Source organism: Amaranthus tricolor, chromosome 8 (assembly GCF_026212465.1).
Source record: "Amaranthus tricolor cultivar Red isolate AtriRed21 chromosome 8, ASM2621246v1, whole genome shotgun sequence".
NCBI classification, from domain to species: domain Eukaryota; kingdom Viridiplantae; phylum Streptophyta; class Magnoliopsida; order Caryophyllales; family Amaranthaceae; genus Amaranthus; species Amaranthus tricolor.
This window is the reverse complement of record NC_080054.1, coordinates 17,727,085-17,870,911: the sequence shown is the minus strand read 5'-3', so window position 1 is coordinate 17,870,911 and position 143,827 is coordinate 17,727,085. Positions and strand designations below refer to the sequence as shown.

The 143,827-nt window shown below is 32.9% G+C and overlaps 14 protein-coding genes across 16 annotated transcripts in view; 13 read left to right on the top strand and 1 right to left on the bottom strand.

Moving 5' to 3' along the window:
- LOC130820339 (protein HEAT INTOLERANT 4) overlaps positions 1-8,853 on the top strand; it is a 9,181-nt gene extending 328 nt beyond the window's left edge. The window contains exons 1-14 of the mRNA XM_057685675.1: positions 1-63; positions 2,290-2,328; positions 2,423-2,476; positions 2,585-2,648; positions 2,925-2,983; positions 3,785-3,909; positions 4,003-4,062; positions 4,705-4,763; positions 4,936-5,015; positions 6,627-6,665; positions 7,501-7,563; positions 7,643-7,690; positions 7,774-7,902; positions 8,468-8,853. The exon at positions 1-63 is cut by the window's left edge and continues 328 nt beyond it. Coding sequence (XP_057541658.1) covers positions 1-63; positions 2,290-2,328; positions 2,423-2,476; positions 2,585-2,648; positions 2,925-2,983; positions 3,785-3,909; positions 4,003-4,062; positions 4,705-4,763; positions 4,936-5,015; positions 6,627-6,665; positions 7,501-7,563; positions 7,643-7,690; positions 7,774-7,902; positions 8,468-8,515 — 930 coding nt within the window. The 3' untranslated portion in view covers positions 8,516-8,853. The remainder of the gene's footprint in view (positions 64-2,289; positions 2,329-2,422; positions 2,477-2,584; positions 2,649-2,924; positions 2,984-3,784; positions 3,910-4,002; positions 4,063-4,704; positions 4,764-4,935; positions 5,016-6,626; positions 6,666-7,500; positions 7,564-7,642; positions 7,691-7,773; positions 7,903-8,467) is intronic.
- A 9,600-nt stretch (positions 8,854-18,453) lies between these two features.
- On the top strand, positions 18,454-25,578 carry LOC130820338 (protein CPR-5). Its single transcript, XM_057685674.1, has 5 exons — positions 18,454-19,005; positions 22,461-22,514; positions 22,790-22,825; positions 22,935-23,681; positions 24,632-25,578. Exons 1-5 carry the CDS (start codon positions 18,673-18,675, stop codon positions 25,205-25,207), a joined length of 1,746 nt encoding a protein of 581 aa, XP_057541657.1. The 5' UTR covers positions 18,454-18,672; the 3' UTR covers positions 25,208-25,578.
- A 1,759-nt stretch (positions 25,579-27,337) lies between these two features.
- Positions 27,338-32,549, top strand: LOC130820337 (B3 domain-containing protein Os11g0197600-like). Its single transcript, XM_057685673.1, has 6 exons — positions 27,338-27,578; positions 29,392-29,827; positions 30,151-30,294; positions 30,491-30,622; positions 31,304-31,491; positions 32,074-32,549. The coding sequence occupies exons 1-6, from the start codon at positions 27,474-27,476 to the stop codon at positions 32,356-32,358; spliced, it is 1,290 nt and encodes a 429-aa protein (XP_057541656.1). The 5' UTR covers positions 27,338-27,473; the 3' UTR covers positions 32,359-32,549.
- A 3,947-nt stretch (positions 32,550-36,496) lies between these two features.
- On the top strand, positions 36,497-37,524 carry LOC130820336 (fasciclin-like arabinogalactan protein 21). The gene has a single exon (XM_057685672.1). The coding sequence runs from the start codon at positions 36,726-36,728 to the stop codon at positions 37,407-37,409; it is 684 nt and encodes a 227-aa protein (XP_057541655.1). The 5' UTR covers positions 36,497-36,725; the 3' UTR covers positions 37,410-37,524.
- Positions 37,525-48,179: 10,655 nt separating this feature from the next.
- LOC130820335 (uncharacterized) lies at positions 48,180-56,238 on the top strand. 2 transcript variants are annotated; one of them, XM_057685669.1, is made up of 3 exons: positions 48,180-48,544; positions 49,805-50,685; positions 55,814-56,238. In XM_057685669.1, the coding sequence occupies exons 2-3, from the start codon at positions 49,841-49,843 to the stop codon at positions 55,986-55,988; spliced, it is 1,020 nt and encodes a 339-aa protein (XP_057541652.1). In that variant the 5' UTR covers positions 48,180-48,544; positions 49,805-49,840; the 3' UTR covers positions 55,989-56,238. The 2 variants fall into 2 exon arrangements, with proteins under 2 accessions (XP_057541652.1, XP_057541653.1); XM_057685670.1 differs by having other exon boundaries at positions 49,750-50,685.
- A 9,160-nt stretch (positions 56,239-65,398) lies between these two features.
- LOC130820334 (protein SMALL AUXIN UP-REGULATED RNA 9-like) lies at positions 65,399-65,910 on the top strand. Its single transcript, XM_057685668.1, has one exon. The coding sequence runs from the start codon at positions 65,450-65,452 to the stop codon at positions 65,759-65,761; it is 312 nt and encodes a 103-aa protein (XP_057541651.1). The 5' UTR covers positions 65,399-65,449; the 3' UTR covers positions 65,762-65,910.
- A 2,962-nt stretch (positions 65,911-68,872) lies between these two features.
- LOC130821607 (uncharacterized) lies at positions 68,873-69,271 on the top strand. The gene has a single exon (XM_057687395.1). The coding sequence runs from the start codon at positions 68,873-68,875 to the stop codon at positions 69,269-69,271; it is 399 nt and encodes a 132-aa protein (XP_057543378.1).
- Positions 69,272-77,271: 8,000 nt separating this feature from the next.
- On the top strand, positions 77,272-81,854 carry LOC130820332 (peptide methionine sulfoxide reductase A5). 2 transcript variants are annotated; one of them, XM_057685666.1, is made up of 5 exons: positions 77,272-77,685; positions 80,340-80,452; positions 80,535-80,679; positions 81,240-81,411; positions 81,489-81,854. In XM_057685666.1, the coding sequence occupies exons 1-5, from the start codon at positions 77,347-77,349 to the stop codon at positions 81,527-81,529; spliced, it is 810 nt and encodes a 269-aa protein (XP_057541649.1). In that variant the 5' UTR covers positions 77,272-77,346; the 3' UTR covers positions 81,530-81,854. The 2 variants fall into 2 exon arrangements, with proteins under 2 accessions (XP_057541649.1, XP_057541650.1); XM_057685667.1 differs by having other exon boundaries at positions 77,273-77,685; positions 81,240-81,854.
- A 2,724-nt stretch (positions 81,855-84,578) lies between these two features.
- LOC130820331 (peptidyl-prolyl cis-trans isomerase Pin1-like) lies at positions 84,579-87,389 on the top strand. The gene is made up of 2 exons (XM_057685665.1): positions 84,579-85,141; positions 86,798-87,389. Exons 1-2 carry the CDS (start codon positions 84,907-84,909, stop codon positions 86,920-86,922), a joined length of 360 nt encoding a protein of 119 aa, XP_057541648.1. The 5' UTR covers positions 84,579-84,906; the 3' UTR covers positions 86,923-87,389.
- A 1,256-nt stretch (positions 87,390-88,645) lies between these two features.
- LOC130820330 (zinc finger CCCH domain-containing protein 6-like) lies at positions 88,646-100,073 on the bottom strand. The gene is made up of 4 exons (XM_057685664.1): positions 99,803-100,073; positions 90,843-90,995; positions 90,402-90,526; positions 88,646-90,064 (listed from the first exon to the last, which is right to left on the bottom strand). Exons 1-4 carry the CDS (start codon positions 99,872-99,874, stop codon positions 88,897-88,899), a joined length of 1,518 nt encoding a protein of 505 aa, XP_057541647.1. The 5' UTR covers positions 99,875-100,073; the 3' UTR covers positions 88,646-88,896.
- A 3,958-nt stretch (positions 100,074-104,031) lies between these two features.
- On the top strand, positions 104,032-113,748 carry LOC130820329 (heterogeneous nuclear ribonucleoprotein Q-like). Its single transcript, XM_057685663.1, has 11 exons — positions 104,032-104,346; positions 106,573-107,564; positions 107,649-107,738; positions 107,823-108,287; positions 109,739-109,832; positions 109,909-110,010; positions 110,377-110,612; positions 110,708-110,792; positions 110,929-110,981; positions 111,069-111,189; positions 113,005-113,748. Exons 1-10 carry the CDS (start codon positions 104,130-104,132, stop codon positions 111,165-111,167), a joined length of 2,433 nt encoding a protein of 810 aa, XP_057541646.1. The 5' UTR covers positions 104,032-104,129; the 3' UTR covers positions 111,168-111,189; positions 113,005-113,748.
- A 4,211-nt stretch (positions 113,749-117,959) lies between these two features.
- On the top strand, positions 117,960-119,700 carry LOC130820327 (protein FAR1-RELATED SEQUENCE 2-like). The gene is made up of 2 exons (XM_057685661.1): positions 117,960-118,898; positions 118,981-119,700. Exons 1-2 carry the CDS (start codon positions 118,226-118,228, stop codon positions 119,391-119,393), a joined length of 1,086 nt encoding a protein of 361 aa, XP_057541644.1. The 5' UTR covers positions 117,960-118,225; the 3' UTR covers positions 119,394-119,700.
- Positions 119,701-121,797: 2,097 nt separating this feature from the next.
- Positions 121,798-123,654, top strand: LOC130820328 (histone H1-like). Its single transcript, XM_057685662.1, has 2 exons — positions 121,798-122,048; positions 123,027-123,654. The coding sequence occupies exons 1-2, from the start codon at positions 121,869-121,871 to the stop codon at positions 123,426-123,428; spliced, it is 582 nt and encodes a 193-aa protein (XP_057541645.1). The 5' UTR covers positions 121,798-121,868; the 3' UTR covers positions 123,429-123,654.
- A 7,576-nt stretch (positions 123,655-131,230) lies between these two features.
- On the top strand, positions 131,231-132,129 carry LOC130820326 (histone H3.3). The gene is made up of 4 exons (XM_057685660.1): positions 131,231-131,390; positions 131,494-131,570; positions 131,650-131,740; positions 131,833-132,129. The coding sequence occupies exons 1-4, from the start codon at positions 131,319-131,321 to the stop codon at positions 132,001-132,003; spliced, it is 411 nt and encodes a 136-aa protein (XP_057541643.1). The 5' UTR covers positions 131,231-131,318; the 3' UTR covers positions 132,004-132,129.
- Positions 132,130-143,827: the final 11,698 nt, after the last annotated feature.

The following is a 143,827-nucleotide window of genomic DNA, read 5'->3' as shown; positions in this document are numbered from 1 at the left end:
AAACCTAGGAAGCGCATCAAGCCTGATTCTGAACCAGAGTACTTCGAGGATCAGCGTAATTTGGTAAATATTTATATTCTTTATATTGTTTTTGTTTATTTATCTGATTTTCTTCCTCAATTTGATTCCACTGTTTGAATTTCAATTAGCATTGGGAAATTAGGTTTTGTAGGGTGGATCTTGAGTGTGTTTTTAGGCTGGATTGCTACTGTGCGAGTTTGTTTGCAGTTTATTGGTTTAATTATCTTGTTAGTTATAGAATGCTTGTTACACTTATTGCTTAATAGTTACTGGATTAGTTTGATGAGTGAAACACGTTTATTTTAAAGTACACAAAATCCTGAGTGAGACCATGACTCTACACCCTTGATTTCACTACAACAAAAAAAACCCTATGGTCATGATTGAGCCAAAAACTTATAATTGTAAAAGTAATTATGTAAGAAACTATGAAATAATTTTAAAAATGTTTTTAATTTATAACATAGTATTTATAGTATTTTTTTATATATAGTAACCAAATAAAATCAAACAAAAATCCTTTTCACCCTTCTCATTTTAAAATCTTTCTTATTTGATCGTACTTCTATATATATATATATATATATATATATATATATAAAATGTCAATTTTAAGAGTTATAAGATTAATTTTAACACTTAAAAGACCAATTTGTAGGTTTGAAATTGACATTTTAAGTTATGGAATTTGACAATTTCAAGACTTAAATAGTCAATTTCGATACTAGACCAATTTAAAGAATTAGAACACCAATTACAATACTTAAAAGTTCTCATTTCAACTATAAAGTAGGATGGCTCACACATCGAAATTGATATAAACATTGAAATTGATATAAAAAACTTTAAAATTGACCTTTTAAGTCTTGAAATTGGCTTTTCATGTCTTAGAATCGTCCCTTTTAAGTCTTGAAATTAGTATTTCAAAATCCTCTCAAAAAAATTATTGGGCCTGTGCCAGTTCCACGGCTTAAGTCGTCTCACATGAGAGTTTATGTTTGAAGTAAGTTTGGAGAACACAAATTCTTGGGTGAGACCGTCTCACTTGTGAGACACGTCTTATTGGGTCGGCCCAATCATATATATTTATTGACCAATTTCACAAACTAAAATGTGAATTCTAAGAGTTAAAAGACTAATTTGAAAACTTAAAGGACCAATTTCAAGGATTTGAAATTTCAAGGATTTGAAATTGACATTTTAAGTCATGGAACTTGACAATGTCAAGACTTAAAAGCTCAATTTCAACACTTAAAGGACCAATTTAAAGACTTAAAAGACTAATTGCAAGATTTAAAATTCTTATTTCAACTTCAAAGTAGGATGACTCAAACATTGAAATTGATATTGAAAACTTTGAATCTTAGAATTGGCTTTTTAAGTCTTGGAATTATCCTTTTATGCCTTGAAATTGTCCTTTTATGTCTTGAAATTAGTATGTCAGAATATTTTTTAAAAAATTATTGGGCCTGGGCCAGTTGCATGGCTTAGGCCGTCTCACAGGAGAGTATCTGTTTGGAGAAAATAAAAACAAATGAATATAAAGATGTGTCGAAGAGTTGAATATTCTGGAATTTGTCTGATTTAATTGTTGGCAACAATTGTTTAAAAAAGTGAGGCAGTGGAAGAGGTTAGGGTTTCTAAATCTAAAGATGTAAAATTTTGTTGATTGCTGGAATCAGAGTACTTGAAATATTAGGAAAACGGCTAAGAACTGCTGAGAACATGAAGCAAACCTTCCTCAGTTTAAGGAGAACTAATCTACCAAGTACTTTGAGTGCATTTGAGGGAACTGTCATGGTTGTTATCCCACTGAAGTGGGATCTCTATTGCTCATAGGCATGCATTTTATTCTTTGAAGATAAATTAGTAGTTACTATACCTTTTTATGTTATCAATCTTGAGCCGCTTTTTTATGGCTATGTTTCATGAGATATATGTGCATAACATTTTCTTTATTGCAACTTTCATTATTATTTTTGATCAATGGAAGGGTGAAACTTGGATATGATAGTGAATTTGACAAATAGGCATGATGCTTTTAAATGAAAAAGCACAATGTGGATGGTTGAAATCATATTGAAGGGACACATCACTAAGTTATAGGCAAACACAAATTAACAATGCTAAAATCAAGATAGATCCAAACTGCATTGAATGTCCTAGTGCATTATTTGAAATTTATGCGAAGCGTGATTTCATTTATTATACCATGAGTAGCGTAAGCAAAGTGGCCAATCATACTAATTTTGTGCGTTTCTTTTGCAGGAGGACTTGTGGAAAGAGGTATTTCCCGTTGGTACAGAGGTTAGACACACTTACCATTCTATTGCCTGCTTTTATAAATTTTTCACAGGTTTAAATGCATTAGACAATGTTGATATATTTTGTTTATATCCAGTGGGATCAAATGCACTTGGTTTACGAACATAAGTGGAATTTTACAAATTTAGAGGTATGTTGCATTTGCTAGGCTATAGGCTTTAATTCTCTTCTTTACAACTTTGATGCTTTTAATTTTTGGTTAGCATTTTGCTCAATGAATTATTTACATGTTTGACAGAATGCCTTTGAGGAGGGTGGAGTACTACATGGCAAGAGAGTATACATGTTTGGGTGCACAGAACGTATGTATTGCTCTTTCATTTTACTCGGTTGATTATGAATTTATGATATCATACTTTTCGTTCCTCTTCATTGAGTGAGAAAGAACTAAAAATTGATGTAATCTTTTGTGTGTATTTCAAAATTTGATGTATCACATATGGCTACATATGGCTTTCTTGATGGCTTTATTGATTTACCCTTTCTAACCTTATCCCGATTTATATTATATTTTAGCATATTTGATGACTCCTTTTTCAGTCTTATTCATTTTTTTCTCGTCTTTCTTTTCTATGCAGCTCAAATGGTGCCTTTTAAGGATGAGATGAAAATAATCCAAGTACCTGTCGTGGTTGCGGTAAGTTGTTTTTTTTCTAATTGTTGGATGGGAGCTTTAAATTTCTTGGTTATAAATATCTTTAATCTGCTATTGCTTGTGGTTATCCTGGGTATATCATATGTGAGATTTTCCTTACTGATTTATTTTAGATTGAACATAGGCTGTTAGGCATTTTTAAAACTTCATGTATATACGAGTTCATGAGCATTTTAAAATGGGAATGAAGTACTGAGAAGACAATTTATCAAAACTATTTGGTTGAGTGTCTTTATCGAATTTTTTAGTATAACCCTGCATAAGTTCCCATGTTTTAAAGTTGACCGTGATTCTTGTTTCTTTTTCTGCTTTACTGTTGGCTGTGAAGTCATTTTATTCATATGCAATTCAGAAGTCTCCACAATAAACCATGACAATCCATCCAAATATACAATAATTTTGTTTCTTCGAGTTTTGTCATATTTCATTATCTTTTCGCTTTAGTATATTTTAACTGAACTTGTTTTTGTTGAACTTAACTTGGTTTTACTCGACTTGTTTTTGGTGAACTTAGTTTTTTTTTCAAGTTTGGAATTCATTTTGCTGAACTAAACTTATTTTGTTGAACTTCTTTTTACTAAACTTATTTTTGCTTTACTTAAAAATTTGAATTTCTTTTGGCAGTGTAGGATATGTGACGCCTTATAGTCTTGGTAGAGATGTAATTTCCTACAATAACAATTGAAAATGAGAGGTTGTTTAGGTTATATTTCGTGGTTTGATTGCATTGTTTGCTTGTTATTACCAATTACAGATTTCATTAATCCAAATTGTTTTGAACAGGTTGTCTCGCCATTTCCTCCTTCTGATAAAATTGGCATCAACTCAGTTCAAAGAGAGGCTGAAGATATAATTCCCATGAAGCGCATGAAGATGGACTGGGTCCCATATGTTCCTTTAGAGAAAAGGTATAGTGAGCTTTCACTAGTATCTGCGTGTAACCCCAATGTTGCCTACAAGTGTGTTTCATGAGCTGACGGTATGGACTATCAAATTTACAGGGACACTATGGCAGAGAGGTTGAAATCAGAGATATTTATCTTGAAATGTACTCAAAGAAGGTATTCTGAATCCTAATTCTATTCTGACAATCTCTACTTTCATAAGTGTTTTAGTCAATGAAGAGTTTGTGTTAGTGTCAAATGAGCTTTCATCAACTTGGCTTATATTATGGTCTTGAAAAGACATGTTGTCCATGTTTATTTTTGGTCAAGTTTGTACCATATTACTTCCTTTTTGGGGCTCATTAGTGTGCTTTCGTTTAGATTAAATATCAATAAGTTAACTTATAGTTCAAGTGCCTTTGGCTGGAATAAGGTTGTGGGCTTTTGTTTTGGGTAATTTATAAACTTAGTTTCTGTTATGGTGGTTCTGATTTAGATAGACAGCTGAAAGATGACTATAAAATGGGGGAGATTTAAGAATTTTATTGCCTACCTAGTAGATGAGTTTATGATTAGCACCTTTTAGGGTGCAAAGTATTTTTTTTTTAAATACTGTTTGGGTGTTTTTTCACATTTACACTTTATAATAATAATAATTTTTTATATTGTAAGAATTGTTGTTCTGCATACCTTGACTATTTTATCACCTTATCTTGGATTTTGTTAGTACCTCTAATTTGTTGCTTATGTGGAGCTTTTAGATTTATTGATCGAGTTATGGAGGTTGCTCATTCTTCATATTGTTGAACTATGGTGTAGGTCCGCATTAAGACATTTGAAGGAAGAACGTTTCAAGGCGTATGAGTATTGTTTGCCTTGTAAGTTCTCGTAATACCTTGTTTGTCATTTTAATGTCCAACTCCATTAAGAAAAGATTTAGTATAAAGTTCTTACATATTTAAAAAAGCCAGATTTCTAGTTTCTTCTCTTAGTGAGTCTAAATGTTGTCAATTTTGTTTTCTTATGCTCCTGACAATTCATTTTTGGCAGATTTCTACCAACCCTTCAATGAAGACGAACTTGAACAAAGTACTGTTGTGACTATTGTTTATGAAATGGATCCGAAGCCTGTAAGATTAAACGATCTTAAGGAAATTCAAGTTATATTTCTATAAATGATACTTTTGATTACGCCTAATTAGGTCGAGGTCGAGTTCAGGTTTGGGTCATGCATAAATGGGTTAGACACCCCTTGCTCCGAATCTAACCTGTTTAGTTAATTGGTTACATGATCAAATCGATATGGTTTCGACTCACATAATATGGTTGGAGTTTTTTGTTCCCATTTTTAGGGTATTAAACAATGACTCCATCTTAATTTTTAGGTCTCAGTTTACTTTGAAAAATATGAAAATGTTAAATGAATTAAGTTCAGGTTATATTGGTTGATTTGGTTTAATTGAATGAGTTTTAGGTTTAAATTTTTTTTACCTTAATCTACTTAAAAAACAGATTAGGTCGGGTCGATTCATTATTAATTGGGTCAAAAGTCTCAACTCATACTCACCTATTTTGGGTTAGGTTTAGGTCGAGTTAGCTGGTTGGGTGAGAGCTACTTTTGATGCATGTGAATGCAACCTTTTTTTTTGTGGGGAGGGGGGGAGGGGATTACTCTTTATCAAATAGACTTTTGACATTGTGCTGATTCTATCTATTTGGTAAAAGCCACTTTTGCTGCCAGATCTTAAGAATACTAAATTTAAGCATTTAATAAATAGAATGATATAAACCCTTGCGAGTTTTGTCATAAAGAATCAGTCATGGAATTGTTACTCATACATTTTTCAAGTTGCTGTCCATAACAGTGGACTAGCGACCTTTCTATCAATGATTTAATTTGCCATGTGGCCCCCTAAGTTGTAAAAAATCAAAACTTTTACGATTTGCTTGGTTGTCGATATTAAATGATGGGAATGGTAATACAAAGTTAGTATAATTTTGATAGGAAAATCTCTCGACAAGTTTGATGGTCATGCTTGTTTTAATTCTATCATCTCATTTTTTTTTTCACAAAAATGAAAAATTGTGAGCAAATTTTTTTAATGATCAAAGTTTCTTCACTATGAGAACGACATACTTTTCATAAAATTTACACACAAATCATTTTCGTAACTTCCATTTAGTATCAATCAACAACCAAACAAACATAGTTTTTTTGTGAGGATTTGAGGACTTTGATTTTTAGATTCAAAAGTAATTATGTATAACATAAACTAGGGGAGCTCTCCTCCCATATCGTCTATGATAATTCCATTATAATGGAAATATGAAAAATTAAGAGGGGAAGGGCTTGAGAATGTAATAATGGGTAAGAGTTTGAGATGGGGAAATGGATGATGAAAAAAAGAAATCAGGGATAGAGGGAGGTGAGACCAAACCTTTGAGGGGGTGGTGGTTTCTAGAAAAGAGCTAGACTGTGTCATTGATGCTGTGTTTTCTAGGAGTTTCATGCATTGATTTTACGGTGGTAGATTTGTAAAATTTTGGCTGTGGAAGCCTTGAAGGTGCTGCTGGTCTTCCAATCAACAGTGTATTATTAATATACCATTTTTTGAATATACCCAACAATAGTTGCAGTATTTATGATCTATTGCTACTTTAATTTGTATTTCTTTTCTTTTCCAAATAATAGTAAATGCCATGATGCTTTAAGTAACTTCTATATTTTATATCTGTTGCAGGTATTTTGTGAATTTGATTGGGAGTTTGATGAAGTTGAGGTAAAAAATTTGATACTATCATGTTTTTTGTACTCTTTAATTCTCTATTTCACTTTAATAGCACATGTGAACTTAGGATTTAGTTATTGGATGTGTGCTTTACCATGCATTATTTTCAGTAGCTCTTTTTAATCCAAAAGACAAAGATCTGCAAATTGAGTCCTTGTAATAATGGCTGTCTGCTATATGTCGTTGCGGGAGGAAAGTGTATACCTTTGAGTTCTTTTGCTAATTTGCGAAAGAATTACTAGACATGTCTATCCATGCCTATCTGAAACCATCTTTTTTAAGACATGTCCCTAACCCAAAGCCCTCAATGGCCATCTCTTGCTTCTGAAATTTAGTTGTCTACTGGAAGGCTTCAGCCCGTTGTGTCTGCAGGTGAGACTTATAGTAATAATCATCAATCTATATTGCCTTTGGCACATGTTGACATATATATATATATATATATATATATATATATATATATATATATATATATATATATATACATACACATTTATTTCACAAGGAAGCTTGTAAATTTACTAGTGTTTGGTGTTACTTTATTTTGGTTCTTTTAATCATACAAAGGCAAATCCATGTACAATGTCCTATAGTAATTTTTGTATGTTGCATCAACGAGTCACCAAACTCTGTATTGAGTAAAATCGATGTCAATGTTTTATTGTTTGGAAGCTTGACAGTGTTAAGTTTTAGGTGTATTGGATAAAACTATATCATGAGGGGCAGTGTGTGAAGTTTGTAGTTAAAACTATATTATCAATTAAAAATTTGCTCTTAAGTATTATAATCCTCAATCCACATACTTTCCCGCACTTTCATATTTCAGGAATTTACTGATAAGCTTATTGAAGAAGAGGAACTTCCACCAGATCAAAAGGAGAAATTCAAGGTTTGACATCGAGCTATCTGAAACTTTCTTCTCATTTTCTTGCAGCAAATTGAAAAAATGTCTGTCTATATTGCCTTAGGAATATGTTAAAGAGAAAGTACGGGAAGGTAAAAAGGCAAATCGTGAGGTACAAACTGAATTGTTATCAAGTTTTAGAGTGTATTCTATTGTAAGATCCTTTCCACATAAAATGGTTTTCCCTTTTTTCAGGCAAGGGAAGCTCGTAAAAAAGCTTTAGAGGAGATGAGTGAGGAAACAAAAGCAGCGTTTCAAAATATGAGATTCTACAAGTTCTATCCTGTGGCTACACCTGATGCTCCTGACCTATCAGGAGTGAAGGTAATGACCATATTTCCTTTGTCTGATAAGTGTATTAGGGATGATTTACAGGAGTAATTGGATGAAGGTTGTGACAACTGATAGAAATAATGTTACTTTTTCTTCATCGTTTCACTTGATCTATTTGAACGGATTTTTTTTGTGTTGTCTCATTTATGACGAAAACGTGGTTGCCCTTACCTCAACTTTAGCATTCTTGTCTCTAAAATATGCCACCATTCCATCCTAGTCGATTAACCCCATTCTTAAATGACACATAAACTAAGAAATTAGGTATAGTGGTTTAAAATAGCAAGGTATTTTGAAATAAGAGAGAATAGAGAGCGAAAGTGGAGGGGCCGGATTCTAAATTAGAAAATTCCAATGGTTTAAATTGGAAAATAGGGCAAATTGAGTGGGGTGAAGGGAGCATTTGTTATTCACTTTACCCTAGGTTGGACCGTGGTAGCCCTTAATGGCAATGGGATAATGTGATGTTGTATTCACTTCACGACTATTGACTTAAATCATTCCCCTGTTTGTTGTATTCACTTCACGATCTGACTCAAATCATTCCTCTATGCAGGAACGTTTCATTAACAGGTATTACGGGAAGGCTCACGAAATCTTTTGATGGATGTCTCCTGGTCGAAAGTGAATAGCAACAGTTAAAATTCACTATCACCAGCATCTTAGGATTGCCCTTGCTAGTAGCTATGGCTATTAGCTTGTAACGTTGACAGTTTAGAATATTTTAGTGGGGGCACAACCTCAGTTGCTTGCTACGCAATCGCAACAAAAGTTAGTGACTCGAAATGGATAGTGGCTGGCTGGTGGGTGATATTGTAATTGTTTTATTTCTTTTGTCTTATTTATTTTGCTACAGAAATTCGTGGGACCGAGTACATGTTGAGAAATTCTATGCTAGAGGTCCAAATTTTGGAAATGAAGCTAGATCTGTTCTTATTTGGTTCTCTATGCTTTTAAAATAGTTTTCTTATATTTTCTAGTTAAATTGAAATTCGAACATCAAAATGTATTAAAAACTTTTAATGGTATTTTTTTTATACTAGCCAAAATAAAACTTTTAGTTTAGAGGTGGCCTTGGGTATATGTAGATTAACCAATTATGAATATAAACAACATTTAACACAATTGAGCACTATAATCAACAATTTAACACTTTATAATCAACAATTAACACTTTGTAATCAACAATTAATACAATGTGAGACCGTTTTATCCTTGGTTTTTGTAATTTCTATGTTCCTAACAGGAACACTACCCAAATAACTATTGACAATTTTCATGAATTTCACATAGAATTTAAATTTCCATAATTAGAAATTTCTGAATGAAGTGAATTCAATCTAGCAAGTGCTGTTTGAGGAGGGGTAACGAATATGAACTGTTTCATATCTTTCTTTCCCTTAAGACTTCGATCTGTTTCATAACGAATATGGGTTGATGACTACAATTACGACTAGAGGTGTATATGGGTTTGGTCTGGTCTGACACTAAAATAAAATCAGTCCATAAATTCTGGCTAGAGAAATTTTCATGCCAGACCATTTTTCACATCATATCAGACGGACCAAACTGTTCTACAACAGACTGATTTGGTCTGATCAATGGTTTTTGCTTTTTATTTTTTTTAAGATAATGTGTTTGCTTATGCAAATAGTTTGTACTTTCAATTGAATTTATGCAAGTCATGATTACCATTTAAAATAGGAAAATTCCACGTGGTAATCCTGAGTATTTGGATTTTCACGTAGTAACAAAACTTTTTTAAAAATCACGCGGTAACCTTGGATTTTCCCAAATTATTCTCTGTGACCTTTTTACTTAAAAAAACGTTTGAAAACATTAGTTTAGAGTTAGACAACTGAAGTTCGAAAACCCCTAAAGCATTCTCAATGGTGACTAAAAAAAAATTTCTTACCAATCTCACTCTATACTTTTCCTTTCTACCATATCAAATTTTGTGTAGAAATATTTATTAATAGAAAACGAAAGAATTTCCAAACTACTTTCTCCCTCCTACTTTTTTTTACTCTACCCCTTCTTTTTATCTTTTAGTTTTTATTTTAGAATTTATTTTGAACGATGAGTCTCTTGTCAAAAAATCTCAAAAATTTTCACTTACTTTTCTCCAATTCAACTCTCCAAACATCACATTTTTCCTATTTCATCCTAATTCCCTTAAATCTCTAACCCTAAATCCCCAAATATGAAACACAAAATCATTGAAACGCATCTTCAAAGATCACAAAATCGAGCTCTTAATTAAAAGGATAAAAGTATAAAAAAGTCCAAAAATCATATAACATAAACAAATTAAAACAAACAAAAAAAACTAACTTGAGAGAATCCAGTAAATGGTTTAAAAGGGAATAACCTAATAAACGGTCTAAAATTCGAACCGGGCATCTTGCCTAAAACTTTGTCTACACCAAAGATTTGGTCTTTGAGTTTGTAAAGGAACATCCATGGCTACTCTATGCTTGCTTTCTTCTCAAAGTTTCTTCCTTCGCAGTTTGCATTAAAGACTTGAATACCCACCTCTGATTATTGTCATTCATTGAAATTTAGATATCAAAAAAATTTAAAAATTGATGGAAAAGTATTTATTATAATAAATTTCATTTATTTATTATTTATGTACTTTTTTTTATATTTTTATCCCTTTTAGTTGAGAGCTCGATTTTGTAATATTTGGAGATAGGTTTTATTGATTTTGTGTTTGAAATTTGGAGATTTAGGGTTAGGGATTTAGGAGAATTAGGGTGAAATAGAGAAAATATGGTGTTAGGAGTGCTAAATTGGGGATATAAGGGGTTATCGAATTCTTCAGCTGTCTAAACTAACCTTTTTTAAAGTTTTTTTCGGGTAGAAAGATCACGGAGAATGATTTACGTAAACCTTAGGGTTGCCGCGTGGATTTTTAAAAAACTTTGGTTACCACGTGAAAAACCCAATATCTTAGAGTTATCACGTGAAATTTCTCTAAAATATGATTATTCATAATTACATAAAACTTAACACAAATTATGTAATTTAATCAATTGTAATTGACAGAAGCATAAATTAAGCAAAATGGGAAAATGTAAAACATAAGTTTTCTATAGACAAAATCATTTGAAATGGATGAAAACATAAATTATGTAAAACCTAACACAAACTTAACGGTCATTCCCTTAACCATTCTGAAATAAGTGCCAAAATCGATAGAATGTTAAGAACTTTTGATGAACGATACTAACATCAATGAACTAACAAATGTTTGATAATGTAAAACTTGTAAAGAGACACAAAGATTTGAGGAGGTTCACCTAGTTTCTTGTTTATATTATATCAAAGGAGTATAAAACACTCTTACAAATGAAGTATTACAATTGAGTAAGAGATAAAATCAAAAGGCTATGTGTTTGGCTTAGGGGTTGTGTTTGATGATTTTTTTGACTGTATGAGAGCTCTCTATTTATAGGAGAGATCACACTAAGTAACATTAAATACATTAAAACTATGATTAAATGATAATGAAACATCCCCAAGTATTTGAAGAGTCAAAAAACGGCATCCTAGGAGCATCAGAGACTTCGCTCGACCAAAACAGGGGCTCGCTCGGTCGAGCAGCTTGGTTGAGCTGGCTACAGGAAGTTTCTGGTTGCATTCTGTCTGCAAGCTTGACCCACCTTAGAGCTCGCTCGGTCGAGCGGCACCTCAGAGAGCTTCTGATAGCATTGCTCAACTTGCATAGTAGAGCATCTTGAATTAAACCTTTGCACTTATTCATTAAGTCCCATAACTCCTATGATTAACTCACACTTCATTACCCAATTAATCCATACTTTTAATAACCATCATAAACCACAATCACCAAGATTCAACTTAATACACCCACATTAACACTGTAACAACCGTTTTTTTTAAATAATAATAATAATAATAATAATAATAATAATAATAATAATAATAATAAATTTCAGAAAAAAAAAAAGAAAACATAACTCCCCATTAACAATAACTTCCCACTTCTCCCTCTAAATCTTATAACCAACCTCACATAACTATTATAAATTAAACCGATTATCCTTAATTTCATTCACATTATTACTCACACTTCCTTTTTCTCCTACAAACTCTACCTCCATCTCCCATTTGCTTAAAAAAATTCAAGTCAAGAAAACGCAAGATTTCGATATTAAAGACAGACCGAGATTATTAGGAGCGTACGTTGTCTAAGATCGCGTGACAAGGTAATTCTCAATGTCCATCTAATTAGGACTATCCCGTTAGTATTATGTGCTAAGTGATAATTAATGTGTTTAATATGATGCATGATTTTATATGACATTATTTTATATGATGTTATGTTTTATATATTCTCAAATTATATTTACTATTATTTTTGTCAAAGTTGAATTTATAATTATTATTTTGATAAAATTTATATTATTATTTTGATAATGAAATTTGATACGACTTATTTGAAAGAGAAATATTTATGACATTAATTCCTATTGCCACCAATTGATGTTAGAATGGTGATTTGAAAACTAAGATTTCAGTTGGATATTCCTGAGATATATATTTATTGGGAAAATTTATGATCATAAAATAAATTGTATAATGAATGTTTGTGTGCACGCGACTAATTATTAAAATATATTAAATCACGTAAAGTGTAACACGAGGGAAATGAAGCTCTTATATTTGTTGTGATCCAAGTATAAGGGTGATGAACAGGTTGCCCTGTTTGGTTAGTATAGCTGCTGACAGGTATTATTATTTCTGATACTTGATACGATGTTTGGTCTTCCTTCTATTTGTTGTGATCCAAGTAGAAGGGGTGTGCACACTAGGGTTCCCTGAAACTACTCTGCTGGCCTTGAATTATTTGGGGTGACGACCTCTTGATGAAGTAGGTATAGGGGTAAAGCCTCGGCCTACTGGCGTTCTCGTTCCCTCAAATTAAAAATTAATTATGTGTTTGTCATTATTAAATATCAAATTAATAAATTGGTTTATGTGATATTATATATATTGTTTTCTCAAATTGTTTTCTATTAAACTCAGCTATATGTTATTTTCTAAAATTATTTCCAATTTGATTATATTTTATTTTTTTTAAAATCATTTTCAAACTTAATCGTTTTACGGGATGGAGTTGGAATTACTCAATTTCCTGATTTTGGGAGTTTTTCCCTTGTTTTTCTTGCATTCTTATGTTGCAGGTTATTGATTGCGTGGGAATCGTAGAGTGAGGATCACCTAGAAACATAGCTTTTGTTATAGTCGTATTTCAGTTTAAATTTTACCTTAGATTGTTTAAATTTTATATGGACACAAATTACGTTTCAGTCTTTTCTTATGTTGTAAGACCCTTTGTTAAATTTAAAGTTATTAAGTTATTTCTTAGTCGTTAAGCCTTACATTTATTTTATTAGAAATAGATGTGGCGGTAACACTCCCATGAGTAGGTTTTGGCTCATGTTTTTCATTAAAGGTGTTTTCAAAAGTCCGACCTATTCTGAGGGTGTTACAAACACACTCATTGGATTCCATCCAAGAGTCACACATGAATGCACACATCAATTGTGCACTCAAGTCACACCATTCATGACACTATTGATAACACATTCTGCTAAAGTTGCTAGGCATAGCAAAATGTTGAGATGATTCTCCTTCCTGGTTCATCTCTACTGAAATTGGATGCTGCTTCAAGATCTGTCTGTATTACTGCACATGGGGTCACCTTGTCTCAAACCTTTCCTTGCTTTAAAAGGTAATGCAATTCACTTACTTGAAACAAGTAAGGTTTTCATAACTTAGTACTTGTGCTAAGTTGTTTACTCCTTGAGTTGCAAGGCTAAGGAACAGTAGGCACACCATTGATGAGAATTGAATAAGACACAGAGGCAAGCCATAATTTAACCAAAGAAATTTAAAAGGAAAACCCAATTCAAAAAGAACAGATTCCAAAAAAGGCCACTCAATGGAGTTGTCAAGAACCTCAATGCCCATCTAGCTACACTTACAAATCATGTTGTTACTCCAGCTTAGTGATGGCCATGGAGCGGGTTACCCGGAACCGAATCGGTCCCGAACCGCTTGAAACCGTCCCGAAACAGGAACCGTTCATGACATGTTCCGAACCGGCCCGAATAGCGGTTTCACGGTTCCGCCGGAAAAAAAGTTGCCGGAAAAAAACTACTTGAACCGGACCTAAGAACTGCGGGCCGGAATCAAAATTGGATTATACAAAAAAGAATAATTGCTTTTGAGGTAATGCTCGAAAGACATACGGGTGAAAACATAAAATAAAGATTAATAGAGATATGTAAAGAATGAAACTTATTACATAAGATATTTTGTTGTTTTACCGATAATGCAACCGCCAACATTAAATGCATCGAACTTTTGTATAACGAACCTGCATTTAGTTTTATCCTTAGGGGTAAATTATTACACGTACGTTGTTGTGCTCATATAGTAAACTTATCTTGCCAAGCAGGTGTAAAACAATTAAGTGATTTATTAGATCCCACTAGAGACATAGTGAAGTGGCTTAGAGTTGGACAGGTAAAGAGAAGATATAAGCAATTATGTGACCATTATCAACTAAAAAAAGTGTATTGGTCATTAGATACTCCTACACGTTGGGGCTCAACCCACGATTTATTAAAAAAAGCGATTGCTTATCGTCCAGTTATAACACAACTTTATAGTGAGTGTACAGATAGCTATATAAGTGATGACACATGGGAACTAGCTATAGGTGTACAAAAAATATTAGAAGCGTATGACCACGCAACTAAGATTTTTTCATATGTTTACGAACCAAACGTCTACTTAGTAATAAGTGAATGTATTACTATTTTTTATCATCTTCTTAAACATTCGCATGAAGATACTAACACATATTTAAAGCCGATTCTTACAGATATGATGGACAAGTGGAAGACATATTTTACTGATTTTACTTTCATTTATGGAATTGCGGAAATTTTAGATTCATGTTTTAAGACAAAAGTCCTTACTAAAGTAATTGGATTTTACTACCAATCATTAGATCGCCCGCCTAGTGATGTATATAATTATGTTGGAACTTGTAAAAAACTTTTAGCAGAACTTTATGATTACTATGCTAGTGTATATAACCCAAGTCGCGATACGTCTAGGCGTGCTAGCGTCTTGGCACGTCCCACTTATTATAATTCCGTAATAGCTAACATAATAAGCCAAGATGGTAGTTTTGTAGGATCATCTTCTTCTTCACCCTCTACTTCATATTTAGAATTAAATAATTATCTTAAACATCACTTTGAAATTAACCAAGGTAGCTATAATATTTTAGAATGGTGGAAAGAAAAATCTATAAAAGTTCCCATATTATCGAATTGCAAAGGATATCCTTGCAATTACTGCTTCTACGATTGCGTCGGAGTCTGCTTTTAGTGCAGGTAAAAGAGTTTTAGACGAAAAGAGATCTCGTCTTGCTCCACATAGGGATGGTCATGGGGCGGGTCTAAAGCGGGTCTGGCCAGACCCGGACCCGGACCCTTTTATTTTTTTTGGATTCAGACCAGGATTCGGACCCTAAGGGTTCAAAATTTTCAGACCCGGACCCGGACCCTACGGATCTAGCGGGTCTAGGGTCTTTAATAAGTCTTATACAAAGCCTCTTTGATTTGTCAAAATTGAACCTTTTTCGAGTCTTTTTGTATTTTTGTATCACAATCAAAAAAATACTTAGAATTCAGAACAATTATCAAGTAAATAAAAAAACAAATAATCAATGAAGCTTACTTACTTTAGTGATAGAAGAAGTATTATTCATTCATACTAATATTTTGTTCCAAGAAGTATTATGCATCAATTTCAGAATGATTTTTTTTCATAATATTAGAATTAAGAAATCATAAATTAAAAATATAAAATTTAAAAGTTTAGGGTTCGGGTCTGGGTCCGGGTCTTCACCTTAGAACCTGGACCCGGACCCGTCAGATTTTTTTGGATCCAGACCCGGATCCGGATCTGATGGGTCTCAAAAATTAAGATCCAGACCCTTAAAAAAGGGGCGGGTCCGGGGCGGATCCAACAGGGTCCTGGACCCATGACCATCCCTAGCTCCACATAGTATTCAAATATGTGTTTGCAAGAAAGATTGGGATCAAGCGGAGCTTCGAACACAAGGACTAAAGAACGATGATGATCAAGGCGATGATGATCCATGGATGATGATGGATACATCTGCATCGTCGTCAAGAGGAGAGTCAGCGGAAGCATCTAACCAACCAGATGATGATGACGAAGACGAATAGGATCAATCGGACAACGATCAATCAACATTCAACAACTACAAATAAATGGTATGACAAAGAACTATGTGAGCTTTGATTCCTTCGGGATACGTAGGCAGCTTAGTATTCCTTCGGATACTAGGTTCAAGTCCATTTTCTCCCTCTTTTTTTATTAATCATCTTTATCGTTTCTTATTAATTTATTTTTTCATTCTTTTTAGTAAATATTTGAATAACGATAAGAAGCAATGAATTTCGCCAATAATCAAGTAATCATCAAAGGTACGTCCGCATTATTATAGTATTTTTATATTATATTTAAAGGAAAAATAAAAATGAAACCGATGGTCCGACCCGCGAGTTGGAACCGCCGAAACCGCCTCATGAACCGCCAAGGAACCATTTGGAACCTCCTGGAACCGGAACATTCGAATCAGGTTCCAAATGGAACCGGAACCGAATGGAACCGGAACGGAACCGGCCCAACCCGGAGCGTGGCCATCACTACTCCAGCTCAAGCCCCTTTGAGTGTAACCTTAGAAGATGATGGAGTATGTATAGTGGTGCCCAGAAGAACTACTAGAGCCAGAAGAGTAAATTTCCCCACTACTGCTAACCCAGTTTCAAGAATGAATGATTTAATTGAGGAAAAAGTTATGTCACATAATGAGGTAGCTAATGATCCAGGGGATAGTAATACAAGTAATCCTTATTTTACCTAATGATTATTTGCACATGGAATATTAGAGGGGGTCATAATGACCCTATTAAAATTAGAGACTTAAAGAAGTTTATGATTAGAAAGAAAATAAGTTTCATGGGTGTTATGGAAACTATAGTTAAGGCTCAACAATTTGAGAAAATCACTATGCAACTTAATAGTAAATGGATATCTCAATATTTAATAATTTTAAGTTACACTCAACATTAAAATGTATCTTACTCAATATTTAATAATTCTAATTTACATTTTTTGGTCAAAATTGGCGCTTGATGATCAAACTACTAATACAAGAATGTATAATACTTATAAATAATAAATATGAGATTAAAATTTTACTAAAAGTTAGAGCATGTAATATTAGGATCGAGTATTTTCATTACAAATTCTACTTTAAAATGGTTTTCGGTTTAGTCTGGTCTAAAAAATAAAACTCAGGACTAGAACGAAAGTCATAATTAAAAAAAAAAAATTAAACCAGACCAAACCATTTAAACCGTAGGCTAGACCAAATAATTATATTACAGTTTAGTCCGATTTGATTTGTGGTTCCTAACTATGACTAATCTAGCAAGTGCTCAAACCAAACATATCTTGATATAGGACTCATAAACAAAATCTAATTAGTTACTAGCTTAAAAATATTATATTAGGGCAAATTTAAATGTTGATGTTCAATGAACTATATCAACAAGAGAGATTGCATGTAAATGTTGTCATTTGGATAAAAAGAATACTATATTTGGTGATCAAGTTCTAAAGATTAGGACAAAATTATCTCTATATGTTCAATGAGTGATATTCATCATTTATATGGAGTGAATTTTTCTCTTGTTGTTCATCAATTCATAATTTGGACAAAAAGAAATGAAAGTATTCCCAAATCCTACAAAATAAGTAAAATTACATTTCGTTATTAAAATCAATTTTTATGCACTAAATTTACATTAAAACCACTATTTTTTGTTTCATCAAGTAAAAAGTATTTTTTGAAAGGAATTGTACAAGTTCAATATACTTATCATTTACAATTGATTTTTATTTCAATATTTTCTAATTCATTAATCTATAAGATATATCTTTTAATCATATTTATTCGATATGAATAAAGATCAGTATTATCCATATTTAAAAGTTTTATTGCTATTATCATTTAAAAAATGTTCAAAATTCAATGTACAATATGAAAATCCAAATATAAAAATATTTAACATAAATTAAATTTTAATTTTATTAATTTAAGCATAATTTTATAATAAATCAAAAATTAATACTCAATTTTTTAATATTCATTGAATGTTTACATTTCATATTTATTATTATGAATTATTTAACTTTTTATACTCCTTAAAAAATTAGTTTAATTGTAATTATTTAATTTACACCTAATTGATCGAAGTTCAGTATAATTCAACTCGATTTAAAATCCAACAAAAAAATCAATTTAAAATGACATGTATATAAAAATAAAATCATATATTTACCGGCTTTAAAATATACTCAAAACAACTAAATATCCAAACCCATACATGACACATCTAAGAAGTTCGAAGTTGGAAGTAGGAACTAACGGATTGATCAAGCGACCGAAGTACGATACAATTGCAACTTCTCCCTAGTTGAAGTGTGACTTCATCTTACTTATCATTTTCCAACGGGAAAATTTCTTCATTCAAAAGTATCTCTCTTTTACCCGCTTTCTCTTCCAAATTCCAATTCATTCCCCCTTCTGTAAATTCAATGTTTAATTAATCCACTAAAATGGGGATTCACAATAATTCCCTTTCTCAATCTCGTCAACCTAACAATCAACAACCTGTAATCACCGCCGTTGATGACAACTCTTCTCTTACCCGCCGACAACCGTCTGATTTTTCATCAAAAACCCAAATCAATGGTTCTAAATTATCCCGGAAAATCAAGAAACGGTCTCATGATGAAGCCTCCTCTGCGTCATCGTCTTCTTCAATTCAACGAGGAATTCGGATTGCCCATAAACGTAGAAACCCTAGATTTTGCGTGAGAAGAAGTTCTTATGATGTTGAAGCTATTGCTTTTCCTCTTGGGATGTCTATTGCTGCTGTTTTGGCTCAGGTTTGATTGCATTCTTGCGTTAAAGTTTTTATCTTTTTTGTTTTTTGTAAAGTATTTTGTTTTGGGTTGAATTGTTGGGGGAAATTTGGGGGGATAATTTATGCGTTTTGTTTATAATTATATCTTATGTTTCTTACTGATTAAAGGTTCAATATTTATAGCTTTGCAATTGGAAACTTTGGGGGTCTGAATATCTGATGCAATTCTTGAAGTTTTGAAGTTTTGGGTTTAATTGTAATTTAGGGTTTTAGATTTTGTTTCTGTGTTTGAGTAGGTTAGATTCAGTAACTTTTATGTTTTTCATTCAATAAAGTTGATGTGTTGATTGAAAGGAAAAAAAAGTGTCTTTTGGTAGATGAGATTTGAATCATTTGATGCTGTGGATTGAATATGTAATTGATTTTAGATTTTAAATGAGTTTTTGGATATTGTTTGAGGTAGTTATACAAATGTGCATTGATTGGTGTATTAGAACACTAGTTCTAGTACTTTGTTATTGTTTTTTCTAATCGTGGCAATTTTCTGCTATTGCAAAATAGGTGAAGTTGGATTTATCTTGCCAATGGATCTCTCATGTTCATTTACATTCAGTAGTGTTAAATGGTTCAAAAAGCAGTTTTTGCCAATTTAGGATCCCTGAGTTGATGTGTGACATATTGTCCATGGTTAAGGACTCTGGTTTCTGTCTGGTCCTGCTGAGAAAGCCTGTTTGAGTATTGGCTTTGCTGAGACCGCCTTTAGAAACCCATCCTTGTCCTCCAGAGGTTTTCTTCGTGTGACCTTGGTCCTGCTGTGTGTTCTCACTGTTCATGATACTGAAGTAGAAAATCATTGTGTGCTAAAGTGCTTTTAGAAACCCATCATTTATTCAGTGGCACTGGACTTGTTTCTACAAAGTTATGATATCTGTGATGTTAAATCTGTTCTCTTGTTGTACTGATCCCTAATGCCTCCTTAACGCTAGGAGAGATGAAGGATCAATGATGATTTCAGCTTTCAGCCCCTAGTGCTCTGCCAAGGTCATACTCCTTGAGATAAATTTTGAGATATTAAATGCATGTTCACCATGACTAATGGGATCAATATTTATTGGATTAGAAAATTATTATATTAGTTAGCCTATAATGCCTCCTTGTGACCCTTTTTGACAATTAACTGTATAATTGATAGTTGATTGTACAAACTCATAATTGATCGATTAGTTGATTTGAGTAGCTCACGGTGTGAAATGTTTGGCAGAAGTGTTTGCTGAAATTAATTATTAGTTGATAGCGTTTGCTTGTTTAAACTTGTCACATGAGTCATGACGTATGCCATGAATGTTTTCATTTTCCACTTGACAAAAGTTTACTTAGAATTATTGTCAACATCATTTAGTTTCTCGGGTATTATTGTAAATATGCACCGCTTAATTGAAGATTATACATATGATAAAATTAATATAGCTTTTTATCTATTTTCAAAAGAAAAGGGGATGGAGGGGGTGGAGGGAGTTGTGACTACTGGCTAGTTATTGATCCTTTTGCCCTGTCTTTGTCCTTTAAGGGTACTCAAGAACATTGCCTCAAGGAGTGTGATGAAAAAAGTCCTCATTCTCCTTTTTAGTTCTTTCTCGTCATCATTGTCGTGCTCGGTGCTCCTATGCTTTTTTTCTTCTAGGATTCCCATGCCTACATCCATCGTCCCAATGAATATTTAAGTAATTGTTACGTTTTCTCAACCTATAATTCTTTTACTTTGCATGCAAATAATCTCCAACCTTTGTGGTTCTACCACCATTATTCATCCCAACAAGATCTTAAAGATAAATTTTGTTAGATTTGAAATATTTGAAGCCTTTTGCATCATCAGAGTAAATTAATAAGTGCTTTACTTGTCAATTTTTTCATTGACCTATAGTTTAGTTTTATGCTTCAATTTAATTTTTGTTTTCCCATATTGGGGTATATATGTATTTTTTTTCCAAAACTTTGAGTTTTGTTTTTTGCTGATTTGTGACAAAAGTTTTGTCCCTACATTGTTCTTGCACATTATAGGTAGAATTGACTTTTGGAATTGCTCTGAGCAGCGTATATTTATTTTATAAGATTGAATATAGGATTGTTTGTCAAACTACTAAAGCACACAAAACTTGCTCTTTTTTTGTCCAATCTTTTGTTACCAAACAAGCTTATATCTTTGGTTTATTACATTAGAGAAGCATGCTATTATCATTTTTTTTGTCTGCTCTGGTTCTTTGGCTAAATTATTATATTGGTCATTAAAATAGGAAGGATTTCCATTTTGGTATTGTAGTTACCATCTTAAGTTATCTCCGATCAATGATAAAACTATCAAAGAAGTTATCTTCGATTGTCCGCTGGTAGCAAACGTCATGTGCAACTTCACACAAATAACAAGTGCACATGATTTAATGAGCCATTGTACTTTAATTCATTATAATCTAAAATCAAATAACTTTAGATCTTTAATCCCATTGAAATAATGAAGTAAAATAAAGTGGTGCGATTACCATCATTAAGCTTTGATACATTGATAAGTACTTATTAATTTAGATGACGTCATCAATATCTTCTCATTAAGGGATATTTTCAGAATTGAATTTGTCAAATGGAAATATGTACATGAAGCATAATTCTAGAACAAATGAGTTAACAAGAGATATTATAAAGCTAGAAGAGAAAGAATTATCTCAAAGTGGACGCTTTAAGTACTTTGGGTCCATGTTTCAAAAGTAGTGAGGATATTCAACTGGATGTGACCCCTTAAATTAAGTGAGAGGGAAAAATAGAAAGCAGCCACAGGGGCATTAGGTGATCGAGGTGCCCTAAAGCTAAAGAGAGTTATTTTGGACGTCTTCTAGACCATTGCTGCTTTATGAATCAAAATGTTGGGTTTTTAGAAAGGATTGTAGAAAGATGACTATAGAAAAAATGCAAATACTTAGGTTGATGAGCGGGCATATTTTGAGGGATAGAATCATAATCGAAGACATTGGAAAAGGTTTAGTTGTCATATCTATTGAGGATAAAATGAAAGAGAGCTGCCTAAGATGGTATGGGCATGTGCAATAACGAATTATTGGAGGAGAAAGAGAATCCTTGTGGATGACCATTGGATTTGATATATTGGTGACCTGGAAAATAGGACTAAGGATCTGACATTGTTGTTGTGAACCTTTTCAAGTTCAGTTCTTTTGGTTTTAATATGATTGTTCACATTTTTGGATTTATTATTTACTGATAACTTTGGGCGACTTCTGTACAGTGCTTGTATAATATTCTTTTGTGTTGTGTTTGGGCGCCATGATTTCATTTGTTGGATTTGGGTTGATTCCACTCTTCTAAATTAGTTAGAATTACTTGATTTTATGATTTTATATTATTGAAATCTATTATTTGAAATGAATTACTTGATCCTAAACACAACCTGATTGATCTAATTGTTGCTTTCAGATTTTGGAGAAGGACTTGACTTCTGAAAATGCTGCCATTGATCAACTTGCAACAGTAAGATACTTTTTAACATCTTGAAGTTCACATTTTGCAACTTTAGTAGTTTAGTAGCAATTTTCCAATTAATGATGATGTTTTGATATTTTAAGTTCACAATTTCCAGTTCTATTCTGCTATGAATCTGATTTATATTTGCCTTGATATTGATTTTAATTATTAGGGGTGTTTTGGTGTTTTTCACACCCTTTGCGCATTTTATTGAACTTACTAATTGTTTTTCGCAAAATAAGAATACTTATTTGTTCGACTCCCTTCTTTTTGACATGCAGATTTGCTCTTCAGCGGTGCGGGAATCTTTAACCAATGTAAGCCACTAAACATTGTGCCGAACTTTTACGAATTGGTGTTTCTACTATCCTTTGGATGTTCAAGTTAAGTATATGCTCTTTTGTTCCTTCATTTTATGACAACCAGGTATTTGGCGACAAGTTTGAAGCATTTGCCAGGAATTTTGAAAAATCATTCGGGAGTACCCTTAGCACTCTTAGATTAATAAAAAAATCATCTATAGACAGTATAGAAGACGATCAAAAAAGGAATAAAAGTGTCGGTGATTGTATTTCTGATGCAATTCAAACCTCTGCTTCAAACAGCGGAGAATGTTCTACGAGAATTTATGATATCATTGGTGCTAACACCGAATCAATAAGCCATGAGTTCGAGACTTGTCTAAACACGAGTAGGGTTGACGAGGTGAAAGATAGATTGCCATTGGATTCTAGGAATTGGGAGCTTCCCTTGCACGGGCATACGAGCTCACAAATCGTTGTTCCAAACAAGCGGAATTTTTCAGGCAATCATTTGGTGGCCACTACGTTGGAAAAATCCGTTGTTGAGCAGACTCGTGCAAACAACCTTAAAAGTGTGGAGATAGGACTGATGATGAAAAAGTTGCAGCTAAAGGAAACTCAGCTGGCTCTTAAGTCTGATTTAAATTTCTTGGAGAGATGTAAATTATCTCTCGGAATTTCAAGAACTTCCTTCAAAGCGGAGAAGTTTAAGAATCATCTAGAAGAGACAAGACATAGTGAGCTTCTTAAAGTGTGTGCGGACTTTCTTGTTGCCGATTTGCTTATAATGTCTAGCTGCCTTGGTTATGGCGTATATGCGTTTTCTTATGACAATCTTCGTCAACTTACAAGATCGTGCTCTGCTTCGGAGGTATGATAATCGCTTTTAATAAATAAGATAGCTTTTAGCATAAAAAATTCCTGATATTTAGTTATGGTACAACTGTTTTAAGCCTTTGCTTCGTAGTCTTTTATCTAGTGACTTGTGAGTAGAGGTGTTTAATGAGTCAGGTCGGGTCAAAATTAAATGGGCTGGGGTGGGTCAAAGCCCATTTAAACCCAACCCACTTTGACCCGTTTTTTAAAAGTTCATAAATTCTTTTTTTTATTCAACTTTATGGCCGTTGGGTCAACCTATCTATGCATATAATAATATCATATAAAAATATAAAAAAATTTATATAAAAAAAGTGTGAAATTTTTTTCACAACCAATTCCTATAATTATCCAACCCGGCCCGACACTTTACACCAAGGCTCAGCCAACTCATTATTGACCCGACCCTCTAATGACCCATTAAAATGAGACCCTTAACCCGTTGGGTTGACCCGCTATTTCAAACACCTCTACTTGAGTTATGAGTTATGTAGATTGAAGTCCATAGTTCTCTTTCGAGTTTCCGATTGAAAAATATGTTTTTAGCTATAAATCTTTGCATCTTCTTATGTGTTTTGAAACTTAGGCATTTATTGACGATTTTGTTCAACTATGTTGAATTGCCTTTCACATAGACCGTGATATATGAGGGTGGGGATGCTTCTTTAAGATGTATCGTTTGCCCTTAACTTCTTTATGTGTTATATACTATCTTTGTCAATTGTGCTGCCAAAATCATCAACACTGTGGAAATGCATTTTGACTACTCGCCCAAATCAATGTCCATTATTGATGATTGAACTTTGTCGAAATTTTATCCAAGATCATTTGGTTCTAAAAAGTCAAAACGAGACCCTCATTTCGATATGTTGTGAGAATTTTTACTTTCCAAAGGTTGTTTTTGTTTGTTCAAGGATGCTTAACACCATGATATTCTTGTCTTAGGTATCCAAATCCTGGTGGATCCCAAAACCCATGGCATCTTTTAACTCAGGGCTGCAATCATTAAATTGCCAAATTCAAGTCTACAGCCGGATGTTGTTTGGTTTGTTCATGATTTTAGCCATTGCTTATGTGCTTATCCAACGCTCTACAATGTCGAAACAAGCCATGCCAATCACATTCTTAATACTACTCTTAGGTATCGGTTGTGGCTTTGCGGGAAAGCTTTGTGTAGACACATTAGGAGGCGATGGATATCACTGGCTCATGTATTGGGAAGTTTTGTGCATATTGCACTTCTTCATCAATGTTTTTACGCCTTTCCTCTTTTACGTTCTTAATGGAGCCATTCAAGTAGCTCAAGAGAAAAAAAGCCGCCCATTAATTCCGTTTTGGATGAGACGGTGGTTGTTTTATATAATTCTTATCGTAATTCCGCTTTGTTGCGGTCTTTTGCCTTTCGCGAGTCCGAGAACTTGGTGGGAAGATCATTTCTTGAAGTTGATCCAAAATCATCTTTTACCCGCTTACGATGAAACATATGAAACTCATGGTGCTGCTATTAGTTTTCACGAATGAAGAATTGATTATTTGTGTTGTGTCATATGTATGTTTAAGCATAATGTATTGTAAACACTAATAAAAGCTTGGTTGTTTTGATCAATGTTTTTCAATATATGAAAGTTTTTGTCTTTTTAAGTTGTGTTAGGAAGCAAAACTAGAACTATATACCAAAATTGAAACTATCAAAGACCAAGTATGACATGCGCAAGCTATCATCAAAAGCGATAATATGTGATATTGAAGAATGGGTGTGCGAGAATTATGGATTGATGTAGTGATAGTAACTTTTTTTTTGTTGACTTTGTGTAAGAGAATTGGTTCTTGTCTGAAATAAAAGCTATTAAGGTCTTACACAAGTGAAGAACAAGATAGAAAACGCACAAAAATACTGGTAGAAAGAACACACATTGTAATGGAGTATCATGGATACCTCCTTTTTGACAAATGTTTTATTTATTATGATTATGATTCAACAATACAATAATAAATTAACCCTTCCACTTGAGAATAAACTCTCAAGATAAGATCACCCTCGTTACTAATTCAAAAGAAAGAAAGCTCTTTTGGTATTCACCCTAGCCCCTCTTTATGTATTGCCTTATTCTTTGTTGTGTGTTGTTTTATTCTATGAAGTCATAAGCCCTTTGAATAGAGGGCACACAACCTTCTAGAAACAACACTTAACTCAAAAATAATACAACAATTAATCACAAATTAATCACCCTTCATTGCACCCTTATGAAAACGAAACGAAAAATCTAACTGTTGGCCTTTTGACTGGCCGCTCGAACGAGCGCCTAGATCAGAAGCTTTAATATCTAACAGTTGTAAAGTGATGAAAAACAAGAAATTGAAAAATCAATCTCCTCATTTTGAGTAAATATATTTACCCTAGTACAATAAAGGGGAAATATTTTCATCTTTCTTACCAAAATATACTTAATGATCTCGCTTCTCTTTCTTTTTACTCAAACTATAAAATTTCATCGAGTGTTGCATACTAGTATGTAATAGTAATACTATAAAATAATAAATGATGTATGATGTATGATTATTTATAATTTTATGTTCTCGTATTAATGTTAAATCTAATCGCATGTTTTGTATAATATTATGTAACACTTGAATTTTCTTTGTTCCCATGTGATTTCGGTTCCGTTTAGAGGGTTGGAAATTCAGGAATGTTACAGGTGAGACTTAATAGCCGAATAATGAAGTCAAAAACATTTCTGTTTTTTTCAAAATGGGTAATTATAGGAAAGTTCAATGTCGTTGTTTAAATGTAATTTTAACCGTGATTCATGTTCTCATTCGATATGCTTTTAAAATTTAGCTAGTCTTAGACGAGATGGCCTCGTAATGAGACAGTTAATTTGGGCCCGCCCAATTGGCGCATATAACAACCTGGACATTTTTATCATTTTCTTGGCATTTTTCAATTTTGAACTTAAAGGTATCAATTTTAACCTTAAAGGTATCAATTTTCAAAATTGATACCTTTAAGGTCAAAATTGATAAATGTCAAGAAAAATGAAAAGGTATTACATGCGTGTGAAATGGGTCGGCCCACACTGTTAGAGTATAACATATCATGGGGCATCAATCATCAGCTTAAGCTTTTGGTTGAGTTGGTTCTTGATATGGTATTAGAAGCCAGTGTGACAAGAGGTCACAGGTTCAAATCTCAACCACCCGGAGAGCATGTGTTGCATCAACATTTCTAGCCCAAAGGGCTCTTGTGTGAGGGGGCGTGTTAGAATATATAACATATCTCATCCAAGTTTTTGTGTTTAAAATTTTCATAATTTAAATGGTTTTTATATACATCCTCCATTTTGAAATACTTCCTACATTTCGGTTTTGGACATTAAAACTATATCACTCAATTTTATTTATATATTGTGGCTAATGTATAAGTAAAAATATAGTCAAGTGAAATCTTCTTTAAATCGTCTAATCGCATATTTTTATAATATTAACTTTTTATAATTTTTAAATATGTATAATTTAATATATAATTAAACAAAATAACATATTAAACTGCATAAAAAGTAAAGTATAACAAATATAACAAACAGAAAAGTAGTAAATAATTTTGCCAAACATCCCTTTCTAAGAAATCATTTGCCAATGAACAAGGTCAAAAAACATCATTACATTGGCTTTAAAGTACAGAGGTGAAACTTGTATGAGCAAGTACAATTAAATGCTGAATTTCGATTTTCATTTGAAAAACTCAGCTATAAACACAAGAAATTGGGATTAATTAAAGGTAAAAAACATGGAGTCAAGTATGAACAAGACAATGGAAGAAGATATTTACTGGCAATATTTTCACTTCGCCCATTTCTTCCTTACTTTACCCACTGATTTCAATCATCACCTTGTAAGTTTTTTTTTTCTTCTTAAAATAAGAAATTTATTTTCTTTTTCATTTTGATGATTTTATTATTATTATTATTATTATTATTATTATTATTATATTAAAAAACATGCACTGCCTGATTTTTAAGTTTTACTGTTCTTGTAAAATGTGTTCCTATTTACTACTATAATTAGAAGTTTTTTTTTTTTTTTTACTACTTCCATTGTATCTGGGTTTCATAAAGGATTGATCATACTAAATTATAATTAATTTGTTGTGTTTTTAAAATTATTTTCTGAAATTGGGGGAAAAAATTATGTCCCATAACAAATTTGAATATCTGGGTTTTGGATTCTGGTTGATCATACCAATTATTGTCATGCAGTTAACGTTCAATAAGCAAAAGTCTCATTGCTTTTACAAGGGTATACCCAGTAAGGTTGTGTAGATCTAAAAGCTTAACCTTGCTTAGGTGCAGGGCTGGTTCTATGGCTATTCCGGGTAGCCGACCGCCTAGCTAGGCCCCCAGAAATAAAGGGCTTTAAATATTAAAAGATGCTATTCAAGCTCGAATCTGAGCTAACACTTTTTAAGTGATTTATTTGTAAACTTTATTTTATATTTAAAGTAATTTTAGAATATAATAGTACAATACATTTTATATAATGAAAGCCCTATTTTGAAAGATATCGCAAAAAATAAAGAAGGCGTCCAAAATCTTTATTCCGTGTGGGTGCATGCGGTCACTTAAATGAAATAAGGATTATGTGATTTGATGCATATGTAATTGCAATTTATGATGATATGGGTAGCAATGTGAAGTACTACCTTAGATTGTAGAATGTAGTTTTTTAAGATAAAATTAGATTATATATGTAATATGCAAATAAATATGTGTACAAATTAATTATGTGAATGATAAAAATTTTTTAGTGGTTTTGGTTGTTAATTCTATTTTGTGGGTGAATTAGAAAACTTTTGTTTACCTAAAAAAAGGTGAACTTGATGTCTTGCACTAAGGTTTTAACTGTAAACAACATCTTTGTTATAATTGACTAGAAATAAGGTTGCATCTATCCGTGATTCGACCCTTGAGATTTAGCTTAGGAGTTCGTCTAAAATCTTTAGTAATTTGTACTTAACTCAAATAGAAAAATCAATCCCTTAGGCCTCTTCAGCATACTTGTTGAACCCTTGAACTTGTAGTTGAGTTTGATGTTAAAAACTTCAACCTACATTTTTCGAGTCAGAGGCGAATGCAGGATAAATAGTTTTGGAGTGAGCTTAGAGGTGTTCAAAACAAACCCGATAATCCGAATTTTACCTGATCTTGTAAATGAATTAATGAATTTGATTTACAATTATGTAAAAACAATATGGATGCAAAACCCGATTTCAAACCGACCCGAAATGTATAACCCGAAATCAAATCGATGACCCGAATCAACACCTCTAGGTGGGTTGAACTTTTATCTCTACATGTGCCAAGTCATTCTTATGTGTTATATGTGACACTATTTAATGTTAAGTGGGTTTTAATCAAATGACCCGGGTCTGGACCATCCAAGTTAGGGTAGATTCATTGACCCATTTGAGCATTTTGTTGTTCTGATTGCTGGCTCTCTTTATGTTCTTTGTTCTTGTGCTTCCGTTCTTAGTCCACACCATTGGTTTCTAGCTTCTAGTTAGTTGATTATATATGTTTTGTGCATCATTGATCATCTAACATGAGATATACAGGAAATATGTGATGTTAACTAGTCTGGACTTTTCATTCTTTTCATATGGTGCATCTAATGACATGTTTTTCTGTTCCAATGATTATGATAATCAGACACTTCCCAGTAAATTTACCGATTACATGAGAACTACTTTACCTCAACAAATAGTGTTAAAGGTGAACGGACTTTCCTGGAATATCAACCTGAAGAAAGACGGAGATGAAATTATGTTACACGGAGATGAGTGGGAAGAATTCGCAAATGCGTACTCTTTGAAGAACGGAGATATATTGGTCTTTAAGTATAACCGAAAAGAATGTTTTGAGGTCTGGCTCTTTGATACTAATAATTCATGTGAAAAAGAAGCTTCATACTTTGTTACCAAAAATGTTAATCATGATCAAGCTCATGGTTGCAATGGACAAGAAGTGCAAGAGAAGTTGAGCAAGGATTTCGTTGCTACGAGCCAAAGAGATTCCGATTATGATGATCATGCTCTTAGAAAGAGGAGGGCAAAGAGTGACTTTGGCACAAGCGCTCGTACTAGAGGTATAACTATGTATTTATCTATCTTGTCATATCCTTTATTTTGATGGAGTCAAAGATTCATAGTTTTTCGGTTTTGGATTATACTGAACTATATTAAATTTGTTCATTAGATCATACGCCCATTTTTTATTATGTAAAGTTGTGGATGGTGTTTGCTGCCAAGGATCTTGGAAATAACCTCTTTGTTATCATTAACAAGGGTTACGTTGCGCACATCTGCCCCCCAAAACCCAGATAGATGGAAGTCGAATAATGACATTAGGGTAATGAAATTTGTTGTTGTTGTTGTATTCATCTATTTTATTTTCTCTTGACTTCTGCAGATATTTTTGATGAGCAAGATGAGTCTTCTAGTGATGATATTTTTATCTATAAAGAGACTATAACTTGTGCTACTAAGAAAGCTACTAGTACTAGAGGCAAAGAAGTGTTGTCTAATGTTACAAGGAAAAGAAAGCGCAATGGTGGTATGTATATATCCTTTGCCCAATATACTCTCGACATCTTCAATTGACATTTTAGTACTTCATAGGAGGAAACAACAACAACACTGCCATAGCCTTAATCCCGAAAGATTGCATAGTCGGAAAAAAAGATTAATATTGTTTTTGGTGTTTTTTTCATGTATTTCCTTTGTTTTTGCATATGGTTATAATGAGCAAGATGAACTAGGTGAAACTTTTTGTGAAGATCATTTCATTCTCAAAGATGCTAGAACTTGTACTAAGGAAACGGCTAGTGCTGGAGTTAAGGAGGTGCCATCTAGTTCTTCATGGAAAAGAAAGGGAAAAGCTGGTATGTTTTACACTCTTTGCCTCAAAATACTCTGTTAAATTTTCAATTCGCTTAAATTGTAAAGAATGTAAAAGAAATGTGGATATAATGTGGGTCAATTAGTTCAAAACCCGAATTCTTTGATTCAAGCATAGATAAATATTCAAAACGAAGTGTTCCAAGTTTGTTTTAGATGTTTGATTTAAGAATCCAACATGGGTATTTGAGTTAAAATGACCTCTAAAATGCAAAAATAGGCAATGAGTTATCATAATAAAAATGTTGATGGGAGAATCATGGAACATCTAGTGGTTGGAGACCCCCCCCCCCCCAAAAAAAAAAAAAGTTAAAGTATGCATAGATGTAAAAGTATTTCGAGTCCGAGTAAATACTACAAGTGGATTCTATGTTACTTGGACTCTTCATTTTGCTTCACATACCTATGTACGTTCCTTGAACATTGATATGACACTTAAACACTTCATTTTAGGTGTAAAATTGAACATTTAGACGTTTTCGACACTTGGACACGTACCAGTATCCAACATCAGTACCCGAGTCCAAGTAACATAGAGTGGATTTGTATCTAATAATAATTTGAGTCCACCGTTATTGTTCCCATATTGCACTTGTATATGTACTTGTTGGTAACATACCCTTAACGGAGTATTCGTGATGTCTTCCTTTTGTACCACTTTGCAGCTATAAACACCACCCAGTCTAAGAAGACGTTAAATATTCATCGAATATTCTATAAATCAAACAGAAGGGAGATAACCGAGAACGAAAAAGAAACAACTCTTCAATTGGCAAGGGAAGCATCAATGTCATACGCTAATTCGTTCATTGTAGTGATGAGACAAACCGGTGTTTACAAGAACTTTTTCATGGTACTTTCCTCCCGTCTTAATTAATTGTCGTCTTAGATTTGCATAAATACTGCATTGAAAACTCGAACTGAGACAGATCGTACACTATCACTATGTTTGGATGGAGGGATTAGTGGGGAAAAAAGGAAGAGATTTGGAGATAAATGATTTCCAACAATTTTAGGGAAGAGAAATTTGGAAGGAAAGGAAATGGAGGGACTAATGTCCCCAATTTTGTTAATAACCAAATCTTTGCAAGAGACGAAAGATATGGAAGGAAAATAGCTCGTTAAGCAGGACATTGTTCATATTCAAACTTTTTTGTGAATTCATTAATATATTAAACTATATTGTGTATTATTATGATAGTATTTAATTTATTTAGAATTTTGTAAAATCTATTTTCCTTTCATTTCCCTTCAATTCCCTTCTTATCCGAACAAAGAAAATTCTCCTCACTAATCCCTCCCCTTCCTTTCCCTTCTCTTCTTTTCTTTTCCCTTTCTTTCCTTTTCTCCTAAAACCTTATCCAAACATAGTGTATAAGATAAAATTAACTAACTGATCATAGAATTAACGCTTGCGTTTTTTGGTTATGTTCAGACGATTCCTTCAGAATGGAACCCGAAAAGAAAATTTAGAAAGGGTGAAGAAGTGATTCTCAAAACGAAAGCAAACGAATGGGTGTGCAAAATTAGCATCGGTTCTAACACAGGTTTGCAAGGTTCGTCGTGGATGAATTTTGCCCGCGAGAACTTCTTGGAAGAATTTGATGTGTGCTTGTTTGTGCCTTCTACTAGCTCAATGAAGGGGATGTCTGTTTTCGATGTCAGCATTTTCCGGGTGGTGCCCGAAGTCGTTCCTCCAACTCTAGTAATTCGCCGTTGATAAATGACTACTGAATTGTGAAGTTGTTGCACTGATGGGTTTACTGGTGGTGATCTATGAACTGTTGAAAAGTAGATGATGGCTTATCTTCTTTGGGTTTTTAAGCTTGATTGCTTCTTTTGCTGGCTTGTAATGTGAACTATTTTAACTATGTGTACAAATATGAATACTTTCTTAGTTTGCTCTATAAATACTTGTGATTGAAGATTAGAAATCATATTTTTTCAAATCAAAACTGTTTTTGTTTAAGGTTTCTTTTGGTTTTGGCTTGAAAATACAAAAAAAAAAAACTTATAAAATTTTTGGTTTGGTTTTTGTTCTTTAACTTTAGAAACTGAATAAACTAAACAATTACATTAACGGCCCGTTTGGTACATGGTATTAAAGGGCGGTAATGGTAATAAAATTAAGTAATAAAAAATTTGGTTGTTTGGATGTCTTCAATGGTAATGGATGGTAATAAAATAAGGTAATGAAATTACCAAAAATGACCATTTTTATTACCATCAAACAACCTGGTATTAGGCTGTAATGGTAATGAAGTATTATTGTGGTAATAAAATAAGGTAATGTTGTTTCGAGCTGAAAAAAAAAATAATAAAGAAAAAAAAAGGTAATGTATGTAATTATCCAAAAAATTATTATTATTAAAAAAAGAATCATTAGATAGAATAATTTAAATACAATAATGCTTTTAGATACAAATATACAATAATGAAACTAAGAGTCATTACCATTTTTTATTACTAACAACCAAATGCAATCAATGGAATATTATCTTCCATTACCATTTTTTAGTCATGCACACCAAACAAAAGAATCTTCATTACCAATTCTCATATCCATTCCTTCATTACTATTGCCATACAACATTTCATTTCCATTACTTCATTACCATCAACCAAACGGTCCGTAAATGAATCATTTGTAATTTATAGCGATTATTTGTAAATTATGGCAGCAAAATTTAATATTTAAGAGTTAAAAGTTATTATAAATTGAAAATTTTAACCATTGTAAGTATGTCATTGATCATCATGAATATGACTTATTTGCAACGTATATGAAGATGTGTGCTATATTCTATATTATATATATTAGTTAGTCAATTGCAAAAGATGTTTAATTGAGCACAATGTATGCAAAAGAACAATTACAAACTATCAGCAAAAATTAGTACAAACATCTACTAACAACGGTCATTGCTCATAGTTCAACCATCATTCAAAGCATTAAAACATATATAAATAATTTATATCCTAATTTTGAAAAAGAAAAATTTTCTACAATAATCCAACATTTTCAGGATCTTTTTCTATAATAATTTCACTTATTGATTAACCATGAAAAATCCCAACTTTAGTGGTATTTACCTAGAGTAAACTTAGATAACCTGATAAGATGCTATAGTAGGTAATTTACTAAAAAAGTAAACTGAAAAATTAATTTAAAATTAGAGAAAAATTTTGAAAACTTACATAAAAAATTATAAATTTTTTTGAACATTTTTTTGACATTTTATTTTAATTTATCTTTTTTTTTAAAAAAAAAACTTGCTTTAGCAAGTCATCTCGTTGCTAATCTAGGAAAATACCCCGCAAAGTTGGAATTATTTATGGTTAATCAATAGATAGAATTATTGTTGGAAAATTATAAATAGATTGAATTATTCAAGATAAGTTTTTCTTTAAAAAATACTAATTACTAACAACCTACAAGATCCGGGTTGTTAGGGTACTGAGTATCATTTATAACAGTTGAAGCTCAGAGTTCCAAATGTTAAAGCTTGACCTCCTTTTTTTTCAAGGGCATTTATCAGATCTGTCTAAAGAATATGCATCAAAACTGTTGCTAACATTGTATAAAGAGTAATAGTCATACTTATTTTCCATACAAAGGCAACTTCAAACCGCTTTCAATATAATCATTCTTGAAAATTCAACTTAAAGGAGTAAACTACCTTCTTTTAGCTCCTCTGAATCCAACTCATTAGATTTAAAGTCTTCTTCCCCACCTGCAAATTCTTCACCCATACTAATCCTATCAACTTGTCCTAGCCTTTGAATTAACCCATCCTCCAATTGTCCTATTCACTTCTTCAAGCACAAATGCACCAATGTTTTCAGAGAACAAATCAACATCTATATTATCATCAAAGTCATCATCATTGAAGTCTGCATTAAAGGAAGATAACTCCTCAACCGAGTCAGATTCATATTTCCTTACTCTTGTTCACATGCTATTTATATGATCTTCTTGATGTAGATGGTTTAGGTGTAAGATTTGGTTGAGGTAAAGAAACTGGTTGTGGTGAAGCTGGTGTAGGATCTGGTGGTGCTTTTGGTTGTGGTGCACGTTGTAGTTGTGGTGGTGCTTTTTGATGTGGTTGTAAACTTGTAGTGCATGTCACAAATTACATTCATTAAGGGTCGAACCTATCTTTTCGTAGAGTCCAAGATGAGATAACTCGATCAATACGAAGAGACGTGCCTTGGTGCATGTTGTTTGATGATACCCTTTTTTGGTATATGAGATCAGAGAAGGGATAATTGCTAAGTTAGACTAATGGAGACAAGACTTGGAGTCACGAGGTTTTAAATCAAGTTGGAGCAAGAGAAAGTGCATGGAGTGTAGCTTTAGCACAAATAGGATAACGAGAGAATTCAAAATAAAGATATAAGAGTTTAGGAGTTGCAAATGTTTAGGAAAAGATGAAAGAGAATCATTTAAAATGGTTTAAGTGCAAACACGTGATATTCGCAAATCGGTAAAGAAGATACAAAACTAAAGCTCGGGAGACATAAAAAGAGGACGAGAAAGATCGAAGATGACTTGGTGGATAGGATTGGAAAAATATATGAATGATATAAACTTACAATTGATATGGTAGAAAATCAAAATAAATGGAGAAGAGGAAACCATGTGGAAAACCATTAGGACTGATATATTGGTTCATGTAGCCGACTCCAATTAAAAGGAGAGGTGTATACCTCACTCAAGGATCACAAAGTAAAGTTTAGATGAGAGTTTATAATGTTTCTTAATGTAGGAACCAAATAATGCAAGTTAGAGTAATGAATGATAATAGTCATAATAAAGAAATAATCAAGACAAAGATTATTTAAGGTAGTTCACCTATCAATGGGTTACATTCAACATTTAGCCTAGAATTAATATTAATGTTTTTAAAGGAGAATACAAACTTGAGAGGATTACAAATGAAGGTTTAATGTAAGAAGAAATGAGCTAATTAGAGAGTAATCTAAAACAATAAGGATGCTCTTACAAATAAGACTTTGACACATCTAACTAAGGCATAGAACAAGAGTATTTTTAGGGGAAAAGTCTTGGTGCCCAAGTACTCACTAACACCTAGTACAATGTACTAGTGTACTTGTTTGATTCTCCATCATCCAATCACAATGTAGTACTCGGTGCCCAAGTACCCACTAACACTTTGTACAATGTACTAATGTATTTGTTTGATTCTCCATCATCCAATGACAATGTAGTAACCGGTGCCCAAAGTTTGCTTCATCCAAGCACCTAATAACACCTGGTACAATGTACAAGTATACTTGTTTGATTTTCCATCATCCAATCACGAAGGTGTATTTTGTACTTTTCTTACTTACACTAACATGCTAGATTAATTTCCTCAATTTTGTTTTGATTATTAGGTGAACCAAGGCACCGACAATCCTAACACCAATTTTTTTGGATAAAGGCTATTATTGTTGTTTTTGTGTGTCTTGTCTTAGGAAGCCTTTATAATATACTCTCTTACAAAACAATAAACTTAAAAAACAAAACACAAAAAAATGCACTTTAGCAGGGTATATGGGTCGAATCTATATCTCAAAATTATGACTCGGACACGTATTAGAACTCCTAGATCATAAACCTAAATTCAACTTGAACCCTTAGAATCTAAAAATAGATGTATCCAGACCCTTAAATTAAGGTCGAATCGGGTTGAGCTTAAACTCTTTGGGTCTGAGACCCATAGCCATCTCTAGACTTAGTACACCCAATTGTCCAATACCCACACATAATCTCTAATTCACCCAAGTCATATACAATAAGCATATTTCATATTTCTAGAAACACAAATTCTTAGAGACGAAATAATTTGGTTTTAAAATTTAGAAAACAAATTATGTAAAGGCATAAGGCAATGATCTTGTTCGTCAAATTTACAAGATTATGTGATCAAATGACCAACAATACTTGCTTATATTTACTCTATGGTTCTTATTACTTCTTAGATCCCAATGCTTTAATACCACAAATCATCAAACACACAAATCAAAAACCTCTCCAAAACCCCAGATTATTCCTTCCAAGAAAGCTCTCAACCCATTTCCATGGCGTCCACCCTTCTTTACTTCTCCCTCCTACTCATTCTTCCCACCGCATACACCACCACACCACCACAAAACACCCAATTCGACGCCATTATCGACGCAATAGTAGGTGCCGGAGATTTCAGCAACTGGGCTAATCTTCTTTCTCAAACCGACACTTCTCTTTTTCCTCTTTCCGCCACACTTTTAATCCCTGATAACGACGCTTTTGTTTCCGACGCTTCTCCCCCATCAACCTCATTTTCTCTCAATTTCGTAGACCCTCTTCTTTTTACTTACCACATTATTCCTCGTCGCTTTACTTTCTCTGAACTCCTACTCTTTCCTATCGGCGCTCGTCTTCCCACGCTTCTTCCTGAAAATACTCTTCTCATCACCAACAATTCCGTCACTAATTTCACCATTAATGGCGCTTTAATCTCGCGTCCTGACCTCTTTCACTCATCTATCATGTCTGTTCATGGCGTCTCTCGTGTTCTTGATTACACCCAGTTCGGTAAAGTTGTTTTATCGCCCGAGAGTTCACCCGTCAGCCAAAACCCAAACCCGGATTTGAATTTTTTGGAAGTTGAGAAAAATGCTGGGTCGAGTATTTGTGCGAATCAGGGTACACAATTCTGGGTATTGTGGTTCATAGTTCATGTTTCATTGTTCTTGATTACACCCATCTCGATAAGTTTGTAATAATGGCGGTTTAGAATGTGCTATAATAGGAATTCTTCTTTCTAGAATTCATATTTCAAGCAATGTTCAAATTAGGAATTCTTTCTGTAATAGTGATGTTTAGACTAGAAATAAAGCGTACATTGATTCATTGATTTTGTTTTGGCAACAATTCTTATTTTTGTACTTTATATTTCCTTGCTTTGAATTTATTTAAGATTTTTTAAAAAATAATATTTTGAAAAGATAATATTATGGAGTATATCTTTTTGTTTGAAATTGTTGCACAAATGCTTCCCGTTCTATTGAATTTTTACTATTTGTCGTTTTCGTTTCATTTAATTTGCATAATTTTTGTTTTTGGATAATTGTTTATCATTTTCTTTTAATCTCATCCATACATTTTAACTCTTTTTTAATTTCATCACTATAATTCATTATTTTTTTTATTTATTACCATTATCCATCTTTTTCGAATATTTTCCCAGAATATTGCAAATTAAAAAATTAATTCCCACTTTGCTTGAAATGGGAAACTATTTCACACATTACCATCCACGTAGGATAGGTGTGAGAAATTTTTTTTTTTTTCATTTTTTTAATATAACCGCTACATGAAATGGCGATTTTGTTTAGTGATCTGAAGTAAACCGCTAGATGAAATAGCGGTTTGTGAATTTTTAATTTTTTATTTTTTTAAAAAAATAATAATAATATTGAGTAAACCGCCACTTCAAGTGGCGGTTTTGTAGCAGTACAATACAGCAGCTTCGAGCATTTGTTCACTTCATTCCATTTTTCTCTTTGCTTCTTGCTGCCGGTATTAGGTTAAAAAAAAATTTCTTCACTCTCATTTACTTCAAATTTTACAATTCCTCTCATTCAACTAAACTAATCAACTATATTCCCATCTTCTCCTTGTGTACTAGTTCATTTTCATCCTCATTTAAGGTATAAATAAAACCCTAATTTTTTTTCAATATGCAAATTGTTTTTTTGTTCATTATTGTTTTCAATTGAAGTTATTAATACGTTGATTGTTTGTTACATTCTCTTGTTTCATGATTTAAGCTTACATTTTACACATTTGTAGTTGAATTTTATGATTTGGTTTGTATGCAAATAAAGTGTTTGATGAAATGCTTCAATGAAAGTTTATTACTTTGTAGGGTTAGTTTAATGGTTTTAGTATATATGCATGGTAATTTTAGCTTTTATATTTGAAATGAACCATCTAATAAGTGTTCTAATACCTTAATATCACAAATTCTTGTATTCAAATTTACACTTCCCTTACTCACAATCAACAATTAAGTGTATGTGAAATCACATGAAAAACATGTTTGTATTTGCAGAATATGGATCATTATCCCGTTATAGTATATTGGGGTGGGAAAGTAAGTTATAATGGATCCGATGTTGGGTATAATGGAGGATTAAATACAGTGATGTTTATCCATCGTCAAAATACGACTTTTGAGGTGTTTGTTAGCAAAGTCTATGATGTAATTGGTTGTGATCGCAACTCTTTTATGTTAAAAATGGAGACGAAATACCCGGTGACTGGAAAAAATGTATTAGTCCCGATTAAGAATGATGAAAGCATAAGTGCTCTTGCTTACGCGGCATCACAAGCCCCTAGAACGGCAATGGAGGTTTATGTTGAATTGGTTGCAAATTTGGATAATACGAGGGAAGTCATGACTAGCATGGAACTTCCAGAATCAGGTCCTAGTGTACGCCATAAATGTTAAGTAACTCAAATTACGTTAATGAGCACTTGGATGAGTTTACCTCTCCAACTCATTCACGTGGCATTGGTGGTGGTGTAATGAACACCTTTTCCACGAGTCACTTGGGTAGGCTTAATGCGAACGGTTGACTCTTTAGATCAGGAGGATGAGCATATTGATTCTGATTCAGAAGAGGATGATGAAAGAAGAGAAGCTCTAGATGCAGCGATTAGAGATGGTGCTCCATCTCAAGATTGGCTTAGAATTGATGAGGTTGATCAAAGATTGATTGATGCATGGATGACCTGGAACGATGACAACTTCATGAATGAAAATGGAGACTTTAGGATAGGGCAAGAGTTTAGCTCCTTAGACCACCTTAAGAAGAATGTTAAAGCATGGGTGATTTCTAACAATAGAAACTTCCGTGTAATTAAGTCGGAGCCTTCAAAGTACGTTATCCAATGCACTTATCACTGCATTGGTGGAGAAGTGGAGGTCGAAGACTCATAACTTCCACCTCACAGTTGGCGAGGCAACGATCACGTTGCAAGATGTGGCAGTTATAATGGGACTGCCCATTGAAGGACAAGCAGTGATAGGTCATGGAGAGGGAAATTGGCCAACATTAGTTCATGAGCTACTAGGGGTTTGGCCTGAAAACCCTCAAAACCCCACACAGCCGAAGATCATCATTGGAACGTCATTGAAGCTGACTTGGTTCCGAGAGCATTTTAGCGCGCTAGAGGATGACGATCTAGCGGATGATGTGACGGTTGATAGACATGCGCGAGTTTACATCTTGTACCTGTTTCAATGCATCTTGTTTCCAGACAAGAGCGGCGAATCGATACAGTTGATCTATCTCCCTCTACTGGGAGACTTAGAGCGCGTAGATGAGTACAGTTGGTGAAGTGCTACCCTAGCGTATCTGTATCATAACTTATGTCGAGCATCTCGTAAGGGTGCCAAGGACATTAGTGGCTGCTTGATGTTGTTACCAGATAGGTCATGGGAGCACACTCATATAGGGAGGCCCATAATTCGGACGATTCGACCCGATGGGCAACATGATCAGGAAGATGACGCGGATGATTTTGAACCGGTGTTAGGGTCACAGCATCGTCGCGGGATGGATCCTTTAGCGGTAAGGTAGCAACACTCAATTCACTATTCAAATTCATAATTTCACTATTTTATGATACATGAAAATGTTAAACAATGTTCATTTGTTTGCAGCTGGCTTCGCGTATATCTTTCGAGATCCCACTCCCCACATACTCTCGTCTACTACAGAGACGCACTTGATCGACAATGGGACGAGCAGGTTATTAACATTTACTATTTGTAGTAGTTATGAATAAATTGTATATATTACTGAGCATATTGATTTCTATTACAGATGACATGGCAGCCTTATACAGCGGCTAAGATGAATGTTCTACCACACATATGTACATCGGGCCATGAGATTTGGAGATCGCGTTGTCCACTTATTTGCTTTGACATTATCGAGCTACATCTTCCGGATCGTGTCATGCGTCAATTCGGTTTGGAGCAGGTTATTCCGCATGCCTGTGACACCCAACCTCAACTACATGCGATCGATCGAAGGACTGGGGACAAGAACTACGTCGTACGACATAGATCGCACGTAGATGCGTGGAATGACCGAGCATTTCGTTTGGTTCGAGGAGATAACTTCACAGGTCATAGCTCTGGTATGTACATGAGTTGGTATAGGCGTATCTGTAACACCCTCAGAATAGGTCGGACTTTTGAAAACACCTTTAATGAAAAACATGAGCCAAAACCTACTCACGGGAGTATTACCGCCACATCTATTTCTAATAAAATAAATGTAAGGCTTAACGACTAAGAAATAAATAACTCAATAACTTTAATCCAACAAAGGGTCTTACAACATAAGAGAAGACTGAAACGCAATCTATGTCCATATAAAATTTAAACAACTTAAGGTAAAATTAGAATGCAAGAAAAACAAGGAAAAAACTCCCAAATCAGAAAATTGAGTAATTCCAACTCCATCCCGTAAAACGATTAAGTTTGAAAATGATTTAAGAAAATAAAATATAATCAAATTGGAATAATTTTAGAAAAAAAAACAATATATAGCTGAGTTAAAAAGAAACATTTTGTGAAAACAATATGTATAATATCACATAAACCAATTTATTAATTTGATATTTAATAATGACAAACACATAATCAATTTTTAATTTGAGGGAACGAGAACGCCAGTAGGCTGAGGCTTTACCCCTATACCTACTTCATCAAGAGGTCGTCACCCAAAATAATTCAAGGCCAGCAGAGTATTCTCAGGGAACCCTAGTGTGCACACCCCTTCTACTTGGATCACAACAAATAGAAGGAAGACCAAACATCGTATCAAGTATCAGAAATAATAATACCTGTCGGCAGCTATACTAACCAAACAGGACAACTTGTTCATCACCCTTATACTTGGATCACAAAAAATATAAGAGCTTCATTTTCCTCATATTACACTTTACGTGATTTAACATATTTTAATAATTAGTCGCGAGCACACAAACATATAATCAAACATACATTATACATTTTATTTTTTTGATCATAGTTTTTCCTAAGAAAAATATATCTCAAGAATATTCAATTGCAATATTAATATCGTAATATTTTTCTCCGAAATTCAATTGCATTTAAAATCATTATTAAAATAATAATATAACTTTCATCAAAATAATAATATTGTAAGTATTTCTCTTTCAAATAAATCGCATCAAATTTCGTTATCAAAATAATAATATAAATTTTATCAAAATAGTAATTATAAATTCAAGTTTGACAAAAAATAATAATAGATATAATTTGAGAATATATAAAACATAATATCATACAAAATAATGTCATATAAAATCATGCATTCTATTTAAACACGTTAATTATCACTTAGCACATAATATTAACGGGATAGTCCTAATTAAATGGACATTGAGAATTACCTTGTCACGTGATCCTAGATAACGTACGCTCCTAATAATCTCTGTCTACGAATCCGTTGTCTTTAATATCAAAATCTTGCCTTTTCTTGATTAAATTTTAAGCAATTGGAAGATGGAGGAAGTAGTTTGTAGGGAAAAAAAGAAGTGTGAGTAATAATGTGAATGAAATTAAGGGTAATTGGTTTAATTTATAATAGCTAAGTGAGGTTAGTTATAAGATTTAGAGGGAGAAATATGAAGTTATTTGTTAATGGGGAGTTATATATTTTTTTTAATTTTTTAAAATTTATTTTTTATTTATTATTATTATTTAAAAAAACGGATGTTGCAGTATCTCCATATTACGCCTAACGAACACCACATTTGTGCAGCCAGGATCACATTACCATCCGACATCTACGTTACTGGTACGTCTTCTTTCAACACTCATAACATATAATAATACTTTAATGTCAGTCTTTTAACAATATAATGATAACATACAGGCTGAGCGCATCCGATTGGTGCTCATACAGTGCAATGACACGATTCAAGGGGCTGCTACATCGCCAGTTGATGTGGGGTATCGACTATGTTCTCAGACCCTAGGCTCCATTAACGCGTCATTAACCGATTTATTGAGTCAGGCGGGGTATGAGTACCTCATACCGACTCCACCCATCATTGGCGAGGTAGATGACACATTCCACACTCCTTCTCCACGGAGTTCATCCCATCGAGGTAGCTCTTCCGGAGGATCCAGCTCTCGGTCCACAAGAGGTCGCCGGCGTTCATCTACTCGAGGTCGGTCTTCTAGATCGCCATCGACATCCGGTACTATGTCGCCATTCGTTCCTCCAGCTTCCATCACCACTTCTCCTCCTCAACCATCGCCTCCGCAAAGGATCATCACATATCAGCGTGTTAGTCAACGACGAGCTCCTGCTCTTAATGTCATTGCGGAGGTTGACGAGTTCACACCATCATCATCAACCGGTGCGCAAACTAAAAGGGGCTGGGGATTGTAGTTTAACAAACTTTGTATATTCTTATATGATTTGAACTTCTTGTATGACTTTTCTTGATTGTAATATATCTTCGCATTATTTTCATAATTAATTTTTTCAAATCAAGCTGGTTCGTAATTGATTAATATGGAATAGATGGTATTGGATTAGTTTAATGCAGGTTCCACTAACTATTTAGGGGAAATCAAAGAAAAAAAAATTGCAGGCCACAGACCAAACCGCCACATGAAGTGGCGGTTTTGCATGGACCAAACCGCCACTTGAGATGGCGGTTTGCCTTGGACCTGCTATCTCGAGTGGCGGTTTTGTCTGAAAAATTAAAAAAAAAATAATTTTCCACGTGGACGGTATTGTGGGAAATACTTTCCTATTTAATGCAAAGTGGGAATTAGTTTTATTTTGGTCAATATAATGGGAAAAGATTCATCTGTTTTTTAATAAACATCAATCCTCTCTTTAATTTAAACCATACAGGACACATGAGTAAATGACACAATATTATAAAAGGTGAAGACATTTAAATTACTTGAATGATACTCCAAAAGAACGAAAAAATAGAGATTTACGAAGGAAGATTAATGCATATAGAATTTTATTTATTTATTTTTTTGAATAAATGCATACAGAAGTATACTGTGTACATGATCTTGATGTTAAGAAAAAATAGTACTCCCCTATTCGCTTTATTTATCTCATTTAATTTTTCAACACTATTTATCAATCACTCTTATTATGTGATTTGTTCTTAATTTATAAGTTACAACATAGTTATGTGGGATTTGTTTAATTCATTTTATTGTAAATTTTATTGATATCAACTTTTCATAATTTTTACTCAAACACAATTAGAGATTTTTAAAATTGAAAACGTGTATTGACAAATGTGTCATAACCAAATATGAGACAAGTAAAGAGAATAAGAGGAGTATATAATTTACTTAATACTTATGATTACAATTTTTAAAATATAATTTGTTTTGTGATTTTGTTTTAAAATATTGTAAAATGTCTTTATTATAGATGTACTCATATAATTATTGAATGTTATGATTAACTTAAAGAGTTTTGGATATGTTATTTAATTAATTGGTTGCCAAAGCTAGCAAATCTATCTATAACTATTACTAAAACAAAGCACGGTTGACATCATCACCTTTTAAAATTGCTTATGTGTCGCTTCCTTAAATCTATCTATAACTATTAACTTTTCTTCTAAAATTTAATGATGATGTCATTGTTATAATGATTATCTTTGAGTTACTACTTTATTAATTTTAAGTATATTATTATTTTTATTAATTGTTTATTTTATTTTTTAGGTCAAATCATATTTAATGTATTAGAAAATTATATATTATATTTTATTTATTTCAATTATTTATTAAATATTTTCAATTTTATTTATTAAATGAGTATTATTTAGTGTATTGGATATTTTGAGATGGTTAAAACATAATATACTTTGATTAGGATTTGATTTTGTTATTTATACTCTTGGTTATTTAAATGCAATGATTAATTTTAATATAATTTAGGTTGTGACTATCTTTATATAAGTCACTTATATTTTTTATGAGAAAAAAATTATCTTTATCGTTTAAAGTAATAAAATAATTTTACGTATTTCTATGTATTTATATTTGATTTTAAAGTGTGTTATTAATGGTAATAATATTTAATACTTCTATAAATTAATGTAGGAGTAATAGTTATTTTTGTTAGCAAAAATTGGTATGTTATTTTTTATTGAAAAAACTCATAATTTTGTATTGTACTCAGGGTACAAATCATTTGCTCTTTTATTCAAATAAAAAAATAAAAGTATAAATATAATTATATTGCACACAATGTAAAATATGATAAAATGTACGTAATGTATACAACTATTCAGAGTGAAACGAAATATAACTATAACATACAAATATGTCATAAATTTTGATAAAATCGTGTATCACACGGTCACTATTTGGTTGAAGACTAATGTAAAGTGTATTTTAAATATAATTGTTATGTATGTACTCCACGTTGTGGAACACTTTACCACTACCTTGGTACTATTTTGCTCTTGTTAACAGTATAAAAAATACAACAAAGTTATATAATTTTAATTGTAAATTTTTAAGAATATAAAAACTGATAGAAGTATTTTTATTTGCAATTATATATTAAAATGAATTAATTAAAATCTTATATACTTAAGTTTTTTCATATAGTGAAAAATTTAGATATTATCAATTTAATTTAAAAAGTTAAAGTCAAAGTCAATAATAAAGTGAATGTGAAATAACCGAAAATTTTGCAATTCGTAATGTCCATTATTTTATTTGTCAATTTTATTCAATCCTCAAATAATTTATGTTAACTTTGAATTTAGGCCAAAAATTATTTGTTGAAGGGAAGTAGTAATTTATATTTTACTATTGAATATAAGGTATCTAAACAAAAAAATTCACAGCTCATTATACATCTATACTCATTCCAATTGATTGATAAAAGGTCACAAAAATATTGTGCCTAGAGTTGTCTAAAATTGGCATAATTAACTGAAATCAAGTAAACTTGACATGAAATTACTTGTATTGTACAAATTAAATTGAATTGTCAAGATATCTACATGTATTCAAGAATAGAAATTAAACCGATACAAGTTAGGAAAAATACCATAAATAATCCAACCTATTTATGATTTTCCTACAATAATCATATCTATTGATTAACTATGAATAATCCCAACTTTGATGGGTATTTTCCTAGAGTAGACCCGGTAGCCAAATGACATGCAAGTTTTATTTATTTATTTTGTAAAAAAGATAAGTTAAATAAAATGTCAAAAAAATATTTTTAAAAAAAGTTAAATTTGTTTTTACTATTTAGAAATTTTTATGTAAATTTTTTAAATTTTTTCTAATCTTAAATTAATTTTCAGTTTACTTTTTTGATGAATTATGTATAATAGCAGGTTATCAGGTTACCCAAGTTTACTCTAGGCAAATACTTCTTAAAGTTGAGATTATTCATAGTTAATCAATAAATTGGATTATTGTAGGAAAATCATGAAAAAGTTAGATTATTCGAAGTAGTTTTTCTTACAAGTTATTATATCCGAGACGAGCTTAAAAACCAGAATGTACACCTGCAATTAAAGCAATTAAATATACATGTCAATTGAGTTCAATGCATTAACTTATTTATTTTTTTTCTTTATTAGATAGTAAATATTAGGGGTTCAAAATCGAATACTGGATCGAATCCGGAAATCCGATTTTTCGGATAGTGAAAAGCATCATCTGGTTTCGATTTGAAAAATCCAGATATCGAAAATTTGGATATCCAGTTTAATCCAGATATTTTCGATTTCAAAATTCTTATGTATTTTTTTTAAATATTTACGTTTTTTACACATAAATATTTAAGTTCACTTCGCTTTCTTTCTTTATTTTGAGAATATGGTTGGATTTTCAAAAGTCTAAATTATCTAACAATAAATTAGTTTTCTTTTTTTTTTTTGAATAGAGCAATAAATTAATTATGCAATTTTATTATAGTTGAGAGTTGTACATTTTAGTAAATTCAACAACCTAAACAAAAATTTTAATTAAAATATATATATTAAAAAAAATTAGAAATCGGATATTCGATTTTTGCCAAATTTTCGATTGGGATCCGAATCTTGTATCCGGTTCCAAAAATCGGATAAAAACACCTTTGGTAAATATACCTAGAATTTCAAGAGTCGGAAAAGTCAAATGGGGTCGAATGACATATACACATATGTGCCTTTGCCACTTTATTCATTTAGATTGCTGATAATTCATAGTTCATGTTTAACTCTAAAATATCAATATCTTATTTGAGAGGAACAAAAGAGAATAGTCATTTAGATTGTCATATTTTTATTTTGAATTATGATCACATCACTTCTTTAATTCATATCCACACGTCTTCTCTCGTTTTTTCTCATGTTTAATCTTATATTTGTCCTTGCTATTCTTTTAATATACATATAATTATAAAGGTGAGCTGTTGCAATATATTAGGAATCGAGAGAGTTATACTAATCGTCTAATTCCACTATTGGTTATAAAGCTTCTTGCTGATTTTTGCATCATTAATCACCAAACTTTATTTTTTAGGTGATTGTAGAGATTCTACTTTTACTTTTTTATAAGTTTTCTTTTTGTATGATAAATTTTATGATCATATTTATTTAACTTTAAATACTTTTTTTTTTCAAATTTTATTTTCATTTATTGCCACTTAGAAATGAAAAATTAGTTTAAGTATAAAAACTTCTTTAACATAAAAATAATCCCTCCATTCCAATTATTTGTTCCACATTTTATTCATATGCATCTATAATTTTGATCAAAGTGGAACATATAATTAGGACGAAAAAAATAATACATTTTTTGAAAAATATCACAAAAACTCATCTTCTTTAACACCATTTATTACCAACTAGGCAACCCAATATATTACTAAAAAATCTGTTACAAAATTATGTGTCAAACCAACATTTTTATTTTTAAATATTTTACTTTTGATAGCTACAAGTTATCAATCTATTTTTAGGGAAAGTTGTAAAAAAATAAATCAATTTTTGCTTGATCCGCTGAAACAAATCTAACTATTGTTTATTTTTAAATAAACTCACCTATTCAGTGTAATTGCTGAAAATAAAGTCAACAATTATTTATTAATAATTCTTGACTTACAAAGAAGCATTGAAGATTGTTATAAACAATAGGTCGATCTATTTTCAGCAATTATACCGAAGTGGGTTTGTTTAAAAATAAACAATAGTTGGACGTATTTTCAGCAATTATACCGAAGTGGGTTTGTTTAAAAATAAACAATAGTTGGACGTATTTTCAGCGGATCAAAGAAAGACTAATTTATTATTAACAATTTATTTTTTTTTAATCAAAACTAGTAATTTTGATAATAATCTCCTTATCTTTTTAAAATTGACAACTTTCAAATTTCAATTTAGAACATCCTAAATCTCAATTAGTAAATAATGCATCCAACCAAAAAGAACCCCCAACATTCCAATAAGGAAGGATAGCAAAACAAATAAAATAGCAGAAGAAAAGTACAGCAACAACCAACAACAATTCTATTCTACTCTTAAAAACCAAAACTAAAACAAAGCTAACCATGGGTGGGTGGGACCCATTTCTTGGTTGGAGTAAAATCTGTTGTGGGGTGAACCCCCTTTAGGCCTTTACCAAATCTGCATCCTCAAGAACAAACACAATCAATATTCAATCCCATTTCACCTTTTTTTTTTCTTTCCTGTTCTTCTTTTTTATGGAGTCAATATTTTAGCTTTGTTAACCTTCATCTGCAGGCTTCCAAGTTCTTCATCCATTTTCTTCTCCTATAGGTGAACCCTTTTTGTGTTTTAGGTAAGATATCAGAATTTTGAAAGTTGATTTATTTTTTCTTTTGTTTTGGTGGGTAAATCCCCATTTCTCTAATCTTGTTGTTTTGCTTTTTCTTGTCTTTTTAATGTTTGGATCTTTCTGTTTTGTCAGTACTGTTTCTGGGTGTCTCTTACATTTTGATAATTTGAGGTTTATGGTCGGTTTTACTCTTTGATTGCTTTGTTAGGGTTTCGTATTGCTTTTTTCAAGTTTCTGATTCTAGATTGACATTTTTTTGATAATTTTATTTTGAGTTTGTTAATTTTTTTGGGGTTTTGTCTTTAATTTCAAATATGTGCTGTTTGAGCTGATTATGGTGCCTACACATAAACAGTTGTAGTGTTTGATTATGTTTTTGGATTTGGATGTTCTAAGTTTCTAGATTTTTTCTTGATGGATTGGTAGTTCTAGACCAGGAACATTCTACTTTATTTTCCTTTTATTATGTAAAAATGCTCAAACTTCAGGCAAAATGTTATTTTGATGGTCAATTTTCAATCCGTCCCTCTTGTATGAGACCATCTCACCATGAGACGGTTCATACAAAAGGCCTATTAGTAAAATGAAAAAAATAAAAATAAAATTTAAATTCACACTTGTACAAAAAGCATTTTTTTAAAAATAGTTTGGGCTTGCCCAATTGAGGTCTTATCACGGTGAGACGGCCTCAATAAAGAATAAGTGATTTTCAATAGCTATTGCTAAAATACTGACCAACATTCATGTGGGTTTTCAAAGATGGGAATTTGATGGTGTTCAGTTTAACATTTTGTTTACTGATTGGAAGTTTTGCTTTTGCTTGACATTGTTGTAAATGTTGCATTATAGTAAGTATATTGCTATAGCAATTGTTCTCTTCCCTTCCCTACTTTTGTGGGAATAGCTCCAGATGTATCCTGCTTGAATATCATGACCATTATGAGCATAATTTTGGTCTTTTGGGTATTGCTTGGTTGGTTAAATTTTAAATATATCCTTTCACCCGCCTACTAGCAAGATGTTAGAAGGGGCTAGTCTATGTTTTATGTGTGAAATTTTTCTTGAAAGCTCTAGACCACTAGTATGTTTTTTGAGGTTCGTTGTAGTGAGCTTTAGCTAATTGCAACTTAAGAGCACAAATTTTCTCCTTGTTAAATGTTGTTTGACTAATTTTATATTCGCTCGTGATGCAACTGGTTGACTGTTAGAATCTAAGAGGTATAAGATGGTTTCTGATTAGTGAACGTGAATTTTTGAAATCAGAACTTGGGAGGCTGTTTTTAGAATCTTGTAAAGAAAATGGAAGCTGAGAAACATTCTGAGTTATCTGCTCTAAAGTCTCCCGAAGGAAGTAGGTTGTGGAAGGAGGAGTTGGAAAAATGTGAATCTCAAGTTGATGAATTGCAATCAAAATTTATGGAGGTAAAAGCTTCTATTGAAGGATCTGAAGCCGAGTCGGATAAAGATTTGGATATGCTTTGGAGGAGAGTGAAAATTGCAGCAACTTTGCTGACTTATTTAAAGAGTAGAGCAAGAACAATGGTTGTTCCTCACTTAGCAAAAGCATCTTGTGGGATAAAGTTGTTGCAAGGTGTAGGGCTAGTTGACAAAGATGGAATTCCGTTGTCTAGCTGGTCTAAAAGTATAGATCTTTCTTCTATTGATGTTCAAACAAATAATGGAAGTAGTGATCCGGGTAATTTTGTTCATGATAAAGAAGGAGCCTATGTGTATGATCTACTAAACTCCGTGCAGACAGTTTCAAATGTGATGGAAACTCTGGTTAAAAGGGTCCTAATTGCTGAGTCTGAAACTGAAATTGAGAAAGAGAAGGTAAACTTCAGTCAGGAAGAAATTAAGAAGAAGGAAACTCAACTTGAAAGCATGTCTTTGAAGCTGGAGGAAATGGAAAGATTTGCTTTCGGAACTAATTGTATTCTAAATGAGATGCGGCAACGAGTTGAAGACTTAGTTGAAGAGACATCTAGGCAGAGACAGAGAGCTGCTGAAAATGAACAAGAACTTTCTCGTGTAAAGCGCGATTTTGAGTCTCTGAAATCGTACGTCAGTAGTCTCATTAGTGTTCGAGAAACACTTATTTCGTCTGAGAAGCAATTTCAAACTATCGAAAAGCTATTTGAACGGTCAGTTTTTGCTACGCTTTATAAGTATCCTTATTGCTTTCTTTTTTCTTCCTCCATTAAGCATCATACCAATGCATATTTTATTGCCTTTGTTACTTGTTGCTCTACATATGAACTTCTGTATTTTATTCCTGGCCATCTACCTTGTATGTTTGTTTCTGTACCAATAATATACATCTATCGATCTTCATAAAGAACGATTAAAAGAAAATTAAGACTACACAGGGGATAATTTTGTTTGAGTTGAAGCTATAATGTGAGTGCTTGCTTTAGTTAGGCTTGCTTCCCGTTTGTTGTATATCACTGAGTTGTGTATTGTGTTTTAACTCTTGCAATTGCGAATTTTTAACTTTTGCAACTTGCTTTTTTTTTTTTTTTAATTATAAAACTTTCATGTTTTTTTGCACTATTTTCCATGTGAATCTCTAATTTCCACTAGTTTTTTATTAGTCTAAGCCTCTTTAAAAGATTGCTGAAGTAATTAGCTGATTTACTAGCAAATTCCCTGTTACATGCAATTGTAGCCTGTTCACCTATATGGAGAAAAGGGAAGGAATGTAGGTGGGAATGTCTATGGTTGAGGTTTTTGGTTGATGTGGAATATGTTCATATTTTGGCAAGTGAAGGTCTCATTAGTTTGGCATTTTGAAGGTCTTGACTTTATGAGACTTTATGAGTATTTGATGTTTTATGGTTTCTCCATCCTGCACTTGGGTTCTTTTATATCCGTTGATGGTTGTGACAATCACAAAAATTGCCTTGAAATATTCTAGCATCTGTTGAGTAAGCATTTGAGATTTGCGTCACATGATAACTTTGAGATGGAAAGATCAAATCAAGCACAAGCATGTCCTTGATGCATTTTGTTTGGGATTTTCTTGAGGTTTTCTGAATTGTTTGGAATTTTCTTGATGAGGTCCAACTTGCACGACCATCGTTATCATTATTTGTGGACTGTTTAGTATGCCCTTATAGTATGTCCTTACCCGCAGGTGGAATAAGGTAATTTATGTTGTTGATTAAGTTTTCAAGGTTGTGATAGCTAATTCTGTGAGAACCATTGGATAATTCTTCATTCTTCATATTTGATATTTGGCTTGTCTTGGAAGATGTTCTCTTCTTACCCACTGCTCAAGAGAAGTAAATGATGTAAGCAAATCTGAGCTAGTTAATAGTAACCTTCTTCTGACAATTTTAATTAATTCGCATTTTGGCTGGTCCACTTGGATGCAAAGGGAAGGAAACGAGAACAGTAAATGAAGGTAGACAAAACAATAAATGAAGATCTACAAAACTTTTCTTTTAGATCTTTAGCCTACCTTATAGTTCACCAAAGGAGATAAATGGTTTGAACTTTGTTGCTCTCCCTCTCTTGTTTTAATCATGGTGGTACGGTTTTGTAAACATCTAGCATCCAACAATTTGCAAGGAAGGGGTTGGACCCTTAGAGACAAAACAAGAAATGGATTCCTTAGTTCTGTTTGGCTTGGAAGAAGAAAAAAATATCAGCCACCCACAAACTACATAGATAAAAGTTTCAATTAATATGAGATCAACCAAACTCTACTTTTCAACCCTTTTAGTTTTTTAGCCGACCAAGAGAATGATTTGAACTTTCTCTCTCTCTCTCTCTCATGTTTGAATCATGGTAGACACCATCACCTCTTAGAGCATAATGCGCATCGTCAATCAGCAAATGTTTTAATGTGTTTTCCTTTTATAGTATTTTTCCATTCATCTCTTCTAACACCAAACATAACACCACTCTCACTTTAACAATCACCAACATAACTGACATTAAACATGACACATGTCTCTATATTAGTTTTTTGAAAGCCCAAAAATATAGAACTAGAAAATTTGCCAACCTTTTCACTAAAACACCACGTGTTAAGAAAGACATGGTGTTTTCCCATTTCTCTTGTTTACTTCTCTCTCTTTAAATTCAAATAATTTTTTAATAAAAACATCAAGTTTTTTGGTCATTGATAGCACCCCTCTTATATTGAGTCAAATTCAAGCAATTGTCATCAAAGAGTGATGCGCCACATTAGTCAAATGTGGTTTCAAATGAGCAAGGCCTTTATGTTTCATCTCGTACTTATGGTTGTATGTTGAGTATTTAAAGTTTGCTAGGCCATCGTTCAAACGCATCACATGCATCTCTTGAATGTGGTGTTAGATGAGCAAAGATCAGTAATATAATTTTGTTAGTTAATTCGTCTTTTGAATTCGCGGTTAGCTCAAAGTGGCTAAAAATAGCCCAAAATCAATTCTAGTTCGTTTCCTTTGATAAGTGATTCACAAGGAGATTAACAAATTGTGTAACAGTGGCGAAAGTTATTAGGTTTTAAGGATAAGAGACAATAAAAGAATTGGATCTAAGCTAACATTGACATCTTGGAATTTTGAAACTTTTTCAAATACTTAAGAGTTAGTAGATTTGATGAAAAAAGATTAACATTTTTTGTATGCATTAGATAAATAAATTACTAAAAACGCCATTAAATTAGATAGGAAGAGAAATGAAGTTGGTTTTATAATGTTTCAATGGCTAGCCAATAATGTGGTTGAGGTGTGTAGAATCAATGATGGAATTTTGAGGGTCAAACTTGTTAGTGCATGTGTGATTTGAGTGAAAGTACATGAAGCACTACATAGAAATTATGTGAGGAGTTGGACAATATCCCAACATTATGCATTGTGGGTGATCTGTGTAATCATTTAAGTGAGACACAAAGTGACTTCAAGAGTGCGATAATAGAATGAGAAATGAGGAGCTAGAGTCTATTTTGGATTTTGCATTAGCATATGATATATTAGTACTTAACACGTGGTATGGTAAGTGTGGAAACCATTTGAAATGGAGGACATGCTACTTAAATCGATGAAGTGCTTGTTTTTTAGATAGACGTTGCTTAAACTGTAAGGTCGTACTAGATGAATGTGCAGTCCACTAATACGATTCTTGTGCTCTATGCTCATATTCAATCAAATATCAAAACTCAAGGAAAGGAAGACTCAAATGGTGGAACCAAAAAATCGGAATGCAACTGATAGAGTCGTTAGTGAAGTTTATCGGTCTACAAGGAATATAATTTTAACTTGGATTAAGATAACAATTGTATCACTCAATTGAGGCATCAGAACCATAAGGTGATATGGGAGGGAAAAGCACACAATGTGTTGGAATAAGGAAGTATAGGTTGCAATAAAAACAAGACAAAACAAGCGGTGCGTGAGAAAGTTAAAAATGTACATAGAGGTATATAATAAGTTGGACCCGAGAGAAGGGAAAAGGGATCTTTATAGGATAACAAAAGTTGACAAGCGGTTAGATAGAATCTTTATAGGGTGAACCGGTGAAGTATGTCAAGGATAAATAACAAAACATTCTTGTCCAAGATGATAAGACCAAGGATGGAAGGTGTACTTTGACAAGTTGTTCAATGGGTGTCAAGGGGGGCTAAAGATGACTGGGATAACGAGACTACAAGAGTGAAGAATGACATGGAGAATTGAAACCTATAGGAGCATATGACACTGGATAAGAACAAACGAAAGAGGAGATAATATGCGGATAATCATTGGATCTAATGTTTTCTTTAGGAAATCCGTAATGGAGATATGGCCGAAAAACTTGGATATAATAAGTGAAGAAGAATATGAAAAATCGAGATTTATAGGAGCATCCAACAATTAATAAAAACTAATTGAGTATACATGTAGATGATCATTGGTTTTTTTGGGCCTTAGTTGTGAATTAATATTAAATATAGGGTTGAATAAATATTAAATTATACTCCTAGTGACAATCTCTCGCATGTTTTATTTGATTGTGTAGCTGTTTCTATATAGTTAGGTTTAAGGCGAGCTTTGGCATTATTGGTGTTGTCGTACTCTACATGCTTTTAATTTAGCCTGTGATGTTTGAGCAAGAGGAATAAAATTTCTTTACTCAATTACCTAGTTGCTTGCCACAAACCCACAATAAGATATGTGGTTGCTTCTCCTAGGATGAAAATAATAAAATTTAGTATTGAATGACAGGTGAAGCCCATGTAAAGCTAGAAGGCTATATGTACATCCTTCGTCCCATGGGAAAAGCTGCAATTTTGTTTTTAATTTGTTTTATTAAATTTGCTACATTTCTATTTGGGAATGTCTCCCCACTCCCACCTTCTCATCTACACTTAATTTCTCTTTTAATCTCATCCACACATTTCATATTTTGTGTGTTATTCTATCTAAACCTGACCAACAAACTTAATAAAGTAGATTTTGTACTTAAAGCTATAAATGAGTATTTTAAAGGACAAAAAACTAATTTTCTTTGTTTTTGATTGCTACCTAAAAATTGTTTCTACTCAAAATGTTGATTGAGCAAGTGAAGCTACAAGTTATTCCACTAAGGGGCTTCCACCTAGGGTTGGGTTTGGAGGGTCATACGTACACAACCTTGCCTTGACGCAACCATACAATTGTTATACTATTGTTAGTATTTTAAAAGAGGTTGTTTTTAAATGAAGCTACAAATTATGCTTTTATAAAATTGGACATATATTCCAGTTGTTACCTAGAACGACATTTGGTTTGGAACGGAGAGCGGGAACGAGAACGAGAATAAGGATCGCAACCTAGATTGATTAGGGAACGATTGGGTACGGGATTCATTAATGTATAAAAAATATATTTGAAAATGAAATTAAATTAAAATGATTTTTTTGCTTTAAGAAATTGCTTTTGAGTGGAATTTTTGTAGGTCTCTAGGTTTCATCTCGTTTTTTCCTCCTTTTTTCTCTAATTTGTAAATGAGGGCCAAAATATCTTTTTAAAAAGATCTTCTCCACCAAGATGTCACCTTAAGCGATTTGAGTCGTGTTTCGTAGTGATTTGGGACGAACGTTCCTGGATCATGGAACGTTGCTACGTTTCACGTTCCATGTAACTATGATATATACGAATATTTGACTGGTTTGTGGATGATTTGTGTGATCAACATTTTTAGGGAATAACTGGGTTAAGAGAATATTCTTCAATCTTCATACATTTTGCATTGCTGGATTCCCGGTAAGGCTGTATTGTTATCTAATTCTTTAATTGTATTTATACTCCTAATTTTGTACAGGCTTGCTGCTAAAACAACCCAATTAGAGGGAGAAAAAATGCAAAAAGAAGCTGAAGTACAGAAACTGATGGAAGAAAATGTGAAGTTGCATGCTTTATTAGACAAGAAAGAAGCCCAATTATTGGCCATGAATGAACAATGCAAGGTCATGGCCCTCAGTGGTTCTAATATCTAGACTTCGAAATCGACACATGATTCACACCGTTTCTAACTGTGCGGTTTGTTTTCTTTATTCTGTATCATTGTGCAGTTAGTTGCTTAGCTCCTCCATTGTAGGAGCCGAGCTGAGCTCATCATCTGAAAATCCTTGAATTTGATTTGCTGTTTCCCGAACTGTACTTTTTATTAGTGAATCAAGTGTTGTAACAGTCGATATGGATTATTCGTTCAATCAATGCAAAGATGTCTCGTGCTTTTTCTCGCTCTTTCGTTGCTAATTTCAAATTGATTTTAGTAGTATTTGATTAATTATAACATATTTTGTACTTGAGATGTTGTGATTGATTATATCTTGGAAGTGTTTTTTTGTACATCAACCCATTTATTTCCGTATTTTGTGGATATTTGGGTTCATATGGTAAGTTAGTAGGACGATTGACGAACATTCGTCATCTCTACATATGTACGGTGTTATTTTCATGTTATATGTTACACGGTTTATTATAAATAGGAGTTTTAATCAAATAATTTATATGTTACACGGTTCATTATTAATAGGAGTTTTAATCAAATAATTTTGGTCATGATCTAGGTAGACCTCGATATAGGCTACTTGTTTCTCATGACCTCAAACTCATTAAGGTGTTTACAGAATATGTACAAGCTTTTTACAACATCATGCACTTGACTTATGTCTAAGCGCAACATGATAAGATTTACCATTATACACTTAACTATAATTTTTTTTTTCTTGGAACTATACAATCTTCCTAAATGGTAGTAAGTGAAATTGAATATTGCCAAGAAGATAAATTAAATTATGACAAGCATCAAATAAACCTTGTTAAGTAATTTTTCAACTAAATTTATTTACATCATTTAGTATTAATAACCAAACGAATTGTTAGTATATTCCACTTAATCAGGTATTTGAGAAAAAATTATTTATCAACTACAACATAAAGTTTAATTTTTTTTTTTTGCAAATTGTTAGTATTCGAGTTGTTAGTATATTCGATTAAATCAGGTATTTGAGACTGTAATTCACAGATGGCCTAAAATTTAAAACTGTAATTTGTAAATTATTCAAAAAAAAATATGACTTTTTAAGGAGGTGTAGTGGTAAACATCTTACATTGCCTAACTATATTGTAAATGCGATTTTAATTTATTAAATAAACAATAAAATAAAGTTACTAGTTTGTAGTAGAAAAATAAATTATATATGACAATAAAGAATTATGTTTATGTACACCACCGAGATCTCCAAGATACCGATCTTCAAACCCGAACAAAGTAATAAGAAGATTTTGTATTGAACTTGATATTTATTCTAGGCGTGATGCTCTATCCTAAAACATCATTTCCTCCCTACTACGGTACTTGGGAATATAAACCAGAAATATGTTCTGAGATACAAAGAATTACATTAAATTTCTAGCACAAGGAACTTAAAACGATGTAAGAGAAACTTAAATAGAAGAAGAAACGGAAAATTACGAGGATTGCAAGTTCTCTATGTAAAGTGCTAGAGAGGAAAAGAAATTCAGAAATTGCATATATCAATAATTCACAACAAGCCTTCTATATTTATAGAAGAGCTTACACCATTTCACGAAGTAACATGTTACTCCATGAAACACAACATCGATTCTCGAACCAATGTCATCTTTCAATCAATCCATCTGGTTAATATAACCATATTAACAGTAGGTAGTTATATTATAACTAACAAAACCGAATAAAATGAAATCCGCAAAAACCAACGCGAAAGTCGCGGGCCGGGACCAAAGTCGCGAGCCGCAACTTGAGCAATTTCCAAAATAGAAACTCTGTCTTGACATCTCGTGATCCGCAAGTCTTTTCACGATCCGCAAAAATATTTTTGAACAAAACAACAATTTTGCAATATTGGGATATTTAACTTAATTAATAAATTAATTAATTTATTTGATTTAATTAATTATTAATTTCCGAAATCATTATACAGCTCAAACTGGTGTTCTACCACACTTTTGGCTATAGTGATTGATGGGGATGTATTCTTGGAAGAATAGGGTCACTCAATAATCAATATAACAAAACTTCCTCCAAAGAGCTTTGTGACTTTGCATCCAAGCTCAGAATAATATAAGTTGACTTCTTATCCATTGATCATTTTGTAGTGTGCAAGTCTTTTTTATCATCCCCCCCATACTGTTGCAAATGCAATCAGTAGCCCTAATTTGGCTCACATGGTCCCAAGACATAATCTGATTACGATGTTATTAGTGGGCGAAGGTAGGTCACTGACTCTTCCTTAAAATTAGATTAATGTTTTGACATATTATTGTAACTGAATTTTTTTCCGACCTTTCCACCTAGAAGGTTTTTTATAACATTGGTATGAAAAAGTTTGGCCCGTCCTCTTTTGAAGTCTCAGCTTCGCCTCTATTAGCATAACTTTGGATTAGTGATATTATTGTGTATATTTCCTGTTTCTAATCATCCATTGTTCTTCATGACCACATGGAGTGCTTAATAGTTTTGGTTCATGTTAAGTCACATTCTTGTCTCTTGTTTGACTATCTTATCTTTATCTTGTCATTTGTCCATGTGAATTCAATTAGGTCATAAAATTATCACAAGAGTTAGTTAGCAGATTGCAACTTTCTAAGGGATTAGATGTTAGAACATAACATCTAACATTCCATCAGTCGCGTTGTAAAGTTTATTTTTCAAGATATTAGCCATATTGTCATGGTCATGGTTATGGTCATCAGTTCAGCATCCCGCACAAAGACGGAAACCGAAAGAAGAGGTAACAGACAAACCATACCCGTATTTCCTCGAGGAAGAAGATTAAAGGAAAGCGCGCTAACAATTAAACCCCCAAAGGAAGCATATTTACCATATGCTATAGACGTACAAAAAAACTCAAGTTTTTGGTTGTTTTGAGAAATATTCTCATGTTTTGGCCTGGTATTTGACGTTTCGATATAACTACATCACCATGTCATTACCACAATCGTGAAAAGACCTAGGCTTTGTCCTAATTAGTGGTCCTCTTGGTCTATTTAGTGTAGGGTAGTTTAGTGACAAAGGAAGCATATTTTTGCATTGCTATTTAACTTGGTAGGGTGGGTATTGATGAAGAAGACATCCCTTTTGTTGTTTGGTAGCTAATAGCAGTCTCTCATTTGCACTTCTGTCAATTATTACAATCTGTTCTCATTCTTCTTCAAAGAATATATATGTGGACACTCCATCATCCAATAACTCTATCATTTGTTACCACGTGGTTTGCATAAGGATGTCGATATATATGTCATTTGTCGTATTCCGCACTTGAAATAATGAGGGGTAGGGCTTGTTTGTATCGAGTGCAAATATTTACAAAGGTAAAAAAACGTCAAATAAATAAAATAAAGGTAAGTAGAGTTACAAATGAAATAATTAAAATAATTGTGAAAGAGGTAGAATGAGAGTATTTCCCCATTTTGGAGGAAAGTATTCCGCCCCCATCTTCCCTTAGGGTAAATTTATACCCTAATATGAGGGAACTAATTGCTATTTTATCCATTTTTCATTACATACTATTCAATTCTTCCACCTCTCTAACGATCAAATTTCTTTAATCTTCTATCTAATTAACTATGTTTTTCTACTTTGATTTTTATTTATCCCTTAAACACTTACACTCAATCCAAGCAAACCTGTAATAAAAGTCAAATTCGTGATCATTCTGTTACATTGATTTCTCATATAATATTAAGTTTATTATTGGGTTAACATATTAGGCTTGCACAAGAGAAAGAATAATATTTTTATCCTTAAACTACATATTATATTGTAGGTGGAGTAGCATACTAAGTTATAGGTTGATTATATATTTAGCTAAGATATCTAGCCAGAATGATTCAAGAAAGACTTTAAAAGGCGGGTCTAACATGTACAAATTTTTTATCAATCCTAATAAGTTTAACCAAGAGATTGTTCTCTTTGATTAGCATGGTTGAAAAAATGGCAATATTGATAATTCGGTTTTGTCTAAGACACATGATCTTAAGTTCGATTTTTACCTAGTCTTTCGCTTTTTTTAGCCCACAATGTAATTATTTTACTTGGAATTTAGTTGCCTGAAATTAAAATATTTGTTTTAGACACCGCATGGAGGGGAGAGTTAGGTCTTCCGAGTGGCGGGCCTCGGCCATGACAAAGGGTTGGTGGTTGTGTGTTGGAGAGAAAGTTGTTGTCTTGTTGGATTGGGAAGTAGGTTTAGGACAAGTGATTTGGTATGTATTCTTCATTTGCTTGGTAGATCATGTTCAATTTGGGAACATGGGGGGTCACTCTCAAAGCGTACTGCAAGTAGACGGCCAACATTTTGAACGTACATCATCTTGATCAAGTCACTAGAGGTTCTTGTTCGTTTGTATGTATATGCTTTTCGGTTATGGCTGATCTTCAGATTTAAGAAGCCTGGGGCGAAGCATAATTATGAGTCCCCTAATTATTAAATATACCATAAAATTTAATATTATATAATTATGGGGCCTTGAGATTTGGGTGTGTTGCTCTATGTTTTTCTAATATTTATGGATGGGTTCGAGGCACAAGTCTCACTTATCCCCTTGTAGGGCTGACCCTATTTACGGTTTACAAATTCATTATTTCTATTGGACTGACCTAATGTACATTTAATGTCTTAAAGTGATAACTTATAACCTTAAAGTAATCACTAATAACCTTCACGTGATCATTTATAGTCTTAAAATGATCAATTGGAGATATAGACTAATTATACGAGTCCGCCTCATGGTGAGACGGTTTCATACAATACAAATTGTTAAAGTTTTGCATCACTTTGTGGAAAGAAGAGTACCTTGTTTTAGATTATAAGATTGATTGAGGAAAGATAATTGACTAGGTGAGAATCAAACTTATGAAAAAGACGATTTTTCTCCAACTGATACAAAATTCGATTATTAACTTTATTTTTTCAACACTAATGAAATCTTTTACATTAAGGCATTCTCTATGTCCCTCTCAATTTGCACAACTTTTCATTTTAGTTTGTCCAACTCATTTTACACTCTTTTCCTTTTTGGCAATAGTCTGATTTTTTTTAATCTCATTTACAAATTTATTATCTCTTTTCAGCTTAACCACTCAATTTAATCATTCAATTATTTTTTGTCTTATTCTCTAACTCAATATTCCTTTTTATTAAATTTTACTCAAAATATTTTGAATGCATAAATGAGGGAAAAAATATTTCCAAACCTAAACCTTCAATTCCAAGGAATATGTTCATTAAAGTGGGTTCGCATTGGCCTGTGTCAGAGACTCAGGTTGTGGTCTGATAATTAAGCAATTTATCTAATCAAATGGAAAGAAAATTCTATTTATGTACTTAGACTAATTATTTTTTTTATCCCATTCTATTTACATTTGTGTTTATGTGTAAATGATGTTTTTCATAAAAAGTAAAATTAGAAATATTAAATAAAAATTAGATAAAATTTTTAAAAATAATTAATTTTCTTTATAAAGAAATAAAACAATAAATAATGACTAATGAGACAAAGTGAGAGAAAGGGAATATGTCATAGTTATTTCTCCTCTCGCCCGTTTTGGGATTGTTTCTTGTGCATGTGAGTGGACCATATCCAAATTTATCTTAATTAAGTGCATGTTGTGGATTGGAGACTTTTTCGACCTAACAGTCCATTTGGTTAGTGGTATTAAATGATTTATAGTATAAAATTTTATCAAAAGTATTATTTTTATGGTGATGAAATTTTGATCACGAAAAGTTTTGTGTTTATAAATTTCAATTAACACCTAATATCACCCTTTCTAATGATAATACATTGGAATGAATTTTATGAAGAAAATGTGATGATTAAAGCAGGAGCGAATCCAAAAAAAAATTATTACTTGGGCCAATATTATAATACCCCAAATTTAGTTTGAAAAGGGATTGATAGACTACTCATATTAATAAGGTGCATCTTTTTTTCATGGGAGCTCATTTGCTAAGAACTCCACAGTTAAATGTGTTTGGTAGGGAGCAATCTTAGGATGGGTGACCTCCTGGGAAGTTTTCTCGGGCCCGCACGAGTGAGGCCAAAGTGCGCTGGAAAGACTTCTGTTGGTCTATGAGGTTAGTCTACAGTCTACAGTCTCCATAAGTAGTCACCGACGGTCCGAGAATCCGGGGTGTTACAAATATTATATGATCTCTCATTGGTATGGTGTAATTAGCTAGAAAAGACTTTGTCAAAGCGCATAGAATATCGTGTGTTTGAACACTGAACATTAGTTTAACATACTACTTTATTTTCCATGACCCGAGTCATTATGCTAGCGTCGGTTTAGATACGCCCTTGGATTGAAGTTGGACAAGTATGGCCATCAAAGTAGCTAAATATTTTTCAACCAAAATTACACTAATTTTCATTTTCATTATTACCGTTTAATACCAACTACCAAACAAACTGTATTACTTTCTCATTTCTATCAAATTTGTGTCGAAGATATATGGTGAAGAAATGAAGAAAAATGGAGTAATTGATATATTATAGAGAAGTTGAAAAATAATATAGATGAATAGAAAAAATATGTTAAACATTTGGATTGAAATAAAAAAATATAATTTAAAATAAAAAATAAAATTAGGGCTAGGATAAAATTAAAAAACGTAATAATTAATCCATTGATTTGGTTAAACTACTTAATTGGTAGTTCAAAATGGCTTGTGTTTAACCAATTAGAGGAATAGGCGGGAGCCTTACGTCTCTTTAGTTGATGAATCTCAATATTTGAAAATTGCTTGTTTCATCTTTAAATTTTATTTGAGACAGTTTTATTGTGAGATAAATTTTTATGCGTGAGTAAAATAATTCAACTAATATAATAATTAGTATATAGACTTTTTGTTTTGAAGTTATCTTATGAAGAGATACTCTCTTGTAAGAATAGCTCAAAATAATAATAATGTTAAATGGTTTTTATTTCAAGTTTGTAGGATTATCTCATTCTCAAGTTATAATTATAATAATGAATAATATGATATCTTGTGTTGAAAATTTTTTTGGGAAAAATTTGAAACAAATAAGCGAAAGTCGCATGATAGATAACTTTTGAAAATATTTTCCAAAGTAAGCGCTTTTTTCTCATAGCACAACTTTGGGGTTATTCGTTGTTACTAACAGCGAACAAAGAAGTTTGGTCATATAAGTCAAGGTCTTTGATCTCTGTTAGTGACAGCGAACAAAGATTTTGACCAAGCTTCTTTGTTCGCTATTATTAACAACGAAAAATTACATCTCTAATTTCAATTGCTATTTTTTGGGTCATATCAATTTTACAAGGCTAATTTGCAGGCTTTTAATTATTAACTTTCCTATTTTATTTCTTAAAAATTTGGAAAAATTGATAATCATGGGATTAAGGGTGATTTTAATAATTATAAACTTTTCCAAATTTTTAGGAAATAAAATAGGGAAGTTGATTTTAGGTTTTCAATTAAAATAATTAGCAATTAAAAATTTAAAATTTTTAGGCTTTTAATTATTAAAAAGCTACGGTTTTCAACCTTCTATAATTGAATAAAATCACCTTTAATCCCATTATTATCAAAATTTTAATTTTTTAGGAAATAAAATAGGGAAATTAATTTTAGGTTTTAATCAAAAAAACTATAGCATTTAAAATTTTAAATTTTTTAGGCTTTTAATTATTAAAAAAATACGTTATAAACTTTTTATAATTGAATAAAATCACCCTTAATTCATTATTATCAACTTTCCTAATTTTTTAGGAAATAAAATAGGGAAATTAATTTTAGGTTTTAATTAAAATAACATTAGGCACCTTATATAATTGAATAAAATCACCCTTAATCTCATGATTTTCAATTTTCCCAAAGTTTTAGGAAATAAAATAGGAAAGTTAATAATTAAAAGCCTACAAATTAGCCTTGTAAAATTGACATGACCCAAAAAATAGTAAGTGAAATTAGAGTTATAATTGTTCGCTGTTAATAACAGCGAACAAAGAAGCTTGGTCAAAATCTTTGTTCGTTGTTATCAACAGCGAAACAACAGCAAACAAAGACCTTAACTTTTTTGACCAAAGTTCTTTGTTCGCTTTTAGAAACAGCGAACAATCTCGAACCTGTGCTCTGGGTAAAAAGTGCTTGCTTTGGGAAATATTTTCAAAAGTTGCCTATTATACGAATTTTTAATTTTTTTTGCTTATTTGTTTCAAATTTTCCCTTATTTGGTATGGGAGATTTGTAGGCAAGCTTTAAAAACCAACACAAATTTTTTCTAGTGCTCTTATCCTTATTTATGTGCAACCTTAGCAGGTCACTTATCATAAAAATTTTTTCCACTAAACACGCTTAATTGTGGATTTTTATTACATAGACTTTAAGAAGATGATGCACCTTGTTGATATGAATAAAACTATTAATCATTTTAAAAGCTCATACATTTTATTAAAGCAAGAGCCAAATCAACCTTTGATAGAGGTGCTTTTTCTCATATAGGTCTCATTTTATGGCATACATCATTGATGATAATGATGTCAATGTAAAGAGATTTGTGCCATGGTGATGGAGCGATGAGAAAACAAGAGAAACGGTACAAGGGGCTGCCTTGAACGAGCTGTTGTGGGAAATATAAAGAGCCAAAATTAGTATTTGGTTAAGAGTGTTGGCAATTAAAAAGAGAGAAATATATGGCAATGTAAAGAGATTTGTCTCCTTAGTCCTTTGTGTTAGAGAGAATTTTCCAATTAAGGAGTGAGCTTTGAGCTCAAGTGAGTGAGTTCTTAGTTTGTGAATAATATTTCATTAATGTGTTGTTAAACCCTTAATGAATAATTATACAATTTGAGTGGAAGGTGTCCAAGACATCATTTATATTGTTCTTTATACTTTCTTCATTCAAAACTTTGATCATTTTGATTGTATGTGTATATTCTATTTATCTTCATTCTTCTAAGCATTTTCTCACCATTGTTAGGCCCAAAAACCTTTCCTTTCTTATTTCTTTCTAGATCTCAACTTGTGGTATTATATCACTGCACTTAGGATCACAAATATAGTCTTTAAATATAAAATCGACTACATACATCATAACATATTAACGCAAAAAATCATTGCTAGCAAGCATAATACCTTATCCGGCCCTATTAATCAACAATTAAGAAAATCAATTCCAATGATCATAATGATCGATCTTTTCTTATCCAATCATTCATATTGGTATATCCTCACACATAAAAAAAGGAAAAAGAAAAGTAAAACAAAAAGGAGATGATGAAAACAAAGATATGGTATTATTATTAGATATCCTTAACCATTGACCCACATCACCATCTCCTTATAAATACCTCTCATTTTAAGCCTTTTCAAGCAACCCCAACTTAAGTTTCATTCTCACTAGAAATTCTTCTCATCTATATACATCATAAACAAAATATATGGCTTTAAAGAGGTCAAAAAGACAGCCACAAGGCCAACCTTTGGCTCTCAAAAAAATCATTAAGAGATGTTCAAGCTTTGGAAAGAGCCATGATAATGAAGTTTGTCAAGATGTTCCTAAAGGCCATTTTGTGGTTTATGTAGGAGAAAATAGAACAAGGTATATCATTCCAATATCATGGCTAGAACATGGCCAATTTAAGGCTCTTCTTCAACAAGCTGAAGAAGAGTATGGCTTTAAACATAATATGGGCATTACTATTCCTTGTGATGAAGCTGTTTTCCTTTCTATTGTTTCTTCTTTGGTTTAATTCAACAAGATTGTAGCTCATGTATAGATAATCAATGGTTTTTTTCATGGTTCTTTGAGCCAAGTTTCCAAATGTTAATGATAAATTTTTTATTGGGTTTGTACACAATAAGAGCTGCATAAGAGGAGAATTGACAGCAAAAAAATCTGTTGAGGTTTCATCTTAAAACCAATTGGTAATAGGAGGAGTAACTTATTAAGCTTATATGTTAGTCAACATCTCTCTAATTCTTCGATGTGGGATTACATTTGAGTTATTTTTCCAATGTTACTGTTAATACGAAGGAAACATGGATATTGAAAGCAAGGAAATTTAGATTCGAGTCTGCCTGATTTATAACCTTGGTTATTTGATTAGAAATCTTTTACTATTGAAATGTGTAACATATATAACACATAGTAAGATGACTTTTGTGTTGGTTATGTAAAGATGAGTATTCGGCTTACCTTATACTAGTATTTTAGATTCGCAAGATTCATCATTTTTTTTTATCAAAGTGTATTACTTGTGTGAATATTGTAACTTGAACAACATCTTCCTTCTTGGTTCATAATTGCTCTTGAAGTTAACTGAAAGTGTAAACAGCCTTGTTTTTATTAGCTACTTGATGAGTTCTCAGAAATCTTTTCAAAGCCCTTTTTTAGGTGAAAATCAGAAGGAAATGATGTTAATTTATGTTCCTTGCTTGAGAAAGTGTACTTGTTCCAATTAAGATAAGATCTTCGATTCTCTAAATTTATTATTATAGGTTTAATTCATATATTGTAATATTGAGTTATTTTTCTTTGTTGGGATTATGGAAGGGATCCATGACTAGTAATTAGTAATTACTAAATTCTTTTATGGTTCATTTCTTGTTGATAGGAATATAGAATATTTGGTAGTAATCTATGAAGCTAAGATTTGTTAGAGGGTGATTGCATATGATCATATTCATAATAATAGAGTATACATAATATATTATTATTATGAGGTTACAATCATTAGCTTAAATTTAATTTAGTTTCTTAATATGATATCGTATGCCAAAGTCATAAATTTGAATCACATCAACCCTTATTTCATATAGAATATTAGGCGCCATATATAAAGAAAGATTGCATTGCATTCATATTTCCAACTAATAGGTTTTTTTATATGCGTATATTCTACTCATCTTATAGGAGAAATTTCATATAGATGAAATTTGACTTTATTGACAGTTACTATAAAAAAAAATATTAATTAAACTCAAATTATCAAATGATGGATTATAATTTGATATCTATTTTCTTACTAAACAAACTAATAACTCAAATACATATTAGTTAGATCAATAGAGTACTTGAGTTCATATAGTTATAGACTTATAGTGCTTGACTTTAAAAATGAATAGTTATAGAAAATTTCTTCTTAAGAAAAAAGTTCACTAAATATAACATAATTATGATAGAACAATGTTGTCGTGAATATAATTTATTTGTTGTCGTACTTGTTTTTATTATTGGAGCCTATCAAACTGAATATTAATTAGCTAAAAGTAATAATTATAAAATCAGAGGTTTGGTAGATAATTTGGTAGTGTTTTTTTTTTTTTTTTGCTTTATGCTAAAAATTGTGATTAAAATTGGTTTAGTATTAAATTTTGTTGATACTTTGATTGATCTAATGAATTAGGCAACACCCCTTTACGTAGAATGTTTGAAGTCTTTAAGAGGGGTTGTGGTTCTAAAACCTAAACAAAATTAAGAAAATCTTTGAACATGTGGATGAAAATGCATTCCTAAGTTTGTTTGTTCATGGCCTTATGAATTAAGACAAAACAGTGAGTTTGGCATAGGACATTAATGCTCTACGGACAATACACAACATACAATGACTTATTTGACTGTCTAGCCTAGTATCCCACCTGGAAGTATGAGAGCATTTATTGGTGACTAGAGATAGAGCTCAACAGAGTTTGGTTTAAACTGTAAATTAAATCGGATCAAATTCTAATTTTAATATTTGGTTTGGTTTACGGTTTAAACGGTCTGGTATATTTTTTTTTTCAAAAAAATTACGGTTTACGGTCTAGTCTCGCTTTTTTATTTTTTAGACTAGATCAGACCGCAAATCGTATTATGACCAAAAATCATAATTTTTTAAAAAAAATATGTTGCTACCTAAATATTTCGAGATTTAGTTTTTTTTTATATAGTAATATATACTTGAATAATGTCAATGCAATCAACTAATTACAAATTATTGTATTTGGTGTTTTTAGGTGTGAAATATTTATATGAACACATATATTAATTTGGAAAAAATATAAAAATAAAAAACCATAGACCAAACCAGATAGACCGCTATACGTACAACAGTTTGGTCCGTTCCGGTATGGTGATTTACACGGTCCGGTCCGGTTTGAAAATTTTCAAGACCGGTAAGTTTAGTTTGGTCTGATTTTAGGTCAAACCAGAGCAAACTGGACCGTGTGCACCCCTAACTAGAGGTGTTCAATGGAGTAGGGGCCATATTCAACCTTGATTCTACTTATTTTTAGAAGGGCTTAGTAAAGGTTGGATTGAAAATCGACTTTGTTTTTTCAAAGAGAATTGGATGTAAAAGGGGTTTAAAAGGGTTCAAAAAGGGTTTTGTTGCATTTTGAAATATGGATTTTGTTACATTTTTTATCAATCAAAGGATTACCAGCTAAAGCATGAGATATCTAGGATGAAGTTTTTTTACAACTATCCATCTAGAATCCATCTTTGTCCTTGGAAAATTTTAAAATATTATTCATACATTGATCTTCATGATGACTAAATATCCCATATCTAGAGCATATAGCAGTTTTCAATCTAACATCAATAATGGGTCTTTAACATACTCATGTTAGAATAATATCTTTTGATTACTAGAATCTTTTGTATAATCAATATGATTGTGTATCATATTAGGTAAATATTTAGTTTCCTAAACTATAGCTTGTATTATTGTATATAATATCATTCCTCCTAATGAGAATGACATGCATTTCAAACCAAATCATTCTTTTATGGTATCATTTGCCTAGGTTTCTTGCTTTCCACTTCTTCCTCTTCCACCACCCTTGCCGCAACTCTTCCTCCTTTTTTTCTTGTTTCCTCAATGGCATCTCCCACAAAAATTCATCCCGCAACTTTGGTTACTAACATTAAAACAAGCGTGCCTATCCAACTTGATGAAGATGGCTCCAATTTTCATACTTGGGTCACTTTATTCAAGCTTGTGGATTCTCACATTCTTCCCTATGACTCCTCTAAAGCATTAGTTTCTAAAGATTCTGAATGGCAACGTCTTGATGACATTGTTCGCACATGGATTTATGGCTCTATTAGTCCATCCCTCCTCCAATCCATAGTTCGTTTCGATGATTGTGCTTTTGATGCTTGGAATCGTATTGAGAACAATTTTCAAAATAATAAAACCTCTCGCATTCTTCATCTTAAATCTCAATTTAATGACATTTCTCTCAAATTTTCCCAATGTGATTTCTTATTGCAATGAACTTGAAACTATTGCTACTTCTCTTACTAATCTTGGCACTTCCATCAACGATAGTCGTTTGGCTCTCCAAGTTCTTCATGGCTTGAATTCGGAATATAAAAATTTTTGGTCTTTGGTTCAACATATGAATCCCATTCCCTCTTTTGATGCTCTTCGTTCTATGTTAGAATTGGAAAAGCGCTCCAATCATAAACACAATTCTCCCGCTCAAGATTCGGCCCTTGTTACCACAAATAAAGCTTCTTTTTCAGAAAATTCAGCCCATTTTAACAACCACGGCCCTCCCACCACTGTGGTGGCCACCATTACTCTCGTTGTGGTGGCCGGACCAACCGTGGCAGCCACCCTGGCTCCACTAGTAATTCTGGCCACTGGCAGCACTTTCATCCTAAGCCCAACCTCCCTTTTGCTTCTCAGCCCAACAGACACTCTTTTGGCCCACAATCCTTTCCCTCTTACTCTTCCCCTTCTTGGCATAACTGGGCCGGACAACCTTGGGCCCAGCCCGTTGCTCCTTTTCCCACTACACCTTGGGCTCCTCCTTCTCAATGCAATGCGTCTTCTGCTGGTCTTCTTAGTCCGCGACCAACACAAAGTTATCACATCGGGACTAGTGCTTCTATGAGTTATGTTCCTACGGACATCGATCACGCCATGAACACTCTCTCTTTGTCTACTCCGGATGAGCATTTTTACATGGATACCGGTGCCACATCCCACATGACTCGATCTCAAGGTACTTTACTTCCTTATTTTCCTTTAAAGCATCAATTCAATAATGCTATTGTTGTCGATAATGGTAATTTGATTCCAGTTCTTGGTCACAGGCATATTTCTTTTCCTTCCTCCCAAAAATCCCTTACCCTCAAAAATGTCTTACATGCACCTAAACTTATTAAAAACCTTATTTCTGTTCGTAAATTCACTCATGATAATATGGTTTCCGTTGAAGTTGATCCGTTTGGCTTTTCTGTGAAGGATTTGGCCACGGGGAGCATCGTTCTGAGATCTAATAGCACGGGTGATCTTTATCCTTTCCCATCTGCACATGGAGCTTCTCCTACTTCCTCCACCTCATTGGCTTTTTCCGTTTTTTCTTCTAGTATTTGGCATTCCCGTTTAGGACATCCGGGCAATGCGGTTTTAAATTCCTTGTATTCTTTTCCTTTAATTCAATGTAATAAAGATCCTACTTTTGTTTGTCATTCATGTCCTTTAGGGAAACACATTCAATTACCTTTTATTAATTCTATGTCTATGAGTTCTAAGCCTTTTGATATTATTCATAGTGATTTATGGACATCTCCTATTTCTAGTCCATCAAGATATAAATATTACATTCTTTTTCTTGATAATTATACTAATTTTTTGTAGACTTTTCCTTTATTTCGTAAATCTCAAGTTTATGATGTGTTTGTGAATTTCAATACATTTGTTAATATCCAATTTGAACTCAACATAAAATCTTTCCAATGTGATAATGGGGGTGAATTTGACAATAATATGTTTCATCAATTTTGTATTAGTTGGAGCATTACTCTTCGTTTTTCTTGTCTTTACACATCTTCTCAAAATGGCAAATCCGAACGCAAAATCCGCTCCATCAACAACATAATTCGTACTCTTTTGTGTCATGCTTCTCTTCCTCCGTCTTTTTGGCCTCATGCCCTAAACATGGCTACTTATCTCTTTAATATTCTCCCTTCTAAACTCCTTGGCAATCTCACTCCCACTCACTTTCTTTATCATAAGTCTCCTACTTATACTCATCTACGGGTTTTTGAATGTATGTTTTCCTCTCTTCCCCTCTACTACTATCCATAAACTCCAACCTCGCTCCGCTCCGTGTGTCTTTTTGGGTTACCCTTCTTCTCATAGGGGTTACAAGTGCTATGATCTCCCATCCCGTAAAATTATTATATCTCGACATAATGTTCTTTTTGATGAGGCCACTTTTCCCTTTTCCCGCTCTCATACACCGTCCCCCCGCACTTACCAATTCTTAGATGATCCTCTTCCTCTCCTTTTACTCAAAACAGCCCACACTAACCCCCCTAACCAACCTACTGGGTCTGCTGCTATCTCCAACCCAATTGAAACCCCTACTTCCTCCCCCTGCTCAACCCAGTTCCCTTATGGGCCTGCTACTACCTCCGGCCCATCTGCACCCCCTTCTTCCCCTCCTTGCTCACTCCAGTTCCCATCTGGGCCTACTCTAGCTTTCGGCCCAGCAACTCTCCCACCTAACATTATCCCCTCCTCCTCTCCTACCCTTCCCCCTTTCACCTCTACTGAGCCTGCCTCACGCAGCCCAGTACCTTGCCAGCCCAACTCACCCTCATCCTCTTCCCATATCACACCTCTACCCTCCCCACCCGGCATGGTTACACGCAGTAAACATGGTATTTTCAAACCCAACCCCAAATACTGCTCCCAAGCCTTGTCCGTTTCTTTTTCTCTATTACCCAAATCTCCTCTCCATGCCCTTCGTGACCCGAACTGGAAATTAGCTATGCAAGAGGAATTTGATGCTTTAATTGAGAATAACACTTGGGATCTTGTCCCTCGTCCACCTAATGCTAATATCATTCAGTCTTTGTGGGTGTTTCGTGTAAAGACTAAGTACGATGGTTCTTTTGAGCACTATAAAGCGCGTCTTGTTGGTGATGGTAAATCTCAAAGGGACGGTATTGACTGTGATGACACTTTTAGTCCGGTTGTAAAACCTGCTTCAATTCGAATTGTTTTAAGCATTGCTCTTTCCCGCTCTTGTTCTATTCATCAATTAGATGTTAAGAATGCTTTTCTTCATGGTCACTTGACTGAGACTGTATACATGCATCAGCTATGGGGTTTCGTGATCTTGTTCGTCCCGATCATGTCTGTCTTCTTTGCAAATCTCTTTATGGCCTCAAACAAGCTCCACGTGCTTGGTACCATCAGTTTTCCAATTTTACAACTACTATTGGTTTTTCTAACAGCATCTCTGATAGTTCTCTTTTTGTTTACTGTCATGGTTCTGATATTGCTTATCTGTTGTTATATGTGGATAGTATTATTCTTATGGCTTCTTCTGATTTGCTTCGTGAGTCTCTTATGTCCAAACTTAGCTCTGAGTTTGAGAAGGATTTGGGTCCTCTTAATTATTTTTTAGGTATTGCTGTTAATCGTACTTCTACGGGACTCTTTTCTCTCAACAGCGATATGCCTCTGAAATTCTTGAAAAAGCCGACATGTCTCAATGTAAACCTGTTGCCACTCCTGTTGCTACCTCCGGGAAACTTCGCGCTAATGCTGATTCTCCTTGTGATGATCCTACATTGTATCGTAGTCTAGCTGGTGCTTTGCAGTATCTTACTTTTACTCGACCAGATATTTTATATGCTGTTCAGCAGGTTTGTCTTTATATGCATGATCCTAGAATTGAACATATGGCTGCTATTCACCGCATTCTTCGCTATGTCAAAGGTACTATTCACTATAGTCTACAGTTGTATCGCTCTACTATTTCGACTCTTTTGTCCTATACTGATGCCGATTGGGGTGGTTGTCCTGACACCCGCCGCTCTACTTCTGGTTACTGTGTTTTTCTGGGTGATAATTTGATTTCTTGGTCCGCTAAGCGGTAGCCTACTGTTTCAAAATCTAGTGCTGAGGCTGAATATCGTGGTGTTGCTAATGCTGTTTCTGGGACTTGTTGGATTCGTAACTTACTTCTTGAGCTCCGCTGTCCTATTACTGTGGCTACTCTTGTCTATTGTGACAATGTAAATGCCGTTTATTTAGCTGATAATCCAGTGCATCATCAGCGCACTAAGCACATTGAGATCAACATTCACTTTGTTCGTGAAAAAGTTAAACGTGGTGATGTTCAGGTGCTTCATGTTCCAACTCGTTATCAAATTGCTGACATTTTTACTAAGGGTCTTCTCAAGTATTATTTGATGATTTTCGATCCAGTCTTAGCGTTCGTCAACCACCCGTTTCAACTGCGGGGGTGTGTTAGAATAATATCTTTTGATTACTAGAATCTTTTGTATAATCAATATGATTGTGTAGCATATTAGGTAAATATTTAGTTTCCTAAACTATAGTTTGTATTATTGTATATAATATCATTCCTCCTAATGAGAATGGCAAGCATTTCAAACCAAATAATTCTTTCAACTCATACTTAATAGAAAACTTAGTTTTCTCATAAAATGTCCATCTATTGACATTTCAATTTATTTATAGGTTACGTATAATCATCTCTAAAATGGGTCGGGTCGGATAGGTTAAAGCCCAACCCATTTCAACCCATTTCATTTTACAAGGCCCAACTCGACATGACCCATTTTTGTTTGAGCCAACCCATCCCGTATCTGGTCCGTTGAACACTTCTAGTGGTGGCTAAAGTTTTTTGGTCTTTAAATTTGTTTTATTATTCTCTTTTTTAAAATCATGTATTTGGTTTTTGTTTTAGTCTTCATAAAGGCCAAAGTTAAAACCAATGACGCTCACTTTCTTTATTTAATATATATTTTTTTATTATATGTCTTTTCTAACACCAAAACAATAGATTACCATTGAAGATAACCTAAGGTGTTTGAAAACCAGTTGTTGGTTGATGATATGGGTTATTTAATGAGCTAGTAGTAGTAATTGATGTGATTTGTTTAATCAGTTGGTAGCACTTTGGTTTTTGTATTGTTTGTTAAATCAGTTGTTTGAGAGTTATGGATTGGTCTAGTAATTAAAGACTTTTCCTTTCATTATTTTCTGATAGTGGTTTAATTCTCACCACCTACAATAATGATTTATTTTATCTCCTTTTTTTCATGTAGGAATTCTCTATCTTTTTCCTATATAGATTTGTAGCAAAATTTTGTAATAACTAGACATGAGCTTGGGTTGGGTCAGCATGCGGGTTTCACATAAATTGCCCGCCAAATGATGTAATGGGCGATAGATAAGCCATAATCACCATTTTGTGAAATTGACATTGCATCTCATATGGCTCATATGCAGGGTCTGCGAAGCATGTCATATTATTACTAATTTCAGGAACACAATAAGAAATTTGTGTTGCCGCCTCAACATAGCCCATAAGTTTCTGTCGTGTCACAAGCTTACATTTGAGGCATCGGCATAGCATGATCCACTAAACTTGTCTGGCACAGCCATAAACAATCTAACATATCATGAAGTACATATGACAAAATAGGTGGGTGGTTACAAGTACCTCCACCCCATACTTATATCAACCTAAAATTTTTTATCCATCACTTACCCACTATTCATGGTCGATATTATTTTTATACCTGTTACCCATCATGACTATACCCTCCACAATTATATCCTTCGTATAACCATCTCATATATGTCCATGCTTGCATTATATACACTTTATACCATAGTAATTCATACAAACTTTTTCATTTCACTGAAAAACTATTTAAATGGCAACAAGACACTAGTGGTGGAAATTTCATTGTGGTTATAAGCGATGAATTCGCAACAAGCATGTACCAAAAATTCATCGAATATATTTTTAAAATAAATTTGCGACGGACTGTGGAAAAGGTAAACAAGATGTCAGAACTTCATATTAGCTGGTGACAGATTAGTGACGAAAATATTCTTTCGCTAAAATAGTATGCCATCGGTCCTTCACTAATTTGTTGCTCAATTTTCTCGTCTAAATTTTCAATTTTTAGAATTTTTGTCGCAAATGGTGAAGTACTCATAACGACTATTTTCAATCACAAAAACTATTTGTCACCTGTCTGTCACCATTTCGTCGCCCTTTTTTTGTCCATTTTTACTCATCCTATCAAATTTCATGGAAAGGATAAGGAAAAGATTTTAAACGGAACAAATTACACAATTGCACGTATATTAGATATGTGTATTGCCCAGAAATAAATCCAATTGTTGCTCAATTTAGGAAGTCACTTCAAATACATAAATCCAGTTACACAAATCAACAAAATGGCGTGTTTGTGCAGGATAAGTTTCTCGATTATTTCAAAGAAACGATATGTTTACAATTTGTTCCTTTAATATTTTAAAGGTCGGGGTTATTAGCATTATTTATTGCTTACTTCACAAGCCAGACATATAATGTTAGATAACATTGAGAATGGTTATATTATGAAGCAATAAGGACCATTGAAAATACTCGAAGCTACAATATCTGCTATGTGAACAACTATAGATTTCACACTCTATCTCATGCATCAAATAGAGTCGTAGACACCTATATATAGAGTGTGGATCAAATGATAATAAGTGTCCTGATAAAGATGTTTTTTATGTCTAACTGCAGAAAATTTTGGAGGTTGAGTATCTGGGTTTGCCTATCAAAAGAGTCAAATTGTTCAAATGTCATTGGTATGATCCTACTAATACTGGATATGGCTGAAGCTCAAATGTTTTTTAACGATACAAGCCAGTTAACATACATCTTGGTCGTTCATATCAGAATTATGACTGTTGAATCAAGAGCCAATTCCCACAATATTGATGACGACTTTGAGCACCTTATAGATCATGTCATGTCATGCACACTTGAGAGTGGTGTGGGGTGTGCCATGGGATATGGAGTGGTAATGTTTGGTTCACTCGATGAAGTGATTGATGGAGATGATTTGGGGTGTCTTAGTGAAGGCAAGGCACGAGGATTAGGACCTCTTGAAGGCTGCTCGACCCATCGAGCATGAGTTGCTCGATCGAGCCAAGCAAGAGGAGACAGTCAGCAGTTGCTGGTCTGTGGCTCAACCAGGCGAGCGATGAAGCTCAATTCGAGCGAGCAGCAGGTCTCTTCGCGCATCAGTTTCTGTTTTGTTTCGGTTTTTTGTGGGCTTTAAGTCCTTTTGTCCTAGGTTATTCTAATATGTTTTAGGGCTATATAAGGAGTCTTAGAACATCATTAGGGTAGAGAGAAAGGCATATACAAGAGAGTAAAACTAGGGTTCACACCATAAGAGTTCTCTCTCTTTGTATTTGCATATTTGTGAGAGATTGAAGTAAAGGTTCAATCTTTGCTTTGGAGATTGTTCTTAAAGCTTTGTAAGGTGAGTCATTAGTGTAAATGAGTTTATATTAATGATAAGATACTTTGTTTGAGGGGGAGGTATCATTAGATACCTCATATATTCTTGTGTTTTGCCACTGTTGTTGCTTGCTCTGTTTTTGGGTGTTTACTTTGCATTAGTTTGTTTATTGTTCTTCATCAAATATCATAGCCCTTTCACAACAATGACCTATTTGTTTTATCAAGTCAAGCATCTCTAGTACATTATCTCTTGTATCTGAGTATAAGACAAAATTTAATAGACCGGAGAGTTGTATGCAAGATAAGACCAAACAAATTCAACAATGTAACACAAAAGAAATTAGTTGAAAGTGCAATCTAGGATGAGAATAAGGAATATATTACGATCGAAGAAGATATTTTGATCACATGCTTCACTACGCTATACTTTAGGAGGAATGCTACAACAGGCAAATAACCTTGATTTTCACGATCAAAATGATGACGAAGAAGAAGAACATAATGGTGTTGCTATTGGTAATGGCGATTATTATAGTGATAATGAGTAGGCCATCTATATATAAATGTACCTTTTAATTATTGTACTTTACTTTATTTTTTTTATTTATATTCAACATATTAATATCATGAGTTATTATCTCTTTAATCTAATCTATAATATAATTAGTAATGTTCAATGTAAATACTCTTTATTACATTGACTCTAATAAGCAAATTAAATTTTTAATTTGAAAATAATAATAATAATAAAGATGGGTACTTTCTCTATACTGAGGCAGATTTAAAAGGGTTAAAATTCTCTCTCTTTTGTGTTTTGTATTGTCTTGTATTGATTGGAATGAAAGCTTTCATTTAAAAATAATAATAATAATATTTCCATCTCTTGAAATAAATGTAGAATGGAAAATGCAATAAAATAGTAAATTAAAAAACGAGTAAAACCATTCCTAATAAAGGTATAAACATCTCTCCTCACACTAACTTTTTCTCTCCTTCAAAATAAGGTCTTGTTTGGACAATTCCAGTTTCAGTCAACATGAAAAAAAATTCTTATCACAAAAAAATTTCATCTCCCTCAATTTTCCACACTTTTCTCTCCAATCAACTACTTCTTATCTTCATTATCGCCGGGATTCTTCTTCCGGCACCAACAACAAGCATCAGGCTCCCGGATCGAAACCTGGAATTCACATCTTCTCCTTCAAATCTCAATCACAATCTCAAAATTGCTGTTTTTGCTCTTGGAAGTTTCTGGAGATCTGAGGCTGTTTTTGGTTGCTTAAACGGTGTCGTTCGTACCTCCGTTGGTTATTGCGGTGGTACTAAACTTAATCCTGAGTATCGTAGTTTAGCCGATCATGCTGAATCTGTTCAGGTCCTTCCTTTCTCTTTCATTCTGTGTCTCGTTATTTTATAATTTTGTATGATTTGAAGAGAAACATTATTTTATTTGAGGTTTATGGGATTTTCGTGGAAAAATTGCATTGTGCTTGTTTTTCATGTTTTTAGATGATTGACGATTAATTTATTAGGAATTTTAATTGATCTCAACGTCACAAAACAATGTAGTAGCGAGTAAATTAGACTACAAGATGGGTCGAATATCAAAATGAGAGCTAGACTAGAGCCTAAAAAATAAAACTTTATCTCTAATATCACCAAGAACGACCTAGCTATGAAATTGACAATGTATGTAGAAATAAAATGCAATAAACAATACAAAGATTTATGAGGTAATAAGCCTATGAGTTTAGGTTTAGGGGTTAGAATTTTGTAGATGATTAATGAGCATTTATTATGAGGACTAAGTACTTAATGAGTTACATATGGAAAGCCACGACTTAAATAAAGCTTAAATAGCCTTGGAATACCAAACACTTGATCAGAACACCCTGCACAATCTGCTTGTTCGAGCCAATGCTGTGCTCGTCCGACTAGAGTCTTCTGGCATTCACCGGATGCACTCTGTTGGGAGCTTGTTCGAGCGGCTACAGTGCTTATTCGAGCACTCCTCTTCTGGACATTGTGTTTGCTTCTGAACTACTGCCTTGTTTAAGGCAAGTGGCACACCCATGATACCTTGTTCGAGCACGTCGTACAACATCTGACTTTTGCACTTTCTCATTAAGACCATTTATCATAACTCTTAATTCTCATCGTTACACACTTGTTTAAGACACAGCTTCAATGCACTCATAACTCCATGCGTTAATACACACTTAAACTCATTCTTAATTCACACCCATAATGTACATCTTAATGCACACACTTATCGGTGCGCTCAAGTCACCATGACTAACAAACATATACAATTTCATAATTTTACAAATTACAACAATAATCTTGTAGCCATTGTAGCCACGGTTGAATATAGCATACGAACTTGATCATGGTTGGTCCGAAACTTTAATGTGATTGAAGATTGATTTATGCCTTCAAACAATAGGAAACATGATGTAGATTATAGGTCTTAAACAATTTCTCACACAATGGCATTAAAGAAAGAATGAAATACATAAAGAGAAACAAATAATCTCTAAACGTAATACTTAAAATGTAGTCTAAATGAACATGTGTTTGAAAAGGATAATGAAATCAATATAACAAAAGTTTGCAAGATTCTTATTTTTTTCATTTGTTAGAGAGAAATTAGAGGATAAATTTTTGCTTCAGTGATTCACATAGCGCCTCTATTTGTAAAGATTTAACATGCTTTCATCTCATCCTTTTGTTTTGATCAACCGTGCAAAAGACCATATTAAACAAAGTGTTATATCGCGAACAATCACACTGTTAGGGGGTGCTTGAACGAGTGCACCCCCAAGAACTTAGCTCAAAAGAACCTGCCTCACAAAATAGAAAAGGGTTTGAACGAGCACGACGAGCGACCCTGTGCTCAAACGAGCACTCTTGTGCTGAACTCTCTGTGCTTTGTTTCGTACCTTACTTTGTTCGTGTAAGCACTTGGATCCTTATGTTAGTCCCACTAGATTGTAGTATTTAGGGATATCCTACGTACTCTAAATCTCCAACTGAACACTTGTCTCATGTGCTGAACCAACTCGGTTACCTTATGTGTTATATCTTAATACTAGTAGTGTTTTTAATTAAATGACATGTGCCATAGAATCCCATGTCTTTCATGGTACATTAGATAGGAAAATTAGTAGTTGATACCTGATATTGATTTGCAATTTGATACAGATTACAGCATTTTAATATCCGTGTGTCTTGTTATGAATTTGCAACACCCACTTTGATATGAATTGATTATTTAACAGATTTGTTGTTGTGTTTAGGGTAGTAGTTTAATTGGGAGGGTTGTGCACTTGTGATGAGACTTGAAATAGTTATGAATTGTGCTTATTTTATTACTGGTAGTCTCTTTAATTTGCAACCATTTTATCTGGAATATTTGCTATGTTACATTACACCCCCTATGTGGGTGTTGTTTTGGATGTCCCAAACCCAAATATAGGAGGAGGTTGCAGTTGTTTATTAGTAACAGTGAGCATAAATTTTGTTGATGCTTTGTTATCTGAGTATTATTTTGGCATTCATTGTCGTGTTCAAGCTTCATAAAGGGGTAGGATTGTGATTGGGATGTCAGGTAGCTAAGTAACAACCAGCGTACCTTTGTAACATCCTTGAGCATTAAATGGTCTGTGTAGGTTACCTATCTTGGGATGAAGGCAAAGAAGAAGTTGATGCACATGTCTCCTACTCTCCTTAAAAAACCCATCAATTTCTAGTCTTTAACAGTAATATGGCATTGTTCTTCCCCTCTATAATTGCTTGCCTCACCTATCTTTGTAGTGTTATCTCTTTTTCTAGGAAGAGTTTGTGAGTGGAGAGGAACAATAGGGATCTAGGAAGGACGAGTAGCAGGAATCGGAGCTTCATGAATGACCAAGCTCTTCTGAAAATCTTAACACGAGAAAATATTAAATTACGCATCAATGTGGATGCTGTTACAAAAATATTGTTATCTTTTTTATGACTTGATTCCAGTTTTTTCTTGCTGATTAGGTGGAATATGACCCCAGGGTTATTAGCTTCCAGCAACTTTTAGAGGTCTTCTGGTCGAGTCATGATTCAAGGCAGGTATTTGGCCAGGGTCCTGATGTTGGTAACCAGTACAGGTAAAGTTTTAGTCTCTTTGTCAACGAACTTGCTCACGGCCTTAAGAATATCTGCTTACTTGTTTAATTTTCGTGTTAACAGATCTATTATCTTCACTAATGGTACGAGTGAGTCAAGATTGGCAGCTGCTACCAAGGAAAGGGAGCAGGCTAAATCAAAGAGCAGTAAAGTGACCACCCAAATTCAACCACTTGAAACTTTTTATCCTGCTGAACCCGAGCATCAGGTACTGTGTTATGCTCTTAGTTTGAGGTCGCCTATTTCTTTAATTAAATCAAGATGGTGGTGACTATATTAATGCCCCAGTAAAATTAGAGCTGAGGATAAGAGAGGCAGGAAAATAGTAAGTTTAGTGATTGTGTGCTGCTGCTTAGTTACCTATGTGAGGAAAAATAAGATTTGCATCAAGTTCTGTTCCCTTAAACAAATCCTGAGGCATTTGTGTTCTGAATTTATCATGAAATGTCCTGTAATCCACTTTGTAAATTTTATAAGCTGTTTCTCTGCGGCATTGCTGATCAATATTATTATTGATCAACCGTCAAACTGACTGTAAGAAAATTCGGGTGTTTGATGTACGTGCTAAATGCTAATTTTCTGGGAAATTATTTTCCATTCAAATGTTAAAAAACGTGATAAATATCTGATTTGCATTTTTCTACTGTGCTCTTCTAGATTTAGAAATTTTTTCGACCTTTTTTCTATTTTGACCGAGAGTAGTACTTACACACCAAATAGAAGGGTAAATCAAGGTAGCTAATGTAATTGCTTTCTAAAAAATTACAGAAATTTGAGCTCAAACGGAATCCTTTTCTCCTTCAATTGATTGGTAACTTGCCAGAAGAGGAGCTCGAGAGGTCAACCTTGGCTTCAAAAATGAATAGTTATGCAGCCGAGCTTTGTCCTTGGAGAGCCCAGCAACAAATCGATAGCAAAATTAATGAAATTCTCAAACAAGGTTGGCCTGTTTTAAGGGAAATCTAGTGGAGACGCAATACCACACAACAGGGTTTCTGAACCCATTGAGTTTTGCAGGTTATAGCGATTCAGCATTGAGTACGACATACGACCATTGATTCTAGATGATCTGACACCAGAAATGTTTTACGCTGATCAGCAATTTTCTCCGACTTCATTACAGTTGGATCAAATTAACAATGCGCGGACATTTTGTTGTAGAATGAGTTCCTTTCAGATGGTAATCGTCGTGGTACTGTGCACTATGCATCTGATCATTATAGTGGTTCAGAATTTTGAATACAGAATGGTTCGCATTAGAATTATCCATTGTGATGCATCAATTCTTTGAGTGGAGACTATATGGTGATTTGTATAGGCATGTAATCGATTTACTGCATAAATTGTTTATCAGAATTATTTGATTTACCTTTTGAATTGCTATGATTCTCATTGCAAATTCTTCCATGCATTCAAGTTAAAGATCCAATGTCGAAGTTGAATAACATGGTTATGAAAGTATTCATGTTTAGGACCGGACACAATTGATGCAAAACAAAGGGCGGATTATGGCCTTTGTAATGCACTGATTCTCGTTGTTAATCAACCTTAATCAATGGTGCATTTTAATTACTTCACAAACAAATGCACAGACACTCACAATCAGCCCAAGAAAGACCTTCTTGATTTTCTGACGAGGGTGATTGTTGTCCTTTGCCTATCTGGGATAACGATCCTATGACTATTACAATGTAAGGATATTGAAGCCTTGATTGCAAGGTTCCGTTGAGAATCCAAATTTCTACGTAACTTTTCAAACTCTCTGGCCAAGTTGTCTCACAACTTGATGAAGTTTGCACAAAAACTTCACAAAACAGAAAATGAAACTTCTCTGAAAAATACCTCAGTATATTGATTGATCAAAACGTGAATGGAACTCTTACATGAGGGCCTATGTATTTATAGAGTTTGGTATCTAAAACTAGCCGTTACAAATGACTTTCCTAATACACGTGGAAAACTAACAAAACAGAAACATAAACAGAAGGCAAACACTTAGCCAATTTTCTGATTTTCCTAGTCTGCTGATCAGGCCTCCTTCAACGCGTATTACAGGCTTCTTGATGGATTGTCAGCAAGACTCTAGGTCCTCTATGGCTTGGTTCATGTAGAGAGATGACGTTCCTGTCTTCCTCATGGTCCAGATGTTCCCGGTCTGTGCTCAGGAGGGTCAGCAAGGTCTGCTGTTCGTCAGATTCTCCTGTTGTTCCCTTGCTGCTGTCTGTTGCGTCTCTTAAGCTCAGAATGCTAGTTTCTGTAATGCTTTGAGTTTCCTCAGCCCCAATGCGTGTTCTTAGGTCTATGCCTGATGTGTGGGAGGTGCCAACGCTTGACCCTTGGTCTTCATGAGTATTTGGCGTAGAAGGCAAGTTGGGAACACTGTCCTGTTCCTGATCAGTATTGTCATGGCCATTGTTCCCTGATGCATTTGCATCAACAATTAAGAGAGCACTAAGCAGGTTTGTGCAGGGTGATTTTGAGAGTATATAGCGAGTATTTGTTTGAAGAGGCTTGTCTATGTTAACTTGCTTTTCTTGCTATAAAATCACACCAACAACTAGCACACATCAGAGGACTCGGAATCACCTTTGATGATCGAGTCAAATAAGTACACCAAATTAGTACCTAAATGGTCCAATTCCAAGTGCATTGTTACTCTTACTCTCTTAGCTTGAAAAAACTTGTTAGGGTCTGTTAAAAGCGTGAGGAATATCTTTCTTAACTTTGTGAGTATCGTTAGCTTTTCCTTAATAAACCCAAACCTTTTCCCTAGCTTTATTAGTAGGGTCAGTTGTGTCTTTTTACGTCCCAACTTCTTATTGGGTGTAAAGTAGTCATTTAATGCAAAGTTCACCTTTTGCTCAATTTGTAGATCCTTATTAGATAATAAAGTAAAATTATTGTCCTTTGATGCAAGTTGGCAAGGCATTGTGGCATAACTATTCTATTTCTGCCATGCATTTAATGCATCATGTTTTAGGAGAGTTGGGAAGATTTCTCAATTAAATGTGGAGGATCAAGACCAAGATTAAAGTGTTCCTAATTCATACTCATCCAATTTTTCTCCTAATTATATGGTACATGGTAACCTTTTGGAGGGTCTTGTCTATATGATACTTTGTCTGGAGTAAACCCCTAACTTTTAAGGTAGTGGTTTGAGAGATAAACCCTTTGAAATAAGTTTTTCCTAAAAGATACTTGTCTGGAATAAATGCTCTGAAACAAGTTTCATTTAAAAGATATTTTGCTGGGGATAGATTCTTCAAGGACAAGTTTTAAATCTAGGATGGATCTTTTGGGACAAGTTTAATTTTTTTAAAGATCAAAGTGAGACTTATCATTAAATGGTTATATCCGAAAATACATAGTCTGAAATCTAAGATGGACCACCATCAAGCCAAATACTAGAACAAACACTGGCCGAAGCCCATTTAGCTAGACGGTGAGCTACATTATTGGCTTCACGGAAGCAAAAATTGAAAGAGATATGACTAATAACAGATGTGGCAGCAAGAATGTTATTGACTAGCACTTAGTTATAAAGTACTTGTTTCGGATAAACCCTCTAGAAAAAGTTACTTTTTGAGGGTACTTATTTGGGTTTGACCATCTAGGATTATTGTCATTTGGAAAGTACTTGTTTGGGATAAACCCTCTGTAACAAGTTCCATACAGAAGGTACTTGTTTGGGTTTGATCATCTGGAAAGTACTTGTCTGGAATAAAACCTACGTGATAATTTTTCTTTTCGAGACAAATTAATGTGGATGTTAATACTAATTTAACAACTTTAGAGTTGACTTAACAACCTTGAGAGGTTTTTCATCCTTAAACCTACCTTAACTCGTATTTACATTAAAAGCATGTTGTACTTTCTCAATTCAAAATTTTTAAATACGGCGATTGTAGTACTCGAGTTTTCCCTTTAGAGTACCTTGATCTTATAAATATCTTTATATGCCCATACTACCATACTTGCTTCACTTGAAATACCCACAAAAGTTTGACAGTACAATCGTATTATAAACAACAAATACTCATAATTCACAAATAAGCCGAGTTAGATACCATATTTATTTTAGCTTGATATTAAATTAACGACACAATAATATTTTATCACATTAATATCACAATAATAACTTCCACGGTTCCATTTAATGAGGTATAAAATTGAATAAATCAAACCGAATTAAAACTGATCCAACCCAAATCCGACACATCCCACTCAATTTGTCCACATGACCACAACACGCTGATTAAATAAAAATCACACCTTTATTGTTCTGAACTTCACACTTCCATAGTCTTAAAACTGAAATTCCAAAGCAGAGAAAATTGAGTCCTCGGAAAGAAAGAGAAAAAAAGATACTTCGATCGACAAAGATCGAAGAGGGGAGAGAAACAAAGAGAAAGAGAATCATAAGAAGACTAAGAAAATGGCGACGAAACTGCAAGTTAAGGCTTCTCATTTACTTATTAAGCACCAAGGTTCTCGCAGAAAAGCTTCATGGAAGGATCCAGAAGGTCGTATTATCATGAATACTACTAAAGATTCTGCTGTTTCTCAGCTGAAGTCTATTCGCGACGATATTCTTTCTGGAAAAGAGAAATTTGAAGATGTCGCTTCTCGGATCTCTGATTGTAGCTCTGCTAAGCGCGGCGGTGATCTAGGTCTTGTTTCTTTTAACTATTTATTTGTTCTTGATTTCGTTTGATTATTTGAACTCTTTGAATTTCATGTTATTGTGTGGATACCCTGGATATTTGCCGATGTTGTGGTACGGTCTTTTTCTGATCATGGATTCATTTGATTTTCCAATTATCTATGCTGATTTGTTTTTGCTTGAATTTCATCTCTGGAAGATTTTCGGTTGTAGAGATCTCTTTTTTTATGAGTTAATAAAGTTTCAGTTGTTTGTGAATATGTCTTGAGTCTTGACTTTGTGAAGTGATTAGATCGGTTTTATTTTTTTGATACTTCCATAATGGAATGATTTGTGGATATTTTATGCTGTTTTCTGCATATCGGTTGAGTATCCAACTTTACTTATTCTAGTTTATTGTTTCGCATAATTGGTGTGAAAGTATTACTTGGTGATTACTTGACAACTGATACTGATTTGTAATTTGATGACAAGATGCATTTTATTGTTCAAGTTGAAATTCTGTGTTAGCAGTAGCACTTTGCAAATAGCAAATTAAAGTCATATAAAAGCCTAGCAGAAAAGGATGACATATATTGAGGGAAAAAGAAAAAAAAAAAAAAAAGGAATTAACGTAATACTAATAGTATATAGGAACCCTTGATGAGGTTTTTAAGAGTTTATGTTCTTGAGCGATTTACTCTTAATGTGAGCGGAGATTGATGATCATTTAGGTAAACTAAGAATTCTACTCACAATCAAATTATAGTGTGTTATGTTTAGTACTTGGAGATCAGACACGTCCCCGGCCCCTTTTTCTTGAGATTTTTCAAAGAAAGAATGAAGTATAGAAAATATTTAGTCTTCCTTTGATGAATTGTGAGAAATGAGTAGTGTTCCTCTTCTGCAGTCTAGGGATGGGTCCTAATTAGCAATTACTTGTTTGATTAAAAAACTTCTGTAATAGTCACTTTACAATGACCTTATATAAGCCTCATGATTCATGAGAGTACTTGATTAGCTTCTTGTCTTTTACTAGTAGATATTTATTTTTCTTGCCATTGTATTGATGATTTAAAGAAACAACAAGGCACAAATGCACAATAGAGCTGCCACTGCTAATACCTGATTGGCTTTGTGTGTAATTTGGTGGATGCTACCCGAGAAGCGCTTGGTTTGAAAAAATGAAATTGAGAATCTCCCTGATCTTACTTGTTAATCTCCTTGTACTAACTTTGTGAAGTCTAATTACAAAAACCATAAAGGTGCAGCAACATTGACTGTTTGATGTCTGAGTGTGATGGTTATTTTATGTCCAGCATGAACTGTTTATCCAGAAATATGACTTACCTTGGATATTGAATCTTTCTCGGTGCTTAAATGAATGCTGTTAAATTAGGCTGGACTTATTGTGAATGCCAGCATATTAACGGGGGAACACAAGTGCACACATTTCATAAGCCAAGGAGATATATACCATCCCAAAACCATATGGCAATGGAAAGAAGGTCTCTAATAGCTTATAAAGCGTGCACACCATTTTCAATTTATCGATGTGGGATAACTCATCCCAACAAATGCTTCATGTGCTACTCCTAATTTGTCTTTGAGCATGTACAACTCCTGACCTCTTAAACGTACCTTATAGGTCCGGACCTCTCACACCGTTGAATTTTAACTACAGGTCGATTTGGTCCAGGTCAGATGCAGAAGCCTTTTGAAGATGCAACATTTGCGCTAGAAGTTGGTGAGATAAGTGACATTGTTGAGACCGACAGTGGAGTTCATATCATCAAGAGAACGGGTTGAATTGCCTTTGCATTTTGCAGATATTACCTGCTAATATTTGTTCATGTCACCCTGTTGCATCTTTGTTGGAGGCCAAAATTTGTAGATTATTTTAGATTCTAATGGACTAATGATAAAACTCATTAAATCATGTTGCATATGATGATAAATCGAAAACACCTCTCTTATCAAAGGTTAAGTTGTGTATATAAGATCCTTTTGAACTTGAGGTTTTTAGGGGCAAATCATTTTAAAAGATCGAGGTAATGAAATATTTTTGAGAGAAACTTTAGTACACTACTAGTGTAATTTAGGGATGGTCATAGAGTTAAAAACCTATCAAACCTATTTTAGATCATACTCTAATTATAAGGTTTGGATAAATAAATAGGTTTAGGTCTGAGTTTTGGATATTTAGACCTAAATTCAAATCAGACATGACTTAGACTCAATGCAATGTTCAATTCACAAATAATTTTTGACTCATTTTTAGACTTAATTTATATTTATTATGATATAATATGATTTATTTTAGACTTATGTTTGACCTATGAATTTATTTTAGACCTTACTAAACTTTAAAATTCTTTAAAATGGAAAGATACAAGTAGATGAAGATCTATTTTAGACCATACATCCATCAGGCCTAGTTGGTTTGGTTTTGGATTTAAAAATTTTCTAATCTTATACATTTATGTTTGATCTAAACTTGACTATCCTTTGAGAATTGAAGGAAAGGAATGTGAACATTATACATTTATAGACATTTATTATTTTTGCTCGATACTTTTCTCTCATTTGTTAAGTTGCCCATGCATTTTCTTCAGGGTATTTGGTTTAGGAGTACAGATGTGCAATGATTCTTAGACCTATGGATCTAGATCGAGATATAATCCTAATTTTAGGGTTTGGATTCTCTTTATGGATTCCATGGGTCCCCATTTAATTTGAGTCTCTTATGTTAGGTTTGCATTTGACCTTAAAATATACTTTTTCTTCACCCAAAGTGGTTCATTTGACTTTTTATCATTTTTAAAGTGGTCACATGAGATCACATAGTTTTGATGATTCTGAGATTTCCAAGCTGTAATAACCCAAAAATCTAAGATGCTTAATCTTGATAATGCGAAAGCTTAACATTCTATTCATTCGTTACTTTGATAATATAACAATCACTCAACTAAATATATTAACATTTACACTACTTAAAGGACTAAAATATCAAAGTTTTAAAGATTTATTTTATTTTATAAAAACTAAATTAAGTTTCTTACATAACTAGAATAATATATTACTTCCCAAAATACGAGATGTTATCCGATATATAGTATAACATTATACTAATGTACCGAGCATCCTTTATGCAAACTAACTTAATCACAACATGTATCCGAATTGGCTACAATACAAATCCTAAATATAAAAAAAACTAGCTTTTTTCACCTGGATCTCCAGCCTTGCTTCTTAATCTTTGTTGATGATATCTTCTTTATTATTTGCTCCTCATTTAGGAGCAGGTGCAAAGAACAAAACCATATTGGTCATCGTATACTTAGTAAAGATATCACATTATTATATAATTAAACACAATAATGATGAAGATTTTGACACATGAAAGAACTAACGGTATTAAGGAAAAAATCAAAATACAATCACAAAGGTTTGATACAATAAAACTCGGGATCACCATGTAAAATAAAACAAGTATATCCACCAATCAAATGAAATTTTCCTTACTTTTAATGGTCCTTTATTACAATAATCAAAATAATATTAAACTTAAAATTATCACCAAATTAATTTTTTTGTTTTATAATTACTCTAATATATTTGTGACTAGGACACTTGAGATATAAAAATATATCAATAATATAATGGTATAGTTATGACACCTAAAAAATTGAAGATATAGAATGATGTAGTTGTGACACTGAGACTGACAATTTAGTTCACCTACAAACCTCTACATAAAACCAACAAATCAGTATACATTCTTTAAGAGATTTTCTTACTGAGTTTGATTCTCTTGCTACTGTAAACATCGGCCAATCTTCCGGCTTGCAGCTTAAGCGATGAGTCATGCTGAAAGGGGCAGGTCGACCCGTTCCTGCACCCTCTCGAGCTGTTGAAAAATTTGCATGGTCTTGGTATCTTTCCCCTTGCATCTCGTTTTCCAGCAGCTGGTGTCAACTCAGATGTTCTTGGCCTGTACTGATGCATAATCTCTTCCCGACCTCCACTTTTATCAGTTCCGTGAAGCTCAATTAGTCTCTTGTAATAGCTCGCATCCTTGACAACTCTGGTGACTGGCACAACAGTAGGTGATATTAGTCCATCTGATGAAGATGAATAACGCGGAAAGCTCATTAGTGGATGAAATTGAGTTTCCGGTGGAAAGTTTTGATTTTCCTTCCTATAATTTTCATGTAAGAGACCATGCCTAGGTAACAGTGCCATGCTAGGTTCTTCGTTCATCATGGACGCCTGAGATATTGATCTCATTACGGGCATAGTGGCCCACAAAAAAGGCTGAAATTCCCGGTTCATCATGGAGGCCTGAGATGTTGATTTCATTGATGGCATAGTGGTCTGTAAAGACGAGGACAATTTTGGCACTTGGGTTGCTCCGAGATTAGTCAACACATTTGAAGCAAGTCTACTTGATTGTTGAACATTGTGCATGTTGGAGTGTTCATTCACAGGCTTCTGGAACACAGTGCTCAGACAATCTATGCTGGGAAGAGATACAGAAGTTCCAGACATTGGCCCATTCATGGGTGTTATTTTTGTAGAATCAAATGACAATGTCTCAATTTTTTTTGGATCACTGAGGATGTTACCGAGGAGATCAGTGTCGATCTGGCCACTCTCATTCCTTTCCATGAGTTCTGCAAAGGCAGTAATAGCCGCAGCAACAACCCCACCCTCTAAACCAGTATGTATCTCAACTGATTTCTCATTAACAGCCACTTTCGGTTCCTCGAGAGTAATATGTTGTGCAAATTTCACTGCCTCCTCTTGTTGCACAGGCGCTGAACTAGGAATAGGATATGTTTTTGATTCATAATCTACTGCATCTTCCTCCCCACAAGGACTGATCGGGATAAGAGGGGTTTCATGATCATCATAGTCACATTCTCCCAAACCTGGCGAAACAGAGGGGCTACATGCAACAAATAAATTTAACCTCCAAGTCTTATGTAACAAGTGATTACCATTTAGGCAAAAGAAGTAGGAACAGAAAAGAAGTGTTCATGTCAAAAAAAAACGAAGGGTATTCATCAAAAGCATCAAATATATCTTCAAAGCGGTATTTGCTGAAAACTTCACTTTCTACACATGTTAACTTTCATGCCCATGATTCAATAAGGTACATGGAAAATGGAAGTGCAAAATAAGAAAGAAAATCCCTACCAAATCGTTTGGGAAAAGCAACTAAAACCCACACCAGCATAGTAACTAGAAAAGCAACTAGAAAGAATTTATTGAGGATACCACACCTTGAAGGAATGGCAGATTGATGGGGATATATAGCTTCAAGCAATCTCAGTTGTCTAAACATCTGGGTCCTAGTTTCTTCACTTTGTTCACCAGCTACCACATGCCAGTTATTATTGATAATGAACTGTTCACAGAAATTTAAATATTAAAACATCAAGTTAACATTTTGTTTCCCCAATATCATTGATAATGAAACAGCCTGAAAATTTTCAACTACTTGAGCTAGATTAATTAAAACTAATGCGGAAGCTTAATATAGTTTCAAATTGTTACTTCAAAATACAAGCCAACCACCCGAATGGCCATATTATCAATAAACTACCTAAGAACTTGATTATCAGAGAATAACTCGAGATAGCCTACAATCAAGTTATAAATGCCAAGCTGGAGTGCTAGATCTACACAAAGAAATCAAAACTTCAAGAATAAAGTAAGCTTACCACAGGAGGACATTTCCATTTGATCTGGGGAACACAAGCTAAAGCAGGGGGTGCGTCATCAAACTTCATTCTATAAGAGTCCAACATCCCAGTTGTCGTTGCCAGAAGGTTCTCTTCAGCTTTGCTGCCAAATTTTGAGGAGCAATCCTTCGACTAAAACAATTTTGCCCATTTCACCATGAATATATAAATGTGCACATGAGAGGCATGTTTAAGTTGACATATACAGTTAAAAAATCAACACATCCCGAAAATGAGATTAATTAAATTCAAGAGCCATCTAAGATAAATAACTTGTTGTCATATTAGACAATGCTTACTTAATAATGTCACCTGTGATTACGTTATACCAATTATATACAGAAGTGTCATAATAACTAGATAGATTGGCAACAGACACTATACAGTCTGTTTTCGTGAAAATTCCCAAGTGTAAAGAGATCTCTATTATCATTTGTTTTCACATATCTATATCTATACTGTAAAGGGTCTTAATTGAGAAGTATGAATTCTTCAATTGTAGTTAGCGAGCTAAGAACTAAACTCTATTGAGTGTTCATGGCTTAAAAATACTATTGAGCAAGATAAACAGTTGGTATAATCTCCCTCAACAAATTTTAGAAAAAAATATAAAATAAAGAGAGAAAAAACAACAATGATTTCTGAAAGTAAGAACAGATAGTTGAGAAAAGAATGTCAAGACCAAACAAAGGGTCTAATGTAAGAAAATTCATGGCTGATGGTGTCAATATTCAATTTCCCCTCAAAAAAAAAAGAAAAAAACTAAACTAGAAAGTAAGAACATAGAGTTGAGTAAGTAAGCTGAAAGTCATTTATCAATGTACTGTACATCAAGTGCTAGTAAGAATACATTTATTTATTTCTTTGTTTAGAATATGTGTAAGAACAGGCTTTCGTGATTAAATTGTCTTCAGGTTTATTAATGTCCAATAGACTGATAAACATGTTTCAACCTTCTGGTAAAATACAATTATTAGAGTTCAAGTAGGGTAAGAAAACTAAAAATTGAATCCATCACTCTTGCACACTGCAATTCCCATAAATATGTGACATAAAGTATAAATCCTAAAAATCTATTACGGAAGAGGAATACAATAAAATCCAAATTATAATGAAATATAGCGAATGGAATAAAGCAAAAGCCAGAAAAATGAAAAGCTTTAAAACTTGTGGCAGAAGAGGAAATTAAATCTTTCCATTTTATAATCCATTTTTACAACAAATCTCTCAACAAAGAGAAAAAATATCAAAGTACTACAGAACAATTATAAAATGAGTCCAGGTTTCCTCTACCTCAAACTTACATTCAATAAGTCTCTCAGTTAAGTAACAGAAGAATTTTTGTCCTCGGCTGATTAAAAACATTCTACCCAAACTGGCTTTGAGCTTTTCTTACTCCCACTCAAGAAAACTAAAACACGAGCAAAAATCAAAGTACAAAGAAGATTGTCTAAGTTCTTACATACGTTCAGAGTTTCAGTCACTCAGACCTCAATGCCATAACAAGTAGGAAGTCCACAATTATGACACTACATAAGAGACCTTGAGAAATACAGTCACCACTACAAGCTTCCCAAAAAGAAAAACCATGCATCCTGCTGACCTCTATACTATCTGATCAAATCTTTAAAAAAAATATCTAACAATCTCTTGAAGCTTTAAACTCCACGCTTTGAAAGTGGGAAAAAGTTTGTTAACATATTAAAGGGTGTTTTATATAGTATCACTTCTTAAATAATTACTAACAAGTCATAACAAAACTCAACTTTTGTGCCAGTTCAATATTTTCTCAAACGTAACTGCTCAAATTATTTATGGTGCAAGTCTAGGAAATATTTTGTTCACCTCCTAGACCCCTGTTAAATCAAGCAATCTTGCAAGTAGTTGTATATCATCCTCCAGCATTAATACAAGTTTATTCAATAAGCCTCCCTTCAACAACTCAAAGAGATCGTCTCCACTCATCCCTATCACAAATAAATTCCACTGCCTTAAAGCTCTTGCAAACTCATGAAAACGCTGCTTCTCTCCCTCATCGCAGATTAGTCAATACAGGCAGTCCTGTAAATTATTTCCCTCTTATCGACGTGTTGCTTCAGCAAGCCAACATGTCACAACAATACTTTTTCTTTAATTATTATAATCATTTTCATTGTATATGGTAAAGAGAGATAAGTAGTAACAACATTCTCAAAGTTTTTTTTTTTAAAATGTTCTCTTGTAACTTTTTGAAAGTAAAGCTTTGGCGTTGTTGATGTTGTATTCTTCTCTTATAATACCATTACTATTGTCTTTTAAAAAAATATCATATCAATATCATTCTTGTAAAATGTCCTTAATAAATTGACACATTTTCACTTGAAATGTTTCCCAAAGAATTGTTATAATTGTTATTGGAGTTCATTTCTTTAGGCTCATGTGTATGGCTTGTCATCTGTATGTTCAAGCATGGAGATTGGTGAACATAGAAAAGGGTGTCCAGGCTTTGGTATTGGTATAAATAAGATGGGTTGTAGATGTCGATAGCATGGGTTGAAGACTTGTAGTGTAGAGCTTTAAATTGATGTACACATAGTCCAAAAATGCTTTGAAAGTCCACTCATCATGTGCTTGAACCAGCAAATAAACAAGCATGAGGAAGAAGCAGCAAGTGCTTGAACAGTAACATTTTTGTTTGATCAAACACTCAGCCCTCAAACAATCATGAACGGTGCTCAAATGAACACTGTAATTTTAAGTCTAACTCAAACTTTGAGTTTCACTATCTTGTCAAAGTCTATCATGCTAATGTATTCTCTCTCTTTCTCACTTTTATCTTTCATACTCCAAGTTATTTCTCCTTTTGTAATACCTTTATGCCCCATTTGAATAATAGTATTATATGGTGGTCTTAGGAATGAGTTTTTGTGTTAAGTTTAATAAGATTTGCACGGTCATTCCTACAGTAACGAAGGTCTCATCCTCAAACATGTTTTTTCTTTACAACTTTTCATCACCGCCTAATACCACCATCTCAAGAGGCAACAATGGTAATGAATTTTGTTGAATAAGAAAACAGAGTAAGATAAACATAACTATAAACCTTCTCAAGTAAATTTTCTAGCTAAACATTACATTATCTTTTCATTACTATTCTCACCATTTAATATCAACAACCAAATGAGTCGTACATGAATTCAATTATCTTTAAACACATACTAAATACAAAACACTAGCCTAACGAACGCAAAAGCCACATTAATGAACCTCGTAAATCCAGTGTTATTGTTTATTTATTACTTTGTTTATCCTCTTATTATTTGCGTAAATGTCTAATTCATTATTGCACCTTCCAACCACAATATTAAACAAAGTTCTTTTTAGCTCATCGCTTAGCTCCTCAACTCGATTCTTACAAACAATATTGTTTGTTAATTTTTTTGATTATCATCTTAATATTTGCATATTTGTTTGATTAATTATTACACCTTCTAACCACAATATGCTACACGGTTCTTTCTTGCTTAGCGCTTAGCTCCTCCACTCGATCCTTACAGACAATATTGTTTGTCTCTTACTTTGTTTATCATCTTGTTATTTGCATAATTTTCTAATTCATTATTACACCTTCCAACTATAATATTCAACACAGTCCTTTCTTCCTCATTGCTTAGCTCCTCTACTCAATTCCAATGTTTCCAAGTAATTATATAGAATTGTATTTATAATAGGTGCGAGTGACAAAATTATTAAATCATATTTTCAAAATTGAGAGCATGGAGGCAAAAATTGTAATAATGTATATAATTTTTGATGAAATAGTAATTGTAATTTTTATTGTTCTTCTAAAAATTTTTGGGATATTTAATCATGTTGACGTATCGCTTTTTAATATTGCACCCCGATTTGAAAATCCTACATGAGTCAAATAAGGCAAGTGAACTGATCATCAATCTATCAATTGTTTGCCGAACTTCCCCTGTAATAAGAATGTTGGGATATGTTACTTACAGAAGGTGGATGTTCACTACATTAGTGGAATACAATGTATCTATCGGCGGGATATTCTAATATCTTTTATTATTCTCTAAGATTATTTTTGATCACTACTGTAATTAGGAATCATTACAAATATTCTAATGTTTATCTTACTTAATTAGTTTCCCCTAGTTAGGAATGATTCATGCATTATGTATATTCTGTAGAATAATAAGTTATCACATTTTACTCATTAGTCATTATATAAGCTTCCAAAAATGAGAAAATAATATAACAAAAATTACTCAATAGTCATGATCAGGAAATTGATCCTCACAACCTACAACTCCTCATTCAACCCACACAAATAGCTGTTGTAAACCCACTCCAACGATCAACAACAAAATGATTATTGGAAACCCACATACAAACAATGATACATTGAGACATCTTGATACTGCCTCTTCTTGGCTTCTTGACAGTGGTGCATCCCACCATGTCACAAACTATCTCAATAACCTCTCTCTCCATGCTCCATATGATGGAACAGAAAAGCTCCTCGTCGGTGATGGTATGGGCCTCAAAATCACTCACATTGGTTCTATATCTTTATCAACTTTAGCTCTTCGTAATGTATTTGTTGTTCCTTACTTCCTTCCAGAACCAAAAATATAATTTCTGTTCCTCAACTTTGTAAAGATAATCTCGTCTCTATAAATTTTTCATCTCCTTTATTTTCTATCACGGACCACCAACGTAAGAGTACTCTCTTCCTAGGTTCAGTCAATCAAGGTGTACATGAAGTGCAATTAAATCTCCCAAAAGCCTTTACCACCACCACAACCAATTCCATTCATTGGCACCACCGAGTTGGCCATCCTTCTAAAAATATGTTTCGTCAAATACTTCTAGGAATAATTTACTTGTTCCTAGTATTTCAACTCTTGATTGTCCCTCTTGTTGTTCGAATAAAAGTCATAAATTATCTTTTTCTGCATCTTGAATTGTGTCCACTGCTCTTTTACAATATATATTCATCGATGTATGGACCTCCCCTATGTACTCATATGATGGTTTTAAATATTATCTCATCTTTGTCAATCATTTTACAAAAGACATATGGTTATACCCTCTAAAACAAAAATCGGATACAAAAGCAATCTTCATTCGATACAAATCCTTAGTTGAAAAATATTTTCAACTTCCCATTAAAGTTTTGTATTCAGACAATGAAGGTGAGTTTGAAGCTTTAAAACCTTACCTATCTCTTAAAGGTATCACTCATCTTACCACACCCCCACATACACGTGAACACAATGGATATTCTGAAAAGAGACATCGTCACATTGTAGAGACCTTTTTCACTCGTTTAACCCGTGCTTCAATGCCTCTTAAATATTGGACTCATGCTTGTGCACCTGCTGTTTATCTGATAAATAGATTACAAACACCAACTTAACAAAATGACACCCCTTACGCAAAATTATCTGGCTCTCAACCAAATTACCATAAACTCCGAAGCTTTGGCTGCCTTTGTTTTCCTTGGCTACGACCTTATACCAACAATAAACTTGATCCTAAATCAAAACCGTGTGTGTTCATTGGGTATTCTCCAACCCAAAGTGCTTACTATTGCTTAGAACTTCAAGCACATCGCATATATACCTCTAGACATGTCCACTTTATTGAAAATTCATTTCCTTTCAGACCATACTACAAAATTTGATGAACTTTCATACACTGCATTGGATATGTTAGAAGAATGGGCACCCTTATCACATGGTATTATACAACCCATATCTCCTAATCCTACCATGCATCTTCCACCTACTCCAAACAATCCTTCTAATACTCAATCAAGTGAGCTACGTAGGACTCACACCCTTAACAATGATGTTTCCCATCATGCTCAAACTCCATCTCAACCCAATCATCATATGACAACTCGCCTCAAATAAGGTATTAGAAAACCCATTCAAAAACTCAACCTATCTGTTGAACTCACTGAAGTTGAATTGCCTAAAACTATAACTCAAGCTCTTAAGAGCCAAATTTGGCGTAAGGCAATGGATGAAGAAATGGTTGCTCTAACTCACAATGCTACGTGGGATCTTGTTCCTTTATCTCCTTCTCAAAATGTTGTAGGGTGCAAATGGATATTCCGAATCAAACGTAACCAACATGGTCACATCACACAATACAAAGCAAGACTAGTTGCTCGTGTGGGCTTTCATCAATGTGAAGGCCAACCGACAACTGTTCGAATTGTATTATCTTTTGTTGTAAGTAATCGATGGTCCATAAGACAAATATTAACAATGCCTTCTTACAAGGAACTCTTACAGATGATGTATACACAATCCAACCTCTGGGATTTGTGTATCTTAAACACCCTACTTATGTTTGTAAATTTAAAAAACCCTTATACGGACTTAAATAAGCTCCTCGTGCTCGGTATATAGAGCTTAAGCAACACTTAATTACCATGGGTTTCAAGAATGCAATCACTGACTCATCCTTATTTATCTTCAAAGAAGGTACCCTGTGCATTTACCTTCTAGTCTACGTCGATGACATTACCATCACCGGCAATAAATTAATAATCCTACTTTCCTAAACAACTTCATTGATAAACTTACAACTAAATTCACCCTTAAAGATTTAGGCTCGTTATATTACTTCCTAGGAGTAGAAGTAAAATCCCTCCCTCATGGTCTCTTTCTAAGCCAAAAACAATATATACATGATTTACTCTTAAAGGCAAACATGAAAGATTGCAAACCAGTGGCAACTCCTATGATTACTACTCCACCTCTTAGCATTCATGGCACATATCTAGAAAACCCCATCGAATATCGTGCCTTACTTGGGATTCTACAATATCTAAGTCTTACGAGACCGAAAATCTCCTTTACCGTCAATAAACTCGCTCAATATATGCAACGTCCAACACTAGAGCATATGCAAGCCCTTCATCGTCTTCTCAGTTATTTACGAGGTACATTGTACATGGGTCTTCTTCTTCATGAAGACTCACCATTATCTCTACATGCATACTCCGATGCGGACTAGGCTCGTGATAGAGATGATTATATCTCCACAACAACTTACATTGTCTATCCTGGGTGTAATCCTATAAGTTGGACATCTCGTAAACAAAAGACACGAGCTCAATCATCCACCGAAGTTGAATATCGTGCGGTTGCTTCAACTACAGCTAAACTCATTTGGGTTTTTAATCTGCTTCGTGAATTAAGACAACAACTTCCACTTCAACCAGTCATTTATTGTGACAACGCTGGTGCAACGTATGTATTTGCAAACCCTGTCTTCCACTCTAAAATGAAGCACCTAACCCTCAACTATCATTTTTTTCGAGAAAATGTGCAACAAGGACGACTATGTCTCTTACATCTACATAAATGACCAGCTGGCTGATGCACTTACAAAGCCTCTTTCACGTAATCATCATCTTCAGTTGATATGCAAAATTGGGCTCAGCCGCTCAGTCAATGGCCATCCATTTTGAGGGAGGGTATTAAGGAATAATATCTTTTATTATTCTCTAAGATCAATTTTCATCACTACCGTGATTAGAGAATCATCACAAATATTCTAATGTTTATCTTACTTAATTAGTTGCCCCTAGTTAGGCATGATTCATGCATTATGTATATTCTGTAGAATAATAAGTTATCACATAGTACTCATTATATAAGCTTCCAAAAGTGATTAAATAATATAACAAAAATTACTCTCTTCTATACGGGATACATTAAATTCTTGATGATTTTACCCTCAAGGCAAGTTGTGATTGAACTTTGTTGTGTCGGAATCATGTGTTTCTTCAACTCATTATGTGCATGGTTTGTTTTTCAAAGACTTCAAATGTGGAAGATTTAGTACATCAAATAATTATGTTTTAGTACTTAATTGTAATAAGAAAATCTTGGGCCTATTTGTGAAGGAAGAATTATATGCTGAATAATTCTACAAGTACTTTATTGTAATAGCATATCATCAATGTTCGAGCAGCAAGACATAGATAAGATGCATTTATTCTTGTTTAAAAAAGAATGCCTTGGTTATAATAACATCTCACAAAGATTCACCTTGTTTCAAAAATCCAAACTTATTTTTCTTCAGGTTATTACATTTGCCCAACAAGGCAAAAGTCATTACTTCAGTTATTCATCCAATCGCTTGGAAAAATTTAAAAGGGCAAGCCATATTGTCAAGAGTATTTTGCATCATTAGAAGCAATATTCATCCAATAACTGATTAAGACCCATTATAATCACCTTATTTATAATGATTCCTACAGTGCCTATAAGGCTAAAGTCCAATTTAAGCTAAACTTAATAAAATAAGTTAAAAATAATATAGCCTTATTCTAAACAAAAATATGTTTTAGTACGTACAGAAAAGTTCCAGAACAACAATCTGTCAATCTTCTTAAAGTTTCGCTTGGGTTATTCAACAATTCAACTTAGATTAAATTTAATTTCATTAAAAATCCTTTTAGTATTGAATTGAAAACATATGACACAGGAGAATGATCACCGAGTTCTTTCAACACAATGTGTTCGGCATCAATAGTATCATAGATTCACCACTAACCAATGTCCTTCCATCAACGCTTCAATTGTACAGAGAAAATCAACTACGAACTATAGATATTTTATTGTTTATCATTCTGTAATCCTCATCAGAAATTTGACAGTGTCGGTTTCAATTATTGTTTTTCCTTTAAAAAATTGCTTGATTTTTTATTTTTATTATATTTTGATTTTGTTCCTGTCATTATCATATATCAGTTCAGTGCCGTAAAAAGCGATGCAGTTGGAAAATACGTCATTCTAGTCAAGACGAATTCCAGAATTGCCTTTGACTAATAGAAATACAATACATTACCTCATATTAATCATCAAATTAAAAACTAATTACTACTCAATCAAATTAAACTAAGAACAAACGAATACCTGACAAAGATTATTATCTGGAACCCATTTAAATTTCTTCGAGTTACTCTGAGATAGCAATTGCTTGCTCATGTATAGTGTATCTTTGTTTGTTTATCCTTTAGTCGATTAATATCAGTGAATCCACATAAACCCTGAAATCGGCAAAGAAAAATCTGGGTTTTACTACTATTATTTTACTTTTAAAACAGCATTTAGAAGTGGTGAAACAGTGCGGCGTTTGAAATTGAAAATCTCTGATGAGACCTATATAAATGAACATCACGTCGATTCGTTCGCATTGATTGAAAAAAAAAAAAAACCTACAAATACGATTTGTAGGAAGCTCTTCAAATATTGCGTCAGGTGTGCATGGAGTGACGAGCCAGTTAACCAAATGTATGTGCCAATTTGGTTAAAAAAGACGGCTACCGGATTTGTTTAGAGTTGGTTCAAAGTTTTTCGCAAATTCTTTAGATAAGATCTCTTAGGTGTAATATTTTTATTGGATTAATTCTTATAAATTTAGTATTTAAATTTTAAAGTGATTATTTATCATTTAAAATAATCAGTTAATAAAATGCGTTAGTTAAATGCATTAGTCTTATGTTGAGACGCTCTCATACAAGACGAGCTGAAAGTTTTTTTATTGTCTTTTATTACTAATTAAACTATAATCATAGTTTGTTTACGCGTGAAATATTATGTATGATGATGGTTTATATCGCATCCAGGTAGTCTCAAATTGTGTGTTCAAATAGTGGGCATACTGGTACTCATATTAATCGGCATTGCGAAATTTGCCCCTATTTCATACTCTTGAAAGGGTTATTAATTTTTTAAGAATAAGTCGATTTAGTGATTGATAGCTTGATTAACAAATAATTATGAAATTCGATGTTGTGAAGTTTATAGTTATAAGGTCTAGAGAATAAAGGATAAAAAGACATATAGCATTGTTAGGCATGAACCCCAACGCATTTGAATTTGGATTAACAAATAGTACATAGTTTGAACTCCTAAGCAAATACAAGATCGTTTTTTAGTGACACTTGTGATTCATCGAGATCTCATATTTAGACTATTAGAGACATAATAATGCGTCAATTGAGATATTAATTTTTATCTTATCTTTAAAATTTATATGATTTTATGTGATGTGAATTTTAATTGGGAGGTTTTCCATAAACAAAAATCGATGTGAGTATGTGAAAAATGACTCATTATTTAGGTATGATTTTAAAATGAATTTAAAATAGTAACATTTACAGTTCAAATTATTAGTTGTGTGTTCAAGATTTTTTGAAGGCGATCTTATATAACAACATATTAACACATCCACATAGGCTATTAATCTATAAGTTCAAATTTAGTAGTTTTTACTTTAGCAGTCGATGTTGCTGAGAAGGGCTCACAAATAACTAAAGTAACTCAGAATCATTATAATTAATTATGCGGCATAATTTATCATAGTTACTAATGACCTTAATAAATCACCTTTTGAGGTCTTTGAGCTCCTACTTATAGATTGCAATTTATTCAACACTGCTCAACGAGATATCTTCTATTGTTGAACAATTTAGCCATCCACATTCCATTAACCTAATACTATCAATTGACCCTTATTTAAGCGCAGGTCATATTCATGCAATTTTATCCTTATACGTGATATTATATATGTTTTTTCCAATTAATATGTACTTAAAAAAAATATTTGTAAAAAGATGTGGTAGGTCGATGTTATATTATAATTGTTGTGCGACAGCTAAAGCAATAATCAAAAACAATAAAGAATTTACGTGGTTCACTGTCGATGTGATTGCTACGTCCAGGGCATAGAAAATCAAAAGTTTTCACTATAAAATGCAAGATTACAAGATGAATTAAAGACAAAAATTCTCTTTTGGTAGCTCACTTCTCTTTTTTGTTTGTGGTAAACCCTAACCCTCATTTGAGAGGGGTTTATATAGTATGTCTCACTATAAAAGGAATTAGGTTAAATAACTTACAAGAAAATCAGCTCAAATACATGCATAACCCTCAAAGCTCGTAAAATCGCAGGAAGCGACGAGTCGCCGTTTACAACCCCAAAATGAAACATCACAAACTTTCGCGACTCATGAAAAAGTACACGCAAATAATAGAAGTGAAGTGACAACTTGTCGCCTTCACTCTTTCCAGAAACGATAATCCGTCACAATCCCTCTAGAACGCCATTCCCCTTCTTTGATAAATCTTTTCATGTTTAGACTCAGTTCAAGTCACCAAAACACCAACAACAGTAAATGTTGTGATTAAGCAAACCTAAATATGAGAGCACAGGGAGAGAAAAAAAGGAGGCCTTTTATATATGTAATAAAAATTAATTCATAGATTTGCAATATCCATAAAGTTGCAGGTGCATATCAAATTCAAATTTTAAAAATAATATTTCAAAATAAATCATGAATCGAACATCCAAAAAATGAAAGTAACAGTAAAATTCTTGATGATACTATCAAAGGAGAACCTCATGAGAACGAAGGATTTCTATTACATAATCAAGTCTACTCATCATAATTCGATATGATACATATTAAAGGTGCTAAATTGTTGTTACTGATTTTTTGAATATTTCTAAATGAAAATAAAGAGGGTATTAATTGTTGTTGATAAAAAACAAATCCTTATTTAGACTATTGTTATTTTTTCAACAATAATAGAGAAATAAGAAAAAGAAACCTAAAGGAAAATGAATAAAACCCTATTTTTATTGATTAAACACCGAACACATATTAAAATTACAAAAATTAAATACCCTAAAACATTATAAAAACCAAATTAATATTTACACATTTTCCAATTGTACATGAACATGAAATGAAATCAACACAGTTTCCAATTGTACAAAAACATCAACGAGAAAATCTTTGTGATAGACTTTGCTACTTTTAGCAACAACAAAACTTATTACGTTTCATTTATATTCTGTTCAACTGTATTTTTTGTTGTAGAATAGAAATACTATTATGTATTGTTATCTTCGTTCTAAAAAAATATAAATTGTAATCCCGTTTTATTTTCAGTTAATGAGAAATGAAATTTTCATATATGGCAATGAATATTTTGAAACAACAATAATTTTAGCAATGAGTCTATTTTTTACAACGACAAAAAAGTCGTTATAGTTTATTACTATGAATAGTTTTTTCTTATTGTGGAATTGTTAATAGCACTTTTAATGTGAATGAGTTGAGCTGAGTTAAATTTTAATTTTTTTCGAATTAAATTTGTTAGAATATTTTAGTGCTTATGAGCTTAAATATGTTTCTCCTTTTGTTGTTTGAGCTTAGCTCACTGAGATTTGGACTTGGTTCTAGCTTTGTAACAAGCTTGCTTATTTATGTTTAAATTTGAGAAATCAAGCTTCTAATACATGCATGCATACATTTATCTATTCTCAATTTACAATCAACCTTAATTAAAATTTACAATAATATAAATTGTTGCATTCTTTGTGGGACATCATAATAATAGAGTATTTGTTAAAATTCTATATATTCATTTTAGCCCATGATTCATCTTATCTTATTTATTATATTTTTATTTTAAAAATGTTCACATCAATTTTATTCAATTAACTTTAGAGAGTATTTTCTTAAAGTAAATCTGATGAGTTGGTATAACAAGTTTTATTTTTTTTAGAAAAAGATAAATTAAAATAAAATGTCAAAAACATATAAAAAAGTAAAATAAATTATATATTTTTCTATTATTCAAAATTTTTTATGTAAATTTTTTAAATTTTTCTCTAATTTTACATTAATTGTCAATTTACTTTTTTTTGATAAATTACCTACTATAATAGGTTATCGAGTTATCCAAATTTATTATAGGCAAATATGTCCCATTAAGTTTGGATTATTCATGGTTAATTAATACTTTATTTGTCCCATTGCATTTATATCATTTTTCATTTTGGTCCGTCCCACTTAATTCTCATCTATACATTTTAATTCTCTTTCAATTTTATCCACACAATTCATTTCCTTTCTTTATTTATTACAATTTTTGTAAAACTTACTTCCTCTTCGTTGCAACTCAAAGAGGACACATGAATAAGTGAAATTATCATAAAATATCATACAAAAATTAGATTATTCTAGGTAATTATTTTTTTAATTTTTTTATTGGGGAATAGGATAAGTGGGACCTAGGGTATGGACAAACCAATATAAATGGACCACCCTAATATTTCCTTTCTCAAATTTCATATCATTCTGTCATCCTTCCGTCTTGCTCGTCTATCCCCAATATTTTTAGGGTTTCCTCTCTCGGTAAGAAAACTGTACAACACCGAATATCAATCATGAGAACTCGAAACACAACTCCTAAATCTACACCGACAGGTAAGAAGACTCCGCCGGCGAAGAAATCATCCGTGAAAACCCCAGTTCAATCTTCTCCAGCGGCAGATTCTACGTCGGAAACGGCGACTGTAAAATCCGCGTCTACACCTTCTTCTAAAACCCTAGAAATCCAGAATTTGACGAGTTCTTCTACTGATTCTAAGTCCGAACTTGCAGGTATTTATGATGATTTCATGAGTTTTTGTAGGCAATTTGATTTTAAGTTAGCAGAAATGTGTTGTGTTTTTGCATGTTATAAAAAAGTTGTTGATCTGCTTATATTTTTTTCTTTTCTTAATGGGTTTTTATTGCCTATGACACTGTTTTTGTAATTGATTAAAGATTATATCTGTATAAAGAGATTTGATTTTTGATATTTTGCATGTTATAGAGTAATTGTTAATTTACTTCTATTATTCTTTATTCTTAATGGATCTTTGTTGGTTATTACATGTATGAGGATGCGATTAAATCTTTATATAGCGATTTGGTTTTTTTATTTTTCAGTATCTGAGTTTGAATTAAAGTATCATTGAGGTATTTATGAAGGCTGTATGTGTTGGGTAATTTGATTTTCACATAGCAGAAATTGTTTTTAATGTTGCATGTTTTAGAAAAGTTGTCAATTTGCCTTTTATTCTTTTCAATTTTTTATGGTTCTCTGTTGTTCATGGCATGTATGATGATATGATTATGTGTTTTGTTTCTTTTTGATTAAGGATTATATATCTTATCAGCGAGATTTGATTATTATGTATTCAAAATATGAATAAAATCAATTTGTTAAAAATATATTTTTGAGGATAATTGGAAGATATTTATGAAGGTCATATGTGTTATTTTAGTTTTGATATATTTGTTTTTATATAGAAGACATGGTTTATAATTTTACAAGTTATAGAAAAGTTGATTTATTTTGGTTTTTATTCTTCTCAATTCTTACTAGGACTATTGGCTATGACTAATGTCAGGAATGAATGAAAACCTAAAGCTTTAGTTTAGAGTTTTGGGAACAAAGGTTTCATATGATGGGTTTTTTAATAATATTTTAATCAGTTGTTGATTGGTACTCACTCTGTCTCACTCAATTTGCATTAATTGGTTTGTAACTCATTTTGTATCATTTTCTTATCCGAAAACGAACCCTATCCCACACATTTTAACTCTTTTTTATCATCCACCCAATTCACTTTCTCTGTTGATTTAGTTATATTTTCACAACATTTCATACTTATCCTAAAAATCACTCTCTTTCTTTTTGATTCAATCTCATTGGGACAAAGGAAGTATTTTTTTTCCCATTGAAACATTAATCTAGTATTTAAGGGACCGAAGGTTACAAAACAGTAGTCTAGATTTTTGGGGGACATAGTTTTTGAAACAAATTATGTTGGATGTTTCCGAGTTTCTTGTAACTTGGGATATGACATGTTTGAAGATATGATTGTAATTTGGTTTTGTTATCTTGAACTTTTTTTTTCACAGTATTCGTGGCATGATTTGGTTTTTGACGGTTTAGTATCTAATATCGAATATAAAGTGTTTTTGATGAATCTCTAATGGAGGAGGAGAATATATGTACGTGATCATTGGAATTGGTTTTCTCCGCGTTTTTTCTGTTTTGGTTCCACAAATCAGTCTTGATTCTTTTTTGTAATTTGTCCTTTAAAATGAAAGTATGAGGTTTTTGAAAACTTTCTTCCTTTTTGAAAATACGTGAGATTTTAATTGAAAGATGTTTTTGAAGTGAAGTAATTGATTTTGATAAGAAGCCTTTGCTTGCTCACTTTCATGACTATGGATTATTTTTCAGCTGATGGAGTGAAGTTATACTGCTCTTTTTGTGAAAAGATTGCTTTCTTTCTCAGAACTGTACATGCTAAACTCACTTTGAAGAAGTCTATTAATTTTATTTAACATGTGTTGAGTTATTGTTGCCGACCTCGTATTGTTTTAATTAAGTTTTTGGCTTTTCTATTGTATTTATGAATGCATATTAAGAATATATTGAATAGTTAACTCCAAGAACAAGGTTTGTATATGTACTATGATAGGTGGCTGTATGTTAACTTATTGGCCTATATCAGAACTTATTTTTTCAAAGGATTAAATTTCACATTTTAGATTCGCTCTGCAAGAAGTTTTTTATGGAAATATTTTATTGATTGGTGCATTTATTATGATGATTCATTTTTAATTAAAAATTTAAACGTATTAACGTCTAATGATTGAAGAAGGGTTAAGAAGGGTGTTGCACATTCTATTTACATTCTAAAAAAAGAAAGAAAAACCAAGGGTATTGAACACGCCCCATAATAGGCGCCTCACATGATGTCAATATATACATGGTTTATCATGTTTGTATTTTTATTGGTTAATTAGTTGTTTTTCTTATGATGCCAGTTGAGCAAGCAAAAGCACCGGGTGAAGATGCTGTTTTGTCTCCCCCGAGTAAAGGTCGCAAGGTGACAAAGAGAGTAGTGAAGAAGAAGGTAGTCCGAACCAAAGCTCCTGCTTCGGCTAAAGCAGGATCTACCGCTACGGTTAAGACAGAAGAGATTGATGAGGGCAAGAGCGATGAATGTCCTCCAAAGGATGAGGATACAACTGATGCAAAGGATGTCAATCTGTCGGAAGCAGATGACAATGTTACGAAGGATGTGGAGCCAGTAAAGCAAGACGAAATTGGTGCTGAAAAGAGTGAAGCGACAGCTGAAGAAATCAAGATTAAGGGTAAAGAAAAGCTCGATGTTGATGGATCAGAAACATTGACTATAGATGGTGCTGCAAAGTCTGCTGCCAATGAGGAACCTAGTGAAGTGAAGCTGGAAGGCATACATGAAGATCCGGTTGAAGATCCTAATGATGTAGAAAAGACAGGATCTGAAAAAGAGTTTCAAGATAAGCCAGACAATATGGATGATGATCAGAAGGAGAATCTGGACAATAAGAAGATGCCAGAAAATAAGGACGATGATAAGTTAGAGAAAATGGAAGAAGATAATACTGCACAACCAAAAGGAGATGAGGATCCTGCTGATGGAATTGAGGATTATGGTGAGGAAGAGGGCTTTGTTGAACCTGGAGAGGAAGATCTCCAAGAGGATGAAGAGCCTGATATTGGGGATGAGGTGAAGCCAGAAGAGGAGAACAGAGAATTGGCTGCTGCTGCTAAGGAGCGTAAAGTTAAGAAAGAGCTTGAAATTTTTGTTGGTGGGCTAGACCGAGAAGTTGTTGAAGACGACGTTAAGCAGACCTTTGAAAATGTTGGAGAGGTTGTTGAAGTTAGATTATTGAAAGATCCTTCCACAAATAAGAATAGGGGCTTTGCTTTTGTGAGGTTTGCGACTAAAGACCAAGCTAAGCGCGCTTTATCAGAGATGAAAAATCCTGTTGTAAGTTGACTTACTAATCTTTGGGTTTTTGCTTAATTATTGTCTTTACTGTTTCTCGAACCTTTTTTTTTCAATTTTAAACAGATCCGTGGAAAGCGATGTGGCACTGCACCTAATGAGGATAATGACACTTTGTTTCTTGGTAATGTCTGCAATACGTGGACCAAGGAAGCAGTAAGATTATTTCTACCTCTCAATAATCATGTTAATAATTATGCTGTTAATATGTCATTTTAATTTTATTAATGTTCTCAACAGATAAGACAAAAGCTAACAGAATATAGCGTTAATGGCGTTGAGAACATCACTCTTGTCCAAGACCCTCGTCAGGAGGGTTTAAGCCGTGGGTTTTGCTTTATTCAATTCTCTTGCCATGCTGATGCAATGCATGCTTACAAAAGGCTTCAAAAGCCGGATGCCATTTTTGGCCATACTGAAAGGACTGCAAAGGTTGCATTTGCTGAGCCTCTTCAAGAGCCAGATCCTGAGGTGATGGCTCAGGTCAAATCTGTTTTTGTAGATGGGCTTCCTCCGCATTGGGATGAGGATCGTGTTAGGAAGCACTTCAAAAATTATGGGGAGATCGAACGGATTACACTGGCTCGCAATATGTCATCGGCCAAGAGGAAGGATTTTGGTTTTGTTGATTTCATGACACATGAGGCTGCCATCACCTGCATAGAAGATGTGAACCGTAAAGAGTTGGTTGATGGCAACTCAAAGGTATTTTACTGTTGTTTTTTTTGATTTGGTGATATTTTCTTTCAATTTTAAAACTCCTGCCTAGTTGGTGAATCGACAAATTTTTCAGTTGTTTCTATTCATCATAATATACTTTGGTGTAGTATTTTTTGGGGGTAAAATCTACTGGCTCATGAGCTTTGATTACTATGTTTTATGTTTTCAATTTTCCTCCTACTTATGTTGAGAGTGAAAGTTATCATTCTATGTGTGCTTCACACAAATATATGCAATTATTTCAGCCTTATATTTTCCAATTTTTGACATTGCAATCCCTCTAATTTTAGAGTTTTAAACCTGATCAAATTTCAACTCTGTTTTTATTGCGTTGGAAGTGAATCTATTTGTTTGCTTTTAACCATGAAGCATGGGAGAGAAAGCTTTATGTACGCTTTGTCTTTTTCTTTCTCTGGTTTAACTACTTCTATAGTTGGTAAGATGTTTTTGGTCCTAGTTATTAACTTGAGGTCAGTACCTCATTTTTTTTTTTTTCTCCCAACCCACTCCCTCCCCATCTAGTAAAATAATTGAAGGATAGAGGTCGATAACTCTCTGTGCTGCCTTGGGAAGAATTATGTTAAATGAAATGTTGTACTCTAATTGTTGCTTATGATGATCATAAAGTATATCTATAAGATGTTTATTGTTGGCTAATTATTTTTGAGATATTATATAAGGCAGCAATTAAGTTTTGGCATTTGCTAGTACTTTGCTTCATATGGTACTATAAATACATCATAACATATCTAAAAATTGTTGTTTTTCTGTAAAGATTTTGTTTACTTTTTTAGTTATGTTTATCCATTTTTGTTTTTCATTTGATTTTATATTAATAGCAATAAAGTATAAAACCCAACCTCTATCTGTATCTCTGACCTTCAAACCAATCCTTCAAATTTCTCTTTGATATCACCATCAAAGCTCTGAAATTAAGATACAAAAAAATGACGAAAAACTCTTTGTCTTGGGATTAATTGAAACTTGAGAGCATTACATAAACAGTATCTCTTTGAAGCTCTTATGATATCCTATATTCTCATCAAATTGCCATCCGCCTGTCACCTTTCCAAGGGAACTGAAAGAGTTAGGAGCAATATGAGAACCACAAATCCTCAATCACGTTTCTTAGGATTATGGAGTAATATCAATATGTTCTTTTATATAAAAATTGTTTCAAGTATGGAGAAAAAATAAAAGGAAAATGAAAAAGAAAATAGATTTAACACTCATTTGTATTTGCAATTTTTGTCACATTGTATACGGAGTTAATACCTCTAGACTACCATATGGAGCAAATGCTTGTCTGTTACCACCACTTAAACCCAAAACTTCTCCTCATAGATACCATATGAAATATTTCATTCTTTTTTTAGGAATTCAATATATGCTATCTTTAGTACTAAGTTTACTAACTTATTGATTACATTGTACAGACGAAAGTAAGAGCTAGGCTTTCTAATCCTTTGCCGAAAACTCAAGCTGTGAAGGGTGGGATGTGTGGTGGTTTTCGCATTGGCCGACCTACTGGTATGCACAGAGCTTTGTGGATCTTATGTTATTATATATCTTTTCCCATTGGATATTTTCTTACTTGGAGTATCAGGCAGGGGAATTGGCGGGCGTACAGGCCCTATGTTGAATCGTCCAAACTTCCCATTTGGTAGATCTGCACGTGGCCAGTTTCACGAACCTGCCGGACCTTATGGTATTTGATCTTTTTCTCTTTGCTGTTATTTAAATGTCAGCTCCCCTCCTGTTTGTATTTACTAGACTTTTAACTTGATATTAATTTTCAATGGAGATGTGTAGTTTTTTGGTTTACGATTACAAAGGACTCTATTAAAGTAACTCATTTTATCCATACACTTTATTTTTTTTAATGTGAAGTTGCATACGATATTACAAAAGGTCAGTTGGTTACAACCTCTTTGTTATCATTAGGTTTTCCACATCCAATCCTCTTAGAAGGGTCTACATTGGTTGGATCACATTGGGGTAATAGAATGTAGTTGTTGCTGGGTGTGTGCATTTGTTTTTTTGAGTTTCATTGGCTTTTGTGATCCTTTTACAGGACGAAGATTTCCTTTCAGGGCTGGTTATGGGGTAACAGGACCACCTCCTACTGGAAGGCCAAACTTTGGTGGACCTAGGGATGTTGACCGTAGTCTTGCAAGACCTGCTCCTCCACGTAGAGAGCCATATCCCCTTGATGATGGCAACTATTCAAGGCCTTTCATAGGTAGACAATATGATGATGCATACAATTACGATGACAGTCATGGATTAAAGCGACCATATTATATGACCGTAAGTTATATACACCAATTGTTGTTAGAATCATGTTTTGTAGCCGTTCCGATGCATTTACAAGTTACTATTGTTGATTTTTAATTTTAATGTAGGAACAAGATCCTTCTTATATGGAACCAAGTCGAGTGCGTCCTCGATTTGATTATTCTGCTTCAGGACGCGGAACCCAATATAGAGGTACATATTATTTTAGGAGGCTAGTCTTTTTGCTTGCATCTTCCACTTTTTCTCTTGTCTACATATTCCCTCATCTGAAATTGGTGTAGAGCTGTAACAATTTTATCTACTTGGAACTGTTGATTTTTATTACCAGACAGTTATGGAGCCGGTAGCAGTTACTACTCGAGTGGCTATTATGGTCCTGACGTAAGTGTGTACTTACCATTACAAATGAAGTTCTGCATGATTACATAGTAGCAAACAGTTTTAGTATTTATTTATTTCATTTTACAGTATTCTACACGACCTCACTCATCATTTAATCCTCGGGATCGTCCCTATGGAGGCGGCCATGGAGGTGGCCATGCAGGTGGTCATGGCTATTACTACTAGGTGTAGGAGTGTTAGTTCCAAGGTAACTTAATTTTATTCCGTGGTCCAATTTGTGTTCATGAATCAATGCAGCATTTGGTTTTGCATGGTCTCCCATATAAATCTAAAAACAGTTTTCAATCTTTTCTATTCTGTTATTTGTTCTGCTGGCCCAACTTTCTGATTTGGGTTGTTTGTTTTTGTTCTTTCACTTTTCTCTATTTCAAAAATTTTCCCTTTAAAGTAATATTGACGCTGCCATTGTGGTTCATCACCGATTTAACGTAAATCTTTGTGAAGCAAATAAGTGAAGAACAAGTGTGACTAGTGTATAATTGACAATTTCAAATTATATACATAAATATGAATCATTTCAACATGCTGTCTTTATATTCCCAAATATCAATGCTTTGCCTATGAGATTCCATTTTGTCCACGTCTTATTTTTTACTACGGTGAACACTGAATTTTACGGAGTAAAATTATGAATTTATTGATTTGGAAAAATGTATAGCTCAAGAGTGATTGTAGAATCTACATAGAAATGAGGCCATTTATAGGTTGACAATTTATAGTCCCTCCTATTTAGCTTGTGTCCCTTTTGTTTTTTACCCTATTGGCCTATTCATAAATCACACTTATATGTAAAATTCAGCTTATGGCTCCATTTTCTTCAACGTATTTTTTATTCGACACTGAATTTTATACAGATAATTTGCTGGTTTGTAATAAAAATGTACAGGCTGGAAGCCTGTAAGTGCATTTTAGAATCTAAATGAAAATGTAGAGGCTGGAAATTAATTTTAGGATCTAAGAGTTATTGAAATGAAAGAAAGGAAGGGGAGGGATTTGGAGGGATATGAAATAGGAGGCAAGGGATTTGGAGGGGAGGGGTTTGGAGGGAAAATAAGGAAAAGTTTGGTTAAGAATACAATCTCTCTTAAAGCGGAAAGATTTGGAGGGAAAACACTTGTTTTCCTTTCCTTTTCCTTTCCTTTACATACAAGATACTCTTCCTCCTTACCCCTCCCCTTCCTTTCCCTTCCTTTCGTTTCTTTTCTCTCCCAATTTGCTATCCAAACATGTGTAAACTAAAATGAGGCCATTTCAAGGTTGACAATTGTTTACTTTTTCCTTGTTTAGCTTATCTGTCCTAATTTTAAGACTCTATTTTCCATTCACTTTTGATTTGTATTTTATTCTTAATATATAACTTAAAATTTAGTTTAGAGGGATAATGTTTGATTGTCAACTGTTTATATTTTTTAACTATGCATAAAGTTATTATGGATTGGTTTTGAAATATTTCGTTGCCATGTATGAAAAAGAAAATGGGACATAAGTTGAACACAAGGGAATAATATACTTATACAGATTCCTTTCAACATTATCCCAATGTATTCTCATATAACATCTTTCAATTATGTGGCCCATTTTCTTTGCGTCATATTAAACAAATTGTTTTACTGCATGATACGTGAATATTACAGAGTAAAAATGGAATTTTGTTGATTTGAAAGTATTTCGAAGGTTGAAATTGATTGGTCCTCATTCACTCCTGTTTTTATTCTCTGTACTTAATGTAAACTTATTGTTGCTGTTTTAAATTTATTCCGGTCAAAACTGATTTAATGATCAGAACAAATCATTGATCAAAACTGATTATTTTTACTGTTTATTGTATATAATTTTTAAAATAACTTGAATATTCTCCCTCCTTTTAGGCTTTGAATTTATACTTTATTCTTAATTTATAACTTAAAATATAGTCAGGTGATATCTTATTTGATTAGAAAAGAGGATTTATTATATTTATGTATTAACTTAGTGTGTATGAATTTTTTGCTCTTGTTCATAGGTGGTGGAAGCTGCAACATTATGGATTATTTACAGGCTTGCTGTTGGAGATCTATTGTTTTCCTTCATCTTACTTTTCTGCTTTCTTTCTGTCTCTTCCTCATCTTTTTCTTCAAAACTGGCATCCTGTTGTGGCCATGTAGTCAAGTGTTTGTGACTTTATCATGTGTCGGGTTCCTTGGTCCAGTCTAGGCTTTGATTGACCTTCTTTAAGGATGGCCTTGAGTCGCATAATTAAGGAGCTGATAGATGATGGCCTTGAGTGGCAGTACAATTTGAGGATAATAGATGTTCCTTGTGGTTTACAGATAGTATTTACTGATATCGTCATTTACTGATTCGAGGATGTTGAAGAATGACTTGTGGAAAAGATTTTCTATTTATGATCTTATCTTAATTTCGAAGAATAGTAGCAGCCCTTTTCTTGTGCATTTTGGGATTTTTATGGAATAAATCTCTGATGAATATTATGGCTGAAGAGTGGGTGCAAAACTTGTGTTGGTGCTTAAGTAAATGCTTTATGGGTTCTAGTATCTTTTAAGTTATTGATTGTATCATCTCAATATCAGATGTATTTTGTTATATAATCTCTGGTTACTGTGCCCCTTTCTGTTTCATGGCTTTTGGGTTTCTTTGTAATAAATGGAATGTAGGTTGCTTTCTTCAAAGAGATTATCTTTTCATGAGAACTAATGACCGTTTGGGTCTGCGAACCTTATGATTTAATTATGTGGTTTTCCAAGGAGATGAGATTTCTTTTGTAGTTGAAGTTTCTGAAAATGCTTAGATGGAAGGAGATGTTTTCGATTTCTTTGGACGTCGCAAAGGAATAGATATTTCATGTTGGGTGGTTTCTCTTTTGGGTATGTTGCTGAAGAGGCTGTCTTAACTTTGGAATGGTCGTTTTGTCGTGATATCCTTTATAAATATACTATACTTGTTTTCGAGCCGAGGAGATCATCTTTTCTCAACATTTTATCGCTTGGCTTTCCGATTTGAGATCTTCAGAAAGGAAAGGTCTATGTTTTCCGACGTGGGCTGTTTCATGCAAGCTGAGTCTTGAGTGCTGAACCTTTTTTTGCTAAATGTTTATGTGATGTTGAGAGTGATAAAGTCGTAGTTGATCATTGAATTACGTCTTGAGTCGAACTGTGACAGTCAATTCCCCTTGTGTAATGCTTTCACCAAGTTAAATGATTAGGGGCGTAACGTGGGCTGTTTTATGAGTTGGGTCTTGACTCTTCTGTGTTGAACTTATGTTTGTTCAATTTTTATGTGATGTCTAGAGTGATATCAAGTCGGATTTGAGCATCACATAATATCTTGAGTGAAACTGTGAGATCCCCTTTTGTTGAGCTTTGACCATGTTTTGTCAAAAATAAATGATTAGGTTGTGAACTAGGATCTTTTATGTAAGTTGGGTCTTGAGTGTTGAACTTTTGTTTGTTAGATTTTATGTGATGTCGAGTGATATCAAGCCGGAGTCGAGTATATTGCATAAAACATCTTGAGTCGAACTGTGACAGTTTATTCCCTTGTGTTAAGATTGCACGAAGTTAAATGATTAGGGGCGTGGCGTGGGCTGTTTTATACGAGTTGGGTCTTAACTCTTTTAAGCGTTGAACGTCTGTTTGTTTTTATGCGATGTCACGAGTGATATCAAGTCGGAGTTGTGTATCACATAATCTCTTGAGTCAAACTGTGACAGAGTTGATTCCCCTTGTGTTAAGCTCAAGTAGCGCCAAATTTAAATAATTAGGGGCGTGATGTAGGCTGTTTTATGTAAGTTGGGTCTTGAGTTTTGAACTTTTGTTTCTTAGATTTAATGTCAAGAGTGACATCAAGTCGGAGTCGAGCATATTGCGTAACATATTAACATCTTGAGTCGAACTGTGACAAAGTCAATTTCAGTCGCGTCATGAGCTGGGTGTATTAATATGAAGTCTTTTGAGTTTTCCATTGTCCTGAACACCGATATGGTAGATTATGTATTAAAAATTGGTTGTTTAATCTCTTTATTATTGCCTTTGAGTTCACACGAGTTTATGATTTGAGTTTAATAACTTGGCTCGTCTCACAGACATTGTGTGTCCAGCTCAAGTTTTCGTGTTCACTCAAGCTGTTGTTGATTGATGTGATCTTGATTAGCTTGCTGAGTTGTATCTTCCGGTCAACACCTCTCCGTCGGTGACTTGATTCTTTGGGATCATCGACTCTGTATAGATGTAGTAAATCTTTTCAAAAGCACCTCCCTCTCGAGTCATGAAGGAGCTTCTCTTCATAAGGTTTTGAGGTAGAAGTTTGAACACCTTTATTTCTGCTTGCTTCTGAACCAGTGTCGTCTTTTTACCAACTCTGTCCATTGTTCATTATCGAACTTGATATATAACTGACCTCCATTTCAAATGAATTTAAAATTATGTAAAAACCAATGTGGATATAAGAGACCCAAGGACCCAAATGAATGCAATCTGTTCAAATTCTGTGTTTGTAAGGGAACTCGAAGATTCGTTTTCTTGTAAGAAATGCTTATGGTAGGCTGTTCAAAAGAAATTGTGAATTTGAAGCTTATGCCGTCTTTATTTTACTTTGGTCTTGGATATTTACATCGAGGACATGTTCTCTTTGTCTAATTTGATTGAATTTGGTTTGAATTAACTGTTTCTGATTTTGTTTGATTTGTTCTTATCTTATTATATTTGGTATCATAAAGTAGTAATTATTATTATTATTATTATTATTATTATTATTATTATTATTATCTAATTAAGTAATTTAATTAATTAAATAAATAATAATTTAATAATAATAATATTATTATTATTGTTATTATTATTATTATTATTATTATTATTATTATTATTATTATTATTTTAGTCAATTAGTGTTATCTTCCCATCAACCGGTGGCAACCCAAATTGATTTTGCAAAAAAAACTTATAGAAGTGGGAACAAAATAATACATTATTTGATAGTTTTTTTTTAATCAATTTTAAACAAACTAAAATTTATTGGTTGTAGTTTGGATTAAGCGGCATAGAAAATCAAAAAAAGCAGACAAAAATGGATCTTAGCTAGAAACTCAACCCAGTTATAAAACCTCACATGGAAACAATGAAAGAAAGTGTCATTCGAGTTTTTTCAACTAACATTAAATTGAACTTATTCCAAAAAATCAAACGTGAATAAATAAATTAAATTACGAAATAGTTAAAAAAAACCTTAGTATGTTCTTCCAATATTTTTTTCATTGCTTTCTTATTATTTACTCTATAATGACCATTCCTATTAAAACAAAACAAAAAATAATCACCATAATTATCAATACAAATAAATTAAGAACACATACACTATCATGACCAATTGAAGCCGCGATTAGTTTGGACCGACGAAACATGATGCGAATCAAAAGAAAAGAAGTGAAAATGGTTAATCATATCAAATTCTTTTTGTTGTCTTTTATGACAAGACCTAGCCTATATACACAAACAATTTATTGTCGCGGCTGAAAAAGAAAATGAGAGCACGCGAAGTTATGAATGACAGAGAGAAGGTATATGTGTGTTGCAGTGGCGAGGGACGTCGGCGAGGGGTGGGTCATGGCGTGGGAGTGGATCAGGCGATGAGTTTTAAGTTTTTGGACCTTTTTGCAAATGAGACTGATAAAGAGAGTAGGAGAGCTCAAGAGAGAAGTCCAACTTCTTACAACTTTCCTATGAACTTTTTACCTATAAATTTCTTTACAAACAAGCTTCTTGGTAATTTCTTACAAAATACCTACATACTTTTCTTGTAGGTAATTTTATACTGCTTTCCTATAAACTTTTGGGTGTTGCTATTTTTTGCCACCCCTTTTTATTTTTTCGCCACCCCCAAAATTACTTAATTGCCCCTGAATTTAAAAAAATTACAAAAATGCCATTGGAGTTAAAACATAATTAATAAATGTAAATCACGCTTAATAACACTATTAAGAATTTAATGCGGATGATTTGTCTATATATATCGAATTCTGAGATGCGTTTGAAGTACGAATTCAAACACGGTACTATCTCTCTAAAAAACTGGTACTATCTCTCTAAAAAGTGTTAAAGAAGTTGTAAGGCGTAATTGGTTGAATATGGCTAACGAAAGCGACTATGAGTCGGATGCGGTACGTAAAATTGTCGTTCGAAAAAAAAAAAAAAAAACAAGTCGTACAAATCTAGGCGACTGAACCATGGTTCAGTCGCACAAATCTGGGCGACTAACCCATGGTCCAATCGCACAAATCTGGGCGACTGATCCATGGTCCAGTCGCCCAATTTTGTGCGACTGGACCATGGGTTAGTCGCCCAGATTTGTGCGACTGGTTTATTAATTTTTTTTTTTTTTATTTTTTTTATTTACGTATTAATGTTTTTTTAAATTATTATTATAATTATTGTTAGTACTATTATTATTATTATTATTGTTGTTGTCATTATTATAATTTTTATTGTTGATATTTTTATTTTTTAAATTTTTTAATATTTTAATTTACGTAATTTATTTATTTATTTAATTATTTATTTATTTATTATTGTTATAATTATTATTATTATTGTTGTATTTGTTGTCATTATTATTACTATTATTATTATTGTTATTATTTGTCTTGTCATTATTTATTTATTTTAAATGTTTTTAAATTTTTTTATCAACGTAATGTTTTTATTATTATTAAAATTGTTATTGTTATTGTCATTATTAGTTTGATTTATTGTTATCTATTTATTTATTTATTTATTATTATTATTATTATTATTATTATTATTATTATTATTATTATAATTATTATTATTATTATTATTATTATTATTATTATTATTGTTGTTGTTGTTGTTGTTGTTGTTGTTATTATTATTAATCCAATTATTATTATTGTAGTCATTAATGTACTTAATTTATATCATTTCAAATGTGCAGGAGTTTGAAAACTTTGGAGACAACGTAGACTACTCCGGTCACTTTGTTACGGATAGGGAATTTATCTCCATAGCTGAGTTACATAGTTGGGCCGATGCGATAGCAATAACAATTGGTTTTCAATTTACACGTGCTTCTTATAAAAAAAAGAAGGACGTTCCAGAGTTAGTTGTTATTTAAGATGTCACCGCTATGGTAAACTTAGGGGTGATGTAGATAATGTAGATAATGCTGCCCGACCTGGTTCTAAAAGTAGGAGTTGTGGGTGTAAATTTATGATTGTAGGAAGTAGTCGCAAACCAGGAGAAAGACCTTGGACGGTAAGGGTGTGTCCTGGTGAAAAGGGAAAACATAACCACCCGTTCTTGGTATACAGAGATGGTCATGTAAGGGCGAGGATTAATGTAGATATTCGGAAGCACATACGACAGCTTAGTGCAACCGGAATGCAACCGGCCTTTATTATGAATTCTATTAGAGATAATTTTCCTGGTTTTTATGCTAGTATGAATCAAATATATAATATTAGGAAATCAATAAGGAGAGATGAAATGGAGGGCAGGACTCCCCTTCAACACTGTCTTCATATGGCCACAGAACATAATTATGTGGTCTGTACAGAGTTGGATAATGACGGGCACTTGAGCAGACTTTTAATTGCAAATCCTACTTCAATCCAAATGATACGTACGTGGCCGTATGTTGTGCTGATAGATACAACGTACAAAACGAACAAACCAAAGTGGCCACTATGTGAAGTGATCGGAATGACGCCAACAAATCACAACTTCTTGGTTGCGTTTTGTTTGATGCGAGATGAGGCGGCTGTGTCGTACTCGTGGGTGCTGCAGGGATTGAGAGATATTTTCGGCACTGCTCAGACTCCTAGCGTCATTGTAACCGATCGTGACGAAGGTTTATCTGCAGCTATTCGTGACGTCTTCCCAGGTAAAAACGCTTTGTGAGTTCATTATTGTGGTTATATCTATTTATAATGTCTTAATTACGTTCACTGTTTTGTTTAATGTAGATGTACGTCATTTGTTATGCACCTGGCATATTGGCAACGATGTTGAGAACATGGTGGACAAGTTGTGCGGCGGCAAGAAAAATCAACAAGGGCAGTTATTCAGGAAAAGTAGATGGAACCCCTTGGTTGAAAGTGCTACAATCCGGGAATATGAAAAGAGATGGGAAGGGATCGTCAGTACGTGGTCGGTTAGGAACCGAAGGGTCGTTCGGTATTTGACTGGAACATGGATTCCACTGGAACCGAACGCTCAGGAGCTTGGAACTGAACATCATCAGCATCATTATCATCATCACTATAAACCCCCCAACTACTCTGGAGGCTATCAGCCTGGTCATCAAAATGAGTACGCACTTGGTTCAGCGTACTCGACCTTTGGGCCTCACTGTGTCTGGCCGCCTCTTCCTGCCTAGCCCTCCTAGCAGAACCCGTGACCCCCCTCTCATGCGGGTCCCCTCTGAGTAAGGTAGGCCTAGAACTATTACCTCTCAACAATTGCCTAAAAAAACCCTTTCCTTTTCCTTGATTACCAGCCATTTTCTACAATTTTTTACGGTTTCATTCAATATTATAAATAATAATATTTCTAAAAACATAATAATCATAAATAAAATATGGAAAAAAATAACATAAAAAACAAAATAATTAATTAATAATACAAACATAAACAATTATATAACAACAAAAAATTAAATTATTATTAACTATCACAATAACAGTAATAACATAAAAAAAAATATATTTATAATAATAATCACCTTTTTTAAAAAAAAAAACAAAAAAATTATTAATAATAATCACCTTTTTTTTTCCAAAATTAAGTACAATATTAACATTTTATTAAAAAAAATATATAAAATTATTAATAATAATCATGTTTTTTTTAATATTTCAAAATTTAAAATTATTATTCCTAAATAAACGTAAAAAAAAAACAAATTTAAAATAAATAAATAAATAAATTATTTACAATATTAACATTTTATTAAAAAAAATATTTAAATTTATTAATAAAAATCAGGTTTTTTTTTTAAATTTCAAACTTTAAATATATTTTTCCTAAATATAAGGAAAATATATATATATATATATATATATATATATATATATATATATATATATATATATATATATATATATATATATATATATATATATATATATATATATATATATATATATATATATATATATATATATATATATATATATATATATATATATATATATATATATATATATATATATATATATATATATATATATATATATATATATATATATATATATATATAATAATCAGTTTTTTTTTTTTTAAATTTCGATTTTTAAATTTATTACTCCAAAATATACAAAAAATTAAAATAAAAAAAACAAAAAAAAAAAGAAAATGAGTCGCCCAGATCCGGGTGGCTGGACCCCGGTTCAGCCGCCCGGATCTGGGCGACTCATTTTCTTTTTTTTTTTTTTTTTTTTCCGTAAATTATAAATAACATATATATACACTTACTAAAAAATAAATAAATAAACATTACAACATACAAATTTAAACTAATAATTTATAAAACAAAACATAAACATATATTTAATAATAAATAAAAATAACAATAACAATAATAATAATAAAATTAATGATAACAACATTAACATATATTTAATAATACAAAATTAACAATCACAATAATAATAATAAAATTAATAATAATAACATTAACATATATTTAATATTAACAAAAATAACAATACAATAATAATAATAATTAAATTAATAATAATAAAATTAACAAAATACATACGGAAAAAATAAAAAAAAAGTTAAAAAATAAATTGGAGTCGCCCAGATCTGGGCGACTCCTATTTTTTTTTTTTTTTTTGATGATTAAATTTAATTAAAAATAACTTACCTCGATTGATAAATTCCGGATTGAACTTAATTTTTGCTCCCAAATTTTGCTTTTGTATGTTGTTTTTAGTTGTAGTGAGAGAATTTTTAGTGTGAGTGTGGTTTATATAGAAAATTTTAGCTTTAATGGCATAATTGTAATTTTTTCAAAACCAAGGGCAATATGGTAATTTACTAGGGGGTGGCGAAAAAATGAAAAGGGTGGCGAATTATAAGAATTGGGTAAACTTTTTTACCTTACAAAGCTCATACCAACAAATTGGATCTTGTTAGTATCTGTAGGTACACCTCCCGCACCTACAAACTTTCAACTTTTTTTGTAATGATAAGGCCATTCACCTATGATTCTACACGATGTTTATGCACTTTACTTTTGTCATATTTATAACCTATAACTAACCAAAATTAATACTAGTATTTGGTACAAATTACATTTTAGGAAAATCAATATGAGATATTTTTTTAATTGAATATTATCCATTATAGTGTTAAAAAAAAACATATTTGTAAAATATTTACATTAAATTGAATTACTATCCAAATTTCAACCATTTACACTTATTGAGTTGAAGCATGAAAATGTATCAAAAATTTAAAATCCTTAGTGGTTCTACAATGATCAAAATCCAACTAAAATCCACAAAATTAGAACCCTAAAAAACCAACAACAAAAACACAAACATGAAACTACTATTCTTATAATTAGCACACAATAACTCACGAGTTCATCTCTATTCTTCCACCTTTCAGATAAGACCGCCACAAACATCACACTCCAACATCAAATAGACGCTTAAATTAGCCTCCACATGTACGATCTAGATTTCTCATTTGTCCACGCTGGCAATCCACCTGAAATCTATTATCCAATCAAATCTAACCACCTCTATTTTCGCTCTCCTATAAATTGCGATGGCTACTAATTATGTCGTCATACTAGACAACTTTCTAGCATTTTCTAACACCACAAAAATTTATTTAAGTGATGTCAAATTCTGGTGAGGTTGAAACTCAAATTCCGGTGATGGAAAATCCGGTGACGGAGAATCAAGCGGAGAAGATGGAGGTTGATGCGAAGGATGAGAAGAAGCCGAAGAGAGAAAGGAAGCAAAAGGTTGTGAAGGAGAAAAAAGCTAAATCACCTTCTCATCCTCCTTATTTTCAGGTAATTTTGTTTTATTTTGGCTTAGTTTTAGTGAATTTTTTTATTGAGCTGTGAGTTAGCAATTTTTGAGTTCTTGATGTTTATGTGGAGGTGTTGCTCTGTTCTATGATCATAATGAGTTGTGATTGAAATTCGTTTTGATTTTTCATTGATGTGCTACTTGTTAAGATATTTAATATTTATGTTTTAGTGTTTAATTCGAAATATTTGACTTGAATAATATTAGTGATTGGAGTTTTTTCTTTTTTTTTGAATTTGTGATTTTGTAATTTCTAAGTTACTGATTTTGTTTATGAAGTGTTCCTCTGTTCTCATGGTCAAATTGATTTCTGATTGAAATTTCGTTGGTTTCTGATTGATTTTGCTACTAGCGAAGATTTTTTTTTTATATTAAGTGGTTTTGTTTGAGATGTTTTACTTGGTTAATTAACCGTTGTGCGGTTAATAAACTTCTGGTAGTGATGCGATCGATCAATTTTCAGTAGCTCAGGTAAGTTCGAAGATAGGTACGTTGGAAAATTTCTGATCATCTTTACAAATTTTTACAATTGCTGATGTAATGTTCTATTTTTATACGATATTCTTAGATAATCTGGTAATTTACTACTGTGCAATATCGGCGATCACATCTTCTCTTATTGAGCTGCTTTAGTTTCCGGTGTACACTAAACTTGAAGGTTCTTTATGCATCATAATTAGTCAATTTGAAGTGTCTTTTTTTGTTTATCTAACATTTCGACAAATTAAAATAGTTTTTCTTGGTATTTTAATTTCAACCGATTTAAGTAAAAAAAACTGATATAGAGTACAACAAGCTTATTGCTTAATTGAATGTTCTGAGAAATTTCTGCGCACTTTTATAGAACTGATCATTCAATTGAGACGAATTTACTCAATTTCTATGAACAATCTGCGTGATGTTTGCTGCAATTTCATCAATCAATCAATCAAAATTCAACAATTCTCTTATTGATGTAGATGATGAAAGAAGCAATCACTGCTCTGAACGAGAAAGGAGGATCAAGCCCTTACGCAATTGCAAAATACATAGAGAACAAGCACAAAGCAGTTCTCCCTACCAACTTCAGGAAGATTCTAGGTCTGCAGCTCAAGAACTGTGTTAGCAATGGTAAGCTTATAAAAGTGAAGGCTTCCTACAAACTTTCTGAGGCCGGAAAGAAGAGGGCTAAAACCGCAACCACAAAAGCTGCAAGAGCAAATGCAGCAAAAGAGCCAGCCAAGAGGAGGAAGCCTAAGTCAAAGGCCGTAAGCAAACTTGACATTCCAGCAACACCGACAGCTAGGAGGAGTAAGAGAACGACTACCACAAGGAAGCTGAAAACAATCAAGCCTGCTGTAGCGAAGAAGGCTGCTGCGTAGAAGTTTATTAGGAATTAGGATAAGTTTTATCTTAGTAATACTTCTCTATGGTGGCTTTTAGGGTGTCAGGGTCTTCAGTAGTTGTATATAAAAGTATTTTCTGTGGCTCTTTGACCGAGTATGTGATGGACTGATGGTGTTTCCTGTTGCGGGTTGTAGTCAAGTGATGGTATTTTGAGAAGTTCTGTAATTATGAAAAATAAATAATACTACTTTTTCCTATTCACTTTTTGCATATTATTCATAATTATAAGTTAAAATATAGTCGATTAAAATTTTGTGATAGATAGTATAAAGCAAATAAATAGTGTATAAAGTAAATATAGTCTCAGTGCAAGAATTATTCATATTAATTTTTTATGATTTTTAACTATGCACAATTAGAGATATTAAGAATTGAATAAGTGCATTGGATATTGTATAAAGCAAATGGAATACATGTGATGAATATGAGAGAGTATTACTCTTCTACTTCAAATTAGTTGTATTGTATCTCACGCGCCTTAAGTTTGTAATATTTTTATGATTTGTTTACTTCATCTAAATAAATTGGTTTTTAATCAATAAAAAATCAATTTTAATCATTATAATATTAGTTATAATTAGTATTTTTGGTTACAGTTAATACAACTTAGTTATTATTTAATTAAATATTAATTATAATCAATTTTGATCAGTTATAATCAATTAAAAACAAAACTTATCTGACTTGACTATTCTATCTAATTGTGATGACCTAGTTTCCCTATTATGGTAGTAGGCTGTTGTGATTTGGCAATTAGGTTTACGAGGATATTGTACTGGACACTCGTTATCCGTGAGGACCCCGCACCCTCACATGGATAAGTCCAGCTCGTCCATATGATGGTACATGAATGAGTTCAGACGAATTTTTCCCTTTACCACTAGATACAAAAGCATGTTGGGTTAGCTCCTTGATGTCTGGAATGTAGTGCTCGAAATATGAGCCCGGAGACACCTTGAGCAATTTTTCTAACTGGTTGATCTTTATTGGGGTGGTAATCAGACATCACACTTTGTGCTTGAACAAGAATACATAGTAGAAATTAAATTCAAAATTATAAAGAATTATTAGGACAAATTTTGGAATGTAAAACAATACTTAAAAAGTGAGTCACTGTAGGTGGGTGGGAGCGTACAAGGTCGCATCAATTGCACCTCGTGGTGTCATCCATCTTTGAGTGATGGACCGAAACCACAATATGTAACCTGTAGTAGTATGTGCGCCTGTCTCATTGATGGACGTATTATGTGGTATGAACTGAAACCTATGCACCAAACGCGCTATGTGATCTTAGTGAACTCATTCTAATTCTTGGGTATATTGCCCTTTCTTGTGTAGTAATATAGTTTAAATCTATGTCGCATGCTGGAAGGATGCCTTTTGCTAACCCATATTGGCGCATTGCGCGCTCTTAGAGATAAACTTTGAATATATTGAAGCATATAAGTGGTACGAATTCCCTCCACGCACCCTTCACTGTACCCATGTGTTCCGGCAAAGTAGCATATGCCTTAGCAGGGTACGGGTCCTAAAGAAACTAAAAGAACAATAAATATTAATACTATAGAAAATATTCAAAAAAAAAATATATAGTAGTGAGCATCAGGACTAAATTAGATACCTGGTTAAAGTAGATCAATCTTGCCTTAAATGACTCCCGCATCTACTCTTGTATGGTTTGTGTTTGTTCTGAAAACTCCCATCTCGATCTGTATGGGACCTATATGGGTGGTTACTGTGGAGGAGTAACAACACCACGATCAATGTGCCTCAATGGTTGGTCAATGAGAAAATGCTCCCAAGCCTGTAATTGATAACATTTAAAACAAACAAAGTTATAAATACATTCTATTGTTATATAATACAAAGTTACATAGTATAAGGTTTTGATTCCGACTAGCAGAAGTAGAATCCTTCATAAAATGATACAACTGCCAATATACGGAGGTGAGACCACTAGAAACCTAACTATAATCCTCAATACACTCCCATAGATGATCTAGTAATGCCAAGTACAAAAATTGGACTAGGTTGCTGGTCTTGTCGACATACGGACAACATTAATAAGATATAATAGGTACATCATGATTACTTCTCAATGGTGAGCCTATGAGAATGTTTGTACAAACCATATAATCTGCGACTCGCTCTCTCGGACGCTACCTCTCAATTAGAGGTTTTCAATACTTGAATCCCTTAATACTAGGTTCGAACGCCAAAAACACCCGGTAAAAGGTACTAATGTTGCTGCACACATAAACACCCTTATCATTTTCTTCTTTGAAAAACCACTCAACCATTATCCTGAGTTTTCTTGTTGCATTTCTTTAAAAAATCATAGGAGGAGAGTATAACAGTCTTTCTAACTACCATAGATGAACAAAATATTTGGTTCTTTGTGCACTTTACCTGCTTGTAAGTATCATGTATACTAAATTGGTATTTCACCATATGTTGCACCATAGACACCTTAGTTGATTGGTATTGCGGAACACAATTTTTAATCACGCAGTTAATCATAAAGGATATGAAATGAATATATCCAGCTGACACATTATCGCTAGCTAATACGCAAGACTCATACTTCCCTTTGTATGGAACTTTTTCTACCCCTAAGTTTCCAACTATATCCCCTCTAACACTTTAAAACTAAGATAATTTGACTAAAAGTCTCAGTTCAATGTTCCACAATTCTATGAATGTGATACAATTAGTGATGGCCACGGTTCGGGTTGGGCCGGTTCCGTTCCCGTTCCGGTTCCATTTGGAACCTGATTCAAATGTTCCGGTTCCGGGGTGGTTCCAAACGGTTTCTTGGCGGTTCATGAGGCGGTTCCGGTTCCATTTTTATTTTTCCTTTAAATATAATATAAAAATACTATAATAATGCGGACATACCTTTGATGATTACTTGATTATTAGCGAAATTCATTGCTTGTCATCGTTATTAAAATATTTACTAAAAAGAATGAAAAAAATAAATTAATAAGAAACGATAAAGATGATTAATAAAAAAAGGGAGAAAATGGACTTGAACCTAGTACCCGAAGGATATACTAAGCTGTCTACGTATCCCGAAAGAATCAAGCCAACGTAGTTCTTTGTCATACCTTTTATTTGTAGTTGTTGAATGTTGATTAATCGTTGTCCGATTGATCCTATTCGTCTTCGTCATCATCATTTGGTTGGTTAGATGCTTCCGCTGACTCTCCTTCTGACGATGATGTAGATGTATCCATCATCATCCATGGATCATCATCATCGCCTTGATCATCATCGTTCTTTAGTCCTTGTGTTCGAAGCTTCGCTTGATCCCAATCTTTCTTGCAAACACATATTTGAATACTATGTGGAGCAAGACGAGATCTCTTTTTGTCTAAAACTCTTCTACCTGCATTATAAGCAGACTCCAACGCAATCGTAGAAGCAGGAATTGTAAGGATATCCTTTTCAATTCTCGATAATATGGGAAATTTTATAAATTTTTCTTTCCACCATTCTAAAATATTATAGCTACCTTGGAGAAGTGATGTTTGAGATAATTATCTAATTCTAAATATGAAGTGGAGGGTGAAGAAGATGATCCTACAAAACTATCATCTTGGCTTATTATATTAGCTATTACGGAATTATAATAAGAGGGACGTGCCGAGACGCTAGCACGCCTAGACCTATCGCTACTTGGGTTATATACACTAGCATAGTATTCATAAAGTTCTGCTAAAAGTTTTTTACAAGTTCCAAGATAATTATGTACATCACTAGGCAGACGATCACTAGGCAGACGATCTAATGATTGGTAGTAAAATCCAATTACTTTAGTAAGGACTTCTGTCTTAAAACATGGGTCTAAAATTGTCGCAATTCCATAAATAAAAGGAAAATCAGTAAAATATGTCTTCCACTTGCCCATCATATATGCAAGAATCGACTTTAAATATGTGTTAGTATCATCATGCGAATGTTTAAGAAGATGATAAAAAATAGTAATACATTCACTTATCACTAAGTGGACGTTTGGTTCGTAAACATATGAAAAAATCTTAGTTGCGTGGTCATACGCTTCTAATATTTTCTGTACACCTATAGCTAGTTCCCATGTGTCATCACTTATATAGCTATCTGTACACTCACTATAAAGTTGTGTTATAACTGGACGATAAGCAATCGCTTTTTTTAATAAATCGCGGGTTGAGCCCCAACGTGTGGGAGTATCCATCGACCAATACACTTTTTTAGTTGATAATGGTCACATAATTGCTTATATCTTCTCTTTACCTGTCCAACTCTAAGCCACTTCATTATGTCTCTAATGGGATCTAATAAATCACTTAATTGTTTTATACCTGCTTGGCAAGATAAGTTTACTATATGAGCACAACAATGTACGTGTAATAATTTACCCCCAAGGATAAAACTAAATGTAGTTTCGTTATACAAAAGTTCGATGCATTTAATGTTGGCAGTTGCATTTTCGATAGAACAACAAAATATCTTATCTAATAAGTTCCATTCTTTAAATATCTCTATTAATCTGTATTTTATGTTTTCACCCGTATGTCTTTCGAGCATTACCTCAAAAGCAATTATTCTTTTTTGAATAATCCAATTTTGATCTATCCAATGTGCTGTTACACATATATAAGCTTCTAAATGTAGGGGAGCAGACCAAATATCAGCTGTTATGCTAACCATACCATTAAAAGATTTAAACATTTCTACTAATTCATAGCACATTGATTCATATAATTTAATTGTGCGTCGTTTAAGAGTGTTCTTAGGGATCGCTCTATATTGTGGTTGCAAAGTTTTTCTAGTGTAATGCTCGTATGCCCTACTTTCACCATGGTTAAATGGCAATTCATCACAAATTACATATTTAGAAAATTCATCAATCATATCATTACGATTATATTTAAAAGGCATACCTCCGCTGGGAATGTCCCACTGTCGGCTTCTACTTGTGGTCCGCTGCCGCTTGTTGCATGAGTTTCTTTTGTGATTCCATGCTTCTTTGTCAAATGTTTGTTAAAAGATCCCATACCACCACCTAACACGTATTCACAAAACACAATAAATGAATTTTTAATACATTCTTGATTTATAAAATATGAATATCATGTATGTATAAAAAACTTAAAAAGTAATTACCTCTGGTGAAATTGTATGAAAATAAGGGATTTACTCCTTGACTTTCACAAATTTTGACAAGTGCATAAGAAAACATCTGGATTGTCGGTTGGTTCTTTTGTAAAATACGACCACACATGTGAAACAGCTCTACCACTAGGAGGTGGCATTGCCGGAAAAAGGTTGTCTTACTGGTTCATCTTCATCTAAATTTAAATATAAAGACACACTCAAATACCACAACATATAAATAAATAATAATTTAAAATTTAATCAATTTGAAGAATAAAATTATAAAACTAATCGATAGTTTGGAAATTAACTCGTTTACCACGAACTTGTCTTTGTTGTTGTTGTTTTTGTAGTAGTTGTTCTTCATGTGATCTTGTTGATGACTGTCGAGATCTATGTATCCCGATCGGGGTCGTTGGTTCCTCTTCTTGTTCTTCTTCTTCATCAATTTGTATTTCTCTTTTTACTTCTTCTGCATAATTGTGTAATTCTTGGTTGTAACCTTCTGGATAATTTGGTTCATAATTATAATTACTAATCGAAGGTGTTGTTGATATCGACGGAGTTAAAGTGGCCTTTCTTTTGGAGCTAGAACCTCCCAACGATTTTGCCACTTTAGTAACTTTTTTAGAGGCTTTTATCAAAAAAGAAGATATGATAATATTGAAATAATAATAGAATTATGAAATAAAAAATAATTAATAGACTAATTATGTAATTAACTAAATTAAGAAATAATTAAAAGACTAATTATGTAATTAAGAGAATTATTGTGTAATTAAATAATTAAGTAGATAGGGTAAGTAGAGAGAGTAGGAGAAGAGATGAGCTGTAAAAGAAAATGATCGAAAGTGATGTGTAATTATAGTAAAAATCACAACGGCTAGTTAACGGCTCTTTTTCGAACGGTTCCAAAGAACCGCTGGGCCGGTTCACGGGGACCAGTTCCAGTTCCATGGAACCGTTGGGCCGGTTCACCCGGATCGGTTCCGGTTCCGGTTCCAGTTCTGGTTCCAGTTCCGGCCTGCGGTTCTTAGGTCCGGTTCAAGCAGTTTTTTTTCCGGCGGTTTCACGGTTTCGGGACGGTTTCATGCGGTTCGGGATCGGTTCGGTTCCGGTAACCTGCTCCGTGGCCAAAATCTCCTTTTTATGACAAATATGACTGTTTGAAATTCCCCGTCTTTAGTGAAAGTCGGCTCACATGCCTATATCGTCCAAAAGTTGTCCTTTGTATGTTCATTTAGAGGAGGAAGTAACGCATAGGGTGCTTCTCTAATATCAACAATGCTACTGAGACTTATGTCATTGCCTAAGACAACCTCACTCACAAGCACATCGTCATTAAAAGGTGTTTCTCCAATATCAATCATTTGATATCAGTCTCAATTAAGTTTCTCATTTCTTTCTCATTAGTTAACTCCTATGTCATCTGCGAGTTGGATTTGGGGGATTCAAGGAGAGTATTATAAGACCAATTGTTTTTTTTTTTTCTAAAAATTCATCAAATCCACTTCACACAAACCCACGAATTTTGCTCAATTGAGCCATCTTTTCCAAATTGGTAATTTTAGAGAAGCCATAGTTGCTCTAGATTTCGTTGGTAAAGTGGGTGTTAACTAAAAGCTTTTACCTTTAAAACTATTATCTTTTCCAAATTGGTAACTTTAGAGAAGCCATAATTGCTCCTGGTGAATTTTTATCAACCTTCGAATTAAAACAAATTTATAAGGGGTTTTAATAACAACCCGTCAAAGGTCAAAAACTCAAAGGTAAAAAGCTCAACACCTATAATAGGTTGTTATAAAAGGAGGAGCTTTAATAGTGGTGGTGGTGGTGGCGGTGTTGGGGTTGGTGAATGGTGATGATCGGGGAGAGTTAGAGAGGGGTTGGGAAAAAAGGGTTTAATTTGGGGTAAGTGCGTAAATTAGGTTAGATTAATGAATTTAATTGAAAGTTAAATGTCATTTAGCATGGTCAACGGTCATTTAGCATGGTCAACGGTCATTTAGCAGGTCATCCGGTGAAGTAGCTGTATTGATGTCCTGTTTGGTAAGTTAAAGGCTGTTATTTGTAAAAAAAAATACTTCGAGATTGCTTATTGTAAAAGGCATAAATTTCAAGGCATGAATTTGTAATTATTGATTGATTTTAAAATAAACAGTCCCGAAGTTCTTACAAATTCATGGCCTACATTTGGTCAAATTATGAGGATGTTGAGAATATTTACTCTTGGCAAAATACCCCTAAATCTGAGATTATTCATGGTTAATTAATAGTTGAGAATATTGTAAAATAATGAAGATGTTGAATTATTCTACGTAGTTTCTTTTTTTCCCAAATTTTCTCCATTTAGAGAGCTAAATTAGCATCTAGAGCTAAATTAGGATCTAAGAACACACATTTAATAGCTATTCTTCTGAGAGACGACTTCAAAACTAAAAGTCTATATTCTCATTATCTCTTTAATGTGTGTTAATTAGGCTATTTCTTCCATATATCTAATGTGTCTCTTAAAAAGACCATTTTTCACGATAATTTGTGCACATTTTATGGATTACGGCCTTATGGGCCTAATAGACTAATACGGTCCATTCAATAACCCTACTAAGCGGTTAGTTTAAATACTCAACTGTCAATAATCAACATTAGATAGAACAAGTTTTTTCAATTTTCTTCTTCCTCACGAAGCTAAATACTTCCCTGCTTTTAGGGATTCCATTGAAATGGCTCGTACAAAGCAAACTGCTCGTAAATCCACTGGTGGAAAAGCTCCTCGCAAACAACTTGCTACCAAGGTCTCTCTTCTCCCCTCGTTTTTTGCTTTCTAGGGTTTTCTTTTTATCCCCAATTCAATTGTTCTTCACATTTTTGGATTCTTTTTTTTTTTTTTCTTTGAAGGCTGCTAGGAAATCTGCTCCAACTACTGGAGGTGTTAAGAAACCTCATCGATACCGTCCTGGAACTGTTGCTCTTCGGTAATTAATTTCGCTATTTCTCTTTTTTATTTTTTGAGAATTTCAATTAACCTAATAATTGTGTCTTCGGGGTAAAAAGTGAAATTCGAAAGTACCAGAAGAGTACTGAACTTTTGATCCGTAAACTCCCCTTTCAGCGTTTAGTTCGTGAAATTGCTCAGGATTTTAAGGTAAATTCATCATTTTAATGCTCAATTTAGTTAAATTTGGGTACTTTCGAATTAAGGTTTTATTGACAAATTCATACAATGTTTCAATGCAGACCGACTTGAGGTTTCAGAGTCATGCTGTTCTTGCTCTTCAAGAGGCAGCTGAGGCATACTTAGTGGGTCTGTTTGAGGACACTAACTTGTGTGCAATCCATGCTAAGAGGGTGACTATTATGCCAAAGGATATTCAGCTTGCTCGTAGAATTCGTGGTGAAAGGGCCTAAGTTTGCATTTATCTTCTGATATTTTATTTTTGGCTTTATTGGAATGTGAAAAATTGTCATTTTATTGGGTTTTTTTTCATTGCCTTCATGTAATTAGTTGATGATGGATTGAATTTGGTATCAGTGATCTTATTTGTCCATGTATTTTGTTGAAGACATGAAATTTATAATATGTTCTTTGCCTTTGTTAAAATGCTTCAACTTCGAACATATCTTTATGGAAAATTTGGAAATAATATTCTCAACTATTGCTTGTTGACTCAAAATACCCCAAATCATTATTTAACCTCGTATATCGTCAAGTATTCGGATACTTAACCTTGTGTACTCCAACTATTGCTCAATGACTAAAAATATCCCAAAACAACTTGTTGAAAATAATGTACATAGTGTTCAAGGTTCAGTTCTAATACTTGAGGGTATACAAAGTTTAATAGTAGTTGAGGGTTTTTTAAGTCAATTAGCAATAGTTAAAAGAGTATTATTTACAAATTTTTCTATCTTTATTTCTTACCATTTATATATTTCTTTTTATGGTTTAGTGTGCCTTGTATTGCCTGAATTTGTTATCGTCAATCACTAATCTATACCTCTTTGGGTGGGATTAGGGGCCTTGCATTAGGGTAATGGAGTTGTTGTAATCAACGCCACACTCATCAATTGATTTTGTAAAATTGTTAATAAGATTTTTGAGTACGAACATGAAACATTGCGTTTGTGATCAAGAACATGGTTGGTTCTGTCATGTATGCTATGTTTGGATGGAAGGAAATAAATGGAAAGGAAGGGGAGGGACTGGAGGGGTCACATTGTCTTGTTTTGGATACCAAAAGGAGAGGGAAATGGTGGAGAAAGCTTCTTGACATTTTGAACAATACTAATCCTTCCAGCAATAGAAAGATTTGGAAGGAAATTCCATCCATCTTCCCTTCCTTCTTTAATGTTATCCAAATACACTCCTATGGCACCAATACTTCTACTTTGTGGCTGTCTGTTGTTTTGTCGTATTTATATGATTGGTATGATTTGGTAGAGCTTAGAGAGGTTTTGGTGTATGAAGCAGATTAGCTGTCTTTTGACTGATTATGTGTGCATTGTGCTAGGTATATTTTGGGAGAGAAGGTGCTTAATAAGTAGTTTGTTATATGCTTATATTTCCTTGCGCAATTGGGATATGTAATTTGGGATTATGGCAGAATTATATGCTTGTGTTTTGGGGATTTTTATCTGCAATTGAGGAAAATAAAATCTACTGGTCGTTTATCTGTTGGAAATGATGGCTATGTTGGTGTGATTGGAGTCATTACAATGTTTTCGGCAAGTCCTGTATGAGATCATTTCACCATGTGTCGGAGTTTATTTTTCTAATTGATCAGCATAAGGTTTTAAGTAATCACTTCAAGACTATAAAAAGCGATGACTTTAAGGTTATAATTGGTTACTTTAATATTTTAAGTAATCACTTTAAAATTGTAAAATTGTAAAATCGTAAATGCTCAATTTGATGTTATAATTGGTTAATTTCAGATTATAAGTGATTACTTTAATGTGATTAGTGATTATTTTAAAACTGTAAATGTACATTAGGTCAGTATAACATAGATGCTTTTATCGTGAGATTGTTTGATTTGAGAATTATTACAAAGTTTTAACTTATTGGCTACAAGTTTAGCAGGGACATGGTTTTGGTGAATTTCATCTAAGCATTTGAAATAATGATGATTGGAATTTCATCTAAGCAATTGCATAGTTTTAACTTATTGGCTATAAGTCTTTACAATATTTTTTTGTTGTTGTTTCTCCATTTTCACTGAATCGAAAGATCCCAGATTTCCTCTTCTCGATTCCCTCCTTTACCCAAGTGATTTGAACTCCTTGAATACAAGTTTAGAGTTCATGCCAACACCACTACGTACGCGTCGATTACCCAACACGCGTATGACACACCACATCACCACCACGTCGTGCCACTACACTACACATCTGCACCTGCTCTGCACCACCATTATTCATGACCATCCTAAATGCCATCACCATCATCAGTACTCTTCTATCTTCTGAACCACCTTCCAAATCAAGAGATTTACCCAAGAAGATGATCGAGGACTGGTTGAGCTTTACCCGAAATTTAAAACAGAGGTGTTCAAAACAGACCCGATTATCTGAAATTTATCCGACCTTATAATATAACCCGATTTGACCGGACTTCAAAAATGATTTACATTTATCTAAAATATAATTTGGATACAAAACGCGATTTCAACTGACTCAAAACACCTAACTCGAAATCAACCCGATGGCCTAAATGAACACCTCTAAGCGAAAACCTACACTGGAATTAGGCAAAATGAAGTAGACGGAGGATGAAGATAAACCTGGAACATCGATCTTAGGGAACTCGGTTAGAGTTATGGTGGAATTTTAGAGTACTTTTGTCACTTTTGGCTATTTGCACTGGTAATTATACTACTCTTGGTTTTGATAAATACTCCTAATTTTTGTTATAAGGGGGAGGGAAACTATGTTAAGTTAGCTCAAGTGGGGGGAGAGTACTTAAGACTTACGAGTGAGCGTTGCGATTATCCTGGAGGGTAAGGGAGAGTAAATCTTATTAATGGTGAAAATAAACTTATAAATAGATTATAGGTAGACATGTCAATATTTGATCCGATATGAAATTAATATATATTTTAAAAATCTTGATAGTTAGATCAACTTGAATCCGATCCAAACCTGAAAAGACTCGAAAATCATTGTTCAAGACAACGATTTTGTATTCTATTGGACTGGAGGCTAGACTTCAAGGGATAACTGAAAATCATTGTCCTTGACAGCGATTTCACTTAAATAGAAAGTGTGCAGCGGTTTCCACTGCCCTAAACCCAATCTTGCCTTGATCAGGGTATTAGGGTGTTGGAAATATAGCCAAAAACAACAATTTCACTGGACAATTTCACGTTTTTCATTGAAATGAAAGCGTTTTTCTTGGCAACAATTATACTTTTCCCATTGAAAAACCAATCTCCAGCATAAATGGATCCAAAAAAACTTTTCTGATTAACAATATCTCTGAACGCTTAGTTTGAACTTTCTCAAGGCCGAATTTGAGGAGGACCTCTTTAATTCTAGTCATAGTCAATGTTAGCTTCTCCAAAGAGGAGAAGGTCATATGCAAAGATTATGTGAGAAATGAATGCTTTATTACCTTTCATGGAGATGGGTTCCACTGTCCCAAATGGATCAATTCTCTATTTTTCTAGCCAACGTCACAAAGTTTTCATACTAAAAGACTTGGAGAACCTAGAGTTATGTATTTTCACTCTGGGAATTAGTAACAAACACATACATTAGGTGTTATAATCTTTACGGCCCATTTAGTTATCGGCAATGGCGGATGTAAGTTGGGGCATACGGAAACACTTGCTTCTAGGCGTTTTTTTTAAAATAAATTTCAAAGTACACTTTTCTATTGGTAAGAGTAAAAGTGTAAAATTGATAGTCTTTTAATGATAAATACTTCCTCCTTTTAGTAATTTTGTCTTATTTATTTATTTTATCCTACTTTTTTATTAGGTCAGTTGATTTATTTTGTTTCATTTTCTTTTATTGTATATCGTATTTAAAATTTTAGCAAGTTTTGTATGAGACTGTCTCATCGTAAGACAGGCCCATACAAGCAGCCTATTAGTAAAAAACATAAAAAAAACAATGAAAACTAAATTTACACTTGTACAAGAAGTTTTTTTAAAAATAGTTTAGGCTGACCCAATTCAGGCCATCCCACGGTGACACCCAATTGAGGCCGTCTGACGGTGAGACGACCTCAATAAAGAACGTGCACTATAATAGATCAATTCACTATTTATTTACATCATACACGTTATTTTTAGAGTATATTCAACTTTTTCTCTAGTTACATTATTTTGAATAAAGAGGAATGAATTTAATAAATAAGTTCAAATTGTTATTAATTCAGGTAATGCATATGATTAATATAGATCTTAATTACTAGAATTCTTTTATTCGAAAACTTACTTGATTATGAGAAACTCTTTCAAGAACAAGATCATAATTTTGATAAATTCATTGTGCTTCTACTTGTCATTTTCCAGAAATAAAAAATTAGTTGTTAATTTTACAAACGAAACGCTGTCGAAATTTTGTCCATTAGTCGGTGCCTCTTGGGACTCCGAACCCTGGATCCGCCACTGGTTATCGGTACTAATTAGTGACAATGAGAATAAACAGTAGTGTAAATTTTCATGATTTGTATCATGTCATTCCCATGGAAATGAAAATTTGATCATAGAAAAGTTTTTTAGGTCACATATTTCCATTACCATCTAATACCATAAGTTAAAATAATAATGCATTGGAATGACTTTTGTGAAGAAAATGAGATTGTTGAAGGAGAATAAGTATGGCCATAAAGTTTGTAAAGAGATATTTCTATAAAGATTACTCTACCTTTCCATTACCATTCCCGCTATTTAGTACGGATTATCAAACGGGCCGTTAGTGTAATGAATCTAATTCGTTTTGTCACCAAAAACAAATTATTATTACGGTATCTACACTTTATAACAAAACAAAATAACACAATATGTATTATGTTATAAACTTAACAACTCGTTTGGTTATCGATACTAATTGGTTGTAATGGAAATAATTTGTAGTGTGAATTTTCATAATATGTATTATGTTATTCTCATGTTAATGAAAGTTTAACATAAATTTTTATAGTTTAATACCACATTCTCATGGTAAGAAAATGAGATTGTTGAAAGAGAATAAGCATGGACATTAAATTTTTCAAGAGATATTTCTACTAAAATTATACTAATTTTTCATTATCATTCCCACCACTTAACACCAATTACCAAATGAGCCGTAAATATATTAAATCTAATTCGCAGTATCCGGTCGCCAATGGCAACCAAAAGAAGGTGGTCGTGAATTTATGATAGCAGTTTTATCAATTTTTTTTTTTTTTTTTTAGTGAAATTCATGATGTTCTTGTCATGTATTTCAAGTATCTTTAACAAACCACTTTGGCAGTAACAATACAAATGATGATTAATAGATTATCCTTATGGCATATGTTGCCCAAATGATATATTCCAAACTTCCAACATAAATCCCTTCCTTCCAAATATTTTTTCCTTTAATTTTATTACTCAAACAAAAAGAAAAATATATACATTCAAATCACTTCTCTTCTTTTCTTTTCAATTCTCTCAATCCGAACACAAACTTTAGTGTCTCAACATACTCCATATGAGCATATCTCATTGCAAAAGCTCAACTATGTCCTAAAATTACCCTTTAAAGCTCGATGATTGCGAGTTTTTTTCCCGTAAAAGCTACTTATTAGTTATAGTAAAAGAAATTTTATATTTTATATTACGATCCTTATGATTGTTAGTTTAGAATTATAACAACATCAAAAATGTTAATAAAATTTGAATATGATATAATTTGACAAGATTAATGATCATAATTATCCTTTTAAAATTTTTTATCGTAAAAAAATTATTCTCATTCACTACTTTTTGGAAGAGTGATATTACATAGTAAATGAGAATGAATAACTACAAAAAAACTCATGTTTGAGAATGAGAAACATAACATATTTTTTGAAAACTAACATTAACCATCATTCTATTTGATTGCTAATTACCGATCAACTCTTTGATCACAAAGTGATAATTACTATTGACTATTTTCTGACTATAGTAATTATTCACCACTATTATATCGACTATCGTTTTTCATTGGTACACAATAGTAGCTCAATTTCAAAATAATGACCGACCACCGACCAAATTGATGGTTGTTATTCGATAAAGTTTCTGTAGTGATTGAAGACCGAGCGTTTTATAATATATAAGCGATAAAACACATTCTATGAAAATGAACACTAAAATTCATTCAATAGAAATAATTATCAATAATAAATCAAAATTTACCGGATTTGCTGAATATCAAATGATACCTAAAGTTAATAACAATCTTATCTTGCATGAAAACATAGGCTTTTTAAGATAAAATACTATTTGAAACTCATATCTTGCGTGCTCTTAAATTAATGATTGTTCACCCAAAAGAAGGCCTAAGATTGGTCAAGTCAACCACTTATTCTCTTGTTGTTTCCATTCAAATTCACAGGCCATAAAAGTTTAAAGAATTCAAAATGTCTTTTTTGATTGGCTTTCACAATCACATATAGACATGTATGTGTTCATCCGACCAATATTTTGATGTGTCAGTCCTTTATTTTTCCCTTTAACCCCCCTTCTTTTTTGGGTTTGTATTTTGACACAATTGATTGAACTAATTACTATTAGGTTTTTGACAATGAAATTTACAACACCATTGGTCCACATGGACTAAAGAAAAGACATGGTTTCTTATGCATTTTTGCTTTTGTGATGAACTTTGAATTGTGTGATTTTGACATAACTTGTTTGCTTTTTAATTAATTTAGTGCCACCCCATTGCTTTTAATTGGTTCATTTTCTATAAAATTATTTTATAACATTTATGTCTTCATCACTAAATTCTACTTTTTCTGTCTTTTTAATTTGCATCAATTGTAAAATAGATAAAATTTAACAAGATGTGAAATTGAGTTGGATAATAAGACAAAAGTAAATGAAGGATAGAAACGATTGATTAAGATGAAGATATATTATAAGTTTGTGGATGCGATTAAAAGAAAAAAAAGACCATTGCCAAAAAAGAAAATAATACAAAATTAATAGAATAAAATAAAATAAAAAGTGATGCAAAATAAAAGGACAGAGGCAATAATGTTTTATACTCATAATATTGCTTTACATGTAGATGTTACGATATTGTCTTTGATTAAATGATATTAAGAGTAACTATTAGGGTATTAAGAGAAATAATTTAAAGTTTACATGTGAAAAGTATTTTTTTTTTGGTTTGATGTTAATGGAAATTTCAATACTATTCTTAATTACATGACATTAAGAGATAAATTGTGAAATTCACAAAAATGTTAAGAGTGGGATAAAGTAGTATTTTTTTTACCATAGTAAAAAACAATACGAGCAAAAAAAAAAAATGTTAAGTAAGAGTAATATTACAAATTAAAAAAGAAAAAGGAGCAAGTCTTTATCACCAAATTCTCGTGTTTTATATAATTACTTTACTTAATAAAGGTAAATGGACACTCCTGGTATCCCGCACAAGGCAGGGTCCGGGTGGGGATTTTCTTTTTCCTGAAAGATGCGGACAAATCATACCTGTTCCTCAAGAAGGGAGTAAAGAGAGATGCGCGCAGTCAAGAAACCTCCCAATTGATACCTGCGCCTAATAATGGTCGAACCCCGAACCTTCTGCTCCACATGCAGATGTTCTTGCTTGTAATTTGTGGAAAGAAACTAAGCTTGTCTTTTCAAATAGAAGTTTTAACTTTTGTTTAGTTTAAAGTTCTTAATGTGAGTTTGGTTATTGATATTAAATGCTGAAAATGGTAATTGAAAAATTTTGTAATTTTAGTAGGAAAATATCTTATAAAATTTAATGGACGTTCTACTTTAATTATTTCATGTCCCTCATAAAATTCATTCCAATATAATGAATTACTATTTGGAGATGTGATGATGAAAAATTATAAAAAAAACTTTTTCATCTTTAAATTTTCATTAAAATAATTAAAGAATTAATAACATCTTACTTAGTACTAATAAATAAGAGACACTGCAGATTTACATTATTAACATTTTAAGTTTAATATTAGAGAATTATTTTAAAGAATATTATAATTATAATAGATATATAATCGCTAATAGTTCATATAAGTGAGATACATTGGATATAATGATGATGACATAATCGCTAATAGTTGCATGTTCTCGGTATCCATCATATTGGCTAGGTCGACTTCCATTTGTGGACATCTTCAAACTTAATTTCTTTTGAAAGTTGGATTGACTGAGCGATGAAGAGTGCTAATAAAAATAGAAAAAATTAAACATACATTCTTCTAGTTTTTAATGAGCGACTGAAACAAAATTCAATTCTCTTTAAACTAGTTTTTAAATGGTCTTTCATAAACTCTTTCAATTAAAACATGTGATGTCATTGCTCCACAAAGTAAATACACGATTAAACCAACTATTATAATCATTTTCATTATACAATATAATCATGTCTTATCTTGAAGACTCTTTATTTGATAACATTTATTTGTCCCTATAGTTTCAAACCATAAATACTATTTGTTGACAATTTATCATCCTCTATTTCTTTTTAATACCAACTAAACGTTTCTTAAAAAAAATTTCTAAATAAAATTAAATTCATCGTCCTCAGTGATGGACCTAGAATTCTAAATATGGAGTTGCGACCTTAATAAAGACGTCTTAAAATAAAATTAAAGTTAACTAAATCATATACAAATACAAAACTAAATTATTATTAAATTATACTAAATTATACACAAATAAAATTGAAATTATACATCCCAAATCAAATTATAGTCAGATTCAGAATACAAAACTAGACTAAATTCTGAATTCTAATTCAATTTCTATAGTTTACCTAATTATGAGAGGATTGTAATGTGTAGAAGAGGCAAAATGAAAATGGACAAATAGCAGCAATAAAATTTAGAATCCGACAGCTGGCGTCAATGGTGTAAATATGACGCAACTAGTCTGCAACACCGATTTAGGAAACACAGATATAGAGTCAATGGTCTAAGAGGAAGGAACTGACAGTTGCCTGAGAATTTCCTTCTTATAATAGTTATTAATTGCAATTGCTATCTTAAAGTATTAATAATAATAAAGTTACAAATTATCAAAAAGTGAATGTTATAGCTTAGGGGTATTAAATTGGGATTTATTATTTACATGCAGTAGCAGGTTTCAAGTTTGAGCCCTAATTATAAATTTTTTTAAATTTTTTAATAGGATTGTATATACAATCCCTGGTGCTTAACTAGGTCGGTCACTAATTGTGGTTATGATAAATTTTTTTGTTGCCCAAAATATAAAAGCTCATTGTCCAAAAGACATTTTTTCTCATAGTGTTTGTGAAAATAAGATCATTATTACCTTTGTGGGATCAAATTTCATTAGAAACACTCTTAAAAGTAAGGAAGTAAACAAATTCTAAAGCCACCCCATATCTTAATGTTCTAGATTTAAAGAGGATTGGAGGATTCTATACAAAAGTGTTTAGGTCCATATATGTTACATCATCCTTAGAAAAATAATAAATTTTAAAAAGTAAAAATAAAGTGGGTTTTTTGTCGGTGACAATTTTACATCCTATAATGAACTCAAATTCTTTTTTTAATTAATAATGTAGTTTTATTTTTAATGGATAAAAGGTTTTATCATCCCAATAGTCATAAAAACAACTTAAAAAGTTGTTGTTAAAAAAAAAATTCTATTTCAGTAAGTATTACTTTTAACAGACAATGTACTAAAATCAAATCTCATTTAATGATACCATTTAGTCTATCTTATAATCCGAAAAAAAATTACTCTGTAAAACAACAACTCATATTTTGTTTATTTATTGACATGGCAAGCATATGTATATGTTGGGCGGGCCGGAGTTGGATCAATTGCACATATAGTCTTTTAAATTAAGTGATTTAAATATTAGTTTATATAATTTTTACTTGGATATAATTCTCTTATTTTGTTTATCTATTGACAAGGGAAACAAATGTTGGGTGGGATGGAGTTGAATCAATAACACATGCAGTCTCTTAATAAATGAATTTAAATATTTGTTTTATAACTTTTGATGCTTGATATACTATTTAATATATTTATTAAGTTTTCAAACAATATAACTAAAATGCCTAAACAATTAGTATTATTTATGCTACGCCTTATATTGAGTAGTGAATCACGGTATCGTAGAAGAGTGATAAACAATATATCACGTATATTTTCCCTCTAATATTTTAATTCACGTGTAGGTTAGAGTATTAGCGAAAATACAAATGCTTTGATGGATGACTAGAAAAACCTTGATAAATAGAATTCATCATCATCATCATAACCAGTGTATTCCACTCATAGAAAAACTATGATTAGGGTCTAGGGAGGGAAGGACAACGACAATTCATACCCATAAAGAAGAGTGCAGTCAAAGAGTCCCTCGGTGATGTTGAACATTTAGAGTATATAGACCTAGATTTGTATATACTACATACTTAGTATAGTAGTGGGACTAAATAAATACATTATAAGTCCAAATTAAATGCCTCAAAGAATTTGATGAATCATTACTTTGATTCATAAGTTTTGTTTGGTGAAACATTACTTTGTTTCATAAGTTTTTCTTGGTGAAACATTACTTTGTTTCATAAGCTTTGCTTGGTGAAAAAGCTTTGTTTGGTAAAACACTTGTTTCAAAATGAGGTATTGTTTGATGCATAGCTCTATAAATAGAGGTTGCATGCCAAGGGACATTCCATCCCAATTTCATATAATTTATGATTTCTCTCTTAAGAATACTCTTATTCTTGTTCTTCCTTTCATGAGATAATATTGAGAGAGTAATTAACTCTTAATATCATCAAATTTCATAATTCACTACAACACTTGTATTTACTATTGCAATTTCCTTGTGCTAGGATTTTGTTGTGTAGATTGTATCTCATCGTGGATTTCATTTATCATCCCAAGCACCTTTGTGGGAGAAATATCACAATAGGAAAGTGCATGAACGCCTTCTACTCATATCAAGTTTCCGAGCAACTTCTCTGATTGTCGCAACCTTATCTTCATGGTGTCCATTTGGTGATTTACAAAGCAAGGAGTTCCATTGCCATCCACACAAGGGAAATACAAATCGGTTTGTTTTATTTGTATTTGCATTATATTTTCAATAGGTGATAGTTGCACATGTTGAGGAAAAGATGAAAGGTGATCGTTTAAGATGGTTTGCTACCATGCATACTTGTTGAGGAAAAGATAATCGGTTAATGATCGATGAGTTATACGCTTTTTTACCTCTCCATCAAACTTCTTATTACGATAAAGGTGATTAGGTAAGAGGAACTTATGATGGCGCATGAATACTTGTTGCACTTAGGAATTCATGTGGCTTATCATGTTATCGATACAAATCGAACATGCGTTCTTCTCTTTGTTCTTATACCCTGGTAAATTATTACATGTAGAGAAATCATTAATAGCGTAGAAAAGCATTGCACGCAATGTGAACACCTTATTAGTACGTGCATCAAGCATAAAACCCTTTCATCCAACGCCTTCCTTAAATCCTCAATAAGGGGTGAAATATTAAATTAATGTTATTTTCATGCTATAACACCCCTGAATTTCCACCCCCTTAAACGAAACCAGAATCGTGAAGGAAGGGAGGAAATTCGGGTGTTACATAAAAAGAAAAGAGGAAAATATTAAAATAACGCTAAAGATTAATTAAAAAGGCGAGTAAGTGGAAATTTCGACAGCATCTTTGTTGAAAACTGAGGATGTAACAAGGATATATAAATGGATAACATAACTAAAATAATCTAAGGCCTTTAATGCCTTCAAGAATACGTTACGACGAAAAGAATCATCGTCGGCTTCTCAAATCATCAACTCTAACGAGGATTGTGGTTCCAGTGTTAACGCATCGATCTGACGGATACTAAAGGAGTATTCTCACTACTGTACATCCAAAACTACGCAGCGGAACTATGGATCATACAAGGAGTCACATGGCTCCATAGAAAAGAAATTATACAATCCCAAAAGAAAACTTTGCAAGTAATATAGAAGCTACAAGCATTAGACAATTTGTACACAATTGTTACGAC

What these genes read in the sequence shown, in the direction of transcription:
- LOC130820338 (XM_057685674.1), top strand. Translation starts at nt 18,673, where the DNA reads ATGGGGATTCACAATAATTCCCTTTCTCAATCTCGTCAACCTAACAAT. An exon ending in TTGCTGCTGTTTTGGCTCAG is followed by an intron (nt 19,006 to 22,460) that starts GTTTGATTGCAT and finishes TGTTGCTTTCAG; the next exon opens with ATTTTGGAGAAGGACTTGAC. An exon ending in CCATTGATCAACTTGCAACA is followed by an intron (nt 22,515 to 22,789) that starts GTAAGATACTTT and finishes TTTGACATGCAG; the next exon opens with ATTTGCTCTTCAGCGGTGCG.
- LOC130820337 (XM_057685673.1), top strand. Translation starts at nt 27,474, where the DNA reads ATGGAGTCAAGTATGAACAAGACAATGGAAGAAGATATTTACTGGCAA. An exon ending in CTGATTTCAATCATCACCTT is followed by an intron (nt 27,579 to 29,391) that starts GTAAGTTTTTTT and finishes TATGATAATCAG; the next exon opens with ACACTTCCCAGTAAATTTAC. An exon ending in CACAAGCGCTCGTACTAGAG is followed by an intron (nt 29,828 to 30,150) that starts GTATAACTATGT and finishes TGACTTCTGCAG; the next exon opens with ATATTTTTGATGAGCAAGAT.
- LOC130820336 (XM_057685672.1), top strand. Translation starts at nt 36,726, where the DNA reads ATGGCGTCCACCCTTCTTTACTTCTCCCTCCTACTCATTCTTCCCACC.
- LOC130820335 (XM_057685669.1), top strand. Translation starts at nt 49,841, where the DNA reads ATGGAAGCTGAGAAACATTCTGAGTTATCTGCTCTAAAGTCTCCCGAA. An exon ending in ATCGAAAAGCTATTTGAACG is followed by an intron (nt 50,686 to 55,813) that starts GTCAGTTTTTGC and finishes AATTTTGTACAG; the next exon opens with GCTTGCTGCTAAAACAACCC.
- LOC130820334 (XM_057685668.1), top strand. Translation starts at nt 65,450, where the DNA reads ATGGCTTTAAAGAGGTCAAAAAGACAGCCACAAGGCCAACCTTTGGCT.
- LOC130821607 (XM_057687395.1), top strand. Translation starts at nt 68,873, where the DNA reads ATGGCATCTCCCACAAAAATTCATCCCGCAACTTTGGTTACTAACATT.
- LOC130820332 (XM_057685666.1), top strand. Translation starts at nt 77,347, where the DNA reads ATGAAAAAAAATTCTTATCACAAAAAAATTTCATCTCCCTCAATTTTC. An exon ending in ATCATGCTGAATCTGTTCAG is followed by an intron (nt 77,686 to 80,339) that starts GTCCTTCCTTTC and finishes CTTGCTGATTAG; the next exon opens with GTGGAATATGACCCCAGGGT. An exon ending in CTGCTGAACCCGAGCATCAG is followed by an intron (nt 80,680 to 81,239) that starts GTACTGTGTTAT and finishes AAAAAATTACAG; the next exon opens with AAATTTGAGCTCAAACGGAA.
- LOC130820331 (XM_057685665.1), top strand. Translation starts at nt 84,907, where the DNA reads ATGGCGACGAAACTGCAAGTTAAGGCTTCTCATTTACTTATTAAGCAC. An exon ending in TAAGCGCGGCGGTGATCTAG is followed by an intron (nt 85,142 to 86,797) that starts GTCTTGTTTCTT and finishes TTTTAACTACAG; the next exon opens with GTCGATTTGGTCCAGGTCAG.
- LOC130820330 (XM_057685664.1), bottom strand. Translation starts at nt 99,874, where the DNA reads ATGAGCAAGCAATTGCTATCTCAGAGTAACTCGAAGAAATTTAAATGG. An exon ending in CAGATAATAATCTTTGTCAG is followed by an intron (nt 90,996 to 99,802) that starts GTATTCGTTTGT and finishes AAATTGTTTTAG; the next exon opens with TCGAAGGATTGCTCCTCAAA. An exon ending in AATGGAAATGTCCTCCTGTG is followed by an intron (nt 90,527 to 90,842) that starts GTAAGCTTACTT and finishes TTCTGTGAACAG; the next exon opens with TTCATTATCAATAATAACTG.
- LOC130820329 (XM_057685663.1), top strand. Translation starts at nt 104,130, where the DNA reads ATGAGAACTCGAAACACAACTCCTAAATCTACACCGACAGGTAAGAAG. An exon ending in TCGCATTGGCCGACCTACTG is followed by an intron (nt 109,833 to 109,908) that starts GTATGCACAGAG and finishes TTGGAGTATCAG; the next exon opens with GCAGGGGAATTGGCGGGCGT. An exon ending in GTGGCTATTATGGTCCTGAC is followed by an intron (nt 110,982 to 111,068) that starts GTAAGTGTGTAC and finishes TTCATTTTACAG; the next exon opens with TATTCTACACGACCTCACTC.
- LOC130820327 (XM_057685661.1), top strand. Translation starts at nt 118,226, where the DNA reads ATGATTGTAGGAAGTAGTCGCAAACCAGGAGAAAGACCTTGGACGGTA. An exon ending in TATTCGTGACGTCTTCCCAG is followed by an intron (nt 118,899 to 118,980) that starts GTAAAAACGCTT and finishes TGTTTAATGTAG; the next exon opens with ATGTACGTCATTTGTTATGC.
- LOC130820328 (XM_057685662.1), top strand. Translation starts at nt 121,869, where the DNA reads ATGTCAAATTCTGGTGAGGTTGAAACTCAAATTCCGGTGATGGAAAAT. An exon ending in CTCATCCTCCTTATTTTCAG is followed by an intron (nt 122,049 to 123,026) that starts GTAATTTTGTTT and finishes TTATTGATGTAG; the next exon opens with ATGATGAAAGAAGCAATCAC.
- LOC130820326 (XM_057685660.1), top strand. Translation starts at nt 131,319, where the DNA reads ATGGCTCGTACAAAGCAAACTGCTCGTAAATCCACTGGTGGAAAAGCT. An exon ending in GCAAACAACTTGCTACCAAG is followed by an intron (nt 131,391 to 131,493) that starts GTCTCTCTTCTC and finishes TTTTCTTTGAAG; the next exon opens with GCTGCTAGGAAATCTGCTCC. An exon ending in AAATTGCTCAGGATTTTAAG is followed by an intron (nt 131,741 to 131,832) that starts GTAAATTCATCA and finishes GTTTCAATGCAG; the next exon opens with ACCGACTTGAGGTTTCAGAG.